The 112144-nt window shown below is 39.8% G+C and overlaps 4 protein-coding genes across 6 annotated transcripts; 3 read left to right on the top strand and 1 right to left on the bottom strand.

Moving 5' to 3' along the window:
* The first annotated feature begins 16402 nt into the window (after positions 1-16402).
* pdxdc1 (pyridoxal-dependent decarboxylase domain containing 1) lies at positions 16403-49561 on the top strand. 2 transcript variants are annotated; one of them, XM_026165898.2, is made up of 23 exons: positions 16403-16589; positions 19281-19377; positions 19799-19867; positions 21175-21258; positions 21353-21499; positions 22749-22938; positions 23401-23469; positions 23564-23642; positions 23859-23943; positions 25110-25158; positions 25820-25921; positions 26066-26191; positions 26773-26823; positions 36283-36343; positions 37477-37535; positions 40906-41011; positions 41454-41628; positions 43181-43299; positions 43405-43526; positions 45613-45705; positions 46855-46951; positions 47352-47450; positions 49183-49561. In XM_026165898.2, exons 2-23 carry the CDS (start codon positions 19304-19306, stop codon positions 49452-49454), a joined length of 2328 nt encoding a protein of 775 aa, XP_026021683.1. In that variant the 5' UTR covers positions 16403-16589; positions 19281-19303; the 3' UTR covers positions 49455-49561. The 2 variants fall into 2 exon arrangements, with proteins under 2 accessions (XP_026021683.1, XP_026021684.1); XM_026165899.2 differs by lacking the exon at positions 16403-16589 and adding an exon at positions 16892-16947.
* A 4476-nt stretch (positions 49562-54037) lies between these two features.
* Positions 54038-83706, top strand: abat (4-aminobutyrate aminotransferase). Its single transcript, XM_080301020.1, has 16 exons — positions 54038-54176; positions 64393-64535; positions 65930-66027; positions 66117-66146; positions 71288-71405; positions 73141-73190; positions 74010-74090; positions 74378-74470; positions 75412-75474; positions 75602-75665; positions 77516-77664; positions 79351-79488; positions 80618-80785; positions 81658-81804; positions 82399-82510; positions 82837-83706. Exons 2-16 carry the CDS (start codon positions 64466-64468, stop codon positions 82956-82958), a joined length of 1503 nt encoding a protein of 500 aa, XP_080157146.1. The 5' UTR covers positions 54038-54176; positions 64393-64465; the 3' UTR covers positions 82959-83706.
* Positions 83707-87374: 3668 nt separating this feature from the next.
* Positions 87375-96929, top strand: rcn3 (reticulocalbin 3, EF-hand calcium binding domain). Of its 2 annotated transcripts, none has more exons than XM_026165897.2 (8): positions 87375-87514; positions 88192-88415; positions 89561-89754; positions 90365-90537; positions 90639-90699; positions 90787-90878; positions 91233-91340; positions 96168-96929. In XM_026165897.2, exons 2-8 carry the CDS (start codon positions 88198-88200, stop codon positions 96273-96275), a joined length of 954 nt encoding a protein of 317 aa, XP_026021682.1. In that variant the 5' UTR covers positions 87375-87514; positions 88192-88197; the 3' UTR covers positions 96276-96929. The 2 variants fall into 2 exon arrangements, with proteins under 2 accessions (XP_026021682.1, XP_026021681.1); XM_026165896.2 differs by lacking the exon at positions 96168-96929 and adding an exon at positions 93393-93681.
* Positions 96410-103598, bottom strand: nosip (nitric oxide synthase interacting protein). Its single transcript, XM_026165894.2, has 10 exons — positions 103436-103598; positions 103119-103205; positions 102890-102995; positions 101396-101477; positions 100523-100658; positions 100175-100326; positions 99582-99698; positions 99142-99212; positions 97727-97835; positions 96410-97496 (listed from the first exon to the last, which is right to left on the bottom strand). The coding sequence occupies exons 1-10, from the start codon at positions 103581-103583 to the stop codon at positions 97425-97427; spliced, it is 1080 nt and encodes a 359-aa protein (XP_026021679.2). The 5' UTR covers positions 103584-103598; the 3' UTR covers positions 96410-97424.
* Positions 103599-112144: the final 8546 nt, after the last annotated feature.

Raw genomic sequence — 112144 nt, 5'->3', positions numbered from 1 at the left:
TTTAAATTGCAAAAAAAATGCAAAAAAAATAATGGCAGGTCAAAATGTATGTTGGTGCCAATCTTTGGTCCATCTAAAGGCCTACTTATAATGACAATCACATATTACTTCAACTGGTTTTTTGTGGAAATATTTAGTTTCGTTTTTTGGTTTTTGGGGCTTATAACACAGGGCGCTCATGTAATAACACTGGGATTTGAAGGGTTAAAACAACGAAAATATAATTAAAACTTTACATGAATATTTCAGGGAGAAGTAGTTTTACAAGGTTGGCTAATTTAAAGTGGAATAAAATATGGATATATGGTCTTTTTATGGCGTGGCTGAGAATGGTCCCTAGGGTGATGGGTGTGAGTTTTTTAAAGGATGGCAGGAGGGCTAAGAGATGGAAGAATAAGCAGTGTTGGTTTTATGTTTAGAGGTAAGTTCCCTTGTTTGATCATTTAGACTTTGCTGAAACAGTACACTCAGCACACTGTGCTCCCCACATTTGGGAAAAGGTAAGTCAGAAATATGAAAAGTAGTCTGGTGCACTGTGCACTGTGCAAAAGCTTGCAGGAGGCGTCATCTGGAATTATAGGCTGATTTAAACAGCAGGAATGTCTTAAAGACATAAAGACCTGGATGGCTGCTAACTTTCTGCTTCTTAATTCAGATTAAACTGAGGTTATTGTACTCGGCCCTGAAAAGCTTAGAAATATGGTATCTAACCAGATTCTTACTCTGGATGGCATTACCTTGGCCTCCAGTAAAGCTGTGAGGAACCTTGGAGTCATTTTTAACCAGGATATGTCCTTCAATGCACATATTAAACAAATATGTAAGACTGCTTTCTTCCATTTGCGCAACATCTCTAAAATGAGAAATATCCTGTCTCAGAGTGACGCCGAAAAACTAGTTCATGCATTTATTACTTCCAGGCTGGACTAATGTAATTCATTATTATCATGAAGTCCTAAAAACTCACTGAAAAGCCTTCAGCTAATCCAAAATGCTGCAGCAAGAGTCCTGACAGGGACTAGAAAGAGAGAGCAGATTTCTCTTGTATTGGCTTCCCTTCACTGGTTCCTGTTAAATCCAGAATTGAATTCAAAATCCTGTTCCTAACATACAAGGTCTTAAATAATCAGGCCCTATCTTATCTTAATGACCTTATAGTACCATATCACCCTATTAGAGCACTTCGCTCTCGCTCTGCAGGCCTACTTGTTGTTCCTAGAGTATTTAAAAGTAGAATGGGAGGCAGAGCCTTCAGTTTTCAGGCCCCTCTTCTGTGGAACCAGCTTCCAGTTTGGATTCAGGAGACAGACACTATCTCTATTTTTAAGATTAGGCTTCAAACTTTCCTTTTTGCTAAAGCATATAGTTAGGGCTGGATCAGGTGACCCTGAATCCTCCCTTAGTTATGTTAAGTGCTAAAGCGCCTTGAGGCGACTGATGTTGTGATTTGGCGCTGTATAAATAAAATTAAAATTGAATTGAATCAGAAATCCTTACAAACCTAGTGTAAGTCACTGCTCGGTTCTTTGTTAATTTTAGCTTTGGCCCAATTCAAAGCTCTTTCTCTAAACTTACAACATAGACTTGGAATAATTTAAAGCATAATCTTTAAACAAATGAGCAAAGATGAATTCTTTATATTTTTCCAGCTCAACACTGAAGGACTCTGGATGTGGCATGGAGGGTTTTCGAGGTGTACTAGATGTAAATGGAGGTTTCCATTAGTAAGTGGGAACAGTTGCTGTTGTTGGGGGAAGCAAGTGCTTTGGTTAATGTTGGTGCATTGGCTCATACCTGTAATTTGTCAAATTTGCTGCTGATTATTTTGTTGCAATTCTATGAGTTGTCTTAAGGCCTGTTCATGGCTTCCCAGCATGATTTCTTACTGGGAGAGGGTCTCGTGTACAGTACCTACTGTCTCCCGAATTCATAGCAACCAGATAATTCAGTCAAGGTTGCCTAAATGTACTCAAATGCAGGACATATCAAGAAGTTTACTGCACTTTAATTCCTGTTTAAAGTTTTCGCAGCCGAGTTCAGAAATATTACCTTGGAATACTAATAGGCATGTATGGAACTGAAAGTCTTTGTAGAGAGGTTTCAGGTTCAATGAGCAGGTAGGTAAACCACTGAAACTGTGAGTGAGCGTACTTAAAGATATCTGTTGTGCATCCAGAGGATGCAGAATAGATCCCACTAAAAGAATATCAGGAGGATTCTGATCACTTTTCTGTCTTTTCACAGAATAGTGACAGGGTATTTTTTTCCAGCAAGTGGAATGAAAGTCGGCAAGACAGGTGGGAGGCAGGGCTTGGCCATGATTTTCATAAAGTCCCCAAACAGAGGAGAAAAGAGGTACATATAAGGCAGAATCAATAAATAAGCAAACTGTTAGTAGAATGGTTGTGAAGTGAAGTCATCCATCTTCACTGCTTCTACTCTATGGGGCTTCACTGTTACACCTGTGTCCCTGTCATTCACACACATGTATTCTGTCTTACTTCTCTGACTTCATTCCTCTTCTGTCCAGCACACAGCTCCACATTTTCGGCTCTCTTTCACCTGCTCTCTACTCCCATTACAGATCACAATGTCATCTGCAAAAATTATAGTCAGTGAAGTGGCTGACTTTATCTTTCTGTTTGTCCATCACCACTGAAAACAAGAAGAGGCTCAGGGCAGATCCCTGATCGAATCCCATCCGCAGCTTGAACCTATCTCTCACTCCTACTGCACACCTCACCATCATCTTGTCTTCAAGATATACATTCTGTACTACCCTCACATACTTCTGCCAATTCCTCAAGATCAGAACTGCTCGTTGATGCAATTTTCTCTTTCTTGACAGCCATACTGCTGCTCGCTGATCATCACCTCTCATCTTAACCCAGCTTCAACAGCTCTTTCCCATTGCTTAATGCTGTGGTTTATCAGCGCTCTCTCCCTGTAGGTAAAAGGTTCACTGCCCTCTCTCCTAGACATCTTGCCTTCATCATGCCTTCACTCACTTCCTCTTTTTTACTTCCAAAGTCGTCCTAGCTGCATTCTTCCGTGATACAACATTGCAATCTCCTATCTCTTACAAATTTTAGCATTGGTATAAGTTTTAGTCCATCTGCAGACACCTTCCTCCAAACTTATACTTAACCCTTATGACCTCCCTCTACTTGAAATATTTGTTCACCACAGCCTGTGCATCCTTTTCAAAAATCCAGTAATCATCTGTAGTGTGGGCATGTACATGTACCGTCTTATTAACACACTCTCTTCATTTGTTCACATTACCATCTCTATCCTGCACATCCTTTTCAGCTCTGCCTAGCTAACTTATAAGTCCTTTTAAGCTTGTCTCATATACAATTCACTATAATTTTTTTTTTTTTTTGCTTTTGCCACCTCGCTTTGTTGTATGCCTACCCTCATAATACTCCCGTCTACTTTGTTCATCTCCTACTTTTTCTTTGCTAGCCTCTTGCTTTGAATACTTTCCTGTACCTCTTGATTCCATAATCAAATCTCCTTATCTTCTTTCCTCTGTTCAGGGGATACACCACGCACTGAAACATGCTGAAGATATTTTTTTCAAAAGTTTTCAAAATCAAAAGCAATCAAATCAAAAGTTTTTGGATTTTTCATTTCCCCAAAAAATACATTCAAAAATAACACAATTCATTGTGCTACAAACTGAACTAAGAGGACAGAAACAAAGTATTAATTCTGTCGTGCTAGTATTGATGTAATATGAATATCAGGGTTGTTATCAATACTATTTATTTTGGATAGCTCTGCCCACCTCTAACTGCCATGTTAAAATGTTCAGTTCTACAGCATTAATGGTCTAGTACAGAAAATGGTTGTGGGATCTGTGGTTAGTTTTTGCCTTAGTAAAGGCTATATGTGGTATGAATTTTTTTTTAAACTCAGATTGGGTACTGTTAGTAAAGGGCTGTGGTGGTGGCGTGGTCCCTGGCTCAGGTGAAGTGGAGGGGTGGTGCAGTGAGCCCAAGGGGCAGTGCCAGGGAGGTTGGTGAACAGGGGCACAGAATCAACTTTTTGTCATGGTCCTGAGCCTGCCGACTCAGTGTTTTATGTTTCCTTATGCTTTTGTTCATTCCGAGTATGTATTCTGTTGTGATTTGCCATTTGTTAGGTTTCTGTTCTTTGCCTGCCTGCTCCCACTTTTCTGTGTTCCCTCCTTCTGTCCATGGTGTCACACTGTCTGCTTGTGAATCTGTCTGTTTAGTTCTGTCTTGTCTGGTTCTGTGTCTGTGAGTTTCCTGTTTTATTGTGAAGGTCTCCGTCTGATGTGAGTGTGAGTGTCAGTTTACTTTTCCCCTGTCCCGTCAGCTCTGATTTCTCCCAGCTGTGTTGCCCTCCTGTCTCTCATCCCGTGATTACTGGTGTGTGTATTTAAGCCCTGTGTGTTCTCCTGCCTGTTGCCGGTTCGCCTGTGTTATTCCGCGTCCCACGCATGGTGTCCTGTTCCTCATCTGCGTCTCTCTGCCTCTCATCCCTTTTGGTATCTTCTCAGGTTAGTTATTTCGTTTTCCCAGTTTAGGTTTCTTTAGTTTATTGTCCTCCCTCATTGCCTGTTTTGCCACCACTCCACTTTGTAAATAAACATCACTAGCATTATCATCCACTGCTTGCATTTTGGGTCCTTTCTCCCTCCAACACCACACGGCTCGCCTCGGCAGCCGTGACACTTTTGAGGTTTCTTGCTGATATATAGTGGAGCCGGCACCCAGAGAGGAGGAGGGTGTGCTGGAGACCAGCTGGAAAACTGGTGGATCGGGTGCCAATTATATAAACGTCACATGTGTGCTATTGTAATAAACACGCCTCAAAATGTGAACAACATACGTGTGTCAGGTCAATCTTTACAAGGGCATAACAGCCCTGAGACACATATGTGCAAACGTAGGCAGTTGTAGCAGATAGATTATGCTTCACTAAGTCAACTCACTGAACTGTTTATAGTGTTGGTGCTTTTTGAACTGTTTCTATACTGATTATCTGACCAATAATATAGCCTGCTGACTAAATGGGTCTGTGCATTACATCGATAAAGCTTATGAATGCAGTCTGGTAAGCTAATAACTTAACATATGGACAAATATACAACCTAGTTTCAACCTAAACAAAAACATTCTTTGCTACATCCATTATATTCATCCATTATAAGGGAAGAAGTCTGTAATACTCAATGAAGCTGGTTATAAACTAATTAAGTTAACCCAGGGTTTCCCCTGGGGGGCAACTGAACTAAAAATTGGGGGCAACTGCCCCTCCAGCTGCCCCCAATTATTATGTTCTTAAAATACTTGTAAAATCTAATTGTTTGTTTGTCCAAAAGCCTCTTATAACCTTCAAATTAAAATTTAATTCACCAAAATTATAATTATAATCTTAGGTCTCTGAAAAAATTTGTTACATGCCCATCCAGTCTGACTGAGTTGTGACATTCCTGTAATCTTTTAAGGAGCTTTCTGTTTAATATAAAATAAAAAATAAAAAAATCTCCCGCTCGCCCCTGTGGGCAGTCTATCCTTCAAGCTTGGGTCCTCTACCAGAGGTCTGGGAGCTTGAGGGCCCTGTGCAGTATCTTAACTGTTCCTAGGACTACGCTCTTCTGGACAGAGATCTCCGATGTTGTTCCCGGAATCTGCTGGAGCCACTCGCCTAGTTTGGGAGTCACCGCACCTAGTGCTCCGATTACCACTGGGACCACTGTTACCTTCACCCTCCACATTTTCTCGAGCTCTTCTCTGAGCCCTTGGTATTTCTCGAGCTTCTCGTGTTCCTTCTTTCTGATGTTGCTGTCATTGGGAACCGTGACATCTATCACTATGGCCGTCTTCTACTGTTTGTCTACCACCACTATGACGCACGCACACATCCTCCAACCACACACACCCATATTTTGCTCCATTGCGGTTTATGTCACACCTCAAACATTTAGTAAAACATTACGCAAATACAAGTTATCTGCAATAAATTACAGGTAGTAAGAAAATTAACTAATTTACGCTACGTCCACACCTACACGGGTATTTTTGAAAACGCAGCTGTTTCGTCCACACGTAAACGGCATTTCGAATCACCGAAAACGGAGATTTTTTTTTAAAACTCCTTTTTTGCGTTTAGGTGTGGACGAGGAATACAGAGTTTGTCGCAATGTCAAAGGTATGTGCCTTATTTCACGTCACGCTGAATTGCAGAATGGCAGATAGATACTGTTTATCTGACTATCTTCAGGTTTTACACGCTTACATAGACACACGCAGTTAATGTCCCTCCATTTACAAAGGCAGAGGCTTTGTAAATGGAGGTGATTATTTTACGTGTAGTTGTTTTTTTTCCTGTGTAATAATATTCAACATTGCTCATTCAAAAAATGCCTCTCTGTGCAAAATAGGTTTAAAAACATAAACATCTGTGGGATACTGTTTGTCCGTGATTTGAACCAGGGGAACAAATCGTGGCAGGATCAGCCTGATATTATTTGTATCCTACTGTAACTTTACTGTATAAAGTATAGTATAATATGTATATCTCCAAAATGTCAGGAATAGTTAGTCATTACAAGAAGTGTTTGTGAACTAAATCACGAATGTGGGATACTGTTTGTCCGTGATTTAAACAGCCCAGCGCTGCTCCCGACGAAGGGAAAAGCAATTCTGCAGGGGAGATCTACCTTGGCACTTGTGCAGGTGAAGCCAAAGGGAAGATGTGCTTCACCATATTTTCTAGTCTTTGGCTTAGAACAGGGGTGTCAAACTCAAATACACAGTGGGCCAAAATTCAAAACTGGAACAAAGTCGCGGGCTAATGTTAATATTTATTGAAATATATTTATTCCTCCAGATATAAGAATGAATCTTTTCTTATGGACTCAAACACGTTTTGCTGAAAAACTGAATATGGAACAAGCAAAGCTTAATACTAAACAATATAGGGGGCCCCACACTTTGGGAAGGTCTGCTGTATACTATGCCGGCCACTTGGTTATGGCGTTCTATGTATGCCTTGCCTGCTAGCATCTTACACCCTGCTGTTATGTGTTGGATTGTCTCAGGGGCATCTTTACACAGCCTGCACCTGGGGTCTTGCCTGGTGTGATAGACCCCACCCTCTATGGATCTTGTGCTCAGAGCTTGTTCCTGTGCTGCTATGATTAGTGCCTCTGTGCTGTCTTTCAGTCCAGCTTTGTCTAGCCACTGGTAGGATTTCTGGATATCAGCCACCTCCGCTATCTGCCGGTGGTACATACCGTGCAGGGGCCTGTCCTTCCATGGTGGTTCCTCGTCTCCCTCCTCTTTCTTGGGTTTCTGCTGCCTGAGGTATTCACTGAGCACGCTGTCAGTTGGGGCCATCTTTGTGATGTATTCGTGGATGTTCATTGTCTCATCCTGGACTGTTGTGCTGACACTCACCAGTCCCCGGCCTCCTTCCTTCCGCTTAGCGTACAGCCTCAGGGTGCCGGCCTTGGGGTGAAACCCTCCATGCATGGCCAGGAGATTTCTTGTCTTGATGTCAGAGGCTTCTATCTCCTCCTTTGGCCAGCTTATTATCCCAGCCGGGTACCTGATCACGGGCAGGGTGTAGGTGTTGATAGCCCGGATCTTGTTCTTACCGTTCAGCGAACTCCTCAGGACTTGCCTGACTCTCTGTAGGTACTTGGTGGTTGCAGCTTTTCTAGCGACCTCTTGATGATTCCCATTTGCCCCAGGTACTTGTAACTGTGCTCTATGTCTGCAATGTTGCCTTCTGGTAGTTCAATCCCCTCAGTTCTGACTACCTTCCCTCTCTTTGTTACCATCCGACTACACTTCTCCAGTCCGAATGACATTCCGATATCATTGCTGTATATACTGGTGGTGTGGATCAGTGAATTGATGTCTTGTTCACTCTTGGCATACAGCTTGATGTCCATGTACAGGAGGTGGCTGACAACTGCTCCATTCCGTAGTCGGTATCCATAGCCAGTCTTGTCAATTATCTCACTGAGGGGGTTAAGGCCTATGCAGAACAGCAGTGGGGACAGAGCATCTCCTTGGTAGATCCCACACTCGATGGCAACTTGTGCTATGGGCTTGAAGTTGGCCTCTAGTGTTGTACGCCACATCCCCATTAAGTTCCTGATGAAGGCTCTTAGGGTCCTGTTGATCTTGTATAGTTCTAGGCATTCCAGGATCTATGTGTGGGGCATTGAGTCATAGGCCTTTTGTAATTAATCCAGGCAGTGCACAGGTTGGTCAGTCTGGTCTTGCAGTCTCGGCTGATTGTTCGGTCTACCAGTAGCTGGTATTTTGCCCCTCTGGTATTCTTGCCCATCCCTTTCTGTGCCCCACTCATATATTGAGCCATGTGCCTGTACATCTTAGCCACTATGATGCCTGACAGGAGCTTCCATGTGGTGCTGAGGCAGGTTATTGGTCGGTAGTTGGAGGGGACTGGTCTCTTCTGGGGGTCCTTGAGGATCAGGATTGTCCGGCCTTCGGTTAGCCATTCTGGGTGTCTCTTGTCAACTAACAGCTGGTTCATTTGTGCTGCCAGACACTCGTGGAGTGCAGTCAGCTTCTTTAGCCAGTAGGCATGAACCATGTCATGGCCTGGTGCTGTCCAACTCTTTCTTGGATGTCTGCCACTGTGATGGTTACTGGACCCTGTTCAGGGAGGTTGCTGTGGTCTGCCCCCAGATCCACTAGCCACTGAGCATTGTCGTTATGGGTTGCATCCTTCTCCCATATGCTCTTCCAGTATTGATCCATCTCCAGCCTTGGTGGTGCTGTTCTCATATTGTTCCCCTGCCACTGAGAGTACACCTTGGCGGGTTCTGTGGAGAACAGCTGGTTTATTCTTCTGCCTTCGATTTCTCTGGTGTACCTCTTCAAATGGCTGGCCAAGGCTGTGAGTCATTGCTTGGCAGTTTCCAAGGCCTCAGGCATGGACAGCTTGCTGTACTTCTTAGGCACCCTCTTCATCGCACCTTTCTGCAGCTCCGATAGTTGGCTAACCTCCCTCTGTGCCAACTTGATCGTACAGTGGGGCAAAAAAGTATTTAGTCAGCCACCGATTGTGCAAGTTCCCCCACTTAAAATGATGACAGAGGTCAGTAATTTGCACCAGAGGTACACTTCAACTGTGAGAGACAGAATGTGAAAAAAAAAATCCATGAATCCACACGGTAAGATTTGTAAAGAATTTATTCGTAAATCAGAATGGAAAATAAGTATTTGGTCAATAACAAAAATACAACTCAATACTTTGTAACATAACCTTTGTTGGCAATAACAGAGGTCAAACGTTTACTATAGGTCTTTACCAGGTTTGCACACACAGTAGCTGGTATTTTGGCCCATTCCTCCATGCAGATCTTCTCGAGAGCAGTGATGTTTTGGGGCTGTCGCCGAGCAACACGGACTTTCAACTCCCGCCACAGATTTTCTATGGGGTTGAGGTCTGGAGACTGGCTAGGCCACTCCAGGACTTTCAAATGCTTCTTACGGAGCCACTCCTTTGTTGCCCGGGCGGTGTGTTTTGGATCATTGTCATGTTGGAAGACCCAGCCTCGTTTCATCTTCAAAGTTCTCACTGATGGAAGGAGGTTTTGGCTCAAAATCTCACGATACATGGCCCCATTCATTCTGTCCTTAACACGGATCAGTCGTCCTGTCCCCTTGGCAGAAAAACAGCCCCATAGCATGATGTTTCCACCCCCATGCTTCACAGTAGGTATGGTGTTCTTGGGATGCAACTCAGTATTCGTCTTCCTCCAAACACGACGAGTTGAGTTTATACCAAAAAGTTCTACTTTGGTTTCATCTGACCACATGACATTCTCCCAATCCTCTGCTGTATCATCCATGTGCTCTCTGGCAAACTTCAGACGGGCCTGGACATGCACTGGCTTCAGCAGCGGAACACGTCTGGCACTGCGGGATTTGATTCCCTGCCGTTGTAGTGTGTTACTGATGGTGACCTTTGTTACTTTGGTCCCAGCTCTCTGCAGGTCATTCACCAGGTCCCCCCGTGTAGTTCTGGGATCTTTGCTCACCGTTCTCATGATCATTTTGACCCCACGGGATGAGATCTTGCGTGGAGCCCCAGATCGAGGGAGATTATCAGTGGTCTTGTATGTCTTCCATTTTCTGATGATTGCTCCCACAGTTGATTTTTTCACACCAAGCTGCTTGCCTATTGTAGATTCACTCTTCCCAGTCTGGTGCAGGTCTACAATACTTTTCCTGGTGTCCTTCGAAAGCTCTTTGGTCTTGGCCATGGCGGAGTTTGGAGTCTGACTGTTTGAGGCTGTGGACAGATGTCTTTTATACAGATGATGAGTTCAAACAGGTGCCATTCATACAGGTAACGAGTGGGGGACAGAAAAGCTTCTTACAGCAGACGTTACAGGTCTGTGAGAGCCAGAGATTTTCCTTGTTTGAGGTGACCAAATACTTATTTTCCACCCTAATTTATGAATAAATTCTTTACAAATCCTACCATGTGAATTCATGGATTTTTTTTTCACATTCTGTCTCTCACAGTTGAAGTGTACCTCTGGTGCAAATTACTGACCTCTGTCATCATTTTAAGTGGGGGAACTTGCACAATCGGTGGCTGACTAAATACTTTTTTGCCCCACTGTAGCCTCTAGCCTCCTTCTCCATGGCGGGTACTGTCCTTTGTGGCTGTTCAACTTGTGGCCAAGCATCTCACTGATCACTGCTGCCATATTGTAGATCATCTTGTTAGTCTCGGTAATGGTGGCTGTAGGTATCGTCCGTAGTGCTGCATTAGTGTAAAACAGAATAATCAGCAGATTAGAATAAAGTATAACATTTAGATATTTTCTAAATCACTAAATTAATACACTGACAATGTGGCACAGTGTTTGTTTCCTTCAGTGGTTCAATAAGGTAAAATTTAACAAGCTGCACATAAAAAATAAATAAATAAATACAAATAAAATGTATTCCCCAGCAGATAATCTATAACTATATAAGTTAAATGTAAAAACAAAATTCAAACTTATACAAATTTGATATGAGGTCAGTAAGTGCAGTGTTGGTGTCCTGATTTAGGATACCTGATATTCATGCTTATAGAAGAATAAAACAGTTGTAAAATTGTTTGATGCTATGAAGAAATAATGTTGCATCGAACAGCGTTTTCACACCTATTGTTCGTTTGGTCCGAATCAGCTGATGAGTTTGTAAACTTGAAGCTTCTTCCTGTGGTTTGATTTGTTTTCACACTGAGAAAAATTCAAGTCAACTTTAAGTGAACCAAAATACGACAATGTCCAATCCGCTCATTGGCCGGATATATCTGGGGCGGGAGCAAAAAAAGTAAATACAGGAAGAAGATGCTGTGTGAAACCTGTGAGGTTATTACAGGAAACACGGTCCGTTCTCTCTGTTTTACTTCATAAATTGATTTATTGTGAACGACACGAATGTTAACAGAGGGAGAATGTATGGTGTTATTTTTGTGCCACTATTCTGAGCGCACGTAAAAAAAATTGCAGGTGCAAGTGTTGCATTTTGAGGAGAAATTTATTTTGAGCGAAGAAAAGCTAAATTTGAGTGAACAAAATTCATTGCTGCGTGCAAAAAATGTATTTCAGTGTTTGCTATTATCCATACACACACACACAATAGACCCTGTGCACGAGAAAATGCTAACTTCTTAGTTTGAGACCAGATGTGGGGTTGTACATTTCCGGTAGCTTTACTTTGCGGTCAATCGCTACTGTGAAGATATACTCCAAAATCATGTCCAAAACTCGAAAACGGAAAGATCGAGTTAAGTTACGAAGAGGAGAAGGTGGGAACACTCACCACTGTTGTGTCATAAAAAATCGAATGATCAATTTTGACATTTAAAGAGTTTAAAGAGATCGATCAGTTGTTTACATCACTCAACACAAGCAGAACTGCATTACTGCATGCAGAAGACACATCGTCCACATTCAGAAGCACATCTCTGTATAGTGACAGTTATTATGATTTAAACAGGCAAATGTTCAGCATTCAAACTACAGGTGAAGAATAGTCAAACCAGATGTTTCCCCCGTTATGTCGATATCAGCTAGTCAAGTACACACCCACACAGCATGGTAAATGGACTGATTCTTATATAGCGATTTTCTACTCTCCCGGAGTACTCAAAGCGCTCTATACAACACGCCACATTCACCCAGTCACACCCATTCTCACAAGCACTACCTCTATACTGAGTGCTTTCTAACTACACTCACACACATTCATACTCCGATGAATGCATCGGAGAGCAACTTGGGGTTAATATCTTGCCCAAGGATATTTGGCATGCAGACTGGAGGAGCCTGGGATCGAACCTCCAACCTGTAGGTGACCTGCTCTACCTCCTGAGCTACAGCCACCCCTATGTTAACAAACCGTGAAAAAAAGCCACACAAAAAATGAACGATTGTTGGTAACGGTTTCTATACATTAGTATTTACGAAGGGTATGTTGTGACTTACCTTCAAAATTACAGTGGTCCCTCGCTATAACGCGGTTCACCTTTCACCTCGCTGTATCGCGGATTTTTGGCACCGTCAAAAAATAAAACTGGCTACTTGACCTATCGCTGGTTATTTTTAGAACATAACACCCGCGATAAACAAGGGACCGCTGTTTACAGATACTGAGAAATATAACATTTGAATCCCTTTTCTCTTTTGCTCTGAGGCACGGGGGAAAAAATATCGACAAGTCGATGAACATCATTTACAGATATATTGGGTAAATACCCAAGACATCTATAGAAATGTAAATCGCCGCTTGATTCATTCATTTCCTTAACTTGTTTTGCACCGTAAACAGGGCGCGAATAGAACACCGGAAACAAAGCTCCCCACAGGAGTTTCCGCACCGGAAGTAGCATATGCTAACGTGCACATAGTCTTTAGCAGCCCCTGTCGCTCAGTTTTTGCACTTGTGCTTGCTCGCAATGTGTTGCTTGTGCTCTCAACATTTCTGTCTGTGCCGCTCAACTCTTTCTGTACACCGTTATATTTGTGCGCTACAAAACCAGCCAATCACAGACTTGGATGCAAAAAAAATCTGATTGGCTGTTTTGGTCTCTATGCAGCTCGAAATGACGAAATGCAATATCTCAGAATCCATTTCGTCCAAAACTCAAACGAGGCAGTGGCGGAGGAACACAGAGTGGCAGCGTTTGAAATATCACTCTTTCTGGGTCACAAAATAAACTTTTAAGATATTTTCATGTGAGAATGGTGCTGTGTAAACTTCATATATTTGCTTGATTTATCAAGACATCACATATTTGCATAAGTGCTCTAACGTTTTCGGAGATGCCTGTTACCCACCAGCTGACCGCATAGCTGGACTGGCCGTTGGGCATTTGCCCGGTGGGCTGATGGTAATTTTTAATTTTTGTTTGTTTGTTTGTCTTTGTAACGGTATAAACAATGAAAGGTGGTGGATTAGCCAGTTGGTCATGATCAACTCTGGGCTGGACCAATTACAATACATCCGTATTGAGGGGGAAAGGAACGCGATTCGTCCCGGACTTCAGCTACAATGAGAAAGACACAAAGCTGGAGTTATTCTGTCTTTGGTGCACAGCTGCTGCTTCTTCTCTCATTCTCTCCCCACTCTCTCCTGTTGCTACTTCAATCATGAAACTGATCAATGATCAGCTGATCGTCTCTTGTTTGTTTATCGCCCACTTTGCGCCAGAAAGAGGAAATCAGCGGATGTCACGCTAAACAACAGCAGCACGTTCAAGCTTGATAAGCTGTTGTTAGAATTTATTTAATATTACTTTCTAGTATCAGCTGATGTTTGCTGGAGCCACAGCTGTAAAAGCTGCTGGCCATGATATCGGTTTGGATATGTGGTGAGAGGGAAACATGAAGGTGATACAAATCATACATATATACCAACAAGACAGTGTACATCACTGTCACAACAGCGTTTGTTTTAGTTCAAAGGCTTTATGGTTTTTCCTATAATACCTGGTGGTGTAGTCAGTGATTTTTTTTGTCAGTTCAGCCTTATATATTATGTTTAACCCGAGTGACCACCAGGTCAGCTGGTGGGTAACAGGCATCTCCGAAAACGTTAGAGCACTTATGCAAATATGTGATGTCTTGATAAATCAAGCAAATATATGAAGTTTACACAGCACCATTCTCACATGAAAATATCTTAAAAGTTTATTTTGTGACCCAGAAAGAGTGATATTTCAAACGCTGCCACTCTGTGTTCCTCCGCCACTGCCTCGTTTGAGTTTTGGACGAAATGGATTCTGAGATATTGCATTTTGTCATTTCGAGCTGCATAGAGACCAAAACAGCCAATCAGATTTTTTTTGCATCCAAGTCTGTGATTGGCTGGTTTTGTAGCGCACAAATATAACGGTGTACAGAAAGAGTAGAGGGGCACGGGCAAGCAACACATTGCTAGCAAGTGCAAAAGCTGAGCGACAGGGGCTGCTATTGTGTATTATCCATACACACACACATAACCTGACTGTGTGTGTGTGTGTGTGTGTATGGATAAAAGCAAACACTGAAATACATTTTTTGCAGGCAGCAATGAATTTTGTTCACTCAAATTTAGCTTTTCTTCGCTCAAAATAAATTTCTCCTCAAATTGCAACACTTGCACCTGCAATTTTTTTTTACATGCGCTCTGAATAGTGGCACAAAAATAACGCCATAAGAATGTTGCTGAGGCACACTGTTTATTACGATCACAGCCTGCTGTCTATAACAGCCTCACTATCTTTCTTGACTTGTTTGTGCGGGGATTCCTCCCACACGTGTGGGCACCACCATCAATACCAAGCTGGTATAAGACGTAGTTTTGTTTTGAATTGTGTCTTCTCTTTGTCATTGTTTCACAGAACATCATGCTGTGGCGATAGTCAAATTGGCCAGCAGATGTCACTGTGGAGATGGCTTTCACATTCTTTCAAAGCCCGACACGGATGTTCCGAGCGTTTCAGTGTTTCAGGAAGCGTCGCAAATGCAGATTGTGAGAGTTGAACAAAAAAACACAAGACAATCATTTTGGCTGAGATGAAAACTATAAACTTACTGAAACCTAAAACTTAGACAGCACACTAAGGCTCGGAAACACTGGCCCAGGGAGCCACTGGGGGGAAGGCAAGAGGAGACAGGGACTATGTAGACACAAAAGAGGGATAATCAGGGGAAGTGGAGACCGCTGGGAGAACAAGACAGGTGAGCAAAATCACAGGGGAAGTATTGGAGACAAGAGAGCATCTAAATAAAACAGACGCACACTCAAACAAATAGACTTAATACAAAAACAAAAGAAAAACAGAAACAAACTTGTTTTATTTATTGATTTGTTTGGCACTTAAAGCTACAACACTGTTTCTTTAGCATTAGATACACTGACCATTAGAGGTGGGAATCACCATACAGCCCACGATACGATATTATCACAATACTTAACGCACGATACGATATTATTGCAATTTTTTTTAAATATTTTGCAATATTCAGATTCTGTACATAAAGGTAAACTTTATCAATATTCATTTTATCTAATAACAAAGTCTCACACTCAGTCTTTCTCTCATTTCAGTCAGTTTTATTGTTGACAAACTGAACGGTTTGTATTACAGTCTAGTCCAACTTAACTGAATGCAACCATCTGGTACAATTATAGCTATTCTGAACTATGCAATTTGTGAAAACTATGCAGCCCCTTCAGCAACAGAAGAATTTGAAAGTAAATTAAAACAAAATATAATTTTACATTAAATAAAAAAGTTTTAAACTTAATTAAAATAAAACGTCTTAAATTAAAATAAGTAAACTGTAATGTTTATTGCTGCCATAAAAAAAGTTAAACACATTTGGACAGTGTCAGGATTCTTGCTCAGAAAAAGGAGCTGATCAACATGCTCTGAAGTCAGAGCATGTTCCAGTCCACAAAAACTTTTTTTGTAACAAAATATCGATTTCTGCTGTCCCTGTATCGATACATTATTAGCAAACAAAATATCACGATACTACACAGTATCGATGTTTCCCCCCACCCCTACTGACCATGAGATAATTTCCAAGAAAAAAAAGTTAAAATGTTAATTTTATTTACTCGTTACCTTGGGGTTTTTCTCTGTTAAATTTAAAGTTTACTCCTTTTGGATCACTTTTTTCTCACTAAAAAAACATGTCCTCCCAAGGAGTAGTCTGCGATTTAACACGCTTTGTATTTTTGTTTACTTATTTATTTGTAATTTTACTGTTTTATTTCTGTGTTCGTTAAAATAGAAATTTTAAAAAATGCCACCTGGACAGTCCTGTGACAAAACCATGACGTCAGCGTTGCCAGCGTGGAACGAAGGCACGTCGCACGTCAGGTCCAGGAAGTAAACTCTCCGGTTCAGTCTGCAGGAAACTAAAAGAAGTCGGAGCAGTAAATACGTGTCCAATTCAACATTTCAGCACGCAGCTCTCCAGACCGGACACTGCGGCGTGACATAGCTACAGATTTTCTGCATCCGTTTGTCCGGGGTGCACAGCCGGCCAGCCTGTCAGCTGAGTAGTGAAGGTAAGTGAAAGAGAGGAGAGAGAGCTCGGTCCGTGCTGTGTGTGACGGACCGAGCGGGGTGGGCGCGCTTGCTCGTGTGTGTCTGTGTCCTGCAAGCTCCGCGTGCCCGCGCGGACGCACTGCTCCTATGCGCTGTCCTCTCGCCGTCTTCTGGGTGGAACCTCTACCAAACCTGTATTTCTAAGGGGACCTATGGAGCAGCCCTCGCCATAATGTACACTAAGGTGGTATGGCAGCTGGTGACACTGCTTTGCTGTCAGGCCAGGAAGGGACAGCAGCCTGATGTGACATCTACGAAACTCCTCCCCCAACAGGACAGCAGCAGTGCGCCTGTCAGAGCATAGATTTGGAGCAGATGGTAAACTTTTTTCTATTTGAAGCTACACTATCTTCTAATACAGTAATAACACTGTAGCAGGCTAAAAGAGGCCATTGTATTATTATAAAATAAAACTGTTATACAAGTCAAAACTTAATTCAAACACAATGCAAAAGTGTGTACAGCAAATATGGATTTGATTTAGGGCTTTCTATGCTTCTATGTTTATTGATAATTAATCGTTTTTGTGATTATTTTTTCTTTTTAATTGAACACAATAATGTAATAATGCACAATATTCAAACATTATCTTGTTTTCGTATACTGTATGAAATCCCCTTTGTGGAGCATTTCCTCATAAACGCATGTGATTTCAGTAGCTGTGTTTACGTGGTACAATGCATCTGGCAGGGTCTCTCGTGAAAAATTGATTCGGGGTGAGTGGATGACGTGTGATTGTGCCTCTTTACCTTACTATCTTCACCTGTGGCCACTAGCCATGACCAAAAGAATGACATCATGGATAAAAGTGGTATAAATGAGCTTTCTCCAAAAGGGACTGTCTGGCTCTCTTCAGATAAGTGAAGAGAGATCAGAAAACCACCTGCTGCATCTTAACCACGGCTGAGGTAGTTTGGCCATCTGAATGTGATGCATCCTGGCTGACTGCTAAGTGAGGTGTTTCAGACGTGTCTGACTGGGAGGAGATGACTTAATAGATGGTATATTTCTCTTTGGTATTTAGGTCACAATTAGCAGTTTTATATATATACTGGTAATATATTTGAAAAATATGACATTAGTAAATCAAATCAAATCAAATCACTTTTTATTGTCACATCACATGTGCAGGCACACTGGCACCACATCAAACACCAACATATTAATGTTGGTGTTTGATGTGGGCACACCTCCATCTGTATCTCTGCAGTAATGTTTCAAACATTAGGCTCATAAAAGTGTGTTTTGTGCAGCAGCTGTGCAGAGTAAACACAGTGAAGTTCAGATAGTCCACACACATTTGAATGCTCTACTGTATTTTACCAATGAAATGTAAGCCTGTCAAGTACATAACCTCAGAGTTACAGTGAACAGCTGCCAAATATTCAGTAGCTGGATTAAACTCTCTGGTTAATCTGTCATGGAATAAAAGGGAATGGGCCTCACCTCGTCATTGATCTGTTTGTCAGTCAGTTGTGCAATGACTGACAATGTCCAATGAGAAACGGTGTATAAACGTGGCTGTAATTGCTAAACATTTAATGCAGTACTCTTTAAGAAAAACCTATTAAATGAAAGCTGAAAGTCTGTGCTTCAAACATATTTTCACTTTGCGAAAGTCTTTTTCTCAAATCTTAGTCCTCACTATACCCCTGTGGTTTTTATTGTGTTACAGAGACAAGATGAATTTGCATGTAATGATGTGTATACAGTACATTGGATTGTAACCCCCATATTATTCATTTATTATGTATGTACTCTATAACAATAGATATCTCTTATTTACAAGTGTTAGTGAAGTGGCTGCTGGTTTAATTAGAGAAGCTATCACAATGTGTTACTGTGAGCTATCGGGCAGCATTTTTCAGTGTTTCTTAATATTTAATAGAATTAAATAGTTCATCAAGAAGGTAATGACAAGATTAATTAAGAATCACAGTAGCTATTTGTTGCATTTGTAATCACTGTAATGCTGCACTTGTGGAATCTAAAGTATTTTATGTCTTCTGTCAGAGACATGAAAATGAAAATGAATCCCAGGAATACATGTGTAATTTCTGTCATTACAATCAGCTGTGAGATAGTATGTAAATAATATAAATGTGTTAGGATATTTTTGAACTTTATAAAAGCTTCCACTGTGGTTTACATTACACTACACTACTGGTAGTGCTATGACATGGCTGGAACAATCCCCATCCCAGTCTTTGCATGTTTCTTTTCAAACTTTTTAATTTGAACCCAATTTCTTTTAGTAGAATAGATCATTTATCCATTTCCCTATGGCATAAAGTAGTTCTTTATATTTTGCTTAGACGCAGCGATTTATTGAAGCGTGTAAACACAAAAGGACAGCATTTATTTGTTAACACACTGAGCAGGCAAACGCTCTTGTCCTTTGGTAATTTTCAGGAATCGTTTTCTTGGTTTCTTGATTCCAAAACTATACAAGTAATAGCTATAGAAGTGCCAGTCCATCTGTTTGACAACATTCATAACACCACTGGAACCTCCACCATGTTGTACAGTCTGCAGAAAATCAGTGTGCTTGAATGTACATGTGCACGTTCAGTGAATGAAATTTGTCACACAAGTGAAATTGAAACAGTAATGATGATTATAAAATGTCAGTGTTTTTAAATCTCTTCCAGCGAGCACTCGCATATTAAAGAATATGGTGGACTCCACGTTGGATCAAGTGGGAAAAAATCTGAGTGAAGCCATGAGGTTCCTGGGAGAGGAACAGAGGTAAGAGTTCATCACACTGCAGGTACAAAATAATATCAGCAAACTACCAAGCAATTATCTTGAGTTAGGGATTGTGACCTCACCAATGCAATGCATTATGGGACCGCAACATACAAGTCTGAGTTATTGGAATATAGAGAGGTAGATTCTTGTTTTGGGTTTGAAAGTTTAATTGTGGACATTGGAAACTCATCATAATGTTGAGCTGCTGGGCTGTAAAATGATAACTGCACTTACACAAACCTACTGCTGCACTAAAACGTGTTTGTATTGACATTTAATGCCATAATAAAAAGATATAAAACTACTTCATATCTGAATGACCTTTATTTTTAAGATACAGAGTACAGTCAACTGCAGGGCAGAATATTACAACACGGAAAGCGAAGTAACACTTTGCAAAATCTGTTTGTTTATTTAGAGAGCCGGAGGCAGCAACAGAGAGACAGCATTTCAGCAGAAGCTGCATCCCTGGACCCCTTCAGGGAGAGTAAGGCACACACACACACACGACAAAAACACATACACTCATATTCACACACAGGCAGTTCAGGTTGAAGATTGTTTTCTTGGCAGTTGTGATATACAGAAGTAAATTCTAATTGTCTTGTTAATGTGGGAGAAAGAACATGGAATCCTCTTTTTTCACAATACTGCGTTTGTTAAGAATTCACAGTGCTTCACTTGTTCCACATTTTATCGTGTTACCCTTATGAGATGTATGTATTAAAATGTAGTAATGTAAACCTCTATACATAATGACAATGTGAAAAAAAATTGCTTGAAATTGTTGCAAATTTCTTAAAAATAAAAAAACAACATAAATATTCACTGCCTTTGTCATTCGAGTCCACCTGTTATAAATTCAGTTAACTGGACATGATTTGGAAACGCTCACCCCTGTCAGTATAAGGTCCCATATCAGAGCACAAACTGAGCCATAAAGTCCAGTGTGTTGTGTGAGGACCTCTAAGACAGGATTGTATCAAAGCACAGATCTGGGAAAGGCTACAGAAAAGTTCTGCAGTATTAAAGGCCCTAATGAGCACAGTGGCCTCCATGATGAAGGAGTTTGGAGCCAGCAGGACTCTTCCTACAGCTGGACCTCTGACAGAGCTCCAGCATTGCTCTGTAGAGAAATGAGAACCTTCCAGGAGGATAGCCATTTCTGTTGCCAGTCAGGTCTGTATGGTAGAGGGGGCAGATGGAACCCAAGCCTCAGTAAAATACACATGACAGCCTGACTGGAGGAAACCAGGCACTGCTCGACACTTTGCCAAAACCATCCCTGCAGTGAAGTATGGTGGTGGCAGCATCATGCTGTGGGGCAGCAGGAACGATGCAGGAATGTACAGAGACATCTTTTGTGTGCGGAAAACATGTAATCCATTTTAGAGAAAGGCTGTAGCATGGTTAAATGTGAAACAAATCAAGCACTGGGAATACTTTCCAGATGCACTCCATTTATCAGTGTTGAGTCTGTGTGGATCAGAGAAAAAAATACATTTAAACTTGTGCGTCCTGATTTAAATTTTATTTTTTTTGAAGTCACTGAACTGATACCAGCAATACCAGTGAATCAGCACTGGAAACGAGAGACGGCAGAATATTTTCTGAATAGGCAAAGATAAGTCCTACTTCTCAACAAGTTTCAAAGTGAATATAAAGGGAGGGATAGAGAGAAGCTGACAGGGAACGCTTTGTTGTTGGACTTTTAGATTTTGCTCCACTCACTTCAGTACATTATAGTACATTTGATATGAACTGTGAGAACTGTTCCTCATGTCTCCTGTGCAGTGGTCAGGATGTTGCCACTGTACTGCGCCTGGTTCATAACCTTATTCATGAAGAGGAGGATGAAGAGGATAAACCCAGTCAGAAGTAAGTCAGTTTTATTTACATACCGCCATTTCACAATAATAGTCCGCACAAGGCTAATCAGAAAAGGCTCATCAGAAAGTGCTGTGTTCAACAGGATGCAGAATGTGGGTGAACACGGTCAGATGGCATTGCTGGGTCACAGCCTGGCAGCCTACATCTCAATGATGGACAAAGAACAACTGCGAAAGCTGACCACTCGGATCCAGTCTGACACCACCCTGTGGCTCTGCAGGCTCTTCAGGTATGACCCTGCAGCTGTGTGTCTGTGGAAATCACCATCATGCACATGCCATATGACATCTTGTCTTAATTATTAAAAGATTTCTGAAAATGAGGTCTACAAACATGCTGACTTGGTGACTTCTTCAGACTGATAATAACAGGACCAATTCCTTTTCGCTACAGACTTCATGAAATATTTACAGAAGAATAAGAAGTATTGTTTGAATTGATATTGTTTCTACAAAGCAAGTTTTGATTTTGCAAGGCCTGACGAGGAAGGCACCAGGGGCACCTCTACATTATGTTTTGGAGGCCACCTTTCCAGCTCCCCTCTTCATGCAAATGAGCTTGCTATTTTTTAAAATAAAATCTTAAAAATATGCCAATATAGAACAGAGTCCTAATATACTGCCGTTATATTTAGCATCTAATTTTTAACAGTTCTTCACTCGTCTCCATCGAGTCAACCCTCCCTGCACTCCCTGCTTCACCTCTCTTGTGCACTGTCTATTGCTTCGGTTGGTTATCCACGGGTATTTAAACTCATCCAGCTTCACTCTTATACCTGTCTCCCTCTCATTCACACGCATATATTTGTCTTGTTTCTATTGACTTTATCTCTACCATTCCACGCTCTCTTATACATCTGCGAACACCGCAGAGACTCCGGCCTGACCTCAAGTGTTAACCTATCCATCACCAGTGAAAGCAAGAAGGGGCTCAGAACTGATTGTTGATGTAATCCCACTCGCATCTTGAACCCATCTGTAACACTAGACATCTCAGCACTGTGTTGCTGTCCTCATTTCATGTCCTGTACCGGCCTCATATATACGTCTCTGCCACTACTGACTTCCTCATGTACTGCCACAGTTGCTCTCTTGGCACCCTATCGTATGCTTTCTCTAGATCTACAACAGCACAGTGCAGCTCTTTATCGCCTTTTCTATATTTCTCAATGAACACTCTCAAAGTGTTCTCATCCTAACCTGGCTTTATCAAGTCTTTCTCATAGCGTCATAAATGGCCTGTATTTGTATAGCGCTTTACTTAGTCCCTAAGGAGCCCAAAGCACTTTACACTACATTCAGTCATCCACACATTCACACACTGGTGATGGCAAGCTACATTGTTGCCACAGCTGCCCTGGGGCGCATTGCTGAATCAAAACAACAGAAATATTTCTCATAATGAAATTTGCTTATTTGGACTATTACTTTAATCCTTTTGCACTGTCCAACCGTCCATGCTGCTCATCTGTTCCTCAGGTATGAGAATGGGTCTACCTGCTTTCATGAGGATGACAGGGATGGCCTTGTAAAAGTGTGCCGGCTCGTTATCAACGCTCGCTATGAAGAATATGCCACTGAGGGTTATGTGGTCCTAAACACCAGGCAGCCAGTCATCTATCAGAGTGCCTCCTGCAGGCCTGGTCTCGGACAGCATCTGTGCAGCCAGGTAGGATGGCTGGGACACACGAGCTTTAAAAAAGGCGTGTGTAAATACTTTATAGGAATACACCTAAAGTCACGGTAATGGCAGATCCAATCCTACACTACCAACTAATTTTAGAAGTAGAGCACTATTCCTTTAGTTTTGGGGTGATTAATCATACATTTTTTGTCAATGTATGTAACAATGTGTTTACCTAGCATGATTGCTTCGAGGGGAAAGGCACCAGAGATGACACTGCTTTTATCCTTTGATTCCACTTTTTTTTTTAAATCAAACCTGAAATAATAATATTGTAACTTATACACTTCAGACTTTTTCCTTCATTTTTCCTTTGTTTTTGTTTTTGTTTTTTTTGGGGGGGGGGGGGGTGGAAGGACAGTATTACCATTATATAGGATCTCTTGTACTTCATCCAGTTGAATACACAATAGATAGTGATTTTCATGCCAGTGTTTGTATCATTAGCTTGGCCTGCCTCTCTCCAGTTTGTGCACAGTGCCATGCAACACCCTCTTTGGATCCCAACACCAAATGGTAGGAGAACACAGATTAGAAAAACACATACACCTATCTGTCAGGTAGTTTAGATAAAAACTATTTTGGCTTGGATCCTTTTTGTCATCGTCAGGATGTTGCCCTGTTGGAAAAACTCATCAAAGAGGACATAAATGCAGGGAAGCTTCCTTTGTTGCTGATTGCCAATGCAGGTAAATGACAGTCACAGTTTATACATTGCACTTTATATATGTCTGTGCTTAAAGAGTTAAAGATGATACATTTGATGGTAAAACAGCAATTCAGAATGCAGAGAATACTCTGCATTTTGAATATGAACTTCAGTGACTTAATTATATGTTTTTGATATATTTCCATTCATCCAACCATCCATTCTCTTCCACTTATCCATTATTTTAATTTTTCAGGTACCCCTGGAGCAGGGCACACAGACAAGTTAGGTCGACTGAAGGAACTGTGTGATCAGTACAACATGTGGCTTCATGTAGAGGGGTGGGTAGCTCCTGTCAACCTCTAAAATAGATGGATTGCAAAAACAAAACAATTTCAAATGGATGTTTAGACTGATTTTATATTCATGCAAAGTACATTTTCGATGACCCAGCTTCTGTGATATTATGGTGGCTCGAAAATGATACTTGGTTGCTGCCAAGCAGCTGAAAAAAAGAAGCCAATTTGTTTGGATCAATCCGAACACTATCTGTCAGGTTATGTGGGTTATTGTTGAGGCAGCAGTCTAAGCAGATATGCTCAGACCTGACTCTGGGCATAGACTACCATGACCTGGATGACTGTGAACCTTCATGGACATGTGTGAAACATTTGACATCAGTGAGCCGTCCCAGTCATACGTTCAAATCACCCCAACTGCTCCTTGCTCTCCACACTCTAAGCCCCTTCTCAATGGACGAGCTCTTTATCACTAGCCCTTTCTCCAAGGAAGAGCTCAACTACATTTCTGAGAAAACTAATTTCCACTTCTTGTATTTGCAATATCATCATTTCAGTCAATACCCAGAGCTCAAGGACATATCAAAGGGAAGAGAGTCGCTCAATCAGTGAATTGTCATCTTTACTTTCACATTCAGCTCACTCTTCACCATAGTCAATCAGTACAATTCTGCTATCTGTCTCTCACTCAACTCCCTCCTTACTCTTGAATAAAGCCCCAGAAACCTAGACAGGGTACTCCATCCTTTTCCAGCTGAGAACCATGGCCTAAGACTTGGAGGTTCTCCAGTCTTTGCCTAGTGAGGCTAACATAACCACGTCATCTGCAAAAAATAGACAGGTAAGTAGAGCAACACTTCCCCCTGATGGTTTGCCAGAATTGCTTTGAGGCAGACTGAAAGCCTATATTCGTGGCCTAACCAAACCAAACCACCCCTGCCTGCTGCCTCTCACCAAAGACAACTTCAAAAGAACAAAATTGAGCTCTTCTTCAGGAGACCGGTTCCAGAAATCTAGCTGTGTATTGACGTGATCCCAATTATGTCTAACTCTCTTGTCTTCATCCATTTTCTTACCTGTACAATTATAGCAAAAGCTTGGTTTGCACTGCTCTTTGCCACTAATTCTTGAAGAAAAAGTGGAGTTGTTTTTTTTTAAAATTTACATCGCTGCTGTAATGTTAGCTGATTATGTGTTTTCTTTTTCAGGGTTAATCTGGCAACCCTAGCACTGGGTCAGGTCACCTCTTCTATCATGGTAAACTTATATTAAAATCTATCCAATATGGGGTTATACTACAACTGTAAAAAAAGAAAGCACACTCCATTGAAATTCAAAGGTTTTACATATCAGGACTTAATAAAAAAATTTTTTTTACCGGATTCCCGTTCTTGTGTCCTATGGTAAATGCCAGTTAGGATCCATGTTGCCAGGCAGTGAGCACAGGGCAAACTAGAGGATATTGGGCACTTTACTGTTACCAGTACTACCTTCTATGACAATCTTTTGGCAATTGGAGGTGTTGGACTACCTGTGGGACCTCCATAGGATCCAGATACCATCTCATGCTGCCAGTAGTGACACTGACCCCAGTCAAATGTAAAACAGTCAGCTTTGGCGGTTGTCTCATTGTCGCCCCTCTAGTGCACTTGTGTTCATTAACACTAGAGCAGTTGAAACTGATGACCAACCCCTTTTACTACTTACCAGATATATCCCAAAAGTTTGAATGTCTTGATTCTTCACTGATTAAAAGTGTTCCTTTAATTTGTTTTGAAGATACAAGTGAAAGTTTAGAAACTCAACAGAAATAAGAGCACTTGATTCTCTCCTTCCCACAGCCTCCAATGTATGCGCCATTCTTGTAAGTGTTAATGTAAGTTCTGTGTATCGGTATTGGTCTTTCATGTCTCTGCAGGCAGCCACCAGAAGTGACAGTATGACACTGACACCAGGTCCGTGGCTAGGACTGCCGGCTGTGACTGCTGTCACCCTCTACAGACATGAAGACCCTGCACTGGTGGGCTGACATCATTTTCAGAGAAACTGAAAGAGTGCATATTGTGATCACTTTTGTGACATCTTTTGGTGATCCAGTGGGGTCTTGGGAATTATGTTTGTGCAACTCCCTCATTGCGCTGCGTCTCTGTACTGTGTCTCCCAGTCTCTGGCAGCAGGTTTAACTTCCAGCCACCCTGTGGAGAAGCTACGGGCACTGCCTCTCTGGCTGTCCCTACAGTACCTTGGTCACAATGGAATTGTTCAGAAGATAAAACACGCTACTACTCTGGTGAGGATTACTAATATAGGAAATATGTCTAGGATATGTACATAGCTACATTTCCTATATAAAATGTCAACGCGTCATCTTAAAGACTGCCTTATTGGTTTGTCAAAGCAGAAAACACAGTTACAACCAATGCCCTTTATTTTGCATAGCCATTGTACAGTTTCAGGACCATGGAGGAGCCTGTGATTCAGTATTGAGTCTTCTGTCAGTACAGAATGTTATATGTCACAAGATCGGTTCATTGGTTCAATAGACTAACATTAGTTTTTGTTAGCTAACTAGTAAAAGAACCAATAATTCGTTTTCATTCCTCCCCATATCAACAACCTCCATGTGTAGAACACAAAGAAGCCATCATTTTGTGTGCATGATTACACACATGATTGCTTTGCAATGGCTTTGCAATGATGGCTTTGCAATCACAGTGATTTACTGTCTGCTCTTGAAACAACTGCTCGCTTGAATCAACTGTCTGTTTACAGGAAGAGGGTCCTAAGGCGATTGGTTAAAAGTTTACATTTATTTCAGGAATGAATGCATGACATGTTTGCACATTTGACTTCTTTTTGTCTCCCTCCTAGAGCCAGCTGTTCCTTCAGAAAGTACAATCTCTAACCTGTATCAAAACATTGGTAGGTGAATTTTTCATGTTCTGAAATTAATCATGATGTGTACCATACTAAAATGTGCAGACTTAGCTCAAAATGAAGGATGGCTTCTACGAGTAATGTTAATGAATATGAAGGAATTCGTTTTTAGCAACTGATTACAAAATATCCAGATGCACCTCAGTAAAAAACCCAACGCAACAAGCAAACAAAAAAAAAAAAAAACGCCACAATTTTGCAGTGTGCAATGATGAAACTGAATATCATTTGCTGAAGTAATAGTTTGTTAAAGTATTTAAATTAGTGTGTGACAAAAATTGTCCAAGATGAGCCGTAAATATCAACAGGATTACAAAATACCTTTTAAGATGAAAGATGTGAAGATGGGTGTGTATTATGGTGTAGAGATGGCACGATACCACTTTATGTCCGACACAATACCGATATCATAAATTTAGATATCTGCCGATACCGATATGAATCCGATAAAGTGTATTTTTTAATCAATAAAACTGTTTTTTTTAATATCTTGCTGCATTTTGTATAAGTTCATACTCAAGTTTAATAAAAAAAACACTAAAGCTATTTAGTTATACCTGTATGCAAATAATACACTGCACCCAAAATATTTCATAGTTCAGCAATACTGATCAATCTAATAAACTTAAACCTGCACCATCCTCCCTATTCTGGTATTTTAGAGAGTACTTAGCAGAAAAATTTAGCAGCCTAACTAATAGGGCTGCCAACTCCCAGCAAAAGAAAAAAACATAGGGAGCCACACCCCACCCTCCACCTCATGATGCTTAATCAACGTAATCAACTTTATTTTGATGCAGTGTGAAAGAAATTGCACAGAAATCAATTATTTTCAAGAGTAATTAAATAGATTCAACATCTCTCTTCAACAGAATTGCAGACTGCACAGATGGTACCTTCTCAAAGGAAAAAGTACTGTAGCTTACTAGGATATATTAGACTTTATAGTTACTATATACAGTAATGGACTTCTATATTCTTTTACATCAGATAAAAAACTTTGGGTGTAAGATTCAGATAATTATTTATTAAAAGCCAGACATTTTAAATGAGAATAAGAAAGAAAAGTATGTCTTTGTGCCCCCCTTTCCCTGTTAATGGCCTAACTGCCCCCCTGGCTAAACTTTGCTAGACCCGCCCCTGCACAGTTACCAGCCGTCAGCTACGTAGAAAAGGATCCTGGTGTGGAAAGTAATATTAAATAAAATCTAACAGCAGTTTATCAAGCTTAAACATGCTGCTGTTGTTTAGCCGCTGGTTTCCTCTTTCTGGTGCAAAGTGGGCCAAAAACAAACAAGAGAGAAAAGCCGATCAGCTGATCATTGATCAGTTTCATGATTGCAGTAGCAACAGGAGAGGGAGGGAGAGAGAAGAGGCAGTCGCTCCATATATCAGTTGTTAAGCTTAACGTGGGAATGCTTTACTAACATTCAGAGATGAACTTACACACTTTCTTTACTTCTCGCTGGGATAACTTTCTCGGAGATGAAATGCCGGTTTGGTAGCGAGGCTCCAAATGCTCAACCAGACCGCCGACAGGTCTCGCAGACCACAGCCGCTGAGTTACGCCGTGTCGCAAGCTTTGTGAGATGCTTTCCTGATATTTAATGGATCGGATTACATTTTTTTATTTCTCTCCGATATCCGATCCAGTAATTTAGGTCAGTATCAGACCGATACGTAATATCGGATCGGTCCATCCCTATTATGGTGTATTAGGGCCAGGTTTTTATGTATAATAATTATTTGTAAAATGTGTGATTTAAACAAAATATATATATCTTGGGATCTGCTGAAATCCTGAATGCTGAAATGCTGAAAATTGGAAGCAACCTTTGAATCTTATTAGCTCAGAACTGAATAAAATATATATATTTTTAAATGTGACATAAATTGCCAGTAGCATTTGAATAAGACAAAAGTAAGGGATAAATTAAATATTAGGATGCACAGTAGGATTGTACACGACTAGTTGACTAGATATCTGATCGTTGCTATGGTCACACATACTAGTTGTTTAATCTCATTGTTAATTTTAACTGATGGTCAGTTTGGGTAAATAGCTGTGTCATAAATGTTATGCAGCTCTCTGCATTGTTGTTGAAAAGTCTGATCTTTTTGTTAACACTATTGTTGTTAGTTCTTTTAAAGACAACACAATGAGAATGTGGATAGAAGCCGATATGAGCTTTTTTAAAGGTGGATGGGCTCTCCCTTGGCAATAGTGTGAGGAGTTGAGTGATTCAGGAGGGGCCCCAAGTAGAGCTGCTACTCCACCACATCAAAAAAGCCAGCTATGGCAGTCACATCCTAGGTAAGGTGTTCAGGCTGGCCATGTCCCACCGAGGGGATAGATACAGGACATGCTGGAGAGAAATTATGTCTCTCGGTTGGCCTGGGAACACCACATAAGGTGGAGAAGGTTGCTAGAGAGACGGAAGTCTTGTCGTGACACTTTCCATTCGCAAGTTATTAGTTGTTTGGATATGAATTTGTCATATTTCAACTTTTTTGTAACATATTAAACACTGATTTGTTTTAATGTTCTTCTTCTTTGTTTGTTTGGAATATAATGTGGAATATTCATAATGCACAATGCGAGGTGCCACACAGGTAAGTGGCATGAGTCATTATTGAAGGATGTGATTAGTGACCCCCAACATGAAGATGGTTTTGTGTATTCCACGGGCTAGTTGTCAGGCGGCTTTTGCCTCCTGGTAGGGTCTTCCTTGGCAAATTGGTCCTGGGTGAGGGGCCAGACAAAGAGCATTACAGAAGACCCGTATGAGTGTAAGATCAAGGGAACCGTTCACCCTTCCCAGGATGGAGTTACTGGACCCCCAACCTGAAGCCAAGCCCGTGCAGGGGAGCTGAGGGAGAGCGCCTGGGGGCCAGGCCTCAACCCATGGGGCCTGGCCGGGTGCAGCCTGAAGAAGGGACATGGGTCCACACTCCTGTATGCTTACCACCTGCAGGATGCTCTTTCCCCACCTCTCTGGTGGGGAAAGAGCCTGAGCTAGTGTGTGAGGTTGAGAGATAATGACTAGATATAGTTGGACTCACCTCAACACAGGATTTAGGCTCTGGAACCAGTCTCCTGAAGAGGGCTGGACTATGTCCCAGTCTGGAGTTGCCCTTTGTGAGAGGCAGTGGGCTCGGGTGGGTATCTTGGTATCCCCTCACCTTGCTGCCTGTATATTGGAGGTTTTTCCAGTGGACAAGGGGGGTTAGCTCATTTATGCACCAAATGACAGTTCACAGTACCCGGCCTTGAAAACCCTTGGTGGGGTGCTTGAGAGTGCTTCACCTGGGGACTCAGTGAGACCTGAGGAAGGGGCGTGACTAAGAGGAATGGCCTGCCTAATCTGAACCTGAGTGATGTTCTGTTACTGGACTCTTGTGCAAACCACACTTTGTCCATAACAAATACCGTGTTAGAACCTAAAGGTGTCCATGAGTACATGTGGCACCAGGACACTCTTGGACACTTGGGTGTCCAAGAGAGGGGCTGAGCTGAGCTGTCAACTGATCAGCATTCTCCCCCACCACCTAATCCAACTCAACATCAGTGGTGGGGGAGGATGCTGGACAGACCTGGCACACCTAAACATATAGTGAGGGTGGTCTGGGAATGCCGAGCAGAGGCCCTGGTCCCGAGATCTTCAATTTGCACCTTAGGCAGAGCTTCTAAAGGGAGAGGTGGCATTCCAAGGGAGACTAGGGACATTGAGTTCAAATGAATCATGTGCAGCACCTCTGTTGCTGAGGCTGCTGCACTGGGCTGCAGCCACAAACCACCTGTCATGGTGGTAACCGGATGGTGGACACCGGACCACACTGTGTATAGTGCAGAAGTTCACATACAGTGGGGCAAAAAAGTATTTAGTCAGCCACCGATTGTGCAAGTTTCCTCACCTAAAATGATGACAGAGGTCAGTAATTTGCACCAGAGGTACACTTCAACTGTGAGAGACAGAATGTGAAAAAAAAATCCATGAATTCACATGGTAGGATTTGTAAAGAATTTATACGTAAATTAGGGTGGAAAATAAGTATTTGGTCACCTCAAACAAGGAAAATCTCTGGCTCTCACAGACCTGTAACGTCTTCTGTAAGAAGCTTTTCTGTCCCCCACTCGTTACCTGTATGAATGGCACCTGTTTGAACTCATCATCTGTATAAAAGACACCTGTCCACAGCCTCAAACAGTCAGACTCCAAACTCCAAAATGATCATGAGAACGGTGAGCAAAGATCCCAGAACCACACGGGGGGACCTGGTGAATGACCTGCAGAGAGCTGGGACCAAAGTAACAAAGGTCACCATCAGTAACACACTACAACGGCAGGGAATCAAATCCCGCAGTGCCAGACGTGTTCCGCTGCTGAAGCCAGTGCATGTCCAGGCCCGTCTGAAGTTTGCCAGAGAGCACATGGATGATACAGCAGAGGATTGGGAGAATGTCATGTGGTCAGATGAAACCAAAGTAGAACTTTTTGGTATAAACTCAACTCGTCGTGTTTGGAGGAAGAAGAATACTGAGTTGCATCCCAAGAACACCATACCTACTGTGAAGCATGGGGGTGGAAACATCATGCTATGGGGCTGTTTTTCTGCCAAGGGGACAGGACGACTGATCCGTGTTAAGGACAGAATGAATGGGGCCATGTATCGTGAGATTTTGAGCCAAAACCTCCTTCCATCAGTGAGAACTTTGAAGATGAAACGAGGCTGGGTCTTCCAACATGACAATGATCCAAAACACACCGCCCGGGCAACAAAGGAGTGGCTCCGTAAGAAGCATTTGAAAGTCCTGGAGTGGCCTAGCCAGTCTCCAGACCTCAACCCCATAGGAAATCTGTGGCGGGAGTTGAAAGTCCGTGTTGCTCGGCGACAGCCCCAAAACATCACTGCTCTCGAGAAGATCTGCATGGAGGAATGGGCCAAAATACCAGCTACTGTGTGTGCAAACCTGGTAAAGACCTATAGTAAACGTTTGACCTTTGTTATTGCCAACAAAGGTTATGTTACAAAGTATTGAGTTGTATTTTTGTTATTGACCAAATACTTATTTTCCACCCTGATTTACGAATAAATTCTTTACAAATCCTACCATGTGGATTCATGGATTTTTTTTTCACATTCTGTCTCTCACAGTTGAAGTGTACCTCTGGTGCAAATTACTGACCGCTGTCATCATTTTAGGTGGGGGAACTTGCACAATCGGTGGCTGACTAAATACTTTTTTGCCCCACTGTAGCTCCCATGACAGGGTGGAGTGCTCCTGACTTCAAATAAGTATATTGTTAGACAGTAAACGGAATACTTTTTACGGACCTTCTTAATCCCAGTGATATATAATAGAGGAAGTAGAGGAGGAGGATGAGGAAGGTGACTCATCCATCACTGAGGCAGCTCCTTGGTGGCAGAACACCTATCACATTAAAAAATTCTACTTCACCAGCAAACAAAAATCCAGATGAATTCATGGTGTCTCACTTTTTACTTGTATAACCACAACAGAGGCAGTGCAGACTGTCAAATAAAGGCAAATACAGCAAGACAGCTCCTTACACAACACACCAGCTTTATCCCTGATCAGATTTGCACACTGTTAGCCCTCTGCCTTACTGCCACATATTTTAAGTACGAGGATTTCTATAGACAAAAGCATGAATGTGCCATGGGCTCCCCAGTATGAACCACTATATCGAACCTTTACATTAGAGGAAGCTCTTGGCTCTTTCAAAGTGATAACATCTAGCGACTGATACAGATAGTTGGATGATATTTGGGTCAAAACCTGTGCTGTTCACATCAACTCAGTGGAAATAAAAAGTTCATCTTGAAAGATACAAAAGATAATCGTTTTCTGTTTCTGGCCTGTGCTGTTGGATTTGAGGAGGATGGAAGGCTCAACACAAGTACTCGACAAAACTCCCTAAAAAAAAAAAAAAGCTAAGGGAAATAGTTATATACTGTGCAATGCAGCAAGGAGTGCACAGACCTCAACACTGGAGAAACAACAGCAGCCAGATAGCAAAACATAGAAGAGCTACCTTGACAGGACAAGGCTCAGCTCTACACCTAGACTCAAAGGATAAAGGTCACTCACTTGAGGACACCACTGTTCATGTTTTGTAAGACAGATGGTTTGAACGAGAAGTTCACATAGTTCGCATGACAGGGTGTTCTCACCTGAAACTTTTGGTGGCAATAAACCACACCTTTTTTCACACTTTGGCTCATGTGATGACACACTTGATTAATAGTGGGTCCATGACTTCATTCTAGTCTTTTTCGTAAATTGTGGTTATTTGTGGCAACTTGATCAAATGGTCAATAAGATTTAAAACACGTGGAACAGAGGCTAATTACTTTCATAAGGCTGGAAAGAAAATGACTCTGAGAGAGTGATGTTGACAGAATTGAGTTTGACAGCGTGGGAAAGTAAAAGCAATATGAAGCATAAAATCACAGTCTATACAGATGCAGTGAACATTTAGTGTTCTGCTAATGAGCTCTATGGGCATATGTGTGTGTGAGAGAGAGAGAGAGAGAGAGAGAGAGAGACTTCCTTTTTGTATGTTTGTATAACTGTAGTTATAGTCAGTGTGGGTTACTTTGGTTCCAGGGTGTGGTGTCGCCGATTCCACCCATCTCCAGGGCTTCTCTGCAGGATGTTCTGGGTTCTCTCATGCTGTCTATTGTACGTGGGGCCAAGCCTCTGCCCATCTTCCTCTCTACTCTTTCCCCAGTCCCCTCTGTCCTCCCTTTTCTTGTTTTGATTTTCTTCTTACTATTAATCACCATTTCCCTTCACCTACATCAGCTCAACAGTCTTCATTGGCTAATGGATGGACCACTTCTTCTTAATTGTTTATGTTATTCATAACTCAGGCATGTTCTTTGAGGTACTTCAGAGAATGCCTCTCTACACTCGAGTTGTTGCATTTGAAAAAAATAATTGAGTCATGCACCCGTGCCTTTACTTGGCACTTAAATACATGTCGATGTAAGAGTATTGATGTTACTAGAACTACAACTTTTTTCAGTCCACTAAGCTTGCAGAAATAAGTAGTAAATAAGGTATTTCTTCAGCTGTTAAACATGATGCATAATCCTCAGTTATGGGGTTGTTGTCAGGAGTTTACATATAAATTTGGGCTTTTAATTATTTCTTTGAACTGTTCTTTTTTCATGATGGGAGATTATGCAGCATACAACTTTAATAACTTGGGTTTTAATTGGATATTTCCTCTAATCAAACGTGCACATAAGGGCTCAGATATATGCATACACATAAATATGTCATTTTAATGGCTTGGTTTTCTGGCAAAGACACAGCTTTTAAGTATAATGGACAAATCTGAGGTCAGGGCATTAGAAAGGCCAGAAGCTTAATATTAGCCTGCTTTGGTTATTCCAAAAACAGTTTTGATATGAGTTTGGGATCACTATCCTGTTGGAACACCCTAGTGTGTAAGTTTCAATTGTCTAGCTGTTGATTGGAGTCAAGTTGAAGATTTTCAAGGTAGGCCCCCTTTCTTCATTATTCAGCTGACTTTGTGCAATGTATCAGTACCACTAGCAGCAGAATAGCCCCAGACCGTCATACTGCTTGAGAGTTGGTTCAATGTTTTTAGTTTTGAAAGCCTTACCTTTGTCCTTCTAAACCTTGGGGTTGCTGTAGAGCAAGTAAGGTGTGTGAATATTAGGTAAAAGGCACTTAGGTGTAGAAAAAAGTTCCTTTATGAATAGGTCTGAATGAGGCATGTTGTATAAAGGACTGAGATGAATTCTACTACTTACTAACATTCTCAGAGCTTTCCTTGAGGCATCCTTGGTTTTGCAATATGATAGCTATTATTGTTTAAAAGAAGATACAAGCTGAGAACAAAACCCTATCTACTTACTGCCCCTAGTTTGGAGGTGTGAAAAACTTGGATAATATAAAAATGAATGGCCAGTTCTGCCAGATTGAAGGGGTTCACCCATGCCTTGAAATTTCACTTGGATAAAAGAACAATGTGTCTTTAACAACCCAAGCATATTTGAACTAATTATGACCCTTACATCAAAAGCAGAAACAGTAACCTTCATTTCAGTTCAGTTCCCAGGCATGATGCTTGCCTTAACCTATCAACTGAATGTCACTGTCTTTGTGTTTTAGCAAAAGATGACTTGTACCACGTGCTGATTCGCTGAGATCAACTGTCTGTTTAATTGAACTCTGGCTAATCCACTAAGCTTGTCTCTAACATTAAACACGCATGTAGTGTTATATTCTCAGAACTGCTTTGTCCAGCTGTGCAGTTCAGACTTTTAAAAAACGGTTTTACAGTGATATTGGAGCAATGCTGCTCGGAGTTCTATAATGATCATTTGATGGCAACCATGGACCACTGGTTCTACTTGACCTGCAGGGAACTGATTAAGTTCTCATTAGAACTAGTTGCCCTGAAGCAGTGGTTCCCAACCCCCAGGCCACGGACCGGTACCGGTCCATGAGTTGTTTGATACCGGGCCGCAAGAATTGAGGCTTGGGTGTTCATTAACTCGGTTTCCCTGGGTCTTTTCCCGTGTTGTCGTTGTGTGTCTTATTTTGAAAGAAATATTTGTGCGTTACCATAGCAACCAGAGAGCATTAAGGGGCAGAGAGGAGGATGTTACTCTCAATGTTGTTGGTGCATTTTTAGGAGGACGCTGCTAATAAAGTTACACAATTACACAGTGAATTGACGTTTATTATTATATTTACAAAATACCACAGTTTTCGTCTTGGTCCTATCATTTTATTTTGTTGTACTTATCCATGGCACCGTAAAGGCTGGTCCGTGAAAATATTGTCAGACATTAAATCGGTCCATGGTGCAAAAAAGGTTGGGGACCACTGATCTAAAGGGAGCCAATGCATTTATATGCAAAATATCTCCTCAGGATGTTTTGCATATAAACTGCTTTTTTGGACCAAGCCGTCAGCAAACACTAAAAGCTGAGTGTTTCAGTCCATCTTATATTTTTTTTATTCATTTGTTTAGTATACATCCATTCATGATGGCATCATGTTTCCAGTTAAAACTAGCTGGCATCAAGTTAAACCAACATTTAACCAGTTCTTTATTGGTCAAAGTGTTCGTTTAGTGGCCAGTTTATTTGACCAGCTAAATCCTCTAAGCTGGAGCTTTGATTTGGCTGCTTCATACTGTGAGACAAGGACTCACTTTACCACCACCATACAGATATTACTTGATAAGTAATACAGAACCTCTATGTCCATCCATTACCACAGACATAATACATTCAGAAACCATGGACACCAAGCGTTGATGGTTAAATATGTGTTTACACTGCACCCTTTCATTTTATGTTAACTGTTTCTCCATGTTAAAAAGTTACGATGTGAGTAAGGATGCCTGACCTGTATCTTTGTTTGTCCTACAGGTTGAGGATGAATCAGACTCTCCTGTGGTGCTATTCAAATTTAACCAAGAAGAAAGTATTGGTAAGACTTTCATGCTCTCAAAATGCAAAAATAAATCAGAAGTTCTATTAAAGACTAAGGATAAGATAAGACAGTATTTAAGACAGATGAATAATTATGAAACTTGAGCACAGCAAGGCAAATATTGCCAGCTAATGACTTGAGCAGCCAGTGTTTGAAAGCTACAGTCTATCAATCAACAGGTCATCTATGGAGGATGTGAATGTGCGATGTGGTATGGAAATTGTGATTTTAAAAAAATTTGAGTTCACCTCCCATTAGCAATGATATTAAGGTGTTGAAAAGTTTGAGGATGATGAATGGACTGTCATTTCTTGGGAATGGGACATTTCGTCATCATTTCTTCTACTTGCTGGTGTAGACCTGCTGCATCAATCTTCCTCTGTCCTCCAAAATGTTGCCCTCTGTTTTAATAAACTACAACGCTATGTAACTCTTGAATCAGAATCAGAATACTTTATTGATCCCTGGGGGAAATTTTTTTTTTGTTACAGTGCTCCATTATAAACCAACATAAACCAACATTAACAAGACAGACAATACGCTAACTAAGAATAGTACAATATATACATATATATACATAAGTCACTCATTAATAAATAGCTGGAAAAGAAACATGTGTAGTTGTAGCAACTGAACTGAATTGAACTTGCGATACTGTAAAATGTCTTGACCCACCTCTTCTTATTTCTTTATATTTTGATAGCCAATTAGGAAGTAGTTGGAGCAATTTATTATAACAGTTCAAAATATAGAAAAACATTGAAATACACTAAATAAGGCAAAACAGAACTCTCTATAACTCTCTTGCTATTTTATAATGTCTTTAATTAATCTTCAGGAATAGTTGCCTGACTTTTTGAAGTCTGGTATTCAAAGGTGTTTTTTGCCTTTATTCTGTGTGAATTAGATATAACAAGGTGCTGATGGGCAAAGGAAAACTGTGAAAGCCTGCTCAACACCACTTAAAAAAATAGAACAAAGTTTCCCTCCTTCAAAGCATACAGTCTTTACATGCATTGTTGCTCTTGCGAAGAATCAACTATCAAAATGAAAATGACTGAGATGTGACATCCAAACAATAAGATCACCATACACAGATATCGATCTCGCTTCCTTTATTGTGTGTTTAGCATCCAGTGAGAGTTTCTGTGCTGGAGAAAAAGAGGTCCTTGATGCCTTCAACAGATGGGTGAGTGTTCTTCTTTTTTTAACATGTACTGTAGCTTGCACATTTGCGTCTATGCTAGTCAAAGCTGCTCCAATCTACTATCCCATGTAAGTGTCTAAAACATCAGTTAAAACAGAAAATGTGAACGGTGACATGGAAGTGTTGTGTCCATCATGCACTCACTGAGCACTTTGCTATTACTGGGTTGGACCCCTGTTTCCTTAAATCTTCGTGAATGAAATTGAACAAGATGCTGAAAAACATTCCTCAGAGTTCTTGACATCACACAGTTGTTGCAGCCTTTTCTGATGGACATCTATGATGACACATCCCAGATGTGTTCTATTTATGGAGGTCATCTCAGTACAGTGGACTCATTGATATATTTGAAACCAATTTCAGATGATTTGAGCTTTGACACAACCCATTAGACACTGTGGTCATCAACAGATGGACAAATGGTAAAGAGCAAATGGACTGGTTCTTACATAGGACTTTTCTACTCTACCCGAGCACTGAAGCGCTCAAATTTGGCAATACCCATATTGACTACAACTGTGCATTTAAACAATGCTCAGTTGTCTTACCTACAAGTCACATTTTAACCACATATTCATATAATGCTACACACTTTGAGCACTGTATCTACTTCACATCCACAGTCAATTTACAATTTCCAGTTAACATTCCAGAACAAAAGTGAAAGGCAGAGGTGGCAACAGTAAGGACATTCTGTACTTAAGTAGAAGTACAAATACCGCTGTTAAAAACTACTCCAGTAAAAGCTGAATTAGTGATTGAACTTCTTTACTTAAGTAAAAGTAAAAAAGTACTGGGTGTGAAATATACTCAAAGTCAGAAAGTAGCTCTTTGGGGGAGGTTTCTATTCGTGCAAAGCTAACTGAACCTTGTCCTATATTAACTTCAAAAATATATTATTTTCTGTTGCTACACTGTAGAGGGTCACTTTGCCTTTACAGAGTCAGGGGTTAAAGTGGATTCAGGAACTGGGGGAACCCTAAAACTGGTTGTAATGGCTCAGTGTGGGGAAAAGAATCATCACTAACAATCATTTCTATTGTGAGCTCCAGTAGATTAGTCTGTGCTCTTTGCGGATGTTCACGACTTAATTCAACAACATATCAGCAGATGTTTCATGAGTTGTCCTGGCAGATCCATTACACTGACACTACACTGTTTATGATGGCTTTTTTCTAGATAGTATGAAGTTGGTATCAAGGTGGAATTCAGTCAGTGGATCTAAGGATCATCAGCTAAAATTCATATTAATCTGCTACATTTGATGTAAACTAACTCTGACCATGAATCCACAGTCACTGTGCACCAGTCACACACTGGGTTTCTTTGCGGGGGGGTTTTGCATCACAGTACAACAAACTAAACTGTTTATCCTGCACTAAACTATTATTAAGCAAGTATTTTCATGCAACCTTAAATAGCACAGTTAGTATAGCTTACTTTGTTTTGCAGGATGTTTCACAATATGAAAATGTCACATGTGCAAACCCAGTATCTGATTTTAAAACATGAGGACTTGCATGTTGTAATGTTTGCATGCCTCAAGCATTAATGATGACACCTTCAGTATTTCTCAGTTCCATTCTTTAATTCTCAGGCTTGCAGCGGCAATACAGTCTGCAGCGCTAACTTGTTCCTATAACATTTTTTCGTTCTTTCTTCTACTAATTTCCTTCCGCCTTACATTCGACCTTTTCAAAATAAAATATCTGTAAACATCACACATGTAAGCTTTAAAAGTGTTGTTTATCAAATCCCACTGAGCAGGCCTTACCTTTAAATCTAAGCTCTCTCCTGTCCCGTCTTTCTTATCTGAGAGAAGTTGACTCTTTCTTTTTCTCTCCCTGTGAAATATAGCAGCTGGACCTTTAGCTAGCAACACAGACAAACTGCACACAAACAGTTTGTGCGTTTGCTGATGTTTGTTGAGCTGTAGAGAAATTGCATTTGAAATGATCTGACACTTAAAGAAAAGTCATTACCTTTATGCTCATTCCTCTTCAGTAGGACTCGCTAGATGCCAAAGTACCACAACCTCAATGTATGGACACCCGAGGTCGTTCCGGTGTGTGGCAACAAAAACTAACTCCCCTAAAATGTGTCAAACCAAAAGTAGCGAGTCTGTTTTACGGAGTAGAAAGTACTGATATTTGTTTAAAAATGTAGGGAGCAAAAGTAAAATGTGGTCAGAAAAAAACTACTCATGTAAGTACAGATACCTGAAAATTTTACTTAAGTACAGTAACAAAGTATTTGTACTTTGTTAATTCCCACCTCTGGTGGACGGAAGCCAAAGGAACCTGTGGAGGCACAGAGGAAACGCACGACTCCACACAGAAAGGTCACTGAAAGATTTGAGGACACGGCACAACTGTGCCTCATATTAGTAATCAAAGCATGCCAAAAAATGCCTGACACACTATTATAATGTATTTATACCATCAGTGATGCCAAGGATCAAGTTACTCACGATCATTTGTGATTTTTACAGTTAAAACTGATCAGACCAGGCAACAGTTGCCTGAAGGTTCCTTATATTGCAATGTAAAGACCTTACAATAGTACAGAGAAAACCCCAAAAGTGAGAAGAGCCCCTATTGGCAAACACTTGTTGACACTAGGAATGAAAAAAATGGATTTTAACAGTATGAAATCCCAAGCAGAGCCAGGCTCAGGGAGGGACAGCCATCTGCTGCGACACAGGAAGTCCCCAGCAGCCTAAGTCTGTTGGAGCATAAATAAGTGAGGATACATGGCCACCTGATCCAGCACTAACTATAAGCTTTATCAAGAACAAACAGTTTAAGCCTAATCTTAAAAGTAAACATGGTCTCCTAAATCCAAACTGGGAGCTGGTTCCACAGAAGAGGGTCCTGAAAAAACCCAATCTACTTTTATATACCCCAAGAACCACCTTCACTTTCAGCCAGCAGCCAAAATGGGTGAAATCTGCTCTCTGTTTCTAGTCCCTGACAGTACAGCAGCATTTTGAAGGCTTTTCAGGGGTTTGGCTTAGGACAGTCCAGTAATAATGAATTACAGTAGTCCAGCCTAGAAGTAATAAATGTATGAACTAGTTTTTCAGCATCACTCTGAGACAGGATGTTTCTAAATTTAGAGCTGCAGCCATTTTTTGTTTTATATGCAATATTGTCTAGCAACATTTTTTTAAAAGAAAAAGATTTTTTAATTTCTACATTTGATATTTTGTCTTTGTACCAGTTTACATTGTTTAAATTGTGAGCTTGTCTAAACTGAACCTTTTCCTATAGGTCCCTTGTCCTTCTTGTTTCTTCAGCAAACTGAATTATATATATGTATTTTGTTTCTATTTTTTTTTCTGTTGGGGTAGCTGGGTGAAGAGCTGGCTGAACTTGTTCCCACCAGTGGAATAGATGTGGTGGAGCTTGAAGACGAGGCCACCTGCGTACGCTTCAGTCCCCTCCTGACAGCTGCAGGTAACATGAACTTGTGTTCACGTTACAACATTCTGCTCTTACTTATATACAATATACACTTCAATAAGGAAAGGGGGGAGGGGGAAGAACAATTAGAGAGCACATCAGATCTCAGTGGGGGGAAAATGCAGGCTGGGTACCAAGGATGCCACATCATTTGACGAAAAGGACATAGTAATAGTTGGTGTTCAGGCTGCTGTTGCTATCCAGTAGAAGTCTGTGCCTCCCCAGATCATCACCGACCCACCACCAAACCGGTCATGATGAATGATGTCACATGCAGCATAACATGTGACACACAATACATATTTATGCAATGCTTTTATCTATGCCTAAACACTTTTTATCGGGTAGGGCTCGATTCACTGACTGTTCGATCAGCAGATAACTACCACCTGAGTAGTTAGGAGACATGCAACTCTCACTTCTCATTCCCTTCTAGTTCTGGGGACCCGGGAAGAGGATGTTGAGTCCATTGTGGAGAAAATGACAGAGCTGGTATTTGTAATGAGCTCCACAATGTCCCTCAGAGAAGACTTCAGAGAGGAAACACACAAACGTTCACCCTCACTCAGATACATAAACGAGTTCGCCTGGCCTGGACTGGGAGTTGTCCGGTAAGGGTGCATGCAGCTTACATGAAGTTCTTTACTAAATATGTTATTTGCATATTTATTAATCAGTAGTAGTAGTAAGATCAAAACAAAGACGTAAAATGATTTATACAGTGCTATATAAAAAGCACTTAAATATAATATATTTAAATGATTATATTAGAGAAAGATAACCTGAGTAAATACAAAATATCGTTTTTAAATGATGATTTCCTTTATTGGCCCTTGCCCTGTGTAAAAAGACTAAAATCTCAAAATAACAACACATCGTGCGAATCATCCCACGAGCGCATCGACGACTTATCCAGGATGTCAAAAGCCTGACAACCAGTTATCAGGTTCAGGAGGCAGTTATTTTTTCACAGAAGGCCAAGTAGATTTGGATTCTGTTGTTTACTAATTGAAACCATTATTTAAAAACTGCATTTTGTATTAACTCAAGTTATCATTGTTTGATATGAACATCTTTTTATTGATCTGAAACATGTAAGTATGACAAATACACAAAAAATGAGAAATCTGGAAAAACTTTTTCACAGCCTGTATATCTTAGTTGTATCAAGACAGTGCATATGTTTGTTATTTTATACATGGCTCAGTTTCCATTGACTAGTAAGTGACAAGGTGAGATGATTTGTTAGTCCTTGTAGGAACTTGACTGAAGTCCACAACCGTAATTTAATGACTTGTAGAGACTGGCTGATACAGCATTTGTAAGACCCATTCCAATACAATACTGATGTTTGGTGATATATTGTCTTTTTTTGCTTTCAGACACACAAAGTAAATACATTTGTTGTGTGTAGTTATTTATTTTTTACACTCCCCACAACTCTGCTCAGATTGGTTGTAGTGTTTGTGCCAATCCAAAGAGCTGTTCTGCCAACAGTGAAGTTGGAGAGTACCCTCGATGGGAAAACCATGCAATATCAACACTCATGACATGGATAAGGGGTGTTCTTCCATTTCCACTTTATTTTCAAATTTTCCTTAATCAGCTGTTACAAATCTCGATACTGATAAAGAAGCAAATGGCTAATGTCAAAATCAATTAAAGTCAGTGATATTAGTCTGCCAAAGTTGGTCACACTCTGACTGGACATGGTAAAGAAAGGGACACATGTATGCAGTTAAGGTCTATTGCCATCAAGGCAGAAAGCCGAGCATCGAGTCCAAGGAACTCTGTGGTGGGGCATTTCTTTGCACTGGTCAATGGATATTGATGGATGAAGCCAGACAACCATATTTATTAAAATTCCTTCATCTTATCATGTCCTAATTTGCTGTTGTTCCATAGCACTAGCATAGCAGACATGAGAAGAAAGGAAGCTCAGTGTCACATAACTAAAGCCTTTATCTGTTTAATTAGTTAAATTATCATCACTCTAAGAGAAACTATCAATGTTGCATATTTAATTTCTGTCTTTTGGTCTTTAGCCGTATTCTCAAATTGCTTGTGACAATTTGAGAATACTGCTAAAGACAAAAAGACAGAAATCTGTTTGTTTTCAGTAGTTTTCACACTTGTGGATGTGATTGATGCTGTGATGTTCAGGTATGAGATGCAGGCTAATGGAATGGATGAGGACAGGAAGAAGCAGGAGCAGGAGAAAATTAACACTGAGCTACTCAAGAAACTGCAAGACCTTGACACTGACATCCTGTTTTCCACTGGTGGGTACCTCTACTTATCTGAGAGGCTTTTGGAAAAAGAAACAAAACACTGTTTTAACCATTTCTGTTGTTCTTTCCTCTGTTTCTGTTTGTTTCATTTCTCAGGCCCTGAGTTCGTGACAGAGCAGGGCTGCATTTTTGTGGGAATGGTGACAGATGATGTTGATGTTTCAGACCTGGTGGATACAATAGCTGCCCTGGGCAGGGACATAGAGGAGAGCGGGAAGGTAAGTCCTGCTTTCAGTTTGCAGAATATTTGAAAATCTTTAGATGGCGTTTGCAGTTAATAACTTGTTCCCAGTTCTGATTCAGTTGTTGCTGTATTGTTGGCAAAGCTGCCAATCTGTTTACATTAGCTTAACCATAGATCTGCAGCTAGCTATAAGGTAGCACACTATTGTTTGTCAACTAACACAAACTGACTAACCATCTAAACATCTCTGATATTTCTGCCTTATTTTATATCTGAAGTTATAGCAGTGTTATATCTTTTTATTTGCATTACTTTTTGTTCACTGATTTTAATAGATTTGAAAAAATCTGAACCATTTTTATCTCTGTTGTAACTCTCTACTTGTTTGCTTTTGGGAACTGAAGGAGCATTTGGCTAATGATACTTGACTTAATGAAGTGACAAATCTAAAAAGTGACAAATTCACTGAAATAAAGTGATCTCTTGCTTTTGATCTGAGAAAGCGGTTTCACGAAACCCTCGCCCGTTTGCATCCATCCTTTACATTACTGCCATCTTCTTGGCTGTTGTCACTGAAAGCTGCACTTCTTTTGTCTGTCTCCTGTTAACAATGATTTCAGCCGGGCAAGCTGAGAGCCAGCAGCTTTTTTCTGGGGCTTTGCACATGCATGTGTGAATAGACCTCTGGTCTTTGAGGGTAAACTAGCTTGTGTGCTCTTACCATCTGCACAGATTAGCATATATGAGAAATCACTTAACTGAGTGAATTTAATAAACTTAACCAGTGTTCTGACAACACTCCATCTCTATTCTTCATCAGTATTTTTCATCTCCCTTTATCGATATTAATAGTGCATATAATGCAGCAGGTGCAGGCTTTTTTCGTTGTCAAATTTTATATCCAACTGTACCAAAGTGGCACACGCCTTACATCCTTGGGTTTACCTCTTTCATCTGGTTTAAAGCCAAGGAAATCCCAAATTGGTGCTTTGTATTTTTTGGCAGCTAGTTTCTCTATGTTTGGACTTGTTCTGTGTTCTAAACACGCAAATCAGTCTGTGCATGATTACATTGCTCCGCCCATCAGAAAGTCACCTGCATGACCCTATCATTTATTGGACTGATGAATGTCAGTTGGAAAAATTGTACATATCGCTCAACCTTATCCTAGACAGTTTAGGCTGATGTGATATTAGGGCTGTGCGATATGACCAAAATCTCATATCCCGATATAAAACATCTATCGTCCCGATAACAATATAAATCACAAAAAATGTAATATTTTCTGTAAATTCTGTGAATCTAAGGTAGGTGAAGTGTTTCCAGCTGGGCATCGTGTACCTGGAGTCGAATGTTTTAACCGATGCATGAAACTATACATTGTTAGACATAAGTTGTAACGGCCGCTTATTACACTTAGTATTTATTACACAGCCTGTTCTAACGTTTGAGTCTAAGGTTTATTTTTTAGCACCTCACGACTCTTTCTTTTTCTTTTTTCTTTTTTTTTTTGCTTCTCATCCGTCAATACTCTGCATACTTTTTCACGTGATTCCGTTTATTTTGAAAATTCTCAACAGGATCTTGAGCTTTATTCTGAAAGGTTTATGTGGAAAATAAACAAGCGGACATGCGGTGGTGTTAACGTCGTTGTTGCTAACGACAACCCATAAAAACAGTCTGTAGTGTGGTTATATTAAATATAAGAGAAAGAGAGAACTTTAAGAAATTAATATAGCCACTACAGTGACCATCAAAACGATGAAAAAAAATATTGCCGTAAACAGTTTATTTTGCGACACCACGAAACAAACAATAGCGTAAAATGAAACGATAGACGTTTTTATATCGTCATCCGATATATATCGTTACATCGAACAGCCCTAGGTGATATAAATATCCAAGAATTCAAAAAGTAATTTACTTAAGTTATAGCTACATTCAAAGTTAATAAGATTGTTGCCTAGGGAAACTGTCATCTGGAATTTATGAATGGTTATTTATTGCTAATACTTTTATAAAAACATGTCAAAATGTCTGGTACGAGTTGAACTCCAGGTTTGGCTTATTCTTCATTAATGACATTTACGTTTATAAAGCAGTGATTCTTTTCTGCTTAGTTGCTGCAGAACATGACAGAGGTGGTGAGGAAAGGCATCCTGGAGGCAGAGCTGCAGCTGCAAAAGGCTAATGAGGAGAAACTCGTGGAGGAGGTGGGTGTGTGCGCGCGTGCATGTTTGTAGTGGAGTAGGTAACTTAAGATCATAGGTTAAATCATTCACAAGTGGATACAAGTACCAAAACTGGTGAGCCCAGCGTAAGCTGACTTTCAGGGTCTGAAATGAATGATAAGCTTCAAACATAGAGATGTTTTTTGTCTCCTCCTGTTCTCGGTCTGTGTTAGTGTAACTGCTTACATTAATCTGAAAACAGGGGTATAGTGAAGTCATTGTAGAAGCAGTGCCTTTTGTTTCAACCAAGATGGGTGTAGGGCATGTTACTACTCTAGGCATTTCCCATGAATGTCCACATCACCAAGGGGGTAAAAGGGTAATCCATCAACTGTGATAACACCTATATATCAAAATGTAAATTCCACTTTCCTCCAAACTGCAAAGATGGGAACAAATAGTGTTTGTTCAGTTGTTCCAATAAGGCAAAAAGATCTCAATTTTAAGTTTGTCAGGAACCTCAGAATAATCAGTACAATTTATTTCACTGGGAAACCAATTTAAAATAAAACCACAAGTTTCTATGTGATGGATTCCTTTACACTGTGTGGCCGATATCAAGTCTCCGCTGAGATTTGGAAAGATGCATCAACTTGCAGGTACACAGAGACAAAGCCCAATCACTATTCCTATTAAACTCATGGGAATGGACGCAGTTAAAGAAATGTGAAAGCAATGTTGAATTTTCCATTTGCATTTGTTTCACAAGTCAAGTTCAATCCTTGTTGCCCATACATAACTTAATGGTCACTAAAATTTGTACCTGTGATGTTGAGAAGTTTTTTTTGCAGTTTTACTATTTAAAACAAAAAAAGTATTACTTAAAAACTTCTCAAGAGCCTCCCAAAGGAAAAAAAAAAACAGAAATCAAGACAATCAGCTCTGAACTCCATTCAGTCTCTATCCAATGGTTGGAATTAAATGTTCTCTGTGTTGGAAGTAGCAACTTTCTTTTTGTCTTCAGATTAATAGCTTCAGAGAGAAAAGCACAAGTTCTGGTGCTTGTATACACTTTTGAAAGATTTGCTCGCTGCTTCACTGTGTGTTCCAGTACAGATGAATAAATGGGAGTGTGCCTAGACTGAGTTGTGTGTTGAAATGATGAATTGTAACTCCTGCTGTGTATTCTAGGGAATGCTGAGACAGCTTCCTGTGGTTGGCTCTGTGTTAAACTGGTTCTCTCCGATCCAAAGCTCCATAAAGGGACGGACATTCAGTCTTGCAGCAGGTAGTCCATTTCTCTGTTAGGACAGACTCATTCTGTGTAACCCACAAAGCTATTCTTGTTTCAACCACATGTTTATGTAGGTAAAGTGGAATACTTTGTTCTCAGGTTCTTCATTGAATGTTTCTTAGTTTCAGACTGAATTTAGAAGAAGAGCTTTTGAGAGAGTTACATTTTCTCTTTTAAAAACTTTACAGCTTGAATTTAATTTGCTAACACCCACCACATTTCTTTGACTTGCTGTTTTAGTCGACGTATTCTGTCAACAGTTATTCCTGTTCCAGGTCCTTCAAGTATTTGAGTCACTGATTACATATAAAAACTAATTGAGTTTAAATATAGCAAATCTACAGTATGTGTAACATACAGAGCATGAGTTGGTTAATGACTTGGGTGTTTTTAGGTTCTCTGGATTCCACAGAAGTGACTTACTCCACCAAAGCCCAAGCTGACAGGCCATCCCTGCAGGACACTCCCATTTCTTCATCAAAGAAACTGCCAGGTAAGATAGTTCCTGCCTTTCACTCACACTCGCTCTGGTAATAGCAGATCGCCAATAAAAGCACTTTGTGCAATATGTCTACACTAACCACCACATAATAATTAACTTATCATTTCCTGTTGTCAGCTTTCTTGCTCAAGTTTAAGGTAACCTGTTCTGCTTGTCCTTATTTGACTATGCATAAATCGTCACTGTGTGACTAAAGTTCAGCTTCAGACTGCTCTAGGCGCCAAGTTTATTTATGTTTTTTCCACTCTCAAAGCTAGCGGAGTCAAAAAGAGAGGGACCTTTATTTGGCCGTTTCAGATCCAGGAGCCTCACCCCTGTGATGTTCGAGTCTGCTTGCAGAGGCAGTAATTTAGAAGAAAGTTCACTTAAACGAAGAAGGTGCTAAAACCAGGCCTTGCTTTGTCCTCTGTGTGGAGCTAGCAGTGTAAAATAAAAATGATTCTTTTCAATCATACAAAGCTACTTTACAGATTCAGTATGTTATTGGTCTTCTTGCCAATACAAGGTGTAACAAAGTTTAGAGACATTGCCTATTAAAACTTAAATATGGACCGTCTCTATTTCAAGGTTGTGTGCATATGCATCTGGATTACTTCCAGGTCAGGTGCAATTTTCAGATTCCTGGAAACCCGTTTCTGACCACTTGCATAGAGAGTAAACATACAGAGCTGGGTTTCAGTCTGCACTTACAGCATGTCTTTTATCCTGTCTTCCTTCTCTCACCCCAACCGGTCGCAGCAGATGGCCGCCCCTCCCTGAGCCTGGTTCTGACTGAGGTTTCTTCCTGTTAAAAGGGAGTTTTTCCTTCCCACTGTCGTCAAAGTGCTTGCTCATAGGGGGTCATATGATAGTTGGGTTTTTCTCTGTATCTATGAAGCACCTTGAGGCGACTTTTGTTGTGATTTGGCGCTATATAAGTAAAATTGAATTGAATTGAATTGAACTGTCAGGACAAGGAGAAAACCTTTTTTTTTAGTTATATGTGACATTCACAGGGTTGTTTCCCCATGAAATCATCTCAGTGTCAGACTGTAAATAGAGAGGTCTATAAACATGCTGGTCTGTCTGAGGGAGAACACTTTACATACTTTCAAGCGGCAAAAAGAAGAGGATGTTTTACCCTCTTCATGGCATTGTACACCAGCTTAGTGCATTAAACAGCCATACCATCACAAGCTTTGTCCAACATGATATACAAATTCATGTCTCCTATGTCACCATTTGGACACAGTGGAGAACATCCAGAAAGCATAGCAGAGGCACAAGTACAAGAGCCGGAAAAAGGACTTTGAGGAAGCAATCGAAATCTAGCAGAGGCGCTGAAAGCTTCACAGCACCGTCTGGATAAAAATAGATACAAGATGACTTTTTCATTCTGAGAGCATTTTGATGAGCAAACCCACAAGTTTGCATGTCATGGTAATCTTTGTTGTTTCTATTATTTTGGTTATATTTTTGTCACTGAATGCTTTCAGTAGTTTTTGAAAGTTTCACCTCGAAAAGTAAATCCACATGACCATGATTTCATGGAGCCCATTAGTACTTTGCATTTGGTCTCAGCATATTTAGTCCATTTCTCTCTTAAAGAATAGCTTCTTCTCTTTGAAAGATCTACTTTTCATCGTTAGAGAGCTTACAGGTTTATATCTTGACCAGTTTAGTGTTTTCATGAAATCAGCAGGTACTGATTTGTGTTGTACATCACACTTGCCTTGTGCCACAGGTCAGAAGTTATTTCGACGTGCAGGCGTGAGCACAGATTCGACTGAAACCAGCTGCACACAGGCTGAGGCAACATTCCAGGAGGAAAATCCTACTGGGATCGGCAGCAGCATCAACCCTCCGATCTCTCCACCTACACCAGAGATGCCACATCACACCTCAGGCGATTTGGTACCAGAGAAAAACCTGAAGTCGTCTTCTGAGATCGATGACTTGGAAGCCTCAGAAGAGATGCACCCTGAAGGCCAAGAGGCAGAAGGGAGCACAAGATAGGATGACTGTTTCTGCAGGTTTTCTAACCATCTTAGAGCAACCAGCCTAAAAGATGCTTTAAAAAAAGTTACTGTGTAAAATGTAAATAAAAACAGAATGCAATGATTTGCAAATCTCAAACTCAGAACACAGAAAACATGTCAAATGTTTGAACTGAGAATATATCATTTCAAGAAAAATGCTAGCTCATTTTAAATGTAATGGCAGCAACGTGTCTCAAGCTGAGATAGGGCAACAAAAGTCTGGAAAAGTGACACAAAGCAGGATAACTTGCAACTGCAGTAATTAACTGACAACAATTCAGTAGCATGACTGGGTATGAAAAGAGCTTCTTAGATTGACAAAGTTTCTCTGAAGTAAACATGGACAGAGGTTCACCAATCTGCAAAAAACAGCTTTACTCTAAAATTATGGAGCAATTTGAGAATATCTCTGTGGCTAGCATTCCAAACAGTTCAGAACAAACAGAAAATACAGCAAAGACAACCCCAGGACTGTTGAGCAGATACTCTTCTTTCAGACAAGAATAGGGCAGCTCTCGTCTCCCAAAGGTCAAGCCTCCTCGTTTCCCAGACATTTACAGATTTTGTTAAAAGAAGCTGGGATGCTACTCAGTATGAACCTGTGCCAAATTCCAAGTTATGTTGCTGTCATCAAATTCAAAATGACTGTTGAGTGTTTTCCATCAGATGTAGGTGCATTGAATTATGATCAGCTGAGGCAGTCATCGGTGCTACCTGTCAGTTGATTATAACGTTTTAGTGTAGATTTTTCTATCAAACGGGGGACGGGCTGGAGTTTCTGTCAGCTGATTCATCTGGTGTTGGATTACAGAGCAGAGGAGCAGCCATATTATAGATTTCGTTTCAGATTTTAAACAAAATATTTCTTAGAACTCTGGAAATCAAGCAGCTTAAAGTTAGTTTTGACCCCCTTACTGTGAATGGTTGAAGCAAATGATATGCATGATATGCATATGTAAAATACCAACTGATATATTGCCTTCAAACATTCATGTGCGCATTAACATACAGTAAGAGTCAAGTTGAATTTTACAACAATAAACAATCTTTTCTATAGAAACATTTACCCTATTAACAAACATAGTGTACATTAGCCAGAGCTGTGTGAAGCAGAATCTGATTATGGGACATGTGAGATGTTCCCGTTTTTATTCACAAAATGTACTTTTGACTCATCTCTTACCACAAGGGGTTGCTACAGAGCGATGTATGCCAGATGCCTTTCCTGACTCAGTCTCAAAGGGTATATGTGTGTCCAGCTGGAATTGAACCAGCAAACTTTCACTTGCCAAGCAAAAGTGTAAACACTACACTAGAAAACTACTTTTTACACAATAATGGAACCTGAGCAAAAAGTGGGCTTCTGCCACAGAGAAGCTTTGCCTCAGGTATTCACTGTATGAGGGAGAATACTCTTCTCTCCAAAATATTATCCTTAAAATGTAAGTACTATATCAGAGGGACAATCGGGGTTAGGGTGCTTTGTTTTTTCAGTTTCACTGGTTGCCTGTATCTTATGTCTTACTCTTACTTACGGGCTACTTGAACATACTGTATGCATTTTCTACTACTTACAAAATGGATTGTTTTCCTTGACTCTAAAGTAGCGCATCAAATAATAATTTATGAAGAGGTTTTGTGTTTTATTATTTTATTATTAAAATTAGGTGACAGGAGAGGAAATGGTTATTTTTCCAGCTATTACTTTGGGGACACATTTTTAAATGAATTGTACAAAAATAATTTACTAAGGTTTATGGTAGATGCACTATTGATGCTTTATTGAAACAGAAATTTAGCTAATGTCACAACACTTATCTTCAACCCTACCAATATAAAACGACATAAATCACTGGCAAACATGACATGGTGGTTTTGCCTCTGCAAGAACAAAAGTCAAACCCCTAAATTTAGCTGGATGTTTTCTTAGTTGCTTTGAGCCCGGTGCTGGTGGAAGGTTTACTGTAAAGAGTAAAGAATGGTTGGAATGAAGATTAAAAACTAATTGCACTTATACTTTAGATAATTATTGTTCTGCTGCTTTGCATTTAAATGAAATGAAGATTAATTTTATTGTTTTTGTTTTGGGTTTTTTGTTACAATTCTAATGCAAAAATAAGTTTCTATATTGAAAAAAGTCTTGAAAACTTGATGTGATTACATCACCGTCTAGATGTTTGATGTGTTTGGAATCTTTTTCGTTTGTTCTTGTTGGTGTTTTTGAGCACAGAAATTCTTTCGTTGTAACTTCTGTCACCACATGTCCAGGGTTCGGGTAATTTCTGATTAACTGTGTCTGATTTTTAGTCTTTCTTTGTTCAGTTGGGAGTTGATCATTAAACGCAGTAGTCATGTTAATGATTCTTGATCATTTGTAATTCAACCCGAGTCTTAACTGTGTCACAGACAGAGTAATAAGTTAAAGTCAATGAAAAGAAGAAAGAGAATGAAATTAATAAGAGGTAAAGTAAAACATCTATGGCTCGCTGGAGCTCTACAAGAGTCCTTCTAGAGCTAACTGTACTACTCCACACCCATCTTCAAATTCTTTTTTTTTTCTTTTCCATCTTCAAATTCTTTGTAAGTGATCGCTCAGAAATACTTTGGACTGATTTATCATCGCTCCAAGTGATGAGACAAGGGTACAAAAGTCTGGAAAAGCAAATAAAAACTGGGATTATATGTTATGCACCAGAAAATCCGCTCAGGTCTGGGTGACATAAATTATCAGTGAGTGTGAGGGTCTGTGAAGATTTGTGTAGCTCTTTTTTTTTTTTAAATCACCCAGCGTACTCTGCTGGGTGAAAAGAACTTACATTGCAATGTGACAGCTACGCACCTCAGACTGCAGATTTCAAATAATAACAGGAATGGCTACTTGATTTTACAGCCAGTTGTATACAGCCTAGTCTAGGCCTAAGTGATGCTAAAAACAGTTGGAGGATAATTTTGGAACTAATTCAGGTAACTGGCAGCATGTCAGTAACATGACTGGGTATTATGGAAAAAAATCTTAGAGAGGCCGAGTTTCTCAGACATAAAGATGGGCAGACGTTCTTTCAGGTGCTACCTTTAGAGGTTGCCAAAGCAGATCATCTGCCTCCATCTTCCTACTCTGTTACAACAACAATCTACATGTCATCCTTCATTACATCCATGAATGTTCTCTGTGGTCTGCTGCCTGGCAGCTTTTTTCCTGTGATTTGGTTTCTTTTCGGACAGAGAATCCAGGTGAACTGTAAGCCAACCACAATGTGTCACTACTAACCACATGAGAATGTTCAGTCCACTCATTGGGCAAAAGTGCATTGGGCCAGGGGCAACAATACATCAAACCAAGTCTCACTAACAATTTGTAAACCTACTCTTTCGCTTTTGCTTCTGTCAGGAATACGGTTCTGTGTTCTGGATTACTGGAGAACATGGAGAATTTCCATTCATTTTACGGCTAAGTGCTAGCCCATACAGACCTTTTCATATCTATAGTACATTGCCACAAGTTTTTTTTTTTTTGTTAGCTCAGACTTGCAATGTTGGTTGGTTCAAACTGAAGTCAGATCACATTCACCCCATAAACAGACTGCTCCTGAGTTAAACTGGAACCACACCGAGATGAGCTCCTCCAAAGGGTCAGCTTTTAAAAAAAAAGTTTTCTGTTTTTATATACCACTCTGAATTGAATAATTGGTTATTATTAATGTCTTCCAAATTGTTTCTTTTTCTCCCATCTCCCTCTCCTCACCCCCAGCAGACAGCTGCCCCTCCCTGAGCCTGGTTCTGCTGAAGATTTCTTCCTGTAGTTTTTCCTTCCCACTGTCACCAAGTGCTTGCTCATTTGGGGCCATCTGATTATTGGGGTTTCCTTGGTATAACTGTAAGGTCTTTACCACACAATATAAAGTGCGTGGAGGACTGTTGTTGTTGTTCTCTGTCAGAGGACAAAAAGAGACAGCGACTATATATACACCGGTACACAAAAGGGTGATTAGGGAAGTGGAGACAGCTAGGAAAAGCAAAACACGGCTGAACAAAATCACAACAGAAGTGACAAAACTCAAAAGGAAGGAAGACTTTTTAAAGAAACTTGTCAAAACTCAGCTCTTCAAAAAACGTCAAGCTTTTTTGCTCAATTATATACTTTTATTTACACTATTTATTTATGCTGCAGTACGCCAGAAGAAGCACTCAAAGCGCTTTAGGCTACATACTTCATTCTCCTAGTCACACAACACCCAATTGTTGCCGTAACAAGACAATAAAAAGACACAGTGATGATTAATAAATTAATGCCAGTGTCCTTCCGTTTCCACGCCTTTTTCCACTCTCGTGCCAGCAGAGACTCTTTTGATTGGCTGTTAAATAGCAGCCAATCTCATCGATCTCAGAAAGCTTTTTTTTTTTTTCTCACTGAAAACAATAATTAATTATCCTGTTGGGATTTTTCATTTCAACGAAATGTATAATCGTCTTGTAACACACACCTCAGCGTACCTTTAGATTGAAAAAACAAGGTCTCTCTCTCTCTCGGACTGACAATAAGCCCCTCCTCTTGTACTGAGCAGCCCTCGCTCCTGGTGGATGATGTTGTCAGGGTGGGCGGAGTCTCTGGCTTTGCAGAAATCGAGGAGACTGCTTCTTTGCAACAGCAGTGGTGCCGGCAGTTTTGCGTGTGGATCTTGCTGTTGTCACTGGATCATCAGTAAGTGTTCTCAAAGCCTTTATCATTTTCACATGGGTAGCTTAGATGAGATCACAATCGCTGTGGAACTGGCACATCGTGATTCTGTCAGGTCTGTTAAACGTCAGTGCACTGGGATCTGCAGCAGCCCGCAGCAGCCTCGACTGGATAGCTTTTAATGAAACGTCTGTCTCATTTTAACATATTACTAGTTTGGATTGGCCAGCCTATTACGATTCATGAACCTCTAATCTCTGTGTGAACCAGCCAGAACCAGTGGGATCCAGATTTTTCAGAAGAGCGGAATGCCAATAGCACACACATACTGTCTTTATTGTCCTGGTTTATGGCAACTCCAGTCTGCAGCAAAGGGCGGCCGTGTAATCAATACCTTGTTTACATGTATTCAAATCAGGACTCTTCACAGCGACTCCTAAAAGCATCAAACATGTACTGCGACATGAACGAATTTAAAGGTTATCAGAATAACGATATATAAAATAAGGTGTTACTCGCTATCATTACCGACACGAGACATTATATTAACAAATTTATTTTGTTCTGGTTGTTCTTAGATAAATACTTGCTGTATAACTGAAGTAAGGAGTTTTATTTTATAGATTATTGGCCCAGGTTTGTATCACAATGATAAACAGAGAAAACATAATCGCGTTATGTCTGTGTAACATTTTATGTACGAACGAGTAGCTGAAAAAAAAAAGTTCCTCTGATGTTTTTCCTTAATAATTTCTTTAAATTGGGATTGCTCAAAAATCTGATGTGCATTCTGTCAATAAAATAAAAGCAGGTAAATCACTTTTATGAATCGGGACATATTAAAATGTAATCTGGTCTTAAATTTGGGTATATAGAAACAGTAAACCTGAACGATATACATATATTGGTTGTATCATTGTTTTTATATATATATATATATATATATATATATATATATATATATATATATATATATATATATATATATATGAATAACAAAACATAAATCAAAATCCCATTACTTATTTAGGAAACGTAATCAATGCTGAAGTGGTGTGTTAAAAACTAAGTTCATCCTTACTTCCATAGGAATAAGAAGTATCTGCTGCTCCTCTGTTCCATTCTAAGAAAGCACAAAATTGCTTTCCGGTGTTATGCAGATGATACTTAGTATCGTCTGTTGCATGTTGTGGTTAGTCACTTCTTTCTGTTTCGTCTTCAGCTTTTGCAAAATGCTGCTGCACAGGTTTTAACTGGAACATGGATGCGAGAGCACTGCCTGCCTGTTTGATGGTCCATTTTAACATTTTACTTTATTTGTTTGTTTGTTTGAAATTCTTTATTTAAGAACAGCGTCAGTCAGAAATGGTACAAAAAGTTTCCACCACACATTATTATACAAAGTTCTACCACAATGTGTTTATGTGTTTCCAGTTTCCAGGTTGTTTCTAGCTCAGAGGGTGACACTGCAGGGACAAAGATCACTGTCAAAGACATGATACTGTTATCTGTTGGATTGGCAAATACGACCAAGAAAAGTCATTATTTTATATGTGAAGTCACAGTTTCAGATTTGACACTTGAAGTGTCTGAATCTGACATAACCCAGAAAGGTTTTCCACCTGTGAATGAGTAAAAAGACAACTTATCTTCCAGCCTTATAAAAACTGCAGTGTCTCCGACATTGAACATTTGGGTTCTTATATTTGTCTTGATGTAGGGTTTTGAAATGTGTCATCACGGTCTTCCAACAATGCTCTCTCCAAGTCAGCTGTTAGTTGAAGACCATTGGCATTTGCCAATACTACCCCAGGCTTGCTCTGATCGTCTAACCCCCACCTCAGACTCCCATTTCTCTTTGACAAATGAAGTATTGTCATTGTTAGCAAAGGAGAGCGTATTGTATAGTTTACATATCCCTTTAGTTAAAGTTTTATTCAAAGCAAGGTTAGGGACCAGCTCCGTTTGCAGACAGCGCTGATCTCCGACTAATCAAAGCATAAGCATATATTTTATACCATCAGGGCTTGAATTTAATGACGCCCCCTCATGCGTCATCAGATACGATATATGCATACGTCAATTCAAAACCACAATGACTTTTAACACAGTTTGAAAAGGAACATTGTCTCTATCTTCATGGCAGATGTTTCCTGTCAACCTTTTGACTACCGCTTCTCCAACCCGCAGTTACAAGTCAACATGATTAACCTCTCAAAACCACAATAACAATGACCTATAAATGATTCTCTCTAACTGAGTGTGTGTGTGTGTGTGTGTCGTCCTTAAATGCTCTGTCATCTCACCCGTTGCACTTCTGTAAAAGCACGCTCTGCAAACCTGCAATTTCCTGTCAGCCTGACTTTTGCACAGAGTGTAGTCAGAATCAACAAAATCAGCACATACACACTTAAGATTATAACAAGCATTCAAAAGCATTTAAGCTTATAGATTCAACTCAACAGTTTAAAGTGGTTATAACTGCACCTGTAATAAAGGCTAATTGGGTGCCAATATGTTTAAACTAGAGATGGACCAATCCGATATTACGTATCGGTATCGGTCCGATACTGACCTAAATTACTGGATCGGATATCGGAGAAAAATTAAAAAATGTAATCCGATCCATTAAATATCAGAAAGCACCTCACAAAACTTGCAACACGCCCTAACTCACCTCAGAACATTAGCACGTCGGAGCAGTATGCATCACGTGATAGAGCGGCTGTGGCATGCAGGACCTGTTGGTGGTCTGGATAGCATTTGGAGCTTCGCTAGCAACCCGGCATTTCATCTCCGACAAAGTTATCCCGAGAGAAGTAAAGCAAGTGTGTCAGTCCATCTCTGAATGTTTGTAAAGCATTCCTGCGTTAAGCTTAACAAAGGATATATGGAGCGACTGCCTCTTCTCTCCCCCTCCCTCTCTTGCTGCTACTTCAATCATGAAACTGCTTAATGATCAGCTGATCGGCTTTTCTGTCGTGAGTCCGTCTCTCTTGTTTGCTTTTGGCCCACTTTGCACCAGAAAGAGGAAACCAGCGGATAAACAACAGCAGCACGTTTAAGCTTGATAAGCTGTTGTTAGAATTTATTTAATATTACTTTCTACACCAGGATCTTTTTTTACGTAGCTGACGTTGGTAACTGTGCAGGGGCGGATCTAGCAAAGTTTAGCCAGGGGGGCCGATAGGGCATTAACAGGGAAAAGGGGATCACAAAGACATACTTTTCTTTCTTATTCTCATTTAAAATGTCTAGCTTTTAATAAATAATTATCTGACACCCAAAGTTTTAATTTAATGCAAAATGAATAGAAGTCAATTACTGTATATAGTAACTATTAAGTCTAATATATATACCCTAGTAAGCTATAGTACTTTTTCCTTTGGGAAGGTACCATCTGTGCAGTCTGCAATTTTGTTGAAGAAAGATGTTGAATCTATTTAATATTTTAATATATTGAAAAATAATTTATTTCTGTGCATTTTTTTTTTCACACTGCATCAAATTAAGGTTGATTACGTCGATTAAGCATCATGAGGTGGAGCGTGAGGGGTGGTTCCCTATTTTTTATTTATTTATTTTTGGGGTTTTTTTTGCATACAGGTATAACAGAATAGCTTTAGTGTAGTTGTTGTTTTAAACTTGAGTATGAACTTATACAAAATGCAGCAAGATATTTAAAAAAAACAGTTTTGTTGATTAAAACACACTATATCGGATTCATATCGGTATCGGCAGATATCCAAATTTATGATATCGGTATTGGACATAAAAAAGTGGTATCGTGCCATCTCTAGTTTAAACATCTGAATGCAATATCAACACTGTAGATTATATTATTAGTGCAATCGTAATGATGATGATGATTATTAACAATAGCAGTAAAATAATTTCCCTGATCTCCACAGCACCAATGAAGTAGAGGAATTGATTGTGCTGCAAGGTAGTAGCTTCTTCAGCATGGTAGAGCCATCCCTTCTTTCTTTTCCCAGCTGCAACACGCTGAAACTGATTCTAGGTTTCTTTCCCTGCCAGATAATCCATTTGTCCCAATTGCTAAACTGATTATCGCTTACTGTATGTCTACCGATAGGATTCAAGGATGTATGAAAGGCAGGGGAGGATATTCATGTTGACAGCGATAATCTTTGTGTTTAGATTTAAAAATGGTATAAGGTTCCATCTTTGCAAGTTTGATTTTATTTAATAGGATAAGGGATTGTGATTGGCTTGTGAAAGTTTTGTTGGGTAGTTAAGCAATTCAGCATCCCAACAGAGATTGAAGCTGTAGCTGTTCTTTGAGTCAATACATTTTAATGTCAAAGCCTGTGTTTTTCATATATTGATTTTGTAACCTGACAGTTTTCCAAAGAAAGCCATAACTCTGTAAAAACTCTGTTTCTGGCTCCATCAGGAAAACAACAACTTTGCTACCTTACTAATTGTCTCAGGGGCTCAATGAACAACACAAAGAGGAGAGGGTGATGGTGATGATCACTTTCATTTCAGCCTAAAGTGTTACTGCATTAGGTGCTCGCTGCCTCTCAAATGAGATCACAAAATAGATTGCAATGCGTGTAATAATGCATGTGCGTGATTGCATTATGGCTTGTTTCTGCAGTCATATATAGTCTGGTTTTATGGTTGCTGGTTTATCAATCAGCTGTGAGTGTACGACATAATTGTAATGATTTTGTAATGGTTTATAAAGTCAGCAGGTCAACATCATTTCTTCCTCTGAATGAGCCACTGTGTAGTCTGTAATTTAAAAAAAAAAAAAAAAAAAAAAAAAATATATATATATATATATATATATATATATATATATATATATATATATATATATTATTTATTAAAATACAAATTTACATGATATTTGGAGGCGGTGCAGTTAACAGTAACATTTACTTTGTTGTTGATGCTAACATGGATGTGACAGTTGGTATTTACCTTAATCAGAGGATGTATCTTTTTGTGAGTAGGTGTATACTGACTTCAGAATTCATAGAGGTCCTTGTTCTGTTTCAGAATTCATACCACAGCCTTATGTAGTATTTTAGGTGCTCAGAACAAAAACATTTCATATATTTACAGTTTCATTAGATACATTCAGTGTTAGTAGCTGTGCTTTGGATTTCTTAGCTGCTGTATTCAATAGTACCACCGCACAGCTGATTACACAACAGATTTGTTGTCAAAGTAAGTTCAGTTTGTTTAAGGACAGGGCAGAAATGCTGCAGGTTTAGGCAAAACAAACAAACAATCACACAAAAACTGTAAATATAATTCAGATGTTCTGGAGAACAGTTTGGTTTTGTTTTTTGGTGGGTTTTCTTACGCTTCACAGGTGGACATTCTGGTGACCTTTGGATCATTGTCTGCATAACCCTTCAGGGTTTAAGCTGATGACTGAACTGTTTCTTATTGTTAAATTATGACCCAACTGAGACGTCTAGTTCTTTAGATGTTTCTCTGGGTTCTTTTGTTACCTCCTGGATGAGTCATTGGTGTAGTCTTGAAATAATTTTGGCAGAGTTCATTTTTAACATAGCTGGTTCCTGCTAGTCACAACGGATAGCTGGTTCTGCTGGAGTTCTCTTCTTGGTAACCATTAACAGCAGTCTCACTTGATGTCATGCCTACTTATTTCAAACAACTCCAGCAGTATATTCTCTGATTTAAAAACCTATTTTGAAGCTCCCTTTTCTTTCAAATATTTAAGAGAAAACTGTACTCTTAAACATTAGATTGTGTTTCTGGATGTTTCCCAAACTGGTTTTAAAGTCGTCTTAAGCACAAAATCTGTATTTTTATTAATTCTTAATGATCTTTTACTACTTTTTAAGTGACTTTGACTTTCTTGTGCTCTGCTGCTTTAGACACAATAGACCGCACTCATGGTTCATTAAAACACTATGTGGGCCTTAAAGGTATAGCCTTAGAGTGGTTTAGGTTCTTTTAACACATAGAACCTTCTTACCATCTTGGTGATCTATGTCATATGGAGTCCCACAAAGATCAGTTCTCTGGCTAATCCTTTTTTCCCTTTACCTTCAGTGCCTGGCATTGATTTTTTTTTTTTTTAATTTTAAAAGATGGCCTTCCACATTTCTATGTGCCTGGCACGCATGCCTATAAAAAGAAATGTCTCCCTTAAACACTCCAGTAATGGTTTAGGGGAGATGGATGAAAACATGGAAAGCTTTATGATGTCATTATGTTCTGACCCAGCAGTGCCTGTGCTGCTCCTCTCTTGGACTTGGTCCTCTGCAGCTAAACTCACAGTAACAAACCTTGGTGTGAAACAAGACTGTAATTTTAAACTAGATAAGATAGATTCTTTCATTAAAGCATTTATCACTTTAGTCCAATATCCAGAACCAAATCCACATTATTATTTTAAGTTTTTGAGCATCTTCATGCTCTGATAACAATGCAATTGGACTATTATAATGCACTTTATGTTGCAATGTTTTCTTTGGTCAATCCAAAATGCTGCAGTTTTTCTCTTAACTGGTACTCACAAGCATAAACACATCCCATTGTCCCTCCACTGGCTTCCTGTTCATTTTTGAATATTTGATCAGTTTTAAGACCTTTAATGCATCAGCACCACTGACTCCATCTGTAGGAGTCCTTAAAACCTGGATGAACAAGTTTTTTCAGGTATTATCCCGAATTTGTGGAATGAGCTAATTGCCCATGTTAGGATGGCCCAATTACTGCCTGTTTTAAAACTCTTTTTTTAAATTTTATTCCTCTGCGTTTGACTCTGAATAACTCAGCGTTTAACTTTTTTCATTGCCTTTTATAAAATAATTTTATTGATTTGTTGTGCAGTGTTTTGGTACTTTGTTTGGATTTTACTGCACATTTTATTGCACACATATTACTCCTTCCTATAGGTTTATTGTAGAACAATTAAGGTCTTCACCTTACAATATTAAGCACCTCGAGGCGACTGTTGTTGTTATTATAAATAAAATAAAATTGAATTGAACTTTAATTTTACTACTGAGTGGGACCAAAAATATCTCATATAGAATCACCACTCCCATTCTTTAAAAAAAAATGCATAAACAAAAAGGTTTGCTCACACTTCCATTACCTGATATTACTGCGGCATTAACAGGATTAACACTGGTTTCTGCCACCAAAGCTCTGAACAACATTAGTGCTAATTTACATTTTGGATACAGAAAGGGAAAAATAGATTGACCTATATAGAAAAATGAATGGATATTCACAGAGTTGAAATCATCCAACAGTACATAGTGTATATGTTTCCCAGTTTGCTTGTGCAGGTTTTTAAAATAATGACCAGGGCAAATATTTTCACTCTACTGATCACTGGTCACTGGTTTAAAACCCTATCGTTGACACACACACACACACACACACACACACACACACACACACACACACACACACACACACACACACACACACACACACACACGCGCGCACAGGCACAGACACAGACACAGACATGCATACACAGAAGGCAGACGTCACAGTTGGAAGCATGTCAAACACCAGCTACTCTTGTTCTATGATTTAATTTTTCTGACAAAATCATTTGTTCCCCAGAATAAAGTAGAACACCCTTATGGCTTTTTATGTTTTTATGTTTGTTAAAAATTCTTCCATGAATTTTTAACAAATGATTGTTTCATAGAGTTCATTGGATCTGGGATTCTTCATATGTAAGGAGGCTTTATAAATAAAATCAATCTGATCAATGTGGTTTTCATGTTCAACAAATGCTAATTAAACTTAAAGTGATTGTTGCATGGCATAAATTTGTCAAAATTTGTCAATTATGAGGAGAAATATTATATGCCCCACTTCTGTAATCTTACTCAGTGGAAACAAGAAACATACAAATGTGTCTTTATATTCATTTAGCGCCTGGGCTGTTGCCATAGTGACAGGGTGGTAATGTCAGTTGCATTTTAACTTGGTTCTTGTCACTGGGAAATAGCAATGACTGAACAACATGAACCTGTGATAGTCATGTATTTTACTTTTATGTGAACAACACCTGCACAGCGCTTGACTAGGAAAGTAAATGAACAGTTACAGTGTTTAAAGAGCATCTGAACCACTTGTTAACAGCCTCGATTGCATCAAGTGCTCAAAGGAGATATTTCTGAACAACTTTAAACATGTTTGTTTGTCTCAGTAACCCAGGAAAGTAAAACTTCCCATAATTACTTTTACTTAGCATTATTATGAATGGGGCCTCAACATAAATTAATAATCCACAACTAAAGTCCATATGATTTTAACTATTTCATTTGACAGTAGTGCTGCTGAATTCCTGTTGAGTTCAGATTTCAGCTTATTACAGTGCAAACTGTGAACTTCTTCTCCCCCTTGGCATATGAAGATGCAGTCTTGTGTAACTTTCACAATCAAAACCAGTTTTTTCCAGTTCATGAGGCGTTGCCAAGAAACCGTCTGTCTGTGCATGCATGTCTTTGTATGTTGTGCTTGCAGTGTGCAAGCGCCAAGGTTTCCTAGCCTGTGAAAGCAGATAACTGGATTTTTCCTGTTCCTGCAGACAGTGTTACATAACACATGATGAATGAGGAGAAAGTGCATACAGCCATCCCTGCCTTTGCCTCACTCTACCCTTAGTTCTTTTTATCATAGAATACTATTGTCATAGTAGTTAAAGTGCTACTCTCTACCTTAAAAAATAACAAATATTTTAACAAAAAGTTCTTCTGGTAGTGGGCTTGCCCAAATTTTAACATCATCAAACTCTCAAACACCCTTGAATAATACTATATGAATATAATATAGTGTTCCCAGTAAATCACCACTGTCTAATAGTAGGTCTGGGTAGCCATAGCCCCCAGGACATTAAGCAGGCATGGAAGAGATCCAGGCCACAGACATCTAGTGGACCATGAGAGCCCTAGAAGGACCTCCGCAGGGGCAGGTGTAAATAAAAATTTCCAGTTCACTCTGTCAAACGCTTTTTCTGCATCTAGAGACAATATTGTGGTTTCAATGTTTTTACTGCACGAATAGTCTATTAAATTAAGTGATCTACATGTATCTGTTGATGACTTTTATGAAACCAGTTTGGTCAGGATATATTATGAGGGAGGTTTTCTTCTCTAATTTCTTTGAGAGAGCTTTGCAGATTATTTTCATGTCAACCTTGATAAGGGATATCGGACAATAGCTGGTGGGAAGAACAGGGTCTTTGCCTGGTTTTAGCAGGAGACGTTGGCAGAATTCATATTTGTTGGTAGTCTGCCATTTTCTTATATTTCCTGTAACATTGTGTGGAACACTGCTGCCAGAATTCTTTGCTGGAAATCCATCTGGACCTGCAGCCTTATTATTGAGCATACTTTCCAGGGCTTACTGGAGTTCACCTGATGTCAGCGGTGAATCCAGTGCTGTCGCTTGACTTAAAAATAACATTTATATTTGATTTTCTTTTTTCCATCCAGTAGTGTGCAAACAACTCAAGAGCTCATATTCACATAATTGTAACTGTAATGTAATTACTAAATTTAATATGTAATATGTTACTACTTTACTGAAGAATGTAATGTGTTTACAGTAACACATTGCTTTGGAATGTGTTACACTGTAGACAGGTCAAGCAGAGTGTGGCACTGGAAGTAACGACACAAACACTTGTGTGTGGGAGGGGTTTGGTAAGGAGAAGGAAAAAATACTTTTATATGTGTACAGCGAGGCTGGGGTCCTACAGAATTCAGTTAAATATGGTCGGGTGTGGAAAGAATGCTTCACAGGTTTCCACAGAAGAAGCATAGTTTAGGGATAAAGGGGAATACTCACCCATCACTGGATGTGAAGTCACTGAAAAACCTCATTTTGGTTCAAAATCACAAACTATTTGAAGCCATTTGCAATTATTTTGATTGGTCATTCTCTACCCCGTGTTTGTTTTTATGTTCTGGTGATTATTAAATTAAAGAGTTTTGACTCTCTCTCCATTCTTTTAGATAGTGGCTTCAAGATACCCCAGGATTTAATCCAAGATTGCATAGATATGAGACTTGCTGCTAGAATGACTTTGTAAAAAACCTACACTTTTGACTCCTCTGCTGTGACAGATGCCACATTCTTGTTTATTTAATAAAGTTAATGTGCTTTTTTTTGTTTGCTTTTTTGCACCTCTCTGCTCTCTCTGATCCCCCCTTCCCCCTTCTTCCCCTTTCCCTCTTTCTTTCCTTTGTTTTTATAGGTGACTTGGAGACGTTAGAAGCTGAGCACAGTTTTTGCCTGTCTCTCACGCTTTTTGACTGTGGCTTTTTGCCATGGCAACCTCCTTGATCAGTCGTCAGCTGGCTTTCTCTCTGCAGAAAAACGTGTGGCTCAGTGCTTCAGGTAAATCTAGCACTACACCAGATCCTTGTTTTCTAGTCAGGATATAACATTCAGTAGGTAAAGATGTGTTACCAGTGTTGGAGAGTGTCTTAAAACTGTTTGGACCATTGTGTAAATTAATCTTATTCTTCCAGCCATATTAGTGCCACAGCTAATAGGCTAAGCTTTTCCACATGTGAGGAATGTATTGCTTATTTCAAAGTGACTTTAAGAATTTTCAGATGATTTTTTTTAGTTGAAATGTCTCATCTGAAAATACAATTTTAATACCTCTCATGGGTAAAGCAGTGAAAGCAGAATAGCATTGTGTAATCAGTGTAAATGTTTAAACCGAAGGAGGATGTGCTTATCAATACACATGTTTGTGCTTTTCCAAGATGAGTGACTGAGTGGTGTGTCAAAGGTCTTCTGTCCATAACCACGAAGCCAGACATACTACTGTAAATCTGAGTAACAAGTAAATTATTCACTACACATGGGACACTATTGCGTTGGCAAAATCTGTCTACAGACAGCTGCCGTTATCCGATAAACTGGATTTGTGACAGGCGTCTCCATAAAGGCTGTTTTATATAGTAAAACAATGTGAAAGAGGAAGCTGTCTAGACTGTATAATATGCTATAAATAATTAATGCATTACAACAACTGTGGATTTAAAGTTGAAGCTCTGCCCTTCAAGATGTGATTGAAGTACAGACTTATTTTGTTCATTTTAATTCCAGTCTGGTTGTGTGCAGAAGCAAAATCACAAAAAAGTGTTGCTGTTCCCAAGCGTGTGGACTAACTATATATAAATGTGTGTTTTGGAGCAACTAAATTTATCTCAAGAAAGTGTTCACCTGCAACTGCTTCATAAACGGTTGGTATAAATGTCCAGCGGAGCACTGATATGAGCTTTAAACCTTATCTTTGCTTGTTTGATAGTAGATCAACTAACAGCCTAGTCATCCATGAGATGAGCTATTTCAGTTCACAGAACTTGTTGCTGTAACCGCTAGCTCAGTAAAGATGACCCCAAATTGTCCAGAACCAGTAAGTTTCTGGGCTTATCTTGTTTTTACCGGGATAGAGGACACTGTAACGGTCGGGGCAGATACTATGGATTTTGTTGTATAGTTGTTTGAGATATAACTATGGAAAAATATAAATTTCCTTATTTGCTCCCAAGCTGCCCTGAGCTTATCCAGGACAGAGGACATAGTTAGGGACAGTATTAGAGTATATTTGCCTTTAAAAAATCATAACAAAGAAGCAAAAGTTGCCAGCACTTTATTTGTTTCTATCATGGCTGGCACCACATGTAAAACACCAGGACATGACCACAAAATAAGTACCAAATATTACACCCCTCACACCCACACATTTATGAACTTTTTTGTGGTTTCTCCACAAGGTTGCAGATATGTCAGCAAAGCAGCAGCAAAGACACAGGTGGAGTTTGACTACGATGGACCCTCCATGACAACTACAGTCCCTGGTCCACGATCACAAGTAATGGTGTACACACACACCACACCACACACACACACACAGACACATTTATTGCAATCAAAAGCTTTTCTCTCTCTTTCTATTTCTAGGAGCTGATGAAACAACTGGGACAAATACAGGTGAGATGTGTGTGTTAGTATTTGTGGTTTCTGCTACTTACAGTTGAGCATGATTGTCTACAACAGCATAAATACAACAAGAGTACTTCTCCATCCTTTTATATATGAGTTTATTTATTTGTTTTTACTGAATGCCTTGTTTCGGTTGATACTGGTTCTGGATACTGATCTCCTACAACCGCTGGCAAAAATTATGCAGTCATCACATTTGCAAGATGTTCAGCAACTTTGTAATCTAAAAGAAATACCTGAACAAATTTCAATATGCAAAATTTTTAATCATGTTCAGGCTATAACAAGCTGGCTGCTTTTGGTGGATATGCAGAAAATATTTATTGAACAAAAGTTGGCATTGGAAACTGGTGAACTGGTCTTTTTTTTTTGTGTTTGTGTTTTTCAGGGGTTGCATATTTTTTTTGGAAATTATTTCACTGATTATGTTTGTACATTAATAACTGAACATTTTTTAGTATATTGCATTTTAATAACATGATACAGTGGGGCAAAAAAGTATTTAGTCAGCCACCGATTGTGCAAGTTCCCCCACCTAAAATGATGACAGAGGTCAGTAATTTGCACCAGAGGTACACTTCAACTGTGAGAGACAGAATGTGAAAAAAAAATCCATGAATCCACATGGTAGGATTTGTAAAGAATTTATTCGTAAATCAGGGTGGAAAATAAGTATTTGGTCAATAACAAAAATACAACTCAATACTTTGTAACATAACCTTTGTTGGCAATAACAGAGGTCAAACGTTTACTATAGGTCTTTACCAGGTTTGCACACACAGTAGCTGGTATTTTGGCCCATTCCTCCATGCAGATCTTCTCGAGAGCAGTGATGTTTTGGGGCTGTCGCCGAGCAACACGGACTTTCAACTCCCGCCACAAATTTTCTATGGGGTTGAGGTCTGGAGACTGGCTAGGCCACTCCAGGGCTTTCAAATGCTTCTTATGGAGCCACTCCTTTGTTGCCCGGGCGGTGTGTTTTGGATCATTGTCATGTTGGAAGACCCAGCCTCGTTTCATCTTCAAAGTTCTCACTGATGGAAGGAGGTTTTGGCTCAAAATCTCACGATACATGGCCCCATTCATTCTGTCCTTAACACGGATCAGTCGTCCTGTCCCCTTGGCAGAAAAACAGCCCCATAGCATGATGTTTCCACCCCCATGCTTCACAGTAGGTATGGTGTTCTTGGGATGCAACTCAGTATTCTTCTTCCTCCAAACACGACGAGTTGAGTTTATACCAAAAAGTTCTACTTTGGTTTCATCTGACCACATGACATTCTCCCAATCCTCTGCTGTATCATCCATGTGCTCTCTGGCAAACTTCAGACGGGCCTGGACATGCACTGGCTTCAGCAGCGGAACACGTCTGGCACTGCGGGATTTGATTCCCTGCCGTTGTAGTGTGTTACTGATGGTGACCTTTGTTACTTTGGTCCCAGCTCTCTGCAGGTCATTCACCAGGTCCCCCCGTGTGGTTCTGGGATCTTTGCTCACCGTTCTCATGATCATTTTGACCCCACGGGATGAGATCTTGCGTGGAGCCCCAGATCGAGGGAGATTATCAGTGGTCTTGTATGTCTTCCATTTTCTGATGATTGCTCCCACAGTTGATTTTTTCACACCAAGCTGCTTGCCTATTGTAGATTCACTCTTCCCAGTCTGGTGCAGGTCTACAATACTTTTCCTGGTGTCCTTCGAAAGCTCTTTGGTCTTGGCCATGGCGGAGTTTGGAGTCTGACTGTTTGAGGCTGTGGACAGGTGTCTTTTATACAGATGATGAGTTCAAACAGGTGCCATTCATACAGGTAACGAGTGGGGGACAGAAAAGCTTCTTACAGCAGACGCTACAGGTCTGTGAGAGCCAGAGATTTTCCTTGTTTGAGGTGACCGAATACTTATTTTCCACCCTAATTTATGAATAAATTCTTTACAAATCCTACCATGTGAATTCATGGATTTTTTTTCACATTCTGTCTCTCACAGTTGAAGTGTACCTCTGGTGCAAATTACTGACCTCTGTCATCATTTTAAGTGGGGGAACCTGCACAATCGGTGGCTGACTAAATACTTTTTTGCCCCACTGTATATCATTTTTAAAAGTCACTTTATCTTCCGTAGTAGGTCTCTACTGTAGTTAGTAGGTATGTAGTGACACTGAGGCAACAACTACACTCATCATTGTATGAAACTTTTCAGCATTACAAACAAAAATGTGGAACACACACACAAACCTAGACATGTTTTAGAAAGGCAGTCAGACAAACGGTGACCTCAAATGTTCAAATGGCTCATTGTATTCAGGCCAAAATAAGCAAAAACCGCATCTAAGTATGACATACAGATAGGATGTCCTACGAGAGCTCTGTCAGCTTATTCTAACATGTTTGCCTTTAAATATTAATTGATAGTAATACATATTCTCTTGAAATTGTAATACTTTTTCTCTAGCTACAATGACTATGCCATGCTTCTGTGTGTGTGTTGGTAGATTGGGTCTGTAAGTATGTTAAGTCAGTGAACTACATAAATAATTCCTGGAGCACAATATGCTGTTCCCTCTTTTTTTAGCACCATCCACTCTTAAGGTTATATGGTGCTTCTGTCGTATCTGAAGCTCAGTGATACCAGAGATGGCATTATGCAAGTGATGTCTTCATATTGTGCAGGTGTTTGTGTGTGGATTTTGATATAATTTTATTCTAATTGTTTGTATTGTAGTAACAATAAAGTTATTAATAATTTTCAAGGAAACTTTGAAGCATGCTAGAAAGACTGTTAAAAGGTTACAAATGCAGAATGAATTGAAGGCGTTATGTTTACCTTCAACATAAGATTCTTCAAGAACCATAATAGGCTGAATTTATTTTCTAAACATATGCTAAACTGTGCTGTTTTGTTAAACTGCACTGTTTTTTATAGCAAATAACTTGCTGCTTTTGTCTTTACAGACTTTTTGTTATCATATTTAGTATTTAGTATTTATTTATTTATTGTCATTGTCAAGAACAATGAAATTGCGTTTGGGGCTTCCATACAACCCAAAAAAAAAGAAGAAAATAATAAATACCCCTTAAAACCCAAGTGTACATATTTAACCCAGTGTGACTCCAATGCAATAAGACAATCCTTAGCAATAATGTTCGTAGAAATTCAGACAAAGACCTGAGAAACATGACAAAATACAACAATGCAACCCATTCAATATTATTGTACTGTGAGATATGATATCAGATATGATAGTTATCTATTTAAGAAAGAGGGGGGGGGCAGGAGGGGGAAGAGAATAAAGATATGATGCACCAATGCAGACCAGTTCATTGCTATTAAGAAGTTGGATATGGTTATTGTCCGTGAGAGGGGGGCAGAGAGTTCAGGAGCCTCACAGCCTGTGGATACAGGCTGTTGGCCAGTCTGGATGTTCTGGCCTGTATAGACCTGTACCTTCTCCCTGAGGGCAGCAGATGGAAAAGGTGGCGCGCAGGGTGATGTTGGTCCCGCAGGATACTGTGCACCCTCCTCAGACAGCGAGTGGGGAAGTAATTACTGATCTCTGGCAGACTTGTTCCAATAATTCTGCCACCTTCTTTCACCACCCGCTGGAGTGCTTGCTGATCGGCCTTGGTGCAGCTGGGGAACCACACTAGAAATCCATACGTCAGAACGCTGCTGATGGCACAGTTGTAGAAGTTCAACATCAGAGATCTGGGAATGTGTGCGCTCCGCAGTCTCCTCAGGTAGTAGAGGCGCTGTTGGGCCTTCCGTACAACTGAGGTGATATGGTTGCCCCAGGACAGGTCCTCGGTCACAGTTACCCCCAAGAATTTAAAACTGCTCACCCTCTCCACCGCCTCACTGCCAATGAAGAGAGGCAGATGGTTGTTATGACCCCTCTTCCGGAAATCTACAATGATCTCCTTGGTCTTTTTGCTGTTTAAGACCAAGTTATTGTCGTGGCACCATGACTCTAGTTGTTGCACCTCTGTCCTATAGTTTGTCTCATTATTGTTGGATATAAGTCCGAGCACTGTAGTGTCATCTGCAAACTTAACAATGAGATTGGACGCGCAGGAGGAAATACAGTCATGGGTGAAGAGAGTGTATAGCAGAGGGCTCAGAACACACCCCTGAGGGGCACCGGTGTTGAACACAAGGGTGGAAGAGGTGTTCTTACCCACTCTGACACTCTGTCTACGGTTAGTGAGGAAGTCCACAATCCAGTTGCACAGAGAGGAGTTAAGTCCCAGTTGGTGGAGTTTGGGACGTAGTTTGTATGGCCGGATGGTATTAAAAGCCGAGCTGTAGTCTACAAAGAGGAGCCGTGCATAGGTATTCCTGTGTTCCAAGTGCTTCAGTAATGTGTGCAGCACTGTGGCGATCGCATCCTCGGTTGACCGGTTCTCCCTGTATGCAAACTGGTGCGAGTCCAGGGATGGTGGAAAAGCAGCTCTGATGTGTTTAATGACCAGTCTCTCCAGGCATTTGGCGGGAATGGGGGTGAGTGCCACAGGTCTGAAATCGTTCAGACATGTGACATTTGACTGTTTTGGGATGGGAACGATGGTTGCTGCTTTGAAACAGGATGGTACCAGTGAACAGGACAACGAGGTGTTATATATAGAGGTGAAGACGTCCGCCAGGTCCGCAGCACAGTCTTTTAGCACTCCATCCGGCCCGGCCGCCTTCCTGGTGTTAATGCTCCGGAACACACGCCTCAGCTCATGAGTGCTCAGGACCGGAGCAGGGTCGGTTGAGGGGAGAGGGGACAGGACAGGGTCGGTGTTCTCCCTGTCAAAACGGGCATAAAAGAGATTTAGATCTTCAGCCAGAGTAGAACTGTCGGCTGAGGGTGATGGTGTTCTTCTTTTGTAGTCCGTGATAGCCCTGATGCCCTCCCAGACCTGCCTTGGGTTTGTGTTGTTCTCAAACCTGGCCTCGATACGCCTCCTGTGCTGCTGCTTGGCAGTCTTGATGCCTCTTCTCAGGTTGGCCCTGGCAGCACTGTATGCCTCCTGGTCCCCGGATTTGAAAGCGTTGTATTTAGACTCGAGAATAATTTATGAATATCTTTATACTCTTAATGGTAAGTACCATGTGAGGTTTTTAATACATAACATGTTTTTCCCCAGAATACTGGTGCCATCAACTTTTTCTGTAACTATGAGGAGAGCAAAGGGAACTACCTAGTGGATGTGGATGGGAACCGCATGCTGGATATCTACACTCAGATTTCTTCCATCCCAATTGGTTAGTACAGATATTTATGTAATAACTTCAGTTTAGATTGTTGAATTGTGAGACAGGGATGAAATCTATAATCATAACAAATGTTATTTTATATTGCATAGCTGTCATTGAAAAAGGGCAGACACTATGGTTGGATAATAAATGGTTTCACCCAGCCATGAGCCATGAGTGAAAGACGTTTTTGAATTTTAATTTATATTGTCTGAAAAATGGCCAAAAAAATCACAAATTCTGCCAGGCTATGTTAACTCAGTGTAAAGTGCAATGGTTTTGTACTTAAGACAAGTTAGTATGAAAAACATAATTTGCATATAAGCCGGGCAGCACGGTGGCACGGTGGTTAGCACTGTTGCCGCACAGCAAGAAGGTCCTGAGTTCAATTCCAACATCAGGCCGGGGTCTTTCTGTGTGGAGTTTGCATGTTCTCCCCGTGTTTGCGTGGGTTCTCTCCGGGTACTCCGGCTTCCTCCCACCGTCCAAAGACATGCAGCTTGTGGGGATAGGTTAATTGGATAATCCAAAATTGTCACTAGGTGTGAATGTGAGTGTGAATGGTTGTCTGTCCCTGTGTGTTGGCCCTGCGACAGACTGGCGACCTGTCCAGGGTGTACCCCGCCTCTCGCCCTATGACAGCTGGGATAGGCTCCAGCGCCCCCCGCGACCCTGAAAAGGACAAGCGGAAGCGAATGGATGGATGGATGCATATAAGCCCTCAGTTTGTACTCTTTCTGTGTGTGTGTGTGTGTGTGTGTGTGTGTGTAAAGGAGTCTACCTTAACATCCATCAGAAAAAACTATATGTAGCTGGCTGTGTAGATCAGCGGCCCCCAACCTTTTTTGCGCCACGGACCGGTTTATGCCCGACAATATTTTCATGGACCGGCCTTTAAGGTGTTGCGGATAAATACAACAAAATAAAACTAGTACCGGTACTGAAAAAAAGAAAATTTATTCATAACACACATGAAAAGACCAAGGAAAACCGAGTAAATGATAAAAACGATAACAAAATAACGCTGAAAACCGATTAAAAACCCTGAAAACTATACATTTCAGCCCTGAGCCTCAACTCTCGCGGTCCAGTACCAAACGAGTCACGGACCGGTCCGAGGCCCGGGGGTTGGGGACCGCTGGTGTAGATGAATGGCTGCATGCTTAAAATGTATTATCATTATTAATTTTTCTAATGTTATGAAATTTTTTTGTGTCATAATTTATGATTTCAAATGTTTTTCCATTTCATCTAGTTAACTCAAGTCTAAAAAGCAATGGGGACTACTGTGTCTCATCTGTAATCTATATCTGTTTTTCAATTGAAAACTGGTTTTAAAGGCAGTATTACATATATGGCAAGCGTCTTGTTGGTGCAAACGAGGAGCTTAACAGACAAATACTGATTAACTATCATGATGTTGCTTTTTTATTTTTTAAAGCAGGGCAAATCATAGATAACTATGGTGTTTACTGGTTCTTTTGATACAATTGGATCAATTATATATGTGGTCACTTTGCTGCCATTAGACTTGTTGTACTGTATTACTGTCGGAGTCAATTTTGATACACTGAGCTACTTTGCATTTCCACTGTGGTTTGTCCAACGGAACAGGGATATACGTAGTTTACTTGTATACTTTCCAATAAAACTAATAATACTTATTTTAATAGCATACTTGAAGGAAATGGTGTATGCGATGCACCTTCCTTTGTAAAACCACTCCTGTTGTGTGCTCCTATAGGCTACAACCACCCTGCTCTCCTCAAAGTGATGACCAATCCAAACAATTTGGTAAGTTCGTTTCTTTTATCAGGGAAAATAAAGATATGGAGCAGATGGCATTGCAGTGAATGATTAAGTATACAGTAGTCAAAGGAATTGCATTCTGTGTTTTATACAGACAATTGTGATTTCCATTAGAGCAGTTTAGGGTAAATTATGCTAAGCTACCACAGTTCTGACATCATACAGCAGTTACAATCTTTCCTCACAATGCCACTGTGTGTAAGCAAGCTGGACAATGATCATATGATGATTTTTTGGTGTAGAATCATCATCCATGATCTCAAGACACAGTTACCTCCATAGAACTCATAGATCACAATTTTAGCTAAGCATATGGTTATATAGATAGAATAACCTGTGTTGGGATTAAATAATTTGCAGTGCCTCAATAATGCTATGCTTTTTTTTATTAATAAGTGTTAGAAAGTTATATAGTGTAGTATTAAGTGGACACAGCACTGAAAAATAAAGGCATTAGACAACAATTCAACTCAGGGCTAAAGGACCATGACTCAAATCTCATTCTGTTTTTTGTTTTATTATAAATATTCTGACTGGAACATGAAAGTGGCACCTCCAACATATGTGTCCACTGAGTGTTTTCATCATTCTTATGTCTAATGTTGAGCTTCCTGTATGTTCTCAGAGGAGAGGTGAGGTGTAAAACAACAAATGGTTTTTAAAGTGAATGTAAATCCTAATATTTGTTTTGGTTTGGGATTTAACAAGTAGGACATATATGTAAGTACATGTAACATCCTTTTGAAAAAGTCTGAACAAGACTCTGCGTATTTGCATGTACTAGATATTTTTGTCTTTCTTCAGAGTACATTTGTGAATCGGCCAGCCTTGGGAATCCTGCCACCTGAGAACTTTCCAGACAAAATCACCGAAAGTCTTCTCTCAGTGAGAAACACACAAAAACTGAGTTTATCTTTTTATACCCAAATTTGAGCTATCACACTAATATTTTTTCTGCTTTTTTTTGTAAAACAGTACATTTTAAAATTCATGGATAACAACTATCTAACACACATTTAGAATTTAAATTTGTGTACAGGTTGTTCTTACATTCTAGTTTTCATGTAACTCCATAATGTATTATTTGCCTTTATTGCTATTTCTGCAGATAATGCTAGCTGTGCAATGATAATAATGATAATCCTTGTTACTCCTACTTTGCTTTCTGTCAGGTGGCACCTAGTGGAATGACTCGTGTTCAGACAATGTCCTGTGGTGCTTGCTCCAATGAAAATGCTTACAAAGCTATTTTTATCTGGTATAGGGTAAGTGAGTGCAAATTTGATTTAATTTGTTAACACCATGTTAAATTATATCTGGTGACCACATGGTATGGGGGGTGTTAGTGCTCATAGCATGGGTAACATCTGTGAAGGCACAATTAATGCTGAAAGGTACAACATATGCTGCCATCCAAGCCAGACAATCCCTGCTTATTTCAGCAGAACAATGCACAGCCACATTCTGCATGTGTTACAACTGCGTGGCTTTGTAGTAAAAGAGTCAGGTACTAGAGTGGCCTGCCTACAGTCCAGACCCGTCTCCCATTGAACATGTGTGGCGCATTATGAAGTGCAAAATATGACGATGGAGACCCCGGACTGTTGAGCAACTGAAGTTGTACATGAACCAAGAATGGGAAAGAATTCCACCTACACAGCTTTAACAATTAGTGTCCTCAGTTCTTATTGACGCTTATTGAGTGTTGTTAAAAGAAAAGGTGATATAACCCAGTGGTAAACATGTCCAAGCTTTATTGGAACATGTTGCAGGTATCAAATTCAAAATGAGTGAAGATTTGCACGACAACAACACAAACAAGTTTATTAGTTTGAACATTGGATATCTTTTCTTTGTAGTGTATTCAATTGAATATCGGTAAAAAAGGATTTGCAAATCATTTTATTCTGTTTTTATTTACATGTTACACAACATCCCAACTTCATTGGAATTGGGTTTGTAGTAATGTCCTGTGATGTTCTATTATCAGTAATATTATTTGATCGTAACACTATAACAGACAACTGAATCCAAATCTCGGACAAAAACACAAAACCTAAAGCAAACAAAAGGTCACCACAGGAGATAGCTGTCCTTAAAAAGACGGTAGTGTAGAAAATGTCTTGTATTGAGTAGGAAAAAAAATGTAAACCAACAAGTTGGAATTAAAATGAATTTAATCTCTGTGGGTTTTTTTTTTACTTAGAACAAAGAACGAGGCCCAAACACACCAACTAATGAAGAACTGAACACCTCCATGATCAACCAGGTCTCACTATTCATTAAGTTATTCACCACTTTCCTGCCATATTGGACTCAATATTTGCTTCTTATTTCTTGATGTTTGTCTTTTCTCTTGCTTAGTGTCATTGAATCCTTATGTCTTTTGATCTCAGGCACCAGGTTGTCCAGAACTCAGTATTTTATCTTTCATGGGGGGTTTCCATGGAAGAACATTAGGTATGTTAAATACTGTATACATTTTTGCTACTGTTAAAACAACAGCACCTGTCATAAAACAATTACAGTGGTATTTATTGAACAAATAACAAACTGAATTCATGTTTTTATACCCAAATTTGAGCTGGTACACTACAACTGTTTTATTGTAAAACAGTTCATGCATAATAATACACTGGCACATTATAAATACTTTTTCATCTGAGGGATTGGAAACGGTCCAGGCAGATTGCTCAGTGATGCAAAACAACCCAGCTGTTATCACACAAAAGCCTGTGCTATAAAAATAGAAGTTTGATTAATAACACCTCAAACATGTAAAAATTGAAAGCTCAAGGGTCCACATGTAGCATTTTTATAGCTTTTCACAGATACACAAGCATTGTATGTATTTAATCCTGTATGATGTCAGTTTGAAACTTTAGACTCAAGTCAGTGTGCTCTTTGTACAACTGGGGAAATCATTATTTGATTTTTGCCTGAATTTGTAAGTTTGCTCATTTAAAAAGAAATTAATCTCTAATTGTATGGTAGTTTCATTTTAATGAAGAGAGACAGATTATCAACCAGAAATCCAGAAAAATGAATTACATAAAAGTTGTAAACTTATTTGCATGTCATTAAGTAAGTAATGATACATAAAAATACAGGTCGCTACACAAAACACAACGTATTACTTGGTGGAGAAACCTTTTTTGGTTAGTACTTTACTTCTTGTAGTTCACTGGATTTGCACACATTTCAGAAAGGATTTTTGCACTCCTCTTTGGCTGCTGCTTAGCAAATTGAAGCTTCAGCTTCCCCCAGAGATTTTCTACTGAGGTCTGGAGACTAGCTAGGCCACTCTTTGACCTTTACCTGCTTCTTCCTTAGTCCCTTCTATGTTCCATTGGTGCTATGCTTTAGGACATTGTCTCGCTGGAAGATCTACGAGCCCTCTTCAGTGTTCTGGCTTAGAGAAGGAGCTTCTCTTCCAAGATTTTTTGGGACATGATAACGTTCATTGTCCTCTCAAAGCAGTGAAGTGTCCTTAGCAGACAAACAGCCCTGACACATAGTATTTCCACCATAATGTTCTTTGGGTAATCCTCAGCATTCTTCTTTCTCCTTATTCCAGTTTGAATGTGGCTTCGTCTGACAAAAGCACACAAGCCTTCTCTGAATCATTTAGATTTTCGCTGTAGACAGGCCAGTTGCTAAAGCAGGGAAACTTTACAAGCACCACATGATTTTAATCCTTTATAGCTTACTGTGTTACACCTTTACCATGATCATGCTCTCCCCGTGAGGTGCATGCAAGATCTAATGTGGAGCTTCAGACTGAGGGCGACTATTTTCTATTTCTTCTGTTTTGGAATAATTGCACCAACAGTTGTCACCTTCTCACTAAGCTTCTTGTTGATGGTCTTGTAACCCATTCCAGCCTTGGGGAAGTCTACAATCCTTCCCCACCGGAGGAGGTTTGAATGGAACAAACTGAGTCTATAGACCGGTGAACACATAGCAAGTGAATATTAGGAGTATGTATAATTGATTGATTAATTGTCTGCCAGATTTCAGTCAGTCTCTGGGAACCAGAATTCTGGCTGCGTTGTAGGAGATCAAATACTTTCAGTCAATGACGTGCAAATTTATTCATTTTATTTAATGTGTTTTTCTGGATTTTTGGTTGCTATTCTTTGTCTATTAAAATGATACTGTTAGAGATTGTTAATTTTTTCGTAAGTGAGCAAACTTGCAAATTTCCCAGTGGATGATGGCAATCATTAGACTTTTTGGAAAGATAAAACCAAAAGGCATATTCTAACTTTGTGGATTTGTTACTAATTCATTGCTGTTGCCTTGTTAAGGTTGTTTGGCAACAACACACTCCAAAGCGATCCACAAACTGGACATTCCATCATTTGATTGGCCTGTTGCCCCATTCCCCAGACTACAGTACCCACTGGATGAGTTTACCAGAGATAACGCTGAGGAAGAGGCTCGTTGTTTGGAGGAGGTAGGCTGTATGTATACACAGAAAAGATACTATATGAGTATATGTGAACAACCATAAGGTACAGACCAAAATGTCATCACAGGAAGCAAAATGTTTTTTTTTTAATATATAACAGTTTTGATTTGAGTTGAAGGTTTTTAACCTATCAGCAGAACTAGTATCTGCTCCTTTGTGCAAGGTGGAATGGTAAATGGCCTGTATTTATATAGCGCTTTACTAGTCCCTAAGCACCCCAAAGCACTTTACACACGAAGTTACCACCCATTCACGCACACATTCACACACTGGTGATGGCAAGCTACATTGTAGCTACATTGTAGCTCTGACAGAGGCAAGGCTGCCGGACACTAGCACCACCGGGCCCTCTGACCACCACCAGTAGGCAATGGGTGAAGTGTCTCACCCAAGGACACAACGACCGAGACTGTACAAGCCGGGGCTCGAACCAGCAACCTTCCGATTACAAGGCGAACTCCCAACTCTTGAGCCACGATCACCCCTAGGTGGAACAGGACGAGCACTGCCAGATCCCTAGGTATACTTGGTGCAGAGTCCTAGGTTTCTTCTGGTACATAACAATGTCCGGCCTCATGTGGCAAGAGTATGCAGGCAACTGCTGGAGAATGAAGGAGTTGATACCAGTGAATGCCCCCCATGCTATGTTTCAGTCCATTCGACACCACCAGGTTGCATCTCAGACTTGCCCAAATCCAAATCTGGAAGAAGGTCCTCCAGGACACCATGCATCATCTCATTGGGGGCCATAAAAATACAGAGTGTCATTTTGATACTGCAATAACACATTAGCTAGTCCATGAAATTATTAATTTTGAGGATGATTTTTATTTTAGATGTGATGAGATCTCATGTGTTTTTTAATTTGTTCTTTTCATTTTTTCATTTTTTGAGATTGTATTTTTGAAGTTTAAGTAATTGTTGTTTTTTCATGACATTACACATATTGCAGTTTACATTACAGTAAAACTGAAAATAAAATTGATCACATTATATTGGCACCTGTCAAAACATGGGGTATAATGAGAAAAAAGACTGTCTTTTGGGTATGCAGTGGTTAGTACCTACTACAAATGGTCCAACAAAAGGCAACTGGTCAGCCGGTGCTAGGGCCATACAGTATTTGTCGCATGCTCAATTATGCGGGTAGAAAGCATTAGAAAACAGTGTAAGCTCCTGCATATGGCTCTACATAGAAGCACACTGTTCTGAGTTTCAGTGAAGATGCTGTACACTGTATGCTGAAAAACTAGTACGATCAACCAATTCCCAACTTCAGGTGTGATACCTGATATCACAGGACAAATTGACATCTGGCTTATCGGAGAATTAAGAAAGCGGATCCAGCTGTTCTCCTATAGCCCAGCATGAGTAGAGAACTCTTTTTTTTTTCCTCTTGTACTTTCCCATTGTAGTGTACATTTCAGTGGTTTTTCTGTAATGCAACCGTTCTCTGACTTGTATCCCCATGTGATGTCTGTGTTGTGTGTGTAAGGTCGGGGGGCGGGTTCATTCCACTGCAGGGCAACCTGCCACTGCATGTGGCGAATAAAATTTGAACTTGAACTTTAATGTTGCTTTAATGTTATGAATGACTGATTTAAGTTATATCACTTTGACAAAAAAGTGCCATGTTGTGTGTGATGTTGGAATTCTTGTGTGCAACTCAAGGTGGAAGATTTGATTGTGAAGTGGAGACAGAAGGGAAAACCTGTAGCGGGAATTGTAATTGAACCGATTCAGGCCGAAGGCGGCGATAACCACGCCTCGCCAGACTTCTTCCGAAGACTGCGCAATATTGCACGCAAGGTAAGACACTAGCTTTAAAGACAGACTGGTTTGTATGTGGGAGTTAATCATAATAAAAAAAAATTGGGGGCTTTTTTTCTAGACTTACAGTGTTTTAATGTTGCTAAAATATTTTTAAAGATATGTATAGATATGTCCATGGGAATCATAAAGGGGTGCAGGAAGAGCAGGAACTGAAAATGGTCTCAAAAATATGTATACAGTTTCTTTGATAATGTTGTGGAAAGGGCCCACATGAGAAACTGGGACCATTTTGGAGGGCTGCACCAATAAGCTGAATTTAATATTCTGCTCAATATTAATGTGATATATTTATACACTGCTACTGGGAAGAGGAGATGATACAATTAAAAATGCAATGTTGGTGTTGTGTAATAACAACACCAAGATTTGATTCCATTTTAACTAACATTCCCCAAAACAATTGTGAATAAAGGTGATCATCACCAAGGGAGGATCTGTATCTGGATTTGTTCAACTTCATTACCCACAGTGTTTGTTTTGTTTTGGAGTTTAGTTTGTACATTTGTTCCAGTCACATCAACAGCAATAGCTGCAGTATCTGCCTTCCATTCTGTATCTGAAGTCACTGGAATGTCCTTGCCTTTCTTTTCACAATTTCTGCTCTCAGGTCCTACACTGTAGCCTCTGTCATAGCAGTCAGTAAGTTGCAAAGTGCGACAAACTGTGTGACTGAGTGCTCATGCCCTTATGAAATTATCCATTTTACTTATAATACCAAAAACATGGTTAATTTTCAGCACTGACCAACACAACACATCCTTATGCACAATACAATGCAAAATAACAATTTAGGTTCAGGGTTTATTTTAGTCACTTTATCTTGGATCTGCTTTAAAGGTCCAACATTTTTCCCTGTTGTGTCAGCGTGTCCTATTTCACCCTGTCCAAGCATGCAGTTACCTCTGTGATTGAAGCATTCCCTGTCATGGTCTTTTTCATTGAACCCTTGTTAATCCACGTACAGAGAGTGGTAACTGAGCTGTGTCTCGGACATCACAGCTCTCATCCAGAACCAAGGAGAAAAAGTCAAGATTGTCTGCTTTGGAGTTCAGAGATTCAAAATTTCTGGCAGAGGTATACTGAGTATATTTGCTTCCCCCCTCAGCATGGCTGTGCTTTTCATGTGGATGAGGTCCAGACTGGTGGCGGAGGCACAGGAAAGTTTTGGGCCCATGAGCACTGGGGTATGGACGACCCTGCTGACGTTGTCTCTTTCAGCAAGAAGCTTCTGAGTGGGGGTTACTACCACAAGGATGAATTACAGGCAGACAAGGTTTGACATTTTTATGTCTGTTTTTCTACAATAATTTTAAATTTTAAATTCCAACTTATTTGTTTTTTGTAAGTTCTACATTACATTAGTTTTGTAATGGGCTCAGGAGGAATAGCAGGTCATCTACTAATCGAAAGGTTGGTGGTTCAATCCCCGGATGCTCCTGTCTGCATGCCAAATACCCTTGGGCATTAATTCCAACCTCAAGTTGCTCTCCTGGACTATACATGTGAATTTTAGATAGAAAGAACTTGCATAGAAAAAGCATAGAAATAAGTGCCTATGTGATTAGATGAATGAGGCTTTTAGTGCTCAGGCAGAGGAGAAAAGCACCACATAAGATTTAGAATCAGCTAACCAATAAAAGTTAGCTTAGTTTTAAAGGAAATGAGTTTAAACATTTTAGTGTGGGAGTGGCTTCCTGCAGAGGTGGAAATAGAAGAGGCACCACATCCAGCAATATTACATGTCACAGTTAAAAGATTCTGTCTCACAAAAAAGCAGTTGTGAAAGTCTGTTGTTGTTATTCTTCATAATATTAATAGTTTTTATAACTTTAATAATAGGAATATCATTTCAATTTTACAAATTGAATGTTTATCTGAATGATTTGGCAGTCAGTTTTGGTGTGTTGTGACACAATTCTTTTCTGGTAGTTTTCATCTTTGTTGCCATGATGCAGACACATAAATGTTTCTACACTGATATACAGCCTGTCGAGAGTGCTGGTGCATCACAGGGGTTCCTGCCCAGTGTCAGCTGAAACAGGAATCAGCCCCCTTCCCTACCCATTTTGATAAGTTTTAGCTGTTCTTTTTATTTTAGGTTTTTACTACCCAGTATCCAGTGTTTTGTTCTTGTGCTTTCCGCAGCCCTACCGCATCTTTAACACATGGATGGGTGACCCGTCAAAGAACTTGTTCCTTTCTGAGGTTCTCAATGTGATTCGGAGAGAAAATCTTCTGGAGCAAGTGACCCGCTCTGGCAAAGCTTTGCTGAATGGCCTCTATGAGCTACAGGTACTGTTTTTTTTTGTTGTTTTTTTTAATTAACTTGGTCCAAACTCGTGGCCGTTCATGTTTGAAAACCTGCCTTAACTAAAACTGCCCGTGGAGCAGAAGTGAGTCCACCTCACCTGCGCGGCATCGCAATCATACCTACAATCATACCTTGCTAGTTTCAAAATCTGTACCGGGTCCTGTATTTGTGGTTCTTGTCGTTTGTGTGTGCCTGCGAGCTGCCAAGCTGCGGCCGATTGTGTACGGCAACCGGAGTAATAATAAAATGCTGAAAAACATGGAAACGTGGTTGCGCTGTGCCTCTTATCTGCCACAAACTGTATTTTGTATTTACTCATGTTGTCTTTTTCTAATACAAAAATTTGTTTGATCTGAAACATGTAAGTGTGAGAGACAGAGAATGGAGGCAGTAGCATTTAAAAAAAATATTATTAGCTTTTAAGTTTCAAGTTAGTACATCACTTCAAAATTCTTTGGTTGTTAATCATTGACCTGAATATTTTTGCTGGTTTTTAAGCTTACTAACTGAGCGTAATGCTGCATTTGAATGCTTTGAATGGTCGTGATCATAAATTACGTGGCTTTTTTCCGCAGGCTCAGTACCCCAGCATACTGAGTCGAGCCCGAGGACAGGGGACGTTCTGTGCCATTGATGCCTGTGATGATGCCACACGTGACAGGATCATGCTCAAGGCCAGAGACAAAGGTATAAAGCATATCAATATATGGTGTTTTTCTTTTTTATGATGGCTCCTTTGGTTCAGTTTTGCACTCATGGAGATCATGGAAGGCAAGTTTATGATATTTGCAAAACTAGACAATAATGAGGATAATCCTTTGGCTTAGCAAAGCCAAAGGGGTAAAGAAATTTACGATGTTGTCATTTCTGTTAGCAGTAACCTTAACTTATCTTTAATATAGCTGAAACTAATCAGCGAAGTCATCAAAGGAATCATATTTGAAAGTGCTAGATATCTGTCTGATATCTCTGTAAAAAACAATTATTGTTGTTCCATTTTGTTTCGTTGGCAGGCGTCCTCCTCGGGGGCTGTGGGGATCGCACAATCAGATTCCGCCCAGCTCTGGTTTTCAAGGAGTATCATGTGAACCTCTTCCTCAATATTTTTAATGATGTGTTGGCGCAGCACAAATAGATCCTTTCCAAAATCCTTCTAAAAATATACAATCCTGAGTTAAATCAGAATGGGGGAAAACGTAACTCTGGACAGTTTAAGAAAAGAGAAGCACAATCTAAACAAAATAAAATTCAACTAGCCCTGAGCTACAGCTAAAAGAAGGCTAGTTGTAGTAAATGCAAATTTTGTAGAATGTTCATGTTTCTGAAAATTAAATCTGTTAAAATAAGCCTAGAATCTTTTTAAATAAAGATTCATTTCTGTTCATGTACATGTATTCAAGTCTGGTTGAAGTTACTTTTTCCTGGAAAACAACTACTTAAAGAAAACAGTTAAACAATTTGTCTTTGTACAGAAATGTTGGCCAGTCTGCTCTGGAGATGATGAGACATCACACAGCTGTATTTTCCAAAATCTCGCCATTATAACTTATACTGAAGTATTTCATTTCACATTCACATAAAAAAGTGTTGGTTTTTACGTCAAATTAAAGTGCTCTCTAAAGCTAACGTTAGTTGTTTTTTGTGGCACTGTTCTGCTTAATTTCTGGAATCGGGAAACATAAAGTTAGCTTTATTCTTAATCTGGCCTAAAAACACTCTTGTTTTGAATATTACCAGGGAAAATATCCCTAATATGTAAAACATTAAACCTTTTTACATTTATGAATTGAGATATATGAGATTCATAAGTACGACTGCACATGTGGTTGTAATTCTGTAACAATTACTATAGCAATAAACACAATAAATGTCTTAACTCCTAATGAACTTTAGTTGTTGACTCATAGTGTTGCATAAAGCTGCTTTTAGTGCTCAAATGCAAGAGTCGCCTCACTGCATACATTCATCCTGCCACGCACCTATCCTGGATACAGAGTACAGTGTCAGTGCTGACTCTCTGTATGAACACAATCAATCTAAACTGTCCGTTAAAACTGTCCATAATGTTATGACTATTGTGTTGCTCTTAATAGTAATAAACTTGAAATGATGTAGCCAAGAAAATGTGACTCTTAAATAGACCATGAAAATGTCATAGATAATTTAGTGCCTGCATGTTATTTCAGTGTAACATTTTTTATGCCCTCTGCTCAAATGAGAGCCTTGGTAACACCATTTACTTTACTCTTAAAGAAAAAGAGCTTCATTGTTGCTGCTTGACATTTTATGGAAATATGGTTACATTTTGTTTTCAAGACTCTTGTTTTTGATTTCATTTAATACTTTTTATTTGTGACATTAGGGTGTACTTTGCTTTACTCTGTGTCACCTGGGATAGGCTCGAGACCGATGTCATCCTATTTGGGTTTTAAGTACATTACACTTTGCATAAAACCATTTCTGAGTCTGACACATGACAAACAAGATAATGTGCTCACAGTCATTGATTCAAAATAACATATTAAAAAGTTAAAGCATAAACACTTTAGCAAATACTAAACCCGTACAATCATTATGCTACTATCTACACTGTTTACACATAGAACGAAACAGACCCAAGTAAAAGTTTACTGTAGCTAGATAAGCTATTTTGTTAAGGGGGAGTTGAACTTAACGCACAGGTCTATTACAGAGGGTGGTCAAAAGCACACATTAGTTTCAATGTGAAGCTGAAATAAATTACCAAATAACTTTAAAGCTGAAATTCTTTTGACATATTTGGCATTTTAATTTTTTAAAGTCTGCTTCTGTAGTAGCAAATGTTCCATGCAGTTTTTAGGCAAGTGTTAGGAATGTGATTCATGTCTTTTCTAATTATGTCTTTATTGTTTACCTATTAGAACGAAATACAAATAAACAATATTTCTTCTCCTTTTTTACATTTACGTTGCATAAATTTTACCCCTCTTAATGTAGTGAATTAAAAAACAGTTCACAGGGTCAGATCATCATCCTACACTTAATACTGAACATACATGAAGGTTGGGTTGTAGGGTGTCTCCTAATATGATGGTGATTTAGACAATGGTGCCTGTCTTCTTGTTGTCAGGCATTATATGGAGGATCTGTGATAATCTTAAAAAAAAAACCATTTACACTAAATACTTGCACTTGTGATTTAATATTGATGGTCATTGATGTAATTATTATAGATTGTTGTCTATAAAATATTCTGTCCATGTACTGTGATTAATAAAGTTTTGAGAAACTTGAGTTTTTGTTTCTGTTGAAAGGTTTTTGACCTAATAAAAATCATAGAACTGTAAATGGACTGATAGGTTATGGTATTCAGCTAGGTGTCATTCAAATCTGAAAAAACAAAGAAAGAAAAAAAAAAAACGTGCCCCTCAGAATTATTTTTCATTTTAAATGTGCAAAAACTTTTAAAAGGGAACTCACAGCTTAAAATATGCCACCAGCTCCAAAAATAATAATCATTTAAGGTTGAATTATACTAAATACTTAAAGTTTTATTTAACTGTGTTATATACGCTATGACACTAATCCTATATTACACTGAATTTCTGTACTCAATATATACTAACAAAGTGCTATCATTTAAAGTGTCATATTTTATTTTCTACAGGTGAAACTCGAAAAAATTACAATATCATGCAAACGTTCATTTATTTCAGTAATTCGACTTAAAAGGTGAAAGTATTATAATTGTTACAGTCTTGATGGTTATGGCTTACAGCTTATGAAATCCCCAAATTCAAAAGCTCAGAAAATTACATGAAATCAATAAAACAAGAATTTTAAATACAGAAATGTCGGACCTCTGAAAAGTATAATCATGCATATGTTTGGGTCCCTTTTGCATGAATTACTGCCTCAGTGCGGCGTGGCGTGGACACTCTCAGCCCGTGGCACTGCTGACGTGTTATGTGAGCAGCCTTCAGCTCTTCTGCATTGTTCGGTCTCATGTCTCTCATCGTTCTCTTGGCAATGCGCCATAAATTCTCTGTGGGGTTCAGATTAGACGAGTTTGCTGGCCAATAAGCATCGTAATCCCATGGTCATTGAACCAGGTTTTGGTACTTCTGGTAGTGTGGGCAGGTGCCAAGTCTTGCTGGGAAATGAAGTCAGCATCTCCATAAAGCTCGTCTGCAGAAGGAAGCATGAAGTGCTCCAAAATGTCCGGGTAGATGGCTGCGTTTACTCTGGACTTAAAAGCACACTATCACTCACTATGTGTTAATAGACCTCTCTGCATTGAATCATACTTGTTATTAATTTCTGGCTCTCTTCCGTAGCATGTCTTCTATCCTGTCACCCCAACCGGTCGCAGCAGATGGAGTTTTTCCTTCCCACTGTCCACAAAGTGCTTGCTCATAGAGGGTCATATGATTGTTGGGTTTTTCTCTGTATGTATTATTGTAGGGTCTTTCTTACAATATAAAGCGCCTTGAGGCGACTGTTGTGATTTGGCGCTATATAAATAAAACTCAATTGAATTGAATTGGATCAGCACCAGCAGATGACATGACTTCCCAAATCAGCACAGACTGTGGAAACTTCACGCTGGACTTCAAGCATCTTGGACCTTTCCATTCTTTCTCCAGACTCTGGAATCTTGGTTTCCAAATCAGGTGCAAAATTTGCTCTCATCAGAAAAGAGGACTGAGCAACAGATCAGTTCTTTTTTCTTTAAGACGTTTCTGACATTGTTTGCTGTTCAGGAGTTGCTTGACAAGAGGAATATGACATTTGAAGCCCATGTCCAGGATCTGTCTGTGTGTGGCTGCTCTTGATGCACTGATGTCCAACTTCTTTTGCAATTACCGTTTGAGGTTTCCTCCTTATGGAGGCTGTCAGTGATGGTTTTCTGGTACAACTGTCATGTCAGCAGCCTTCCCCATGATTGTGACTCCTACTGGACCAGACTGAGAGACCATTTAAAGGCTCGTGAATCATTTGCACCATTTGCAGGTTATTAGATTAATTAGCTGATTAGAGAGTGACACTTTGAGCCTAAAATATTGAACCTTTACACAATATTCACATTTTCTGACCTTTTGAATTTGGGGTTTTCATAAGCTGTAAATCATAACCCTCAAAATTATAACAAATAAAGGCTTGAAATATCTCGCTATGCATGTAATGCATCTATATGATATATTAGTTTCACCTCTTAAGTTGAATTACTGAAATCAATGATTTTTGCATGGTATTGTAATTTTTCGAGTTTCACCTGTAGCAGCCTAAGTTTGTCTAACATGATCGTTTTCTTTTTTGTTTGTTTGTTTTTGTTTTTTTCGTGCACGCGCGCACTACGCGTACTGTCATATGTCTCCCTAACCACTTCCGGGAAATAGGGCGTATGTGAACCACATGACGATCCCTCGCCTCGATTCCTCGACGGGAGCGAATGATGGTTATTACGTGGACCGTTTGCATGACAACGTGGCGGTAAGAAGCCAATAAGAACTTGCCTTGAAACGTTTCCCTCCCGCCCCGCCTCCATACTTATTATTGGTTAGAGTTTTCTTTAAGGCACTGATGATTGGATAGCTGTGTATCTAAACCCGCCCAATTGCCATTGTTATTTAAAGTTAGCGTTTGCCAACGCGGACTGTTTCTGGAGTGACCCTCTACCTGTATATTGTAAAAAGTGGCGCAACAAAGCTGGTGAGTTCATCTTTTTCTTGCATGTAAAAAGTGATGTGTGGTGTATGACAGAGCTTTTGTGTATTTATTCTATCAGAACTTTAAAAATGAATTTCAATGTTAAGAGAGCGAGAAAGTGATTATGGATGCTTTTACCTCATGATGACATGAATCGTTTACTGTGATTTGACGCTGCGGATACCAGATTTTTCTTTTTTCATCAGTGTCAATAATGCATTGTTGCTCCTGAACTATTGAGCTTGCAGACGACTTTTAAAGCAAAGAAATAAACAAGAATGACCAGCTCAGAAAAAATGCTGGGAAAAGACTGAAGAACTCAAATTGTATGTCAGTAAAATGAGTTGTACTTATTTTGTTGAATGAAGTACAGTCTTCAAATGTTGTTGGTTCTTCGTTGTCTCCTATTCATTTATATCCCTGTGCATTTATAAATATCATATATATATATATATATATATATATATATATATATATATATATATATATATATATATATATATATATATATATATATATATATATATATTGCAACTTTCAGCTATTGTGTTTTATTCCTTGAGTAGTGTACGTGTGTTTTGTAATAGTGTATTGTGTGTTATACTTTGTGCTGTGTTCTCTCATATGGTCTGTGCTCTCCATGTGAATTTGACTTTTTGTCTTCTCTTCACCCCCTGAAGTCAGTTATGATGCTGCTGAATTCATTAGCATCGCTCTACTTCCTGGCCGCTGTTGCCTTTGCTGTGCCTGCTCAGGAGAAGCGCATCCATCACCAGCCTGATCTGAGTGACCACGCCCATGATGATGCTCACAGTTTCCAGTATGACCATGAGGCCTTCCTGGGTAAAGAAGAGGCCAAGACCTTTGACCAGCTGACTCCTGAGGAGAGCAAAGATAGATTAGCGTAAGTTGGACATACTATCACAGATTTTCTAAACTATCCAGTTCTGCCTCAGGGGCGGCTCTAGAGAAATCTTATTCTGATTTCCATGGTGTGGCGAAAAATAAAAGCCATTTCTTCACACATATGCATGTGTTAAATTCCCTAATATGTATTACATATATTACATGGTAAAATACATCAAATGCAGTAAGTATGCACATGTTTTGTATAAAACGTGTATACTTACTTAGTCTGTAACTTTCTTAATGGTTTTAAACCAAATAATGAAACATTTCAGTTACATGAAAAAATATAATTTTGACTTAATTTACTGTATAAATAAAAATACGTACGTATAAAATTCAGAAAGATACACAATATGAGGTGGATACAAGTCTAACTTAAGTTTTACACTCACATTCACCTAAATATACACAAAATGTCAGAAATCTGCACTGTCATGAACAAATGGATGATTTTTCACCAGATATTTAAACCTAATTTTTCATAATTTATTGACTTTAAATTTATATTCAATGTAAATTGTAGCTAGGCTCTAAGGCATAAAACTAGGCTGATACTAATGTGTTAATCTAACTGGAGCTTTCGATTCTGTGTAATAATGAATGAATGACAAACTTATAGCTGTTCTGTCTAAGTATGCTCCATTTCAGAATTTTTACCATTCGATGAAAGTACCCTGAGACGATTAAAGAATGTGCCTCTAGTCAAAATGTAATTCCCATTTCAAAAAACAGTTACAGAATCTCTAATACTGTATCTAATATCTAATATGTTACAGTCCATGACAAAGTGGCTACAATAATTTGGTTGAATCTAATAAAGAAGCATGAAGCTTGCATGTTTTCTTTATGCCTCCATGGGTACTCCAGCTTCCTCTCACAGTCGAAAGACGTCAGTGTTTATAATCCAGTGTTATTTGAATTTTGTCATGGGTGTAACATACTGTATTGGTGAATGTAGCCTGTGGTCTAAAGCATTTCAGCACTTAGTAAGACTCATTACCCAGTTCAGACTAGAATTTCACATACTCCACATTGACTAGAGCCCAAATAGGACAGTTGGATATAAAAATTAGCATTTGATACAATAGTCTGGACACTAGACATAATCATGACTTGAAACTTCTCCATCTCCCTTCACAGGAAGATAGTGGACCGTATCGACACTGACAAGGATGGCTACGTCAGCCACGGAGAGCTGCATTATTGGATCAAACACCGACAGAGGAGGTACATCGAGGAAAATGTTAACAAACACTGGAAGGACTACGACAAGAACCAAGATGACAAGATAAGCTGGGAGGAGTATAAAAACACCACCTATGGCTACTATCTGGGTGTGTGTGAAACCTTAATAGTTCGATTTTTATTCTTTTCCTTTTTTCCCTATTTGATCAAATTTCCATAATCTCCTTTTCTGCCTGTTCCGCTTTTTGCTTTTAGTATCACCATAATAGTGGAAAATAAATGTTTTAATTACAGTAGAGACTAACATTGATTTCTGTAAACGGCACAGTGGATGAAGGGCGCAGTGTTATTTAGCAAGTGGAAATGCAAATGATTCAAATTTCTAGAGTTAGGATTATTCCAACGCAAGTTCCATCCAAAGCCCAATCACTCGATCACTGATTGTTTTCTCTCAAAGTGAAGATTTACTTGTGTTTCCTAAAGTTTCTTAAAGTAGAGGCAGAGCCTTCAGCTATGAGACCTCTCTACTATACAACTAGCTCTAAGTATTTAGAAATATGCTGGGAAACATGTCACCCCTTTTCACTTCCTTTGTGTTTATACACCACTACTGCTTGTCATTAAATTTGGCCTTTTCTTTCCCATAGTTTGAGTTTTGTGTGCTTTACTACTTTTCTGTTTCTCGTCAACCAAGTGCCAGTGGATTGTCCACACCCAAAAGACAATGATGTGCTGAAAATGAATCTTTTCTTTTCTTAGGAGAGGAGTTTGATGATATTGATGACAAGGAGACTTATAAGTCCATGCTCAAAAGAGATGAAAGGCGCTTTAAGACGGCTGACCGAGACAGTGACGGCATTGCCACACATGAGGAGTTCACTGCCTTCCTTCACCCTGAGGAGTTTGATTACATGAAAGATTTGGTAATTCAGGTAAAGCCTACTACTGATTACCGGGATGTAAATGTAAATGGGGCAAATTGTGTCTATCACTGGATTTTTAATTGTGAAAACTGAATGATATTCTTATGCAGGAAACTGTGGAGGACATTGATAAGAATGGGGACGGGAAGATCAACTTGGAAGAATACATCGGTAGGTTACTTACTTGACCATTTGAGCAGCTACTCTCTGCACTGGAGGCTGTCAGTCCTAAATGTGTGTATTATTCTTGTTTCACAGGTGATATGTACACAGCCGAGGATGGGGAAAGTGAGCCTGACTGGGTCCAGACAGAGAAGAAACATTTCTCGGAGATCAGGGATACCAATAAGGTAAAAGATCCTTAGTTCTTCAAAATGAAACAGATTTTTTTCATTAAGAAAAATAATACCTATAAACACAGTTATGGTACCAATTTGACATAAACCCATAAAAGTAAAAGGATTCGTTTCAGCCTCAAAAAAAATGGTCACATTGCTTACATTGAGATAATTGTTGATGTGAATTGGTACTATATAGATAAAATGGAACAGGCAATGGCTACATTGCTATAACCACTAGCATTTTCCAAGGTTTTTGGGTTGGTCCAACTTTAAGAAGCTGCTACTCCTGGTAGCAGATTCTCAGTGCCACTTAGGAGGTTTTAGACTGTTACGGTTACTTTTAAATGTTCTCTCTGTGTTTAGGATGGGTACCTGGATGCTGACGAAGTAGGACAGTGGGTTTTGCCTGGAGAGGTTGACCATGCTGACAATGAAGCCAAACATTTGATCCACGAGACAGACACTGACAAGGTAGACTAATCGTTGTTTAAATTCTAAATTCTTTTAATTCTGGTAGCTTTTTTTCTGGCTTTATTTTGACATTAAAAACCAGAGCAATTACGTTTATTTACCAGTTCATTTTTCCAACAATGTAGGTGTAGCCGACGAAAATACAGCACTTTATTTGGTCCGTCATGAAAAATAGTGGCAGCTGCCAAACATATTTCCATGTAAACAATAGCATTGTGCAAAATTCTTGAGCCCCTTCTTATATCCGTGTATTTTGTTTCCAAGACTTTCTTGTACATGTTAAAGGTGGTGTTGAACAATACTTCTTCAGGCTTCCTGAAGGTCTTTCAAAGTTTGTCTTTGAAAATGATCAGGTACAAAGACTGGGTTTAAAATGATTGAAAAAGTGGAAAGGTGATTGTCAAAAGCTGTCCTTAAGGAAGAGAAACAGGGGAAACCAAAGTAGTATAATTAAAAGCTAGTGGCAATTCAATTTATTTATACAGAGCCAAATCACAACAACAGTCGCCTCAAGTCACTATATAATCAACAACCAACCCCCTATGAGCAAGCACTTTGGCGACAGTGGGAAGGAAAAACTCCCTTTTAACAGATAGAAACCTCCGGCAGAACCAGGCTCAGTGAGGGGCGGGGCCATCTGCTGCGACCGGTTGGGGAGAGAGAAAGAAGACAGGATAAAAGACATACTGCGGAAGAGAGCCAACAACAGGTCTGAATGATGAACCCAAATTTGAAATGATTGATTCAAGGTGTTGTCAGTATGTGTGGAGGAGATCAAGAGAGAGGTAAAACAGTGAATAGCCATCTGTAAAACACAGCTGATAGTCTGTTATGGTTTCAGAATGAATATGAGCCAGTGGTGTTAACAATCTTGTCAAACTTGGTGAAATAATGAACAGTCAAGTTTTGATCTGCCATGCATTTTGGAAAGTGTGATGGCAACAGCTTCATTTTCCAGCATGACAGCGATCACAAACACACTGCATACCTGAATAGAAAAAAAACACACAATGGAGGCCTATCAGTATCAGTGGACTGGCCTCCCCAGAGCCCAGACATTAACATTAAAGAAGCAGTGTAGGATTGTCTTGATAGAGAACACAACATCAAAAGAAGAAGTTTGGAATCTCCTTCAGGAAGCCTGGAGAATCGCTGCTTAAAGAAATGACAAGAAAACTTGCTTGAGAGTGTTAAGTTTCTTTTGAAGAATAAATGACTTGCAGACTAGAACTGTACAGTCTGTTTTTACCTGTATATGCTGTACAGAGTGATTTTGTATGCTCCCCTAACCCCTAACCCTTGTACAGGGTGTATCGAAAAGCTATAGACCAAAGTAATGGATTTAGAAGCTTGAACTAAATTTTAAAATTCATAGTTACACATGATGTTTTAGATACAAATCAGTTTTATTTATAAGGCACCAAATGACAACAAGAGTTGGAATTTATTTTAAACAGTAAAGACCCTACAATAATACAATGCAAAAGTTACAATGTTCACAAGTACTCAGTGCGTCCCCATTAGTGTCCCCTTGGGAAGACCATATGATAGTCTTACTCGTGTCATACTTTTGCAGGCATGTCTGGAGTCATTGTTACTCCTATGCTACCTACTGACAACCATGTGATACCCTCAAACCCCCTCTTTCTAACAGTACATATTACAATCATTACTGGTGAACGTTTGTGCAATTCAAGCACTTTGAAGTTGGTTTAATTCTTTTTGATCATTTCCATGTATTTTGAATTTTTAAATAAATTGCTGCACCTGTTTCCCTTTACTTTTTCCAGCAAAATATAAAGAATGAGCGGTGGCTCAAGACCTTTGTACAGTACTGTAATAAGTATAAGAGTTCCAGCATTTTGGAGAGTTCGGTCAACACAGCGCTAACTTAAAATCACTTGTCTTTGAAATAATTGTGTTAATTTTGGATTAATTATTAACAAGCTTCTTTCTGTCTCTTGCTTTCTTCATTACTCCTTCTTTTCCTTCTCTCACTCAAACTACTAAATCAATGAAACCAATGGATGGAATCTGGTGACCAAACAACAGGATGAGAGAATAACCAAGAAGGAGATTCTAGCCAACTGGAACATGTTTGTGGGCAGTCAGGCTACCAATTATGGTGAAGACTTAACGAAGAAGCACGATGAACTTTGATGAAAATGTAGCTATGGGGATATCAGAGTAGGTGTGGGACTTGGGTCTGGATTATGCTGTTTTAGTTGTGTAATCAATAATGTTCTTATAACAAGCAGCATGTCAAAATTTGCTATCAAATGTTTGTCTGAGTGTGTGGATGGGAGGGTGTGGGAGAGATTAAAGTCTTCTTTTTCTACAATTGTACTTATTATTCTTTAGTCACATTATGATTTAAATTATTACAAATATAATTGTCAGAGTTGTTCTCGAATTGTGTAAGATATGTTGCTGGTTTCTGCCTTTTTCGTGATTAAGTTTAGAGTTGCAGTGTGTAAAGGTAGAGTGTTCGCCCCATGTTTGGGGGTTGGGGGTTCAAATCCACCGAATGGCTACCCTGAAGTACCCCTGAGCAAGGTACCGTCCCTACACACTGCTCCCCGGGGGCTGGATTGGTGGCTGCCTACTGCTTCACTGAGTGAATGGGTTAAATGCAGAGAGTAATTTCCCTACAGGGGATTTATAAAGTATACAAAAAACATATTACTGCTAGATGACAGTAAGTTGCAGATTGTAGTCAACTGAATTATTTGTGTATAATCCTAGCTACGGTGGCTGCTGCAGGACAAATTCACATCCATTACAAACAGATGCATTCCTCTGGAGAGGGACATGCTGAAATTATGACTTATAATTTTACAGTATTATGGTATCAAACTGTTTTCTGTAGTGTACAGTTTAAGCTAAGTAGTCTTCAACACGGCAGATGACTATGTCATGAACATTAAAGTGCACTGGCTTATTTCAATAAATGCCATTCAGTAATAAGCAGCTTAGAAAAAAGTGTCAAAGTGTTTAATGTATTTCTTTGCAAAAGACAATACAGTGAAGTGAGGAAGCATGGCAACTAGCTCCACCAAGGGTTAAATACTTTGGCACAAAAACCAGTATTGCTCTTTCTTATTGTTTCTACACATACTTCCCTACTAAAGACTATTTGCTACTGTATTGATGTACAGTAATAACCCCCCCACCCCCAACTATCTATGAAAGAGCAAGACCGATTCACTGTCAGTAGTAACAGTGAAATTGCCTGTCAGTTAAAAGCAAATATAAACATGTTCTCAAAAGAGATTTAGTTGAAAGAAATAGAATGCATACATACTCTAAATCTTGTGTCATATTTGCACGTCATGAAGATTGAGATTTTGCTCCAGATCGACTTCACAGCATCACACAGCTGGCGCAGATTTGTCAGCTGTACATCCAAATTTCCCCTTCTACCAAATACCAAAGGTGTTCTGCTCTAAGTGAGATCTGAGGACTGGAGTATACTGGAGTATATTGGAGTACAGCATTTATCCAGGTCCATTTGTAGCCTCAGTTTCCTGTTCTTAGCTGGTTGATCTGCTTTAAGGTGCAGTTGAGTGAGCGGTGAGAACTGACGTTCGCTGGATATTTCCTCTTTTTTAGACCATTCTTCATAAACCTGAGAGTTGGGAGAGCACCCTGTCTGGCATCAACAATCGCCACATTCAAAATCACATAAATCATATTCTACCCCATTGTGATTCTTAGGCTGACTTGGCCATGTCCACCTGCCTAAATGCTTTGTGTTGTTGACATGAGATTGGCCAACTGGTTATTTGCTTTAACAAACAGTTGAACAGGCATTACCAAATAAAGTGGCTGTTGAATGTATGTCATGTGACAGCAATATACATATACACTCGTGGCTCAAGAGTTGGGAGTTCGCCTTGTAATCGGAAGGTTGCCGGTTCGAGCCCCGGCTTGGACAGTCTCGGTCAGTGTGTCCTTGGGCAAGACACTTCACCCGTTGCCTACTGGTGGTGGTCAGAGGGCCCGGTGGCGCCAGTGTCCGGCAGCCTCGCCTCTGTCAGTGCGCCCCAGGGTGGCTGTGGCTACATTGTAGCTTGCCATCACCAGTGTGTGAATGTGTGTGTGAATGGGTGGATGACAGGTTGTGTAAAGCGCTTTGGGGTCCTTAGGGACTAGAAAAGCGCTATACAAATACAGGCCATTTACCATTTTTACACTTGGACAATCGAGTAGTTGTGCTATATTCTCAGATTGTATACAGTTTTTTTCTCATGCATATAGTTTCAAACGTATCATTTTGCTTTTCTCAATTTCAGCAATTTTGTGAATTTTAAATAGATCTTTGAGATTTCATAATGTCCCGACCAATTCTACACAGCAGTGAAAAGAAAAATCAAGTCCAAACAAAAACACTGAAAGGAAGCCTTTTGGAATAACGTGCAGGATATGCTTTGCTAAAACTAAAATGTATTATTTGGGAACAGATGAGGTGATGCTTGTTTTGCATTAGTTTTTAATGTGTGTTGATTTGCAACATGAATTCGCATCCTTTGCCTTAATACTGAAAAAAACAAAACACAGGAACAGAGCGCTGCACAGTGAAGTTTCAAACTGAGCCTCCGCGGATATCTGGAAATGCTAATGTATCTCTCTGTACTGTAACATAATTATAACAATGTTCAAACAATCATATCTAATGAAGCGCTTGGTCAGTACACATTGTAAAAATGATTAGCCTACAAACATAATTTGTTCTAAAGTAAAGATTTTACTGTTAGACTCCATAAGAATATAAAGTATTCAGTTCAATTCAAATTGCGTCAAGCATCCCTCTACTTTGCTCATCAGGATGGCCGTCTGAGTCTACCTGAGATACTTGACAAGATGGACTTCATCAAGACCAGTACAATGACCGACTATGGAGGGATGAGGGTGGATGGCCGTGATGAACTGTGACTTCAGTTTGGTCCCATATACAAATGTTTTACACAAAAATCTATGACTTGTGAATATTTTCTTATCTGAATTGATTCATCCTATACAAATTTAAAACACTTAAGGCCACACTTATCTTACAAAACTGACTCATCTTTAAACTGGGGTACATGTTTATTAGTAATACATTTTTATTCATAATTCAATTCTTTAAATTTTGTATACATTTTCTGAGCTACAGTGAGTGTTACAAGAAACTACTGTTTGAGTTTCTACAGAGTTTCATCTACTTTTTAGCCTTAGCAGGGCATACTCTCTTACTGCTTTCTCCACTTCACCCGAGGAAAGCGTGGGAAGTGGGGGTGTGGTACTGTGGTACTATGGAGACTGCAGGTTTGGACACAGCCCAGTTGACTGATTCACTAACATACACACAGTGACAAAAATGTCAAGAAAGCATGTTTCAAAGTAAGAACATTACTGTGCATATCTAAGTGAATGAGGCCCGATGTGAAGATCTCCATCATGAACAGTGAAGCAGCTCAAATTTAAACAACAACAGATCTGCTTAGAACAGGACTTCATGCATGTTTAGAGCACCCACTCAAGTTTGTCAGACAATGCATTGGATTGTAAATTTCATCTATGATATGAACACAATAAAAACATTGAGACTAAACTTACCTGTAGTCCATAAAAGCTGAAAAAATGTAAATACACTGGTACTTGTACATTTCTGCTCTGACTACTCAAAGCACTTTTCCTACAACACACACACTTTCATACAGCATATTTATGCACATCCTTACACTCGGCTAAGCATCAGGAGCAATTTGGAGATCAAAGACACTAAAGTGTGTGGACCACTAACCTTCTGATTAGTTCACAACCTGCGGTGCCTCCTGAGCACAAAATAAATCAAACCAAATAATAATAGTATGGATTTAAGCCTTAAATGCTGATTTATTTAAAGGAAATTGTTGACATTAATCTGTAAGAAACATTTGGATGGCAGTTTCAGCAAATCTGTGTTGTACAGTCAGCGGAAGCATTTTCCAGCAAAATAAAAATACATTCAGGAGGAAATACTGTCAAGCAAAAAGTCATAAGACATTATAAAGTAAGTTAGAAAGTTACAGAATGAGCACCACTGTGGAGTCTTCGGTCGCCTCACGCTTGCATCACTGGACGAGCCTCTTTGGCCGTGAGGTCAATCCCAGAACCTGCAAAGCCGGTTCCACCCTTTCAAAACACAAAGGACCACAGTACAGTTAAAGAGAGAAAAAGTCTCTGCTCCTCAAAAGTCAGCTTTCAAACAGCGAACCACGTTTTCTGTGTCTGCCAGGTTGCAGCATGACACCTCTGATTTCTGAGTGACAGCAACAGAATTCATAACATTGGGATGAGTGTTCAAAAATAAACATTTGAAATCCTTTTTAAAAAAAAAACTGTTAGAATTATTTTTCACATACCCTCTGCAGTGGAATAATGTCTTTTTCAGAAAGTTTGTCTCCCGTCAGAGGATCAGTCATGTCCTTTCTGATCAACTTCTCCACACACTCCTGCGTCACCACAGCGCCCCTGAACACAGGACACATGTCACATAGGGCTGTGCGATATGACCAAAATCTCATATCCCGATATAAGACATCTATCATCCCGATAACGATATAAATCACAAAAATGTAACATTTTCTGAAAGTTCTGCGAATCTCGGGCAGCTCGACTTGCGTGAAGTGTTTCCAGCTGGGTGTCGTGTAGCTGGAGTCGAGTGTTTTAACCGATGCATGAAACTATACATTTTTAGACATAAGTTGTAACGGCCGCTTATTACACTTAGTATTTATTACACGGCGTGCTGCGGGGAAAAGCCTGTTCTAACGTTTGAGTCTAAGGTTTATTTTTTAGCACCTGACGGCTCTTTTTTGCTTCTCATCTGTAAATACTCTGCATACTCTTTCACGTGATTCAATTTATTTTGAAAAGTCTCAACAGGATCTTGAGCTTTATTCTGAAAGGTTTATGTGGAAAATAAACAAGCGGACACGTAATGGTTTTACCGTCGTTGTTGCTAACGACAACACATAAAAACAGGTGCTTGTCCGTCCTTAGCGTGGTTATATTATAAGAGAAAGAGAGAACTTTAAGAAATGAATATAGCCACTACAGTGACCATCAAAACGATGAAAAGAGTTTATTTTGCGACACCACGAAACAAACGATAGTGTAAAATGAAACGATAGATGTTTTTATATCGTCATCCGATATATATGGTTATATCGAACAGCCCTAATGTTACATATCCCCTCACACTCCAGAGAACATTGGACCCCATTTACTAACATTAGGGTGGAAATGATTTTATCCTGTGCAAAACATACATTTGTGTTCAAAATTTCTGTCTGATTTATGAAAGACGCGTAGCAGCTGATTCTGTTGTAACTCGGAATCGTTCGTAACCAGCAGCCATGTGAAAACTCCACACAATTTGCACACTGCCCTGCCCACATTTCTCGATATAAAGAAACACGTTGACAATGTTGTAGGAGAGAAGCCTGACTGTAGAAAATGGAATAACAGGAACCCGAGGTTTAAGGAGAAAGAAGTACAAACGCACGGTCTGTCATGGTCAAGAGAGAGCTGAGTGTTAAAACCAAAGTGTTCAATGATCCCCCAGACAAGCAGATTTATGAAAAACCCTTATAGACGAGGGACGGAGGTTGCTGAGGACAGGTGGGACTGGGCTTACTGGTATTAATTTGTACTAGTAAAAGTAATTTTAAAGACTTGTGCTCTAATTCTCAAGACAGCCAGGCTGTCATTTGTTGGTACGCATGGTCAGAGGGACTTCTAAATTTGTTCATAAACAAATACAGGTGGCACTCACGATGGTCGAAGAACAGCACAGGGAACACTGTTGCCCAAGACGTCTTTGGTCACTGTACATATGTACCTGTCCTGGAAAGAAATGACAAAATTATACAGCCTCAAGACAAAGTGAAGTTACCAGACTGATTACTCACAGAATTTTCATCTAAGACACAAAACAACTTGACTTAACCAATAACACACACAGCTGTTAAAAGGAGCTGCCATAGAGAAAGCTAACATCTTCCTGTGTGAATCTTCTAATTCAAATTCTGACTACACCTGCTTTGTTTATTCTTCAATTTAAATAACTTGTATTCACAGCTACAAAGAAGCGTGTAATGTAATGTTTTAGAAAAACATGCTAACAGCTACCAAGTCTGAGGGCTTGCATATATGAGATAAAATTTCTGATGCTCTAAGCCTGACAATCTATTTCTGTGTGCTGAGTAAACTGACCTGGCGGGTGAGCAGGGCAACTCGATCCAGACTTGGGTCCAAGGGGGTGAAACGCACTGTGATAAGCTCATTCATCTTAATGGGTTTTCCAGACATTGGACATAACACAGTCTTGCTCTGACAGATGTTAGAGATGGACAGAAAAGTGCAGCCATTACAAAATTATGCCATTACATTTTTAATAACTACTTCCCATAAATACTCAAATTTAGCAGTAAATATATTTGAGTAAGCGTAGTCACTAAGCTGTAGGAACTCTGTGACACCCTAAGATGTTTCCACATGATCATGATGTCAGGTCAACCTGACATTGGCCTCTGAAAGAGGGTCAACATCAAAAAGAGGAACGCAGAGTAAACATTCATACACTAAAACACTGACTAATAAAGTAAACAGGTAAACCTGGCAAACACACACAAATCTGGCCCACTTGTGCTCCAAGGTCTATTACACCAGCATTTTTAAGTAATTTCATGGCGGGTAGTTAACAAAGAGGTGTTCCTGTTTCTCTTTCTGTTTAAAAAAAAAACAACAAAAAAACCCAGTGTAGCTCAACTCCTTCCTCGGCATGAGAAACATCATCAGTCACTCACTGGTTTCTTGAGAGCAGTGGGCTTGGCCTCTGGTGTCAGTGAGGGAATCCAAAAACTGGGCAGGCTCTGGCTGGAACTTGCAGCTGTGGCAGCACTGGATAATTCTCCAGGGCTGCTCTGTGTCCCGTCCTTCTCACTTCCAATGTTCTTACCTGAAAAAAAGAAAAAAGCAGTTTTGACAGAATTGTATTCATTATAAAAAATGTCTTAAAAAGAGTTTGGGTGCATTAAAACAACACAAGTGACGACAGCAGCAGCCATAGCGCAGAGTCTGTGGGGTAGAGTCTGAGCTTTGGTTCCCTCTTGTGGCCAACATCGTAAGGTATATTTTGACAGTCATGCACGCACCAGATGTGAAGGGGTTGATAGGTTTAGATACAATGCTGTTCTCCTTTGTTTTAAACCTCTCCACTCTCTCTCGCTCTTCTGACTTGGACTCAAGTTGGTTGCTGCTCCTCTGCGCCTGCTTCTGTTTCTCATACGCCTGAAGAAATCAAGGAAGAAAATAAAGCCAAGCACTCACAGTTCTAGACAAGAGGCCATTATTTCTTAGAGAAAGCTCTTTCATATGTGTTGGCTGCAGTGTAGATTTTATGTTGTTTGTTTCATTGTTTACAGGAGTGACTATGAAGCAAGTTCAACATATCCAAGCTCTGTTTGGATTAGCTGGCTTAGCAAAGCCTAAAAAACCCAGTCGCAATGGCGCTCATCAACCTTCTTTTTTAAGTGCGCTCTTTCAGGGTCTGTGTGCACTTGTATAAAAAGTCATTTAACTTTTGTCCTGCACAAAATGCATCAACAGTTAATATTTTAAATAGAGTTTTTTTATGCTATATGCTGTGTAACATGTACAGCTGAACATTAGAGCTCTGAAACTTTAAACTTTAAAATTTACTCATTGTCTTCTGGTCTGATGTGGAAATCACCTTATTGCCAAAGTCAAATTCAACTTTCTACTCAGTATTTTTGGTATTAAATATCAAACAAGCTCTGTTAATTCTGTCTAATCAAAAATATCAAACATTTTCTACATCACCAAATGAATACATGTAGATTCCAGTGACAAATAGCACACAGCTCGGTCTGCATGGCTTTCTTCTTCAGTGTTAGTTACCCCGATGATTAAGCCTTGATTCATAAAACAACCCCATGGTGTTTAGCTGTGGACGTGACTGTCCAAGCACCTGTGAGGAGTTAAGAACAGTTAAGTGAGTTACTTACTTTCATCTTTTTGGCAATCTGTGTCTTTTGGTGAAGAATATATTCAAGAATGGCCTGTTTTTCATAGAGGTATCCATCTGGACTGGTCACACAAACAGAAACATGACAGTGTTACACATATGCTAACATTAGATCGTATGCTTTAATGTGTGTGTGTTTATTAGAGCTTATTATAATTACTCATAGTTCAATTAAATATGATTAATAACTAATTAAAAATATATAAAGCTTGGGAGCTCAGGTCTATTTGTCAGAAACTGTAGAATGCTGTGGCACAGAACTTGACCACTAGGTGAAGTCTCCTGACCTGTAATAAGATGGAGTTGGTGTGTGTTTGCTGATCACTTGCAAGACTGCACGACTGCCAAACAAGCATGATGCCAGATCTGTTTGACCTGGCTAACTGTGGTAACTGGTTGATACCAAGGCTCCCTGGATTAGACGGACTAATTTCGTTTAAATTACAAAGGAAAAATCTTACAGTCTGATGTCTACAGTGAAAGAATCTGGTTGTTTTTTTGTGCTGTGGAGTCATTCTGCTGACGATGGTTTGGATTCATTTGTCCTATTATAAGAATAGGTCACTTGCAGTAAAGCCTTATTCACAAAAATACTACGCAGATCTGGTGCACAAACCCACCATTTCAAATGCTTTTGTTACTAGTTTTTGACATTGTTGACATGTTTTAAACCTGCCACTACTGTGTTGCTTTTTGAGAACTTTTAGCCAAATTCACTTTGTTCTATTTATTTAAGTTCATTTTAACTGACTTCCTGTTTTAAAAGGTCTGGCAGTAATCAGGCCTGGTGTCACTAGGAGGGGAAATTACTTTTCCACGTAAGGCCAGGCTGGCTCGGAGAGACCCCCCCTCCAGAATGAAATCATTTAAAAGTTGAATATGTTAATATCAACTCTGGAGCTCCACAGGATTGCAAACACAGTTGTATTAAAGAATGACGGCTCCCCCTACAGACCTGTCACAGCAGCTCCTCCTGTTCTATTGCAAGTAGTTCACAATTTGCTCTGTAGCTAATAAAAAAAGCCGTGCAGAGTGTTGTTGTTAAATCAGTTCAGAACATTATACACATCCTGTACTATGTCACTGACACAGCCTCTTGCCTGTAGCTATCCATAAATATAATTTAGAATTCGTCTCCACCAAGAAACCACCTGATCACTCTGCTCCTCTCTGTCAGATGCTAGAGGTCTATAAAAACCAAACACCTAAAGACTACAGAACCACGTGACGTAAAAGAACTGAATTCATTAAAGAAACTGCGTAGTATGATCTAAGGTTCATTATAAATAAATTCATGAATGTATTCATTTATTAAGGCTGTTGAGAGTTTATATAAAATGAAAATTCCTTCCACATTTTTATATATAAAGGATAAAGGAATACCACTCTATTCAAAATTCTACTGTAATTATTCAGTTAGTGATGAACTGATCCCCTGTGTGCAGGTGTTTGTGTGTTGGAGTAAAAAACATACGTGACAACAGGATCCCGACAGGGCTGCAGGGACAGGCAGCAGCAGTCAAAGTCTTTGACTGCATCTCTGCCAAGTCGAACACTTTGCGTCCCGTAACCAGAGGCCGCTGAGCAGGATCAGAGTTACATAATGACATGACTAGAGATTATACAGAAAATCATGTCCTCTTTCTGACCGGACTAATCTGAGAGAACAAAGACAAGAACTCGCAGCACTGAGGATGTCTCACCTGTATCCTTCTTCTTCTCGTGGTATGTGTAGACAGCTCCAGCTGTGCAGTTCTTTCCATGGCGAGTCATTGTCCTTCGGGTTTTTTCTAATTTAAATGACAAAATTCATAATTTGTCTCATATTTGGGAAACTATTTTGTTACAGCTGATGATATAAGCAGAGATATCTAACATTAGCTGTTATGCTAACATTAGCTGTTATTTCAAACTTCGAAAACACACTGCCAAACCAAACGATTGAAAAGAGGGCAACAGATAAAAAGAAACAAAAAGGCCAGTTGGGACTAAAAAAGTTTTACAAGCAAATTATTATTACCAGATCCGCTTAACAATCTTTTCTTAACGCAGACTACAGCCACACGCACTTCTTCCTCGTTGTATTTTCTTTTGTTCTTCTTCTCCGCGTTACTCGAACACTGGTGAGTGACCAGAAAACCACCCAAAAATGACACTAGCGCCGCCATGTGGAATGGAGTGGAATAGAATTTCTCAAGAAACAAAAATAACACACACAGACAGACACACTAAGGAAACCCCTCCTATGCTCTCAATCAAATTTGTCTGTCTTAGAATTTTGTTAATGTTCTTTTGTACTACAGCAAGTTAAAAAAAAAAGAACAAATTTAACTTCAATTTAAGTAGGCTCTTGATCCTCTGCTATCTTTCTCATATATCTGTGTAAGCTCTCAGTCATCCAGGTTTAAGGAGTCTGATATTGAACAATCTTGGTGTTTTTCTTTACTTGTTTTTATGGAGATTTCCCCCAAAACAATGATTAATCACTAATCACTTAATAACTATTGATAGACTGGTCTAATAAGTGGCCTTATTGAGAACTATGCATAGCTTGTCCTTATTTCACCAAACACGGTTACCAAGATGTGGCGATAGATAATTTTTTTTTTAAAAGCCACTAGGTGTCGCTATGGATGAGGGTGTCAGACTGTTTCAAAACCTCAATCCAAGTCCTGCACAGCTGCATAGAAAAGCCTCGCTTTGCCCATCCCTACTCGTGTGTTACTTCCATCATTAAGGATTTTTTTTTTAAATTTCCATTAATTAGTGTCCATTACTCAGTTTTTGCCATTATAAACTTCAAGCACTCCACTGTAACATTATCAGATGATCCTCTCTACTGGTCCTCTTGAATTTCCCCCATCCTTTATCAACATCATATTTTATATCTATATATATCCATGCAACAAAAAAAACAAACAACTTCTCTGTTACCTTTACACAGTTCTTTTTTCTTTTTTCTTTTTTGTGTTTAATTTAATATGTACAGTTGATTAAATATGTAGTGAAAAAATAATGTTATCCATTTATGGACTTTTCTCTACATGATGTAGAGTTGTTGTTAATATTATAATGCTGTGCTGCCCACCACAGTTAAAACGTGTATTCTCCCCACATAGGCCATATCTATGTCCCTTCTCATAGTTAGGGCACTTACATTTTTTTTAGTTTTAAGTTTTCTTCTGCACACTAAAGCTACACATCCATAATTTTAGCACTGAAAAGAAGGAGCCTATCTGCAAAGCTCAAAAATCTTATTTTAACTTTGTCTGGAACACAGACTTTGAAAGTCCAAAAGGACAGACAAACTATTAAGTCAGTTTTCAAGTAAGCAAAAAGTTCTAAACAAGAAAACACACTCTGGAAACTATCTGAAATAAAACTGAATAAATAAGGTACCTGATGTAATATCACACTCACCTTGAACCCATCCGTCACACCTTACCACTGTGTTGTTGTCCTCAAAAGTGACCTACACTGGCCTCACATCTTCAAATATTTCTCAGTTACTCCTGACTTCTGTATGCACACAGTTTCTCTCTTGGTACCTGACCATCTGCTTTCTCTAGATCTACAAGGACACAGTGCAACTACTCCTGACCTTCTCTACACTTCTTCAACACTCAAAGCAAATATTGCATCTGTAGAGTTCTTTCTCTCTATGAACTGCTGCTCACTTGTCATCAGCTCCATTCGTAATCAAGCTTCAACTTTAACTTTTTTTAAATTTGGGGTAGCTGTAGCTCGGGTGTAGAGCAGGTCACCTATGAATCAGAAGCTTGGTGTGATCCCAGTCTGCTCCAGCATGCGTGCCAAAAAAGTTGCTCTCTGATGCAGCCACCGGAGTATGAATGTGTGTGAATGTGAATGAGGAAAGTTGTGTAAAGTGCTTTGAGTGCTCAAATAGAGTAGAAAAGTGCTATATGTGAACCAGTCCATTTACCATCTAACATGCTATTAGTAAACTTCCATCTCACAGAATTTTAGCTAGTTGTACATTGGACTTAAATGATAAGAGTCCAACATATCTCTATATCTATCTTGTGAATTCCTTTTTTGCAATGTTTTTGTAGTATATTGTTTTGTCTGTGCTGTTCTCTTCTGGGCTTCATTTACTACTATGAGTCTGAAAAAAATCTGATCATTTTCTTCTCTTTACTTGGTCTCCTCCAGTGTGACCATCCTGGTTTCTTTATATTAGAGGTCGTCACTCTCCTCTTCACTCTGTTTAACCAAATGCTATGCAAGGTGAACAAAATGACACCACTATGAAAATAAAAGCAATCAGGTCTGATTGAGATCATTTTGATTTTTTTGGTGTTGTTATTGGTTATACAAGTCACAACACCAAAAGATTAAAACCTGTAAAATCACACTTCAAAATTTGCTATCGCACTGCACTAAGCCCAGCCACAGTCTTTCCTATGAATTTCTCCTTTAGTCATATTTTTGAAATTAAACCCATGCAGCTATGATTAAAACAATAGCACTTGATGATGGGATGAATCCCCACTTGACTCTATGGCCTCCAGATCTTCTGACAACCTGTGACCACAGGGGTGCTTCTTCATATATAAAATCACTTAAAAGAGAACACACACACACACACACACACACACACACACACACACACACACACACACACACACACACACACACACACACACACACACACACACACACACACACTTATATATACAACCATGAGGTCCATTTTCTGGTGACTGCAGGTGAGGATTATCTGTTCTAACTTTTATTGCTATTAAAGAACACTCCTTTTAATTAGACTAATAGACTCTAATTATTAAATTGAGGTTACTGATGCATCACACAGATGAAATTAGAACTTGATTTTTAGCCCATAGTTTCTGTGTTTTGTTGCCTGGATATCACCAACACTGTATAATATAATAACTTAAATGAAAAACTACATATGTGTTTTCGCAACACGTTCTCACTCCCAACTCGTCAAACGTGTGACGCATGGTCAGGCTCCCTCTGCTTCACTTATGGACGCGCAGGGTACCCCCCTCGCGTCGGGAATTGACGTGAAGGGTCCTCCGATTGAAGAGATTGCCGCGGAAGTGCCTGTTGTCGGTATATTTAGACATTTTCCAAATCACATTGTAGTGACGTATACAGAACACAATAAATTATATTATGTAAACAACTACCTGAGAAACAGCAGATACAGCAGAGGAATTAATTATAGGCTATTATTTTGTATCGTTTATTGCATTTACGGAGGGAGTGATGTATGCTGGGTAATGGCACAGCTAGCTACTGGGTGACTTTATTCACCCGCTTCGGCTGTTATCAGTCCATACAATGGGCGTTATTAGCACAAATCAGTCCCATAGATATGGGCCATCTCCTGCTAGATTGTTCAGAAGGTTGTTCTCATCCATCCAGATGGAGGATCAATAACGGGAGCGTGGAAGACTCCAGAATCCACTCTGGCTGGAATCCGGTGGATACAGCAGTGTGTACAGTAGGGGTGCAACGATACTCGTATCGATATTGAACCGTTCGATACAGTGCTTTCGGTTCGGTACGCATATGTATCGAACAATACAAAATTTGTAATTTATTTTATCAACTTTCCTTCTGACGATGCTGTCTGTGTTGAGCGCTCAGTGAATCTGCGTTTGACTACTCCGCCTAGGCTGCACTGTCGAGCGCAGATCCACTGAACGCTAACACAGACAGCATCGTCAGAAGGAAGAGCGCAGGGCAAGCTAGCGAGACAGAAGTTAAGCTCTCCTTGCAACATGGCAAATTGAACCTCCCCCACCCTCATTCAGGGGCCCGTTCTTCGTACGTCGCTCACTACATCCAACATCAAATGACACATCCAAGACCAAACCATCGCGCTAACCGTGAGCTCGCTAATCCGGTTCTCCGAACACACCTGCTGTTGACGATTAGTACAGCTGGACGCAGTAATGTGACATCACTGGGTGTCGTAAAAGGGGCTACGCATCGATAGTAGAAACATTGATCGGCAACCCTCTGATTGGTCGGCGAAAATGTCGACGGAGCGCGCTCGGCTCGGTATTTTTCGGCAGCAGAGCAAGAACTCGTGAGTGAGGGATTTCAGGAATTTCAGAGTTTAATCAGAACGCAAGGGAACACTGCAAAGGCTGCAAAAACAAGGAGAGAGGGCTGGCAGAAAGTTGCTGACAAATTAAACTCGTAAGTAATTTAATAATAACAATAATAATGGAGTGGATTTATACAGCGCTTTTCAAGGCACCCAAAGCGCTTTACAATGCCACTATTCAGTCACTCTCACATTCACACACTGGTGGAAGCAGCTACGGTTGTAGCCACAGCTGCCCTGGGGCAGACTGACAGAAGCCAGGCTGCCATATCGCGCCATCGGCCCCTCTGGCCAACACCAGTAGGCGGTAGGGTAGATTTATTATATCACTATATTATCCAATATTATATTACATTATATTATATTATGTTATATTATATCCCCTTACACATTAGAGCCACAACAGGACCCACTAGAACATGGGAACAAGTAAAAGTGAAATATAAGAATATTCTACAGACTGGTAATATTTATCACTTATATTGCTTTTAGTCTCTTGGAAAGAGACCCTGGAATAATCTGTTTGTTTATAACAGCAACCAAGAAAAGGGCAGAGCAAAAAAAAGACAGGTGGTGGTCCTGCACCCTCTCGTCAACAAGTTGGTTAAGTAAATAATACCCTCACGGGAAAATCGATATCTCTCAATGAGCACACTGTCGCGCTGAGCTAAAGGATCCTGTCTATCCCGCAATATACGCTGAATTCTGAGGACTCTCCTTATCAATCTTGCACCTTCCGCAATGGATTGCTCGCGTAAACGGACAGGATATGACTGCGACAGGCTTCCCAAATCCACCTTCGCTTTTATAGCCGTGGTCTCTCATCTTGATTACACAAAGTAATTTGCAATTGCTTCTCTGAAATATGAATTACATCTGTAATAATCACATACATGTAATAGAATGTTAATAGTACATTTCCCTTTTTTAGGAAATGACCTGTATGTATCTGTGTGAAATCAATAAATGGATCAAGTGCTGCATTATCTTTAGTTACATTGATAATATTTATTTATGGTGAAACAGTGGTGGAATATCGCTGTTGCTTTCGTATAAATGAAGCGGACATACCTGCGTGGCCGCGATCTAATCCTGTTTACATAAAGTAAACCTGCTCCCGAGCAGGTTTACGCTTACGGCTCTGTTGCTATGACAGCAAGTCCCGGATGAGCTTCGGGGAACCGAACGATCCAAGATCAGGCGAAATCGTCAACAATCAAATCCAGCTAACTTACTTAGCGAGGTACGAAGAACGGGCCCCAGATCTGGCGTTTGGAATTATTTTGGTTTTCATGTGAGGTATGACCCTGAAGGTAAGTGCGTCATGGACTAAAGTAAAACAGTATGTTGGATGTGCCACGCAATGCTCAATTACATGGGTGGGAACTAGTGTGTTAGCGCAGTTAGCTCGTTAACGTGTTGGCCGTCTAGCCCCACGCAGGGGTAGCTCGTTAATGGAGATTTGCCGTGTTGTGGCGTTAACGTCATTTCAACGAGATTAACGCTGACAGCACTAGTGGGAACACAACGAATATGACTGCACATTTACGCCGACATCATCCTAGTGCAAAGACAAGTGGAAGCAGACAAAAACAACAAGCATGCATGCTACAAACTTTACCCGAGTCATTTAGACAGCCGTTAGCACATGATTCTCCTTATGGGGACCTGATATGTTTAATATTGTGGCTAGCTCAGACAACGAGGAGACGGAGGTATCGTTTGGTCTTGCTTCCCGTGAGCTAGCCAGGGAGCACAGCCGTTTATTGACATCTGCAGAAGAACACTGCCGCTAGCTAACTGCTCAGCGCGGCAACCGCATAGCAACAACAACAACAACAACAACAACACCACCACACAGGGCGCCCTCTGACCCCGGAAGGACACACCGTCGCAGCGAGAGGGCGTCACCCGTCACTATGGCAACATAAACAAAACATAACTGTACAAACAGAACCCCGAACAGCCCTGACCCGCTACAATATGCTGCTGAGAGCCCAGAAGAAGCGTATAGTATAGCTTTTATTTTGGAAAGAGCCATTTCTCTGTAATAAACTCTCTTTTCCAAAGATGAGTGATTCCTCAATCAGATACAGGTGTTACCGCGCCAGATCCGCGGCCCCGAACTGTAGTAAGGAAACCTCTGGCAGTTACTTGAAGGTTCCGTAACTGACTCGTAGCCGGCAACAGCTTACTATACAGGTCAACTCCGCTAGCAAAAAGATCGAAGGAGGCGTAGGAAACTGCTTCACCGAACTTTATTTCTTCTCTAAGGCACGAACACCGCGTACAGTGGGCTGAAACAGTTTACTCACAGCAAGCATCGCCGACACAACTCTGGCTGTCGAGGGAGTTATTATATTCCTTTTATTTATTTTCTTTTCGTCTCTTCTGTAGCTAACCGTTACATTTTCCCCTTCTCCGCTCTCTCTCTTCACACACACACCAGGCAGTCCCGCTACACACATCCCGAATACATTTCCCATCAGGCTTCATCCTTAAAGGGCCATGCCTGTAACACAGGGCTTGCAAAATCGCTAGCCCGACGTCCCGGGGCTAGCGATTTTTCCAGTCGGGCTACCAAAATCTATCTCTGCCCTGCCCGTCGGGCTATTGTAGGAAGGAAAAATATATGTCAATGCTTTTGCATTCTTTCGGAAATGTAGCTGGGTAATTATGTCATTCGCATCGGTGAGCCACTGTCAATATGTGACATATTGAAATCGCGTTTGAATTTGCGGGAAAGTCACTCGGGTCAGAGCATGGGGTGCCACCATCATCCCACTTCTGACACCAATGTGGCGAGCTCAGACAAGGAGGAGACGGAGGTATCGTTTGGTCTTGCTTCCCATGAGCTAGCCAGGGAGCACAGCCGTTGACATCTGCAGAAGAACACTGCCGCTAGCTAACTGCTCAGCGCGGAAACCGCACAGCAGCAACAACAACAACACACAGGGCGCCCTCTGACCCCGGAAGGACACACCGTCGCAGCGAGAGGGCGTCACCCGTCACTATGGCAACATAAACAAAACATAACTGTACAAACAGAACCCCGAACAGCCCTGACCCGCTACAATATGCTGCTCAGAATATAGCCCAGAAGAAGCATATAGTATAGCTTTTATTTTGGAAAGAGCCATTTCTCTGTAATATACTCTCTTTTCCAAAGATGAGTGATTCCTCAATCAGATACAGGGCTCGCAAAATCGCTAGCCCGACGTCCTGGGGCTAGCGATCTTTCCAGTCGGGCTACCAAAATCTATCTCTGCCCTGCCCGTCAGGCTATTGTAGGAAGGAAAAATATATGTCAATGCTTTTGCATTCTTTCGGAAATGTAGCTGGGTAATTATGTCATTGGCATCGGTGAGCCACTGTCAATATGTGACATATTGAAATCGAGCTAGAATTTGCGCTTGTTTTTTGCTTTCACTTTGCAATCGCGTGAACTGTGTATAGAGAGCGACAGCACTGATTGGTGAGTGATGATAATTTGCGCACCAATTCCTCTGACATCGTCTTATCAATCGTTAGCTTACTATGCAAACATGACAAGTGAAATCTCCCGCAGCAAGCTTAAACATATGAGAGGTTGATCACACAGAGAATCGCTGACTGTTATATGTGTGTGTGTGTGTGTGTGTGTGTGTGTGTGTGTGTGTGTGTGTGTGTGTGTGTGTGTGTGTGTGTAAAAGCAGCAGGATATATATTTTAGTTCTGCTGAGCCAAATAAGACAGGTCAGGGTGAAGAAGTGACAGCCAAAGAAAAGCTTACCACAAAACGGAAAAGTTATGACAAATCAGACTATAAGGCAAAAAGAAACTGCAGCTTTATGGTTTCATGGACAAAAGAATTTCTGTGGCTGCAATATGACGAGCTATATAACCAGGGCTGCACATAAGTGGTCCGCAGGTGCGCATTCGCTGTCAAAAAAACAAACAAAAAAAAAACGTGCACAAGATATGAAGTTGCAACGCGTGTTTGCATAAATAAGATTTTCTGGAGGAGGACAGACATCTGTTTAGAACTCTTAAAGATGTCGAAGAAGCTCCTTTAAGCAATTACTTTGGTGTTCCTCCACCTCCAAACAAATGTCAGAAGGAGTCCGAACCACAAAAGAAGCGCGTATTCTCGGAAAAGTGGTTGCAGGAGGTGAGCTGGCTTCAAACAAATGATGAACGCACAGAGATGTGGTGCGGAATGTGCCGTGAAAATCCCACTCTAGCGGACAAAAACAGTGCTTTTTATATGGACGCAAACGCGCGTTGCAACTTCTTATCTGGTGCGTGTCTTTTATTTTGACAGCGAATGCGCACATGCGGACCACTTATGTGCACCCGTGTAAATAACATAATGTTCTGCCGGGTGTGTTGTTGGTTTTCTCTCGATTTCTGAGTCGACAAGCGCCTTTGTTACTGGGACCAGTCATTTTAAGAAAGGCCCCATTAGAACCCATGAGAAATGCAAGAAATGCATTATTGCTCAGTCTGCAATATCTTTCCCAGAACAAACACCAATTGCAAATAACATACTAAAAATAAACCTGAAAATCTGTTTAGAACAGCTACTATGTTGCAAAGAGTGAACTACCACTGGCAAAATTTAGCAGTCTTTGCAAACTTCAAAAA

The sequence above is a fragment of the Astatotilapia calliptera genome, chromosome 4, assembly GCF_964374335.1.
Source record: "Astatotilapia calliptera chromosome 4, fAstCal68.1, whole genome shotgun sequence".
Taxonomy (NCBI): Eukaryota; Metazoa; Chordata; class Actinopteri; order Cichliformes; family Cichlidae; genus Astatotilapia; species Astatotilapia calliptera.
Note: the sequence above shows the minus strand (reverse complement) of the source record. Positions and strands in the feature narration are given on the sequence as shown.

Excerpts from the sequence above, each read along its gene's own strand:
- abat (XM_080301020.1), top strand. The coding sequence starts at position 64,466 with ATGGCAACCTCCTTGATCAGTCGTCAGCTGGCTTTCTCTCTGCAGAAA. Across the intron at positions 66,147-71,287 it reads AACAACTGGGACAAATACAG|AATACTGGTGCCATCAACTT; the intron begins GTGAGATGTGTG and ends GTTTTTCCCCAG. Across the intron at positions 77,665-79,350 it reads AGGCTCGTTGTTTGGAGGAG|GTGGAAGATTTGATTGTGAA; the intron begins GTAGGCTGTATG and ends GTGCAACTCAAG.
- nosip (XM_026165894.2), bottom strand. The coding sequence starts at position 103,583 with ATGGCGGCGCTAGTGTCATTTTTGGGTGGTTTTCTGGTCACTCACCAG. Across the intron at positions 100,659-101,395 it reads AGATTGCCAAAAAGATGAAA|GCGTATGAGAAACAGAAGCA; the intron begins GTAAGTAACTCA and ends TGATTTCTTCAG. Across the intron at positions 100,327-100,522 it reads TATCAACCCCTTCACATCTG|GTAAGAACATTGGAAGTGAG; the intron begins GTGCGTGCATGA and ends TCTTTTTTTCAG.
- rcn3 (XM_026165897.2), top strand. The coding sequence starts at position 88,198 with ATGATGCTGCTGAATTCATTAGCATCGCTCTACTTCCTGGCCGCTGTT. Across the intron at positions 88,416-89,560 it reads GAGAGCAAAGATAGATTAGC|GAAGATAGTGGACCGTATCG; the intron begins GTAAGTTGGACA and ends CTCCCTTCACAG. Across the intron at positions 90,538-90,638 it reads TGAAAGATTTGGTAATTCAG|GAAACTGTGGAGGACATTGA; the intron begins GTAAAGCCTACT and ends ATTCTTATGCAG.
- pdxdc1 (XM_026165898.2), top strand. The coding sequence starts at position 19,304 with ATGGTGGACTCCACGTTGGATCAAGTGGGAAAAAATCTGAGTGAAGCC. Across the intron at positions 43,527-45,612 it reads ACATAGAGGAGAGCGGGAAG|TTGCTGCAGAACATGACAGA; the intron begins GTAAGTCCTGCT and ends TTTTCTGCTTAG. Across the intron at positions 47,451-49,182 it reads TTCATCAAAGAAACTGCCAG|GTCAGAAGTTATTTCGACGT; the intron begins GTAAGATAGTTC and ends CTTGTGCCACAG.